Below are 144,179 nucleotides of genomic sequence, written 5' to 3' on the forward strand. Positions count from 1 at the left end.
GACCAACATAGTTCCATCTACTTGGCCACAGGAATTGCCTAGAAATGTGTTTGTGCATCAGGCTGAGCCGGTTAGGGTCTGTCCCTGGGACTTTGTATCAGGCTTGGGGAAAGAGATTGTTATCACCAGACTGAGATGATACAACCAGCAATGGTCTGAATCATGCTCTTCTTCTTCCCCACAGCAAGGTAGGGCAAGCCCATCTGCAGTAAGAGATGATGTAAACAGAACAGAGAGGTGAAGCGAGTGGACAGAGAAAGAGAGAGAAACAGGGACAGAGATATAACTGCATTGCTAACTCTCTGTAATCCTTTGAGGTCCACTCCTCCTGGACTTCCTATCGCATGAACCAAATAAAAATAAACTGATAAATGGAAATCTTACTCCTTCCTTCATCTTTCCTTTTTTCTTTCATCCTTGTTTACTTACTTGTTTGTTTATAGCTGGTTTGACTTGGGTTTCTGTTTCTTTCTTTCTTTTTTTTTTTCTGTTTCTTTTTTAAAGAAAATAATTTACTTATTTCTTTATTTTTGGCTGTGCTGGGTCTTTTTTTTACTGCGTGGACTCTCGCTAGTTGCAGAGAGTGAGGACTACTCTGTAGCTGTGGTGTGCAGCTTTCTCCTTGTGGCGGTCTCTCCTGTTGGCGAGCACCGGGTTTAGGGCATGCGGGCCCCACCCAGGTTCTAGAGCATAGGTTCAGTAGTTGTGGCACCCAGATTTAGTTGTTCCGTGGCATGTGGGATCTTCCTGGATCAGGGATCAAACCAGTGTCTCCTGGACTGGCAGGCAGATTCTTTACCACTGAGTCACCAGGGAAGCCTGGGTTTCTGTTTCTTGCAACCAGATTGCTGACTAATTCAGGATCAAGTGCATTCTGACCATGAAGGATACTTGTGGCCCTTAAGTTATATATTGGTGTAAGAGAGCAGGGGATGAAGAGAATCAAATTATGAGAGGACAGGCATGACCTTCTTTCATCCTTCATAACTATTTGCCTCCATAATTCTCAGGTTAATTTCAACTCTCTGAGGCATGAAGGGAGGCCCCTGCCTTCAGGAAATATTGAATTGCAATAGCAGCATGAAGCCTGGTTTCCTATTGACTGCTGTCTTTGCCTGCAGCTACTGATGGCCTTCATCAGTAGAAAGCTAACCAATCAGACCCTCTGAGTTTTCCTTCCTACTCTTGAAACTCAAGGACATGGAGAACTCTGGTCTTATGGGGCACAAACTGATGGTTCTGTGCGTTGTAACCATGGCTTAAGCAGACTTTGACTTGTGTGATCCTCTAGAGAGTTAGCAGATCTAATATCTCAACATGCTTTTATTAATCTGGAAGCTCTGACATACTTGAAAGAATAGTTGACATTTACTAAACATTTACTGTATGCAGGCAATGTACACTTGGGTTTCCTGTAGGCTACTGTAATGTAATCCTCATCGAATCCATCAAAGTAGGGATTATTAGCCCCTTTAATGGAGGAAGAAACTGAAATTCAAAGAGGTTAACAGTCAACAGCGCCACACCCAGGCCTGTAAGACTGAAAACTTCCCCTTACCCCTCCACATACTCTAGTCCCAGAGTAAATGACTAATAGCTTCCCTTGCTAATAGTTTTAGGTTTAGCACATTCACTTTTGGGATACACAACAAAGCTAGAAATTTAATCCTAAACTCCCAAGCACAACTTTTAGAAAGGCTCTCTAACTCTTTGCCATTGGTTTAGTCAGTGGTCCTTAAACTGGGTTTGGAGACCCCCTAATGGGTGGATTTTCGTAGCAAATCGGCTAAACTGTAATTAGGGCACCCAGCACTCTCTTGCCTATATTAGCCCCAGGTCAGTGTGGGCTTTAAGAGACATGTTACGTGAACTGGGATGTGACTCAGTGGAGCAGCAGCTTGATTTGTTTTGCACATGGAAGGCTGCTGTAGGCACAGGTGTTGTTACAGTTGATACATGTTGTGGCTGACCTGCTGGCTTGTGTTGGGATGGAAGAGAAGCCAGGCCTCCAGCTTCTCCAACCTCCCCGACTCCTGGACCAGATACGTATTTAGCTCCCTGATGAAGGACACCAGCTTCTCCTAGAGATTACCACATCATGAAAACTGGTGGCTCAGAGGCCCTTGCTTTCTTCACTTCACAGTTTTCTTTCCCAAATGCTTTCTCTGAGGATTTCAGGCTTCAGCACCAAACACAAAACCAAAAGGCTCACATAAGCTGTGTAACGAGGTCCCCTAGTTGTGTGATATTACATGCCTATAATAAATCCCATATTGAATATATATATTTCCTACTGTTCTGCTTTTCTAATTGAACCTTGATTAGTTCCTTACATCTGGGATAGGGGAAGAATTCGATACAGTTTTAAGGGAATCAACTTACAAATCTTCAACCTCCTAATTCTTTCATAAATATGATCTGCTAAGAATAAGCCAGTTTGGTTTTCCAGGAAGAAGATGCTGAGAGTTCAGAGTACAAATGTTCCACAGGGAAGTAGCACTCATGAAAGAAAAAAGAAGAAAGCAGGATTGGGCAGCTGGAGTCGCCAGACTATAATAAGGATCCCACAACATCTCTGCCAGATAATTGGGGAGCTCCGGAGATAAGACTGCCCCTTCAAAGTATTCCTGTAGGGTGGAAATAGCCAGGCCCCTGTGCAGCAGCCTTGCTCATTGGTGGGGGTCGTCCCCAGGGAGTATGACCTCCACTGAGAAACTGAGGAATCTCAGCTAGACACATTCCTCCTAGTTGGGCAGCAAGTGTTTTCTTGGAGGGATATCTGAGCAGCACATTTCCATGTCTGCCACCTTACTCAACCCAGATCTTACAATAGGGTTTTGCCCTGGGCTATGAAAACCTACGCTGAAATACTGATTTAGGTACCAATTCATCAATCCATTGGTATCATGAAAGAGGGATCATTCTAAATCAGTATTTCTCAACCTTTTTTTCATTATTGTTTATCCCCCTACCCCCTAAGGCCTTTTAAGACATTTTTTCCTGTCTCCCCACCATCCAATATTACAGTCATACTGTGTATATGTTTATGACTATATGTACTGTGCTTTCTACATAAAAAGAGTAACAGTTTTTTCATCTCTTAAGAACCAATTTTCACTCCCTTGTGGACATCTCCCCTATGTAGAATGTATGTTCTAGATTAAAAGACACTTAAGGGATATAGCAACCAGATGCAATATACACCCAAGATTGAATCCTGGATTGTATAAACCATCCCATAAAGGGCATTTGGGGGACATGTGAGAAATTTTAACACGGACAGGCTATTTTCGTTAAGTGCTACAGTGCTATTTTGGCTGTGTAGGAAAACATTCATTTTTTTGTAGATACATATAAAAGTAAAAATCAAGAAAGAAATACTCGTTTGGTAATGACATGTTTGTTTGTTGTTAATCAAGCTTCCTTCCATGCACAGAGCCTCCCTCCTTTACCTGTCTTACTCGTATTTCTGAGTGAAGTTGGCATTAGAAGTAGAATAACTGGGGAACCTCTGTGGAGAAGCTCTAGATTTGGAACAGCTGAACAGTGTAAGTTAGTGATGCTGATTCTCTTAAAGTTAACTGGAATGTCTTGCAAGACAAGCAAATTTTTTGTATTTGGATAGAACTGGTTTATAAAATTTTCATATGACCTCCTTAAGATTTGAGGTATTTTATTCTTTGGGAAGTTATAATCTATTTTACCAAATAGTGTCATGAAGTATTTATCTTAATTACAATTTATCATCATCTTATCCTCTGATGAAAAATTTTCAGTGACAAAATATGTGAGGAGTTCCATAGTCTTAAAAATTCTTTTGGGGGTTATGTAAGCAACATATTTAAGGATTCCTGGGCTAAGAAAATACACTTCAAGTAAAGGAGGCCCTGCTTTTTTCCTTTCTAGGAGCCAGTGGCTAATTATAGGCACCCAAGACACCTGATTAGGATTCCAGACTGATGGCAGCCCTTTGCTTTTGTGGATAGGAATCAAGTTTATTTCAATAAAGTAATTTTCCCCCTTTTTTCTCAATTTAACACCCACAGTGACAGATTCCACTGTCACACAGCCGCAGGCACATGAGTGGTCTTTATACAAGGATCTTACATAAGGGTACAATTGCCTCCTGCAACTTTTTCCCCAAACTGTATAAACCCCGCTCTTCACTTTTCAGAGACATCCCTTCCCCCATCCTGCTTGTTGGTGGGTGAAAGAGAAATTACTCCAAATAGCAAAGAGATCACTTTTGTTATTTCCAATCAGTGGTGAGATTGAAAAGTGAAATGTGAGGGGCTGTATGTTTTTTTCAGATAGGATGAATCACTGGCATGCAGCTTTTTGAAGGGTGTCTAAATCATTTCACATAGCACACTTTTAAATAAAAGCCCTCCCATAAGGTTGAAGCATCTGGCATGATATATGTTCTTCCAGATTTCTCAAGAGTCTGAGCTTCCCAAGGCACGCTGTGCCCCACCTTTCAGGTTTTTTTCCTACTTAATTTTCTGGCATGTCTCCCTGTCAGGTCCTGCATATCATTCTCATTACTGCTGACTTTGAATCTGTAGTCTTGGCGTAAGTTTGGAAAATTCCAACGAGTAATGTCCTACCAGTTTTTAGGCCAGAAGTAGAATTCTAACAAGATCTGCTTGTTGCTCACAGAGTCGGTGACTCTTGGAAGATGATTACAATCGGCTGTCAGGATTTAGATGGGCTACAACCCCTCAAATCTCAAGCCCTCAACTCTCTCTCTTGACCCCAGGCCTGCATTTCCGACTGTTTTCTGTGCATGATCTTCTTGAAAACCCATGGTGGCGTCAAACTCAAGATGTCCATGCTGGAACTGCTAGCCTTCCCCTTTAATGTTTTCTGCAGGGGTGCTCCACCAGGTTAAGCTTCCTGTGGTACTGTTTGGTTTCTGTCACATCCTCTAGGATAAAAGTCTCCGGTGGTTCACCATTGTCTATAAGATAAAATACAGATTCTTTTCCTGGTATTCAAAGTCCTGATACTCCAGTTGGACTGGTTCATTTTATATTGCCCAAGCAAGCCGCCTACTTAAGTCTGTCAGGTTTTTGGTCAAATGTTCTCACATTCTGGAATGTTCTATTCTTATCTATTTATTTTTCCTACAAATATTCATGTTGCTCTTCTAATTTAACCCAGATTGCTTGGCTTTCCCCTCATTTCCTTGAAGTCTCTGCTCAAATGTCATCACATGAGTAAGGCTTTTCTTTAACACTCTTTAATATTAATATTAATATTACAAAAAGTTACCCCTGACTATCTCCCACACTTTCTTTTTTTTTTTCCCCATTTAGGTTGTTACAGAATATTGAGCAGAATTGCCTGTGCTGTACAGTAGGTCTTGGTTGGTTATTCATTTTATTTTATTTTTTTAAGTTTTGAATTTTCTTTTTTTTTTTTTTTTTTTTACTTTATTTTACTTTACAATACTGTATTGGTTTTGCCAAACATTGACATGAATCCACCACGGGTGTACATGCGTTCCCAAACATGAACCCCCCTCCCACCTCCCTCCCCATAACATCTCTCTGTCTCCCACACTTTCTATCCCTATCCTTTCTGCTTTATTTATTTTTTTCCACAGGACTTATCACCATGTTATTTATTCCTGTATTGTTTATCTGCCTCCAAGGGGACAGAAGCAGATGATATTAAATAGAGGTGGCAAGTATACACAGAAGAACTGTACAAAAAAGATCTTCACGACCAAGATAATCATGATGGTGTGATCACTCACCTAGAGCCAGACATCCCGGAATGTGAAGTCAAGTGGGCCCTAGAAAGCATCACTACGAACAAAGCTAGTGGAGGTGATGGAATTCCAGTGGAGCTATTTCAAATCCTGAAAGATGATGCTGTGAAAGTGCTGCACTCAATATGCCAGCAAATTTGGAAAACTCAGCAGTGGCCACAGGACTGGAAAAGGTCAGTTTTCATTCCAATCCCAAAGAAAGGCAATGCCAAAGAATGCTCAAACTACCGCACAATTGCACTCATCTCACACGCTAGTAAAGTAATGCTCAAAATTCTCCAAGACAGGCTTCAGCAATATGTGAACCATGAACTTCCAGATGTTCAAGCTGGTTTTAGAAAAGGTAGAGGAACCAGAGATCAAATTGCCAACATCTGCTGGATCATGGAAAAAGCAAGAGAGTTCCAGAAAAACATCTATTTCTGCTTTATTGACTATGCCAAAGCCGTTGACTGTGTGGACCACAATAAACTGTGGAAAATTCTGAAAGAGATGGGAATACCAGACCACCTGACCTGCCCCTTGAGAAACCTGTATGCAGGTCAGGAAGTAAGAGTTAGAACTGGACATGGAACAGCAGACTGGTTCCAAATAGGAAAAGGAGTACGTCAAGGCTGTATGTTGTCACCCTGCTTATTTAACTTCTATGCAGAGTACATCATGAGAGACACTGGGCTGGAAGAAGCACAAACTGGAATCAAGATTGAAAGGAGAAATCTCAATAACCGCAGATATGCAGATGACATCACCATTATGGCAGAAAGTGAAGAAGAGCTAAAAAGCCTCTTGATGAAAGGGAAAGAGGAGAGTGAAAAAGTTGGCTCAAACCTCAACATTAAGAAAATGAAGATCATGGCATCTGGTCCCATCACTACATGGGAAATAGATGGGGAAACAGTGTCAGACTTTATTTTTTGGGCTCCAAAATCACTGCAGATGGTGAATGCAGCCATGAAATTAAAAGATGCTTACTCCTTGGAAGAAAAGTTATGACCAACCTAGATAGCATATTCAAAAGCAGAGACATTGCTTTGCCAACAAAGGTCCATCTAGTCAAGGCTATGGTTTTTCCTGTGGTCATGTATGGATGTGAGAGTTGGACTGTGAAGAAAGCTGAGCACAGAAGAATTGATGCTTTTGAACTGGGGTGTTGGAGAAGACTCTTGAGAGTCCCCTGGACTGTAAGGAGATCCAACCAGTCCATTCTGAAGGAGATCAGCCCTGGGATTTCTTTGGAAGGAATGATGCTAAAGCTGAAACTCCAGTACTTTGGCCACCTCACGCGAAGAGTTGACTCATTGGAAAAGGCTCTGGTACTGGGAGGGATTGGGGGCAGGAGGAGAAGGGGACGACAGAGGATGAGATGGCTGGATGGCATCACTGACTCGATGGACGTGAGTCTGAGTGAACTCCGGGAGATGGTGATGGACAGGGAGGCCTGACGTGCTGTGATTCATGGGGTCGCAAAGAGTCAGACATGACTGAGTGACTGAACTGAACTGAACTGAAGGGGACAGAGATTTTCATTAGTTCTGTCCATTGGTGGAGTGTCAGCAACTAGAAAAGAACCTGGCACATAATAGGAATATGGTAAATATTTATGAATTAAATAAGTGAATGAATAAACTCTGAAAATACTTAAGAGCATTTAGAATGAGCCTGGCACTCTCCTGCATTCTGGAGAGGTGCAGTTCTTTTAGAAGCACACAGTCATGGGGAGAAAAATATGAAGTTAAAAAAATGGAAGTATTTATCAAGTTCAAGTGGAGCTTGTACATGTAAGAAAGAGAAAAGAATTACAGTATTATTCTTGGGCTTCTACTATGTTTCAGGTGAATTCACATTCTGGTCTCGTTTAAGTTTCACAATGATGCAATCCAGTAGGTTTTATTATTTCTAATTTTGTGGGTAAGAAAACTGAAGGTAAGTAATTTCTCCCAAAGTTTTTTGCTAATAGGTAGTTAAAATCAGAAGGAATTTAAAATCATGCAAAAATCTTCTCATGCAAAGGTCTTCTCATGCAAAAATCAGTATGCTTTGCACTATCCTCGGTTGCCTCTCAAGTTATTAGGGAATGAATATATTTAACTTAACCTGTGGAAGGCACCATGAAGTAGGTGCTATTTGCGTGATGAATGATACGTTCATCAAAGCAGAGAAAAAATGGCGGATAGCTACCCTCTGTGTAAACTTCCCAGCTCACCACAGTCCACAGGTTCTTTCCATTCTGACCTCTCATTCCCTTCTATAATACTAATTCATTAAATAAACATTTGACTATCTGCTATGTGCCAAGTAATGTTCTCTGCTCTGGTGCTAAAGTAGCGAATAAAACAAAATTCCTGTTTCCATGGAGATTTCATTCTCTAAATATTTTGTGTAATATTGGGAGAAAGCAGGACATTTCAAATTTAGAGAATTCAGATCAGTATTGTAGCTTCATTATAACTAGCAGAGGACCTTAGAGAAGTCATTTAAACACTCTGAATTTCAATGTCTATATTTGGAATAGGAATAACTACCCATCTCACCAAAACATGATATTGTAAGAATTGAACAGGATGAAAATACTTTGAACCATGAAGCACTGGATAATTCTGTCTTATTAAATGTAACACGACATTGATTTTAAGAAACACTATTATTTTACATACTATTAAGAAATTTTTAAAATGACATGCCATTGACAGTAAGACCCATGCCAATCTCAGAGGTGTCAAAATGTGGGAAAAAATTATGTATCTCAGAATTGTTGAAATATGGTATAAGAAAGCTAGTATTGTCATTCTAGTATGTAGCTACATATGCTCTATTATGTAGCATAAAGTTCAGAGAGGAACGGATTGAGCAACATACGATGGAGTAGATCAATAAGACAAGTGATAGAGTATTTCTTAGAGTATTTCTTGAGTCTATTTTTGTACATAATTTCTTCTTGGATAAAATAATTACAGCCTTTTTCTATGTTGTAGTATTTTGGAGCTCCAACCACCTATTTTCCTATGACTAATGCCACCATTCTGGTCCCAGAACACTGTGTATGCATGCTAAGTCACCTCAGTCATGTCTAACTCTTTGTGACCCTATGGATTGTAGCCTGCCAGGCTCCTCCATCCATGGAGATTCTCTAGGCAAAAATACTGGAGTGGGTTGCCATGCCCTCCTCCAGGGGGCCTTACCAACCCAGGGATCAAACCTGTGTCTCCTGCATTGGGAAGTGGGTTCTTTACCACGCACGCCACCTGGGAAATCCCCTAGAATACTGCTGCTGTTGCTAAGTCGCTTCAGTCGTGTCCAATTCTGTGCGACCCCATAGAGCACTACTTGTGCTATTATACAAGATAGGAATAAGTTTTTTATTTGTACAAGAAGTAAAGGTCTCTGTTTCAAGTCCTTATCCTAATTAATAGAACCACATGCACACAGTACCTTCTTCATGAAAACTTGCCTGTATCAGGAAAATGGTGCTTTACTAGAACATTTTTTTTTCAACCATATGGGCATTGTTAACTGTGTAAATGAGATCTCGCTCTCTTTTCCTCCTTTGCTTTTATTTCTTCCCCTTCACTCCTGCACATCATCTGCTTTTCCCTTTTGCTTTGGCTCTTAGGAAACCATAAGACAGACCTATACTTCCTTATAAGGTTCTAAATTCAGTTTCATCCTTTTTGCCTGAACTTTACTTTTTTTTTCTCCTAAATCCTAACTTATTTTTTCCAATATTTCATTATAAAATTTATTGACTAGAAAAATATGACAGAATTTTATATTAACACCCATATATCCTCCATCTAGATTCTATGATTAACCTTTTACTGTACTTTATCACATGCCTGTCCATATATACATCCTCCTTTTCAATTACTTTTTGATGTGTTTCAAAGTAAATTGTAAACATCTATACACTTTACCCCTATATGTTTTAGTATATATATCACTAACCCAAAGTCAATATTTGATTATAGTTCTTTTCTGTTTTTGAGTAATATAAAATTGACATACAACAAAGTGCACGTACCTTAAATACACCATTCAAAGATTTTTGACAAATGCATATATTTGTGTAACATAAATCCTGATCAAGATACAGAATATTTCCATCAGTCTAGCAAATTCCTTCATGTCTTTTCTTTCATCCTCACAACCGCAGAGGCACCTACTGTCCTGATTTTTTCTCCTGCTGTAGATGAGTTTTACCTGTTTTAGAACTTTATATAAATGGAATCACACAATAAGTATTCTTATATAAATCTTTTATCATTCAACATAATGTTTAAAGATTCATCCACACTGTTATGTGTACCAGAATTTGTTTCCTTATACTGCTGATTAGTATTCCATTGTATGAATATACCTCAGATTGCTTAGCAATTACAGCTGCTATGAATGTTTTTGTACAAGTCGCTTTGGAGAAATGCCCTCATAACTCTGGCCACATTTCTAGGAGTGGAATTGCTGGGTCATAGGGCAGATACATGTCTAATTTCATAAGAAACAGTCAGTCCTTTTCCCAAAGTGATTATATCATCAACACTACATGAGAGTTCAGGTTGTTCTATGTTCTCCCAACATTTAGTGTTGCCAGTCTGTTTTTTCAAATTATTTTAGTTTTTCAGGCACATAGTAGTATCTTGGCTTTAATTTATATTTCGCTGATAATTAATGATATTAAGTATGTTTTAAACTGCTTATAGGCCATTAATATATCTTCCATTGTGTAGTGTCTGTTTAAGTTAATCCAAATTGACTTGTATGGTTCTTCAAATCTTTGAGATATAGGAATTCTTTACATATTTTAGATACTAAAACTTTGTCAAAGGTATGTCTTGCAAATATTTTATATCAGTCTATGATATATTTCTTTGTATTTCATTAACACTGTCTTTTTACGAGTAAAAGTTTAAAATTTTGGTATAATCTATCAATTTTTAAATGGTTTTGCTTATCTTATCTAAGAAAACTTTGCTATTCAAAGTTGGAAAGATACTCTCCTCTATTTTTTTCCAGAAGCGTTAGAGTTTTCACTTTTACATTTAGGTCAGCAATCCCTCTTGAATTAATTGTGTGTCATGTGAGGTGGGTGTGGGTGTGTGTGTGTGTGTCAATGTTTATTGTTTTTCTATTTCAGTACCTAGTCCCAGGCTTCCCAGGTGGCACAAGTGGTAACGAGCTCGCCTGCCAATGCAGGAGATTTAAGAGATGAGGGTTTGATCCCTGGGTTGGGAAGATCCCCTGGAGGAGAACATGGGAAATCCCATGATAGAGGAGCCTGGCAGGCTACAGTCCATAGGGTTGCACAGGGTCAGACACGACTGAAGTGATTTAGCATGCACGCAAGCACCTAGTCCCAGTACCCAATCTATTTTTTTAAAAAAACTTGCACTTTATACATTTTTGTAAGATTACTCAAATATTTTTGAAGCAAGCAACAATTGGATTCTGCTTAAAGGCCAAAGGATGCCTTCATGAGTCTTCTTACAGTGCTGTGATGGGTAATATTCTCCCAACATAGACTATTAAAATAGAACTCCACACTTCCCCACAATAAAAGATGTTCTGTGTCCCCTTTAGCCTTGGCCTTGAGTTATTCACTTTCCTGCCTCTCCTGGGGTGGTGAAAGGCTGCTGTGCTCTCACTCCTTCACGAGAGTAGGCTTGTTCCTACTGGCTCTCATGGAGATGAGGCAGGAAGAAGCTTAGGAGGTTTGCCTTTTGGGTCTGAGTGGCCTAATGGGTTTTTACAGGCCTCCGGGACTTGTCTTCAGTGCTTTGGAAGGGCATTTGTGCTACAGAACTTTCAAAGGTAGAGCTATTAGACTCTGATGAGATCTGGAGACAGAACAAAGCTGTGCTCTGGTTCTTTTAGTAAATTTGATTCTGGTTTCTCAGTTCTGAGTGCCAGTTGCTAAGAGGAGTGTTTTCTTTATCCTCTTTTAAACTCTTTTCTACCTTTCCCCTTTTTGCTCAACAGAGAATCAAACCTTGTATGTATGTATGTAGTACATATATACATATGTATGTGTATATATATATTATGAAAGCAATTTTTCTGGTTGCAAAAATAATATAAACTTATTGTTGAAAACTTTGATAGTACAAACAAAGAAGAAAGCACAGATCAGCTATAATCCTACCACCCAGAGATAAGCCATGGTGGCATTTTTGATCAACTTTGATTCTGAATCTTGGCTCTGCCTCTTACTAGCTTGGCACCTCTTTGACTCTTAGCTCCCATCTGGAAAATGGGATGTAACTTCCTTCATGGACAAGCTGTAAAAATGAAAGATGAGGTATGTAGAATCTTTGGCACATAATAGATACTTAATAAATAAAAGTTCAGCAAATGATGTATTGATGGGTATAGAAAGTGAGTGGGTGTAGGGAAAAAAAATAATCTCAGTTCCTTCCCCCACCACCTCTGTTTTAAGTTCTCTTATTAAATTCCTTTAAAGCAGGCGAAACTAGAAAGACGGAACACATGATAGTGGTCGTTAGGAGCTAAGGGTGAGGGAGGAGTTGATTAAAAAGGAGCAAGAGAGAATTTCGAGATGGTGAAACTGTTCTATATCTTGATTGTGATAGTAACTACACATCTATATGTGATGTTTAAAAGTCTCAGAACTATAAGAAGGGGAATTTTACTGTGTAAAAATTATACTTCAGTAAACCTGACTTAAAAAAAATAATCCTTTATAACAAAGTCATAAATTTCTTCACTGATTTAAATTGGTCCTTTCAGGTCCTCTCAGGCTTTCCCCTCCAGCTTCTCTCTTTTCTAGACACTTGAGGCTGTTTACCTTCCTGATGGTGTTCTGAATGTTTGTTTAGCTCTCCTGTTAATTGTCATACTGGATTCTTTGTTCCCTGTCTCCTTGCTTTGCTGCATATTTTATTTCCCTCTTTTGAATAGACACTCTGTTGAGCCAGCCTCAGCTGTGCTTAACAAACAAAATGTTTGGCTGTTTTGTGTGTGTGTGATGGAAGAGGCCTGAGCAGTGCAACCAATTAATTATAGTGAGTGAGATAAGAGAAAAGCAGATCCAGAGTCCTTGTGTTAAAGGTTAAACAGACATCCTTGAAAATCTTCTGGATTGTTCCTTCTACTATGAACAAAGAACATGGGACAATTTTTATAATGAAAAATTAGTAGAACACAGACAGTGGAATTTGTTTTAGTGGCTTGCTGTAGCTCCTTTAAAACAGATGCAGTTATTTGAGGTGTATTTGATCATATATCCTGAACTTTTCAGGACACTCTGGATATCAAATATTCCATGCCAAATTCTCTCTAAGATACTCATACTGTGTAGGCCAGACAAATGTATCTTGATTTTGATTCATACAATCTAGCTGCCAGACTCAAAAGTTAAATTTATTAATTTTTTCTTCATCTTTCCATTCTGCAAGTTTTTATTAGGCACCTACTACTGAGTGAGTGCTAGACTCTCAGTAGACTCTGGAGAAATAAGATAAATAAAATTATTCTTGAGAAGCTAATGTTCAGTCTGGAGGATGGACAGGCTAACAAATTTCAGTTTCTCTAGAAAATAACTGCATACAGGAAAAGACCAGAGGTAAGGCAATTCATGTACAATATAACTTACTCAGAAACTTTTAAATTTTATCATGTATATATATATTTTTTAATTGCATAAATGACATGGGGTGGGAGGTGGGAGGGGGGTTCAGGATTGGGAACTCATGTACACCTGTGGCTGATTCATGTCAATGTATGGCAAAACCAATACAGTACTGTAAAGCAAAATGAAGTAAAAAATAAATAAATAAATAAATAAAATGACACATGTAGGACCACAAAAAAAAACAAAAAAAAAACAACTGAGTTACTTTGCTGTACAGGAGAAATTAACACAACATTGTAAATCAACTGGACTTCAATAAAATTTTTTTTAAAAGCAAAAAAAAAAAAAAAAAAAAGAATATAGACTTGTTTTCCAACACCAGTACTAGGAAGATTTCATTACATAGCTCTCATTAAAAATATAGTATTTAAGTAAATGTATAATATAACATATATATGTATTTATATATATTTTAAAATTTATTTTCCCTGCACTGGGTTTTGCTTCATTGATGTGTGCAGCTTTCTCTAGTTGCAGAGGTTGTGGCTACTCTTTGTTGCCTTTCGGGGGCTTTTTCTTTTTTTCACTGTGGTGGCTTCCCTTGTTGCAGAGTACAGGCTCAGTAGTTTGTGGCTTACAGGCTTATCTATCCCACAGCATATGGAATCTTCTCGAACCAGGGGTCAAACCGGTATCCTCTGCACTGGCAGGCAGATTCTGAACCACTGGACCACCAGGAAAAGTCTCAATTTATTTATATACATATATACATGTTTATTTTTTTAAGACATAGAGGAATCTTTAAACATTTTTTGGGGGGGCTTTGTTGGCTCTCTGTTTTTGTGGGATGGCTTTTTCTAGCTGTGGCAAGCGGGAGCTACTCTCTTGTTGAGAATGCAGGCTTCTCACTGTGGTGGCCTCTCTCGTTGCAGGGTATGAGCTCTAGGGCGCACAGGCTTCAGTAATCGCAGCTCTCGGCTCTAGAGCACAGGCTCAGTAGCTGTGGTACATGGGCTTAGTTGCTCCAGAGCATGTGGGATCTTCCCAGATCAGGGATTGAACCCATGTTCCCAGCACTGGCAGGCGGATCCTAAACCACTGGACCACCAGTGAAACCCTATATATTTTTCAATAGGCAAGAACATGCTGTAATCCCGGGCTTTTACTAGTACAATTTTTGGTTAGAAATCTTACTCTTACTATCGTAACCATCTTGCAGTTACTTCCAATAACAGCTGACAGGTCTTGAGTTCTGCCAATGCCAGGTAACTTGCACACAGTTGTTCTGTTACTCATTCCGTTCAGTGGAGTAGACATTGTCCTTCCACTTTGTAGACTAGGTGGAGAGTGGGTTTTAGGGAGGGAAAATGACTTGTCTGGCCCCCCCAGTGGACTGGAGGTGGAGGGGAGGTCTAAAGTGCATCTGCCTGACTGAAGGCAATGTGCTCTTCTCCAGGCTACGCAGCCAGCCCTTCAGTGTTAGGGAGCTTTGAACTGCATATCAGGCATGCATTTATTTGAATCTCTGCGGCTACTGGAAAGGAAAGTGAGAAAGGGGGAAGTAATTAAGATGCAGCTACTGGCAAAGCATCCCTTGTAATCCAATATTCTTGCTGCAGCCAGAGAAACCTTTTAAGTGCCAATTGGGCCATGCTTCTTCACTCCTCAGAAACTTCAGATTTATTTATTAACTCATTATTTATTTTTAAGGTTTAAGAACTTTTTTATTAAGCGAACACTGGGGTTCCCTGGTGGCTCAGTCAGTAAAGAATCCACCTGCATTGCAGGAGATCGCCTGCAGCACAGGAGACCAGGCATCCATCCCTGGGTCGGGAAGATCCTCTGGAGAAGGAAATAGCAACCCACTCTGGTATTCTTGCCTGGAGGATCCCATGGACAGAAGAGCCTGGCGGGCTGCAGACCATGGGGTCACAAAGAGTCAGACATGACTGGATGACTGAACAACAGCAACAACATTGGTTTATAATATTATATAAGCTTCATGGTACAACAATATTTTTCTATTTCTGTATACACTACAGCATGCCACCACCAAAGATTTTGTTTCTATCTGTCACCAGATGTGGATTGCCTCTGCCCATTTCACCCCTGCCCCACCCCCATTCCCCTCTTCCCTTCTGCTCTGTTCTCTGTATCTACGTGTTTGTATTTGTTTGGTTTTATTTGTTCCTTTATTCATTTATTTTGTTGTTGGCTCCCCTCTGTGTCAGGCATATGAATCTGTTCTATCTTTCCAGCCACATGTAGGCATACCTGCCCTCCCTCGGAGCTGTCCCAGCCACACTGGTCTCCGTTCGTCTTTCTCTTTCCCATGTGCTCTGTCCTAAGTCCTGTCCCCAGGACTTTCCTCGTACAGTTCCTTTTGCTTAGAAGAATGTCCTTAAGCCCTTCCGCTTTCTCATCCATCAGTTAACTCTGCTTCTGGCTCTCAGTGCGCTGTGGCCCCTTCAAAAAGCCTGTCCTATTGTACCAACCCTCTGCACACAGGCCCACATATTCTGCATCATGCTTTCACGGAGGCCACCATCAGATGGTCATTTACAGATAGGTGCAACCTGATTCTGTGAAAGTGCCTTCCCCTGGAGAGAGAGGTGGAGGGAGATACGGAAGCTGCAATTCCTGCTTACCATTATCCTGGCCCTTAGCACTGAGTGAACAGAGTAGGTATTCAAAAATAACTGTTGAAAGAAGGAATCCTTCAGTCTTTCCTGTCACCTCCACTAGACTAGGCTTTCTCATCCTACACTCTTAGTAGGACCCTGAACGTTTCCTTCCTAGTCCTGTAATTAGAGACTTGGCTGATTAGCTGATTACTTTTCTCCTTACAGCCCCATCAAGGCAGAGTTCATGTTGACTGTCCTCACCATTGTGAGCTTAGCACGGAGGATGCCCTCAATACCTATTTGTAGAACAGGCAAGCAAGGGGCGTGCTGACCAAAAAGGGAGTGATTCAAAGGTCTGAGTGTGAAGGCTACATGAAGTGGCTCATGATCTACTAATTCAAATTTGTATTAATTTAATAAACAATCTAGTAGTGTTATTAGCAACTCCCAAGCTAAATAAAACGTTCCTGCTACAAACGAAACCCAAGGAAACCCTTCACACTGGTCCAAAGCCCCTTCTTATGATCAGCTCTCTGGTCAGTGAAGGTAAATTACTTCTTTTCTAGACAGAGGCAGATTTTCCACGAGAAGCTGAATCTCCAGGAGTCTTGCTTGCAGCACATCTTCCAGGGCCCTAGGAGAGCCTAGCAATGTGTGCACAGGCTCATATGTTTTCATAAAATTAGCAAAAGTAAGATATTTTAAGACAATTAAAAACGCTGTCTTGCTACATGCTGACTTCCCTTCTGCCAGCTTGTTGGGGGGATTAGAGTGGCCACAGGCATCCTGGGTCTCTGGCTAAGGGGAAGTTGAGTTGGGGACACACTGAGTTTGGATTTAGTGGGATATGTGATTTTTCAGACAATTCTGTGCAGAGTTAAGTCATGGCTATTAGTCTCACCATCGAAATGGCTTCTAGGAAAATCCCTACTACCTGCAGTAACATTTGGTATTGTGACATGAAGTTAGTGGCTAGTATCACTGAGGTTCCTTCTGAGAACTGCTTGCTTTGGCATTGAAGGCTATGAGGTTATTTGTGGTGGCTTCTCTAGAACCCCCATAATTTGTGATTTCTTGAAAATGGCCTTTGGATCTTTGCTCTCCTGGTCTATCCAATGGTGATCAGCCTCTAACTGCCTGCATTATCGAACATTTAGGAAGTACATAAAACACGCAGAAGCTTCATTTTTCCTAGCTGAACTCTGACCAGGCAACAAAAGCTCCTTCTGTGACACTGGTATGATCTTCATGGCAGACCTGTCTCTTTGGGCACCTTGAGTGCCTGTCACCCTTAATCTGCTCCCTTACCCTTCTCATATGCCCCGTGGAACCACAGGCCAAGAGCCACACTGCTCTCTCCCCAAGACAGAACAACCTCCCTCCCAAACTGTGCCCTAAAAAACCAGACCATTCATAAGAGTGAGAAAAAGGCAGACAGCAGGGTGAGGAGGAAGCAGAGAGAGAAGACAAGAGGAAGAAGATTAAAAGCAGGGTGATTAAGGAAAGGCTATAAGATGGGTTGACTGAGAACGATGCAGAAAGGAGAACAAAGCTGAGCTCTTCCCTTGCCAGATGTGCGTGTGTGGAATCGTATTCTAATCCAGAGTTGGTTGGGGTCAGGCGCCAAGGTGAGGATGGAGTATCCTCATCTCTCTCCAGGATCTCTGGAGGAGTTTCCTAACCGGTTTCCCAGCTTCCAGCCCTGCCCTCCTAAATCCTTCTCAACCCCAAAGCCCAATGATCCTATTCAAATAGGAGTCAGCAAATGCCACTCCTCTGCTCTAATACTGTCTGACCTAACTTCCCTCCTCTGTCCCCACCCTCAGTCGGTTCCAGCCAGACTCACTGTTCCTTAAACGTGCTAGGCCTGCTCCTGCCTCAGGGCCTCTGCTCAGGCTGTTCCCTTAGGCTGGAAGACTGCCCCTTGAATGTCCACCTGCCACTCTCCATCCCCTGCATCCCCTCCTCACTCAGGCTCTTCTGCTCACTCCATCAAAAACAGCAACACCCTCAATGTTCCTGAGCCCCTTTCAGCATAGTATATAATATATTTATTTATTTGTGTTGTTTAGCTTCTTCCACTAAAATGTAAGCTCTAAGGTGGGGATTTTTGTTTGTTCATTGCTGAATCTCCCTCTTCAAGCACAGTGCCTGGCACAGAGTCGGAGTATATTAAATACTTGTTGAAAGAATGACCTCATGAGGCAGGTGCTATTATTAAGCACATTTTATAGAAGATAAAACTTGGGCTTACCGGTGTAAAGTAAACTGCCCAAGATCACACGGTGAAGTGAAAGAGTAAGTGTTGGACCCAATCATGTCTGTTTCAAAAGCCTGTGCTCATAAATGCTGCACTGTAACACAGCCTTCCTTTGGCTAGGAATAGCTAAGAGCTGCTAATAGCATCTCACATCAGCATTTCTTTCTGGTTAACCAGACCACTGGGCCTTCCTGAGTTTGCAAGGTGAGTATTTAATGACAGAAGGGGATGAAGAATGAAATCTTTATGCATGTGCTGTTTGAGGAAGTGAAAGAACAGCTTTAGGTCCACTTAGTTGAGAACAGGGATGTGAACTTGATGAGGCTTACCCCACCTGGGGTGTCTTAGAGTGGAAGAGGGCTCTCCTCAGGGTAGGGTCACTCACAGGCAGGCCAAACGCATGTTTGGGTAACAGCATAGGGGCTCAGATGGTAAAATGTCTGCCAGCAATGCAGGAGACCTGGGTTCAATCCCTGGGTCGGGAAGATTCCCTGAAGAAATGACAACCCACTCCAGTATTCTTGCCTGGAAAATCCCATGGACGGAGGAGACTGGTGGGCTATAGTCCATAGGGTTGCAAAGAGTTGGACACAACTGAGAGACTTCATTTTCATTTTCAAAGCAGAGGCACCAAAATAATGGGGGGGGGGGACTTTTATGGTAGTAAGTGGTTATTTGATAGTTTCAAAAACATATAAAATGTGTTGTTGTAGGAAAAGTCAGAACTTTGCTGGACTGCCTTAAAGGCATTTGACTGAAGGCATTGTTTGGATATTTGATTACACGTGGCCAGTGTCAACTTCTCAGTCCACAGTGTCTCTGAAGGTCAGTCTGGCCCTGCTGACCCTAGTTGATGGGGCCAGTGGACTCACTTTATCTATCATTTACTTTCAAAAATGGTGTATATATATATGTGTGTGTGTGGTTTCCATTATGTAATGAGAGGTAGATGGAGTAAGAACTGTTGCTTTGTAAATGGTTGAAGAATTAACAGTGGTGTTTTAGAGAAGGTTGATTTAATGCTGTTGATTTAAAAATGGAGTTGGAGGCCTGAAGAGCTCCTATTCTTGCTTCTATACCTTCTCTGTCACCTTTGTGACGCCTTCTCTGCCTACCTCCCCGGGTTCCTGTCCCTCAGCAATTACTCACTTCCTCTTCTGTGCTACAGACATTATTAAATTTATCATATCATATCACAATCATTCTTATCCACTGCTGATCCCCTGTGAGACTAAGAAATCCTAGAAGTACATGCCTTCTTCATCCATTATTGCACCTAGATTCATCTGTCTAGCACAGGGCCTAGAACAGACTGGAGGTTCTGCCAAAGGCAATTAGAAACAGATTTTGGAGGCTGGAAGAGTTTCTAAGGAAAATACGTCTTTTTTTTGGTGAATTCCCTAATAAGACATGCCAGGTACCTAGCATTGTCTACAAAATAGGTCATCCTGGAGTAATTGCTTCTACAATTACTTGTTTTTTGCCAGACCTTCTCTGCTGGACTGCTCAGTGACTCCTAGCCGGAAGACGAGGCATGTGTGCTAAACTGGCCCTCAATACCTCCCCCATATCATGCCCTTCAAGCCCCAAAATGACAAAAAATAGGCTTGTGGTCTTCTGGCCTGCCTGGGCCTATCACTTCACTTCTCTGCTTTTTCGGTTCCTTATTCTGCAGCAATTATGAGCTGAGCTGAGAGACCTAAGCTCCTTCCAGGCTGTGAAATCTCTGAATCTTGAGCCTACTCATGGACAATAAGCAGTCTATAACCCTGCCTTCTTTCCACTCTCTGCAGAGCAGGTCAGACCTGGTTACCTTGGAACAAGACCTGCACCCTCACCAGTCCTTGGAGCTGCTGTTTGTGACCGACCTTTCCTTTAGCTGAGAGTGCATTTCTCCTGTAACAACACATCTGTCTTCTGCCGCCTACCTCTGTGCTCTGCTGCTGTATCCTCGATCTTGCAGGTCAAGCCTGCTCTCAATGTTCATTTCATCCAGGTTTTGTCCCTACAAAAACGATATGATAAATTTAGAACACTGCACATACCATGATGCTATTTGTGTAATTTATTTTAAGCTATGCATGTTGGTCTTTTGTCTGTTTGCTCTCAGATCTATTCTCTACCATCCTCAATCTTGAGTTTTGCATCCCTTGGAGTTACTTGTCCCAGGCTTGCTTATGGACCTGGTCCAAGAGAGCCAGTGATGGAACACCAGAAAATAAGAGGGCAGAAGCCAGGTTATCTCTTCCCCTTTCCTCTGCTTCAGATCTGTGTGTCTGGCAGTGTCAGGTCCATGTCTCCAGAGCCTGCTGTACAACCCTCTCTCCACGGTGCCTGACTTCTCCTGGAAGTGCTGTCGTGGATCCCAGGTCTCCCAAGCAGCCCCAGAACCAGGGCTCCTGTAATTGCCTTCTCTCTTCATCTCTCTAGCCCCAGAGCTGATAGTGGCTTCCCGCTCTTCTCTGGCCTCTCAACTCTTCCATCGCCTATTTAAAGTCCCTCTGCAATACCTAGGATGGCTTCTGTAGAGTATTTTCGACTCTGACCGAAATACTCTCAATGTATGAGTACGTTGTATATATGAATATCTATATGAATATATGTGTATGAAACCACACATGTATGAAAAAAATACAGAAGAAGATCTGGAAGTCTGCACATGAAACTCTGCACAGTGCTTTTATGACTGGGAAAAGGAATAAGGCTGGGTTGGTATGGAATTATGAAGCTGAATGGTAGTTTAAAAAAGAAAATTTTAATTATTTATTTATTCACTGCGGCATAACTTACATATACAGAGGGCTTCCCCAGTGGCCCAGACGATAATGAATCTGCCTTCAATGTGGGAAACCTGGGTTCTATCCCTGGGTCAGGAAGATCCTCTGGAGGACGAAATGGCAACTGACTCCGGTATTCTTGCCTAGAAAACTCCTTTGGACAGAGGAGCCTGGTGGGCTACAGTCCATGGGGTCACAAAGAGTCAGACATGACTGAGTGACTAACACATAACTTTCATAAGTGTGTATATGTGCTATTTAGATTTTTTTTACAATGACCATGTATTCACCTAATATCTAATATTAAAAACAAGTAATTAAAAATATAAATAATAGAAGTGAGGCGAATGAGGTAAAACACCAAGAGCTTTAGCTGAATCCTTAAGCCATGTAGGGGAAGTCTTGCAGATGACACCAACATTCATTCATGCAACAAGTATTTTTTATGTACTGTATGCCAGCATTGAGGGTCCATGAGTGAACAATATAGCCATGATCCTTGTTCATATTATCTGCAGTAATTATATACATGATTATGTCATTACTAATTAATTACAAAAAAGTAAAGAGGGCAATGACAGTTCTAACCTAGTCAGGGAGGGCTTCTCTGAGGAAGTGACTTACCAGCTGAGAGCTGAAGGATAAGCAGTTAAAGCTCAGTTGTTAGAGGTAAAGAGACAATATGAGATGGTCAAGCTGGGCTACCACTGAGTGCTTGCTTGGTTCCTGTTCTCAGGGAAGCTGCTGTAACAACAGAGCTTGCTAGAAGGTGTTTTGCTTTGAAACTCAAAGCAGGATGCCAGTCGATAGGGAGTGTGTGGAGGTTCTGTAGGACTGGTCTACTGCTGTAGCCATGCCTCCTGTTGGATCCAATGTTTGCACACCAGGTGGTTCTCACCTGGAGGAGAGGAAACCAATGCCATGTGTCCTCTGGTGGTTACAAGGCAGGTTTGGCAGTGGCTCAAAAGCTAAGGATGCCCTGGGGTCAGCAGTGGTAACAAAGGTACCCATGTCCATCAACCCCTCACCCTTTGATGGGAACAACTGATATTTTCTCAGCCTTAAATAGAGTGGCATGCAAATATCCAAGACAAGCACTCAGTCCATCTTCTATTCAAATTTCTATTTCTGAACTCTTCCTGAAATGGAATGCTGGAACTTGCGGTAATCTGTTCGTGAAGCAGGTCCCATTCTTTCTAAGCTCTGTGTTTTTCTCTTTTTGTTTAACCTAATTCAGATTTTTTGCCTGTGTCTCAATTTTTCCGATTCATAAACATTTTGAAAATGCCTATAATTTCCTTGTTTTATTGTACTGAAAAGTCACCAATCTCGTTTTAGCATAAGCCACTAATTATTCCATGAAATTAAGTTATTAATAAAGTAGTCTATTAATTGCAATTGCAGTTTCATTACAGTCTGTTCAGGTCTCCCAGACTATGTAAAATCAGGTTATGTTTCCTTTTGATGTCCAAATTACAAAGGTAACAACAGGATCTCAGCTTGACCTCAGTGTCCTGCCGCTCTTTCTGGGCGTCCCCAACAGGATGTGTCATTCATGCTTACAAACCAGCTGCTGAAACCACACAGGTCCACCCGGTCCTTTCTCTTCTGCTCTGGCTCCTCCAGGTCTGCTTCCTGCAGGGCCACTTGGAAAGCATCAGTACTGTCACTGCCCATCATGAAATCAGCACTGATGGTGCCAAGTCCACAGTCTCTCCCAGTGCTGCCAAAGTCAGCTAGCCTTTGAGTTGTTAGAGCAGAATATTTCCTGAGCAAGCAGGGAAAATGGCCTCTTCCCTCCAGTTCTGTGCTCTGCTTTGTGACCTGGGATCTGAATGAGTGGTGCTCTGGACTGAGAATCATAAATGTTTCTTGTGAATAGTTTTCCCAGCTTCTGACTTTCATCTTTCTAAACCTTGGGGCTTAAAACCAAGTTCAAAGATCTAGGTGGGGAAAACAATCTGTACCACCCCTCGAACCTTCATGGTTCTTGGCTGTTCCAGCAACATCAGTGGGGGGTCTGTTCTCAAGTCACACACAAAGAACTTCCATCCATATTAATAGAGGAAAACAGATGCTATAGAGTCTGCGGGGGTGGTAACTGTGCTGATGGGTATCAATACCAACAATCTAAAATTAGGCTCAGCTGGCCAAAATGTATTTTATGTAGGGCTTAGTAATTTTAATTCACTCTAATAACTGAAATAACTAGTTTCAAGCAGATTCTGAAGATCAATGCCCCACATCACAATGTCTTCTCCAAAAAAGACCCAGCACACATGCACATTTATGTCAAAAAATTCACAAGAGTTACACAGGTGCAGACCTGTTTATCATGGAAACCAAGCCAGAGCTCCTCCCCAAGTCTCATGTGAGGTTGGGGTATGTGGCTGTGGTTTAAGAGCAAGCTTTGTGGTCTAGAAGGCTCTTGCCTGTGTGAGGCCCTGTTTCACCCTAGTAGGAGGCTTCCACTATTTCCTGGTGAAACTAGTAATACTGAGAATGGTCTTGGCGGGATATTGAGCTCTCGAGACATTTGTAATTCTTTCATTTAACATTCATTACGTCTCTTCCTGCTAGAGGATTTGGGGAATTTTTTGAAAAGTATAAAACATTCTTTTTAAAATTTTAAAATTTAAAAGAAGTTTGTTTTTGAGGTCATTGTGCTAAGTAAAATAAATCAGACAAAGATAAATACTGTATGATCTTGCTTATATGTAGAATTTTTTAAAAAATAACAAGTTCATAGAAACAGAGTAGATTAGTGGTTGTCAGGCTTGGGGGTGAGGGTAGAGGAGAAATGGAAGAAGGTGGTGAAAGGGTATAAACTTCCAAATGTAAGATGAATATGTTCCTGGACTGTAATGTACAGCATGGTGACTAGGGTTAACAATACTTTATTTTAAAAGCTCTTACCACATGCACATATACATAATTGTTACCATGTGAGGTGACAGAAGTGTTAACTAACCTTGTGGTATTCATACTGCAATATATACATATATCAAATCATTATATGGTATACTTTAAACTTATACAATGTGATATGTCAATTATACCTCAGTAATGTGAGGGAAATGGATTTTTTAGTGAGCCAGACAGTTTAATTACATTTACGGATTCTCTCAATTAATGCTCATATAAGGTAAAAGCTACTATTAGCTTTATCTTATAAATGAGGAAAGCGAAACTGAGGACACAGCAGAGCTCACACAGCAGAGTTAGGATTCAGACCTGGATAGCCAGATTCTATAATAGAATCTTAGCTCTTATCCAATGCACTGCGTCTCTCCCTCTCAACTTCCATTAAAAACCCTAGGGCTGTTGCCAATAAGGTAATCAGATTCCCCTCAATACATATTTGAATTGAACAAGCAAAGTCTGTAAGTTAGTGTAAGGGAGTTTCTTCACTGATTGGTAAGAATTGCCAGGGTAGTCTCAACAATTTATAATGTTCCACTTTTCTGCATAGAAATTTGGATTAAAAAGCTTTAAGTTCTTAAAAAGTAACGGAATCTTTAAAATACTACAACCGATTATGTTTATAACCAGTTTATATAAATATAAACAAACAGGAAGACTTCACTAGATGCTTCACTAAGATGTACAAGCATTTTAAAGAAATAGATTGTAGTAACTACATGTTATTTCTATAAGTTTGATAATAAAGAAATCTATTTATAATAAAATAATAATCAGTTTAGTTCAGTCACTCAGTCATGTCTGACTCTTTGTGACCCCATGGACTGTAGCTTGCCAGGCTTCCCTGACCATCACCAACTCCTAGAGCTTACTCAAACTCATGTCCATTGAGTCGGTGATGCCATCCAACCACCTCATCCTCCATTGTCTCCTTTTCCTCCTGCCTTCACTCTTTCCCAGCATCAGGGTCTTTTCTAATGAGTCAGTTCTTTGCATTAGGTGGCCAAAGTATTGGAGTTTTAGTAACAGTCTTTCCAATGAATATTAAGGACTGATTTCTTTTAGGATGGACTGGTTGGATCTCCTTTCAGTACAAGGGACTTTCAAGAGTCTTCTCCAACACCACAGTTCAAAAGCATCAATTCTTTGGCACTCAACTTTCTTTATGGTCCAACTCTCACATCCATACATGACTACTGGAAAAACCATAGCTTTGACTATATGGACCTTTGTTGGCAAAGTAATATCTCTGCTTTTTAATATGCTGTCTAGGTTGGTCCTAGCTTTTCTTCCAAGCAGCAAGCGTCTTTTAATTTTATAGCTGTAGTCACAAACTGCAGTGATTTTGATGGCCAAGAAAATAAAGTCACTGTTTCCATTGTTTCCCCATCTATTTGCCATGAAGTAATGGGACTATTTCTGCTTTATTGACTATGTCAAAGCCTTTGACTGTGTGGATCACAATCAACTGTGGAAAATTCTGAAAGAGATGGGAATACCAGACACATGACCTGCCTCTTGAGAAACCTATATGCATGTCAGGAAGCAACAGTTAGAACTGGACATGGAACAACAGACTGGTTCCAAATAGGAAAAGGAGTACGTCAAGGCTGTATGTTGTCACCCTGCTTATTTAACTTATATACAGAGTACATCATGAGAAACGCTGGGCTAGAAGAAGCACAAGCTGGAATCAAGATTGCTGGGAGAAGTATCAATAACCTCAGATATGCAGGTGAAACCACCCTTATGGCAGAAAGTGAAGAGGAACTAAAAAGCCTCCTGATAAAAGTGAAAGAGGAAAGCAAAAAAGCTGGCTTAAAGCTCAGCATTCAGAAAATGAAGATCTTGGCATCTGGTCCCATCACTTCATGGGAAATAGATGGGGAAACAGTGTCAGACTTTATTTTTTGGGGCTCCAAAATCACTGCAGATGGTGAATGCAGCCATGAAATTAAAAGATGCTTACTCCTTGGAAGGAAAGTTATGACCAACCTAGATAGCATATTCAAAAGCAGAGACATTGCTTTGCCAACAAAGGTCCATTTAGTCAAGGCTATGGTTTTCCAGTGGCCATGTATGGATGTGAGAGTTGGACTGTGAAGAAAGCTGAGCACCGAAGAATTGATGCTTTTGAAGTGTGGTGTTGGAGAAGACTCTTGAGAGTGCCTTGGACTGCAAGGAGATCCAACCAGTCCATTCTGAAGGAGATCAGTCCTGGGTGTTCATTGGAAGGACTGATGGTGAGGCTAAAACTCCAATACTTTGGCCACCTCATGTGAAGAGTTGACTCATTGGAAAAGACCCTGATGCTGGGAGGGATTGGGGGCAGGAGGAGAAGGGGACGACAGAAGATAAGATGGCTGGATGGCATCACAGACTTGATGCACATGGGTGAACTCCAAGAGTTGGTGATGGACAGGGTGGCCTGGCGTGCTGCGATTCATGGGGTCGCAAAGAGTCGGACACGACTGAGCAACTGAACTGAACTGAACTGAACTGAATGGGAGCGGATGTCATGATCTTAGTTTTTTGCATGTTGAGTTTTAAGCCAGCTTTTTCACTCTCCTCTGCAATATTGAGGGATTATTTCCCTTCCAGGAAGCCTTTTTAGAAGGCATAGCAAAGCTGTGGTCACTATAGGACAGGTTTAAAGTTCCACTACGGGTTGCGGTTGTTAGACAGTACATTAAGACTCATGCTAGGTGATGAGAGATAGCACAGCACAGTGGCTAAGAGCATGATGCTGCAGTTCAGATCCCAGTGTTGCCTTTTGCTACCTCTGTGACCTTGGGCAAATTACTCAACCTGGTGAACCTCAGTTTCCTAATCTGAAAAATATGGAGAACATGATCTGCTGTTATGGACTGCATGCTTGTGTTCCCCACAAATTCATATACTGAAGTCCTAAACTCCAGAGTAGTATTTAGACATGAGACCTCTAAGAACATAATTAAGGTTAAATGAAATCCCACAGGTGGGGCCCTGATGGGGTACGATTCGTGTCTTTTAATAAAAGACACTAGGAAGCTTGCTCACTTTTCCTCTCTACACAAGCATGGAGGAAAGGCCGTGGGAGCACCCAGTTAAAAGGGCTGCCACCTTCTAGTGACTGCCATGGCAAGGGACAGCTCACTAGACACCAGTGCTGCTGCTGGCACCTTAACCTTTGCACTGCCCATCTTTAAAACTGTGAAAATATAAATGTCTGTTTGTATGGTATTTTGTTCAGGCAACCCCAGCAGACTAAGTCACCTACCTCGTAAGGTTGTCGAAGAATTAAATGACTTGATAGATCTGAAGAACTTCATATAATGCCTGGCACGTGGAAGTTCTATATGAGCGTTAACTGGCATTGCTGGCCTCAGATCTGTGTGTGGGCTTAGGTTTTGAGAACTGGTGATATTATGCACAAATGTGGCAATACATAATTGCAGATGGGCACACTGAATTCTGGAAAACAAATTTGAGAAATTTAAAATTAATTAAGCAGGAAGATGTTTACATTCTGAAGTGAACTCAGTCAAGCAAAATTAAACATGCCAGCCTAGGTCAGGGCCAACATCTCATGCCTTTCTCCACCTCTCCTGGAAAGTTTGGATTCATGTTAGTTTAAAAAGCCTTCATGTCCCTCTCCTTCCCCAATAAAACCTCAAACCAACAATAAGTAAGTTGATATGGGTCTCTGGAGAAAAAGAAAACAGAACAGGAAATGTCTGGATAGATAAGGGAAGCCTGTAAAACACAGATGATGGTTGTAATTTTAGGAATTCCAATATGAATGGCATCAAGTTAAACTCTCATTTTAAAATGATAGAGGCCAGAATGCTTAAATGTTAGTTTTTAAATATAATTTTTCCATTTAATATACTAAATTCACACATATACGATCCATTAATCTTCAGGGAATTATTATGAAAGTCAATTTAAGAGAGAAGAGTCGTTTTCTATGAAGGATCAGAAAACACTATGAAAAAGAAATAATTATTTTCATTAAACAGTAAAATATACTTCCGGTTCCAAAGTATCCCCTTAACAAGGGAGGAGGAAGAAGAGTTGAGGAAGCAGGGGAAAAAGAGAGAGTGACAAAAAGAAACAGAGCGGAAGGGAAAGGAAGAGAAGAAATGGAGAAAGAAAAGAAAGGAGGAAAGGAGCAACTAGAGGAGAGGCCTGTAAAGTTTCGCTTCTGTGGCTTTGAGGGGAAATTTGTAAGGTCCTTTGTAAAGTTTTGGGTAAGGGGGTGGGGTGGGAAAGTGGAGAGGAACAGCATTTTCTTCTATCCTTTTGAAATTTAGATGAGCTCATTCATCAGTTCACACAGCTTCCCACTGCCCAGACTCTGGGGAGAACAACCTTTGGCCTGTGGACACCAGGCCCTTTAAGCTTGCAGATGTAGCGCTCAGGTCTAAATTTAGCAGTTAAGATTTAGACCAGGAAATAACGGCTGTGCCCCCAATCCTAGCACCTCCACCCTTACTCAAGCACAAGGATGAAGAAGGCTTTCCCTGATGGGATGGTGTCATCTTGTCCATTATATGCTGCCCTGGGACTGGGGTGCTGTGAGCGGCTGTCTCCACTGGGCTTAGGTCCTGGTAGAGGACTATATAAATAAGGAGTATGACAAATACAAAGACTATCTTTGAATATTCTTTGAGAGAGCAATACATTTAGCTTCCTTCCTTTCTTCTTGAGGCTATGGTCCAGCAAGAACGTGGCCTTCTAGGTTTTTATAATATAGGAGTAGAAACAGAAAGTTTTAATTAAATCAATATTTACATGTACAAAATGACAGGCATTGGGGATACAGATAGGTGTGGGAGAAGATGTCAGAGTCCCTGCCTCCTTAGGTTGACACTGCAGAGAGGGAGGAAGTAAAAATAACACATTTGTACCCCTCCACCCTCAGCAATATGTTCACATCTTCCAACACATTCTGACTCCTGTTCCCTCCTGGACTCTCCCCTCACCTGGCATCAGAATAAGAGGCTTTCCTTGTCCCTGGTCTGGTCTTCAAATCCCTAAATCCCTTCCTCCTGTTCCAAGGAGTTATATTTTACACAACAAGGAATCAATGACAAGTGATTCCTTAAGAAAAGAATCAATGACAATGCTGTACTGGGTGCTGTGCTTGAAGGTCAGACATTTGGGGTAAATTAAAAAAGCAATCATAATGAGCAGGGCTTCTGCTATAGCAACCTCTATCCCCTGCTCTCCTCCTAGTTATGTCTCCAAGGCTTGTGGGAAAAGCCATTCTCCTTGGCTCCATGCTGTGGAATCAGGAACTGGCTGTAAAAGTGTGCGTTTCACTCGTTCTGTGGGGTCTAGCACCTACTCCACCTTCATCACTTTCTGAGCTTGTGTCAAAGCTTTCTGGGAGACTCCATGGCTGTACTGCTGAAAGAAATGTCTGGGAACCTTCTTAGAACAACTCTCACTCCACATTATTATCGCTCCTCGGTAATGGATTGCCTATCCATCACCCTGTCTGTCCTTGGCTCTTACTCACTGGCTAAGTGCTGATTTTTTCAGATGCAACCATCTCCCACGCCCAGGGATTCCATCCAAGGATAATGGCAATCCTGTCACACTGGCCAGTGATCCACCTACGGAACTGCTTGTCATGTGATCCTGGTAAATAAAAATAAGTGGGCAAAGAGAATGACTAGAAAGACTTGTAAATGTTTTCCCTGCTGTGAAAATGAGACTTGTGAAAAGAAATAATTTCTGCATCTCCATGGGGAATATGGCATGATAACAACCAGCTTGAAACTGTGACAAAGTTAGCCTGAGGACAAAACTTATTAATATTTGCTGCAAATGACAGGGAATGTGGGCCCTTGATGATGATGTTGAGTTGGTGAGTCAATTGACCTACGACTACCCTACTCAAGACCTCTCATGATATAATGCACTGTATTTTCCTTATTGCTAAAGTCAGTTGGGTCAGCATGCATTATCTGCTACTTATACCTGAAGGTTTCCTGATATACCTGTCTACGTCCAATAATATGGATGATAAAGAATCTCAGCTCTTGGTCATAGGTAGGTTTTTATTAGACCTTTCTGAGATTTGGGGAGGAGGAAAACAACAGGAAAAGAAATCTACACTGTGGTTTTTATTTATTTTTTAACGAAGATTTTTATTTTAAGGTAATTGTAGACTTATATGCAGTTGGCAGAAATAATGGAAACTCTGTATGCTTCACCCAGTTTTCCCCAACTGTAACAATTTCCAAGCCTGTAGCATTAAAACAATATCACAGTCAGGAAATGGACACTGATAGAATCCGCCAACCTTATTCAGACCTCACCAGTTTCACATGTATGTGTGTGTGTATGTGCATAGTTTGCTCTATGTACTTTAATCACACGTGCAGGCTTGTGTATTCACCACCACCATCAAGCTACAGACAACTGGGATTTATTTTTAAAAGAAGCTGTTAAGCTCTTCATCTTTTGCAGTGCTTTTTTTCAAACTGTGCTCCTTGGAACCCTTGGAATTCTACCCCTCTGTCTGACTTCAGTCACAGCAGGTCATTATATATCTATTTTATATTTTAGGCTTCACAGTAAGCCTTTATCTGGAGAATAAGTTCCTAACTTAAAAAGAGAATGGGACTGATAATCTATAGTAAATATACCTTTGATATTTAAATGATGGTACCTAAAAAGAACTTTATATTCTCTCAAGGTACTTTTCAGTCCATTGTCTCTCTTAAGTCTTGAAACAACTTTGATAAAGTAACTAAACAAATGAACAAATATCTCTACAACCCATCCAAACAAACAGTAGTGGAGGGAGGTTTAAGACAGGCACTTTACCTGAGCACCCTCTGCATTTGTCAGCCAGGAAGGGCAGCAGACAGCGTCCCACTTCCTCCCTTGGCCAGAAACCCCAGCAGAACTGAGAATGAAACCCTTTTTGTTGTAGTACAGGATTTGTTCCGGAACAGGTGATTTTGGCATTTTTCCAAGTAGTTTTACCGAAGCTGGGAAGCACTATATAAGATGGATCCCCTCTTTCAAGGAGGAGGTGATGAACCTAGGCAACCCAGAATGAGTCACCTAGGTCAATTTTGGCCAGTCCTGACTGTTGCACCACAAGTCTTTTTCATCTTTATGCTTCCATTGCTTAGCATAAAACCCAGCAGATGAAAGGTATACGAACAATGCCTGATGATTTAATAAATAAATCTGCTTCTGTGTCAGTTGAAAACAATGGATTTTGTTCTTGCTGAGTAAATGAGAGGAGGACTAATAATAGACATCGCTGTCTACATTTCTTTAATCTGTGGAAGCCTGTGCATGCTTTGCCTCTGCTGTGGCAAAATGTATTTGAAGAATCTGTGACTCTATGAGAAGGCTCCCTGGCTTAAGCAAGACCTTCTTTTACGGAATTTCTACCATTTCCTTGCAGCTCTGGCAAATAAGGCAGTGTCTGGGATCTGAGACACTCAGTAAAGGAAGTCTTTGCAGGCGGCAGCAGCTCTGGAATTTCCCACAGCCACTCCTCTAACAATCTTCTAAAATCTTTAGTGCTTTGATTGAATCAGATGCAAAGTATAATGGGAAGTTAGCCACTGTCTGTAAATTTTTATGAAAACAATTTGAAAAATTACATCCCTTAAACAGTTTTCACTAGCATGGTGTTTTCTAAACGCTTCCTCTTGGAAAACCCCTTTTAATATGATTTCCTCCACAAAATCCCTGTTGAAAGAATTTGTTTATAAGCAAACACATTTGTTAAATAATAATAAATTTATCTTCCCAAGAGGAAACCAAGAAGTCAAGCTTTTTTTCCTCCCCTAACTAAAAGTCATCCTTGAGGCTTGATTGTGAGTAAACAATTATGTTAAGCTTCTTGACAAATGAAAATAGCTAAAGAAATTCTTCCTTGCCCCCTTAGATGGTGCTTATTATTTTCCTAAACGGCTGGGTTTCTAGGTTTGAAGCTAGGTTCCAGAGGACATCAGGTAGACAGCACCCATTTAACAAAGGCCTGTGACTTCTAGGTCTTTTGCTATCGATTTACCCTCCTTACTTGTAATAAGTGCTTTATGATGGCAGTGGTAAAAACCAGCTTACCAATACAGAAGTCATAAGAGATACAGGTTCAGTGCCTGGGAAGATTGATCAGGAAGATTCCCTGGAGGAAGAAATGGCAACCCACTCCAGTATTCTTGGCTAGAGAATCCCATGGACAGAATAGCCTGGTGGGCTATGGTCCATGGGGTCACAGAGAGTCAGACATGACTGAAGTGACCGAGCATGCATGCATGCATATCTGCCTAAGGTTCTGCCCGTGTAGATGTCCTGCTGAGTGATGAGATTTCTGTCTGCCAAGCAGGCAGAGGCCAGACTTCAGCTCCAGTCTTCTGTTGACAAGACATCACAGGATGGTCAACAAGCAAGCTGTCCTATCCAGTCCCCTCACCTAAGGAGTTGTCCGTTTGAGGTATAGAATAAGTCACTTGTCTTCCTTGAACCCCTTCACCATGGTCTTGCTTCATTTGTGGTATGAAGCTTTTACATTAGGATGGGGAAAAAATTCTCAAGCCAGAGCATACTACAACAGTAAGTAACACTATTTTCTAAAAGAAGAAAAGAGTGTTTTTATTACCTTCATAAACTGCAATAGCACTTTTTTGGGGAATTATTAGAATAAATAGGAGCTTGGAAATCTGACCTTGGCTGGTGCAAGAATAGAGAGAATCTGGTACTTCTGAATCTCCCATTCAGGTTCTCAATGTTCCAGGAAGCAGTGTGCTCAAGTTTCTTTTCTCCATTTAGTTCTCCTGAATGCCCAGCTTCAGTGCCTGGGCATTGCTGCCAAAGATCCTGCTGGCACATTCAGCTGCCATTCAAGGAAACAACCCTCCACACCGCCTCGCACTTGGAAGTCTGTCTTACAGGATAAAACAGGTGGAAGGACATTTTGCCTTTAGAGTTCTACTGGCATGTCTTGCTACTTCTATTGCGTGGTGCCAAGAATGACAAAAATCTTTTGTGTATGTTTAGGGGTGGAAAGACTAGATATTACTGTGAATAGCAGTTAACTTGCTGTTTGGATAAGATTCCCGGGCAGCTGTTGTAACTCAGGCAGCAATAACTCTAACACTTGGCTCTGTTGCTAGGATGAATTGATAGAAAATTTGGAAAAACCATGTAAAAAATTATGCTCCCATGATACTGTTCAATATATTGCAAATCAGCTTAAAGACTGAATATCTGCTAGTATCATAAGGAAGTACAATGAGCATACTAATCAACTAGGGTTATATTTATATTTCCATTCTAATTATCTTCTGCTTTTGGTAAAGTTATTAGCATAGGTTGGCAAAAATTTGAACTGACACAAAATTTGCAATCTATAGGTATAATTGAGACAAGATTACCCTTTTTTTTTTACATGCTGACAACCTTATCTGTACTAATCAGTTAATTCAATTTCACAATGGAATTACAAATTCTAACTTGTGAATTTACTAATTAATTGTTCTTAGCCAAAGACTTGAACCCATGTTTAATGTTCAGTCTTCACAAATACAAAAACAATTTTTTATGTGTTGTATAAAGAAAAAGATTACATTAGTATTTAAATGGTAGGGTTTTTTTATTAAATTAAAATTATACTTTAGTGGAAGATTAAAATATGATTAATTGAAATAAATTATTTCTGAAAAATGAGTTTGCAACATAGTTATATCAATCTCAACTTTGTCTGTTAAATCTTAAGATTCCCTCGATCTTATTAACCTACATCAATTAAAAAAAAAAAGTTGCATGGTCTTGCCTTCATCCTCTCCTTTTTGTTGAACATATTCAGACCAATAATAAGGGACACAATTGCTCCCGTTTCAAAACTGGTTTAGCATGGCCATTACTAATATAGTCAATGATCCTGTATTACCAGCAAAACATAGAATTAAAATTGATCTTGGCATAAATTGACTTATTTTAATTTGGTTATTTGATCACAGCTGGAAAGTTGAACACACAGTAAGAAAGCCATCTGGCCTGGCCTGTCTTTATTCATCCTGACCACTCACTACTTTGGCTTATCTACGGCATTTCTTCTACTTTCTCATAAGAGTCCCAACTTTTCTCATAAGTGCCTTAGTCAAAGCCCACGTGGCCTCAGCTATAGTGCTGGCCAATCTGGTCTGTCAGGCCCAGCAGTCACATGACTCACCTGTGCTGGCCTCTCTGTCATTCCTGGTGCCTGATTAGGCCCAGCAGCCTCTGCCAGTTTTGCAGTCTACTTCCTAACGCAGGCCTCAACAACTCCTGTGGTGCCTTCTTCTGCCATCATATTTTATCCAACACTCTTGCTTGCCTCTCTTGGCAACTATCAGCTTAGCTGATAGCACTTACATGCACCTGCATACTGATAAAGCCAAACCACAAGATAAACTCTTGGCCCTACGGCACTGACTTTGGGCCTTCCTTCGACCTTTTGGACATAGCACTGGAATTTGATCTTCCCAGAATTTCAATACTACTTTTTCTTTGAGAATTCTTTCTCCTTTGATGTCCAAGGAGGAGCACCTTCTTTGTTTCTGCTCTAAGAACTTAAAGTAAAGGTGATGCCTCCTGCTTTATGTTGCCTTCTTGTTGCTGCCTCTGAGCTGGCCAGTTCAGCAGGTCCCCAGGCCTGGCCCAGATTCACGTGAATGCTCATTACCCCTGCCTATCTATCCTTTCCAACTGCAGTGCTCTTGGGCAGGTTGATAGTATTGCCTCTGTTCATATTGCCTAGGGTTTACGGCAAAATATGACTACAGATTAGAGCAGATGTGACTGAACGTAAGTGGGAAAAATGAAATTGTAAGGAAAGAATTATAGGAAAGGAGGTGGGATAAGAGGATCTAAATGGAGTTACTAGTAGGAGTGAGTAAGAACATATAGCAGTGAAATGAAAGACTTTGGTGGTGGGGAATGTGAGAACAAGATCATGAGTATTAAGAGAGCTATACTTAATCATGAAATCCCACCGACTTAGAGCTTTGGTGTTTGACTAGTAACATGCCTTACACACTTAATGGACATAGTTCAATAACCATCTTGTTTAATGAATAAATGTCCTAGAAGAATTAATGAGAATAAAATTAAGGAAGGAAGTTCCTCAATTCCTTAAATATAATTTGCAAATCTTAATGGGGATAAAGCTGTTATATACAGCACTAATGGAAGTCTATAACTTTAATACAAGTTTTTAACATAATTTTATCATATCCCTAAAAGATGATATAACTAGTGTTTATGAATGCAAAAATCTTAAGAAACAATGGACTAAAAGGTTACATGGTGAAGATGGCTTTCCACAAAAAGTAAATTTTTTTTTCTAAAAATAAGGCAAAATAGGGCAATTACCTATAGCAATAAATTGGGGGAAACAGGCTGTTTAAAGGCAAATCATCATTATAATCCATTATTCATGTGAATTTATATTTTTTAAGCAGAGTATTGGAGAAAAAGCTGTTCGATATTTGGGCAATCTTCAAAATTTATTTTCATAGATTTTTAGCACCTATGTTGTTTCTATTCCTGATCACTCTTTTAGGTTTACTTCAAGGTAAATGATGGTTGAAAAGGATTTTCTATTGTCTCTTTTGTATTGTGGACAGGAGTCGGTAGGTAGCAGTTGGTAGGTCAGAGCTGGTAGGGAGGAGGAGGAGGAGGAGGAGGAGGAGGATGGAAGTAGAAGGAAAGCATCTTTGTGTTCCTATAAAGCTTCTAGTTTTATAGGGAAGATTATGCTTTTTATTATATTCAGCCATTTTCCGAACTGATAGTTATTTACATCTGCAATTAGGAATTTAAAAATCCTCTAAAATGAATGATTTTGTTTTTCTGATAAAAAAAATTGAGGGAGGATTCTGTAAGCTGCTGCTTTAAGAGCTCTATCCTTGTGTTTGAAGGGCCCAGAAATACTAACCAAAACTGCCAAATAATCTGAGGGTAATTCTAATACCATATGCTCACATTTGTAGCCCTTATAATTTGCCTACAGAGTATTCCTACAAAGTGCTCCTGAGTCCACATGATGAAGTGCATCACGGAAGTGGATCCTATTTCCCCATAAGAGCAACGTCACATCTGGGACAGGGGCTTATCACCAAGGACTCAGAAGTAAATAGATTAAAGATGTGAACAAAATGTGTGATGAAAGCAAAATTATAACTATACATTTATATAATAATTTCATACTTATATATAGTCCACGTCTTTAAAGATTGGATATTCATACATTATGCACTTTCTTTATCAAAGAATTATAATAAAAATCTATTTCATACAGAAAATAAAATTCTACTAAAGCAAATGACAAGAATTTTAAGGCTTTATAATTTTTGTTTACATATTCCATAGGTCATTGAAAATTAGCACCAGATTCTCTGGTTCAACTGATCCATTTTGTATATGAGAGAAACTAGAGTCCAGAGAAGTTAAATAAATTGTGAAAGATACTGTAGGACTACTAACTCCTAGGACAAGATCTCTCCACTTTTATCTGTTAGCCAAAGAGCTCAGTGATATATTTATTGGTCTTCATAACACATAGAAGAACTGTTGGGAAATGACTTGAATAGCTCAGTCCAGACTATATGAGGAAGTCTGAAAATATACATTTTTTCTTAGTTTCTCCATGGTAAACACATGGGATTAAAATCATGGCCGTGTTTCAAAAAGTTGTCTATTTCAAAAAGTTATTTACTTTTTCCACTAGATAGTAAACTTCTATATGGACAAATTGTTCAGTGATTTGAGCAAAAGCAGAGAAAACTGAGCTATTGGTCTAAATTAAAGCAATGATTGATGGTGAATGTACCATAACAGATAAATCTTAAAACTATGACACTAAGTAAATAAATCAAATTGTAAAAGGTTATATACAGTGTGGTGCTATTTTTATAAAAGGTTAAAACATTCATATACATATATATATATATATTTTAGGAATACATACAAACACTGCAATATATAAAAACATGCATGGGATGATAAACAGCAAATTCATGGTAACGGTTAGTTTTTAGACAGGATGATGGAGAGAAGGGTTGGCAGAGATGTTACTAGGGCTTTCATTTGGATCTGAAATGTTTTAAATTTTTTTTTTTTTTTTTAAAGATTCTAGGTAAAGACATCAGGCAAATAAGGGAAATGTTAAAAATTAGATGTGGCTGGACAATGGGTACCTGGAAATTTATTATCTGACTCTTTATAATTTTCTGTATTTGGAAACACTTCATTATTAATATAAAAAGAAGAAAAAAATGATGGACTCAAGTTTCAGCAAGAGGGGATGGTATATTTGCACCAATACATTAGACATTTAAGAATATTTGTTTTTAATCTAAATCTTTATCTATACAAGTTTATTTAAAGATGAAGAATTTTACAGATTTAGCCTCATTCAAGAGTTATGTGACTCAAATAAAAACTGATGCTTCATGGGACCCAGCCACTGCAGAGCCTGATTCAACAAAACCTAATTCTAATCCCAGAAGCCTTGGGAGACAATGAAGCCTCGGGGTGGAAACGGCTACTGAAGTTTGGCTCTCACACTCTGGAAATATTCTTGTTTTCAACAGGAGAGAGAGTACAACTGATATATGTGATAGCCAGAAAAGGGCTTTGACGCATGACTGGGCTTGTAGCTTTTCATGTGGATTTGTCTTCTGGTAGGAGGATAGCTGAGATTCATCCTCTCTCCTGGATCAGCAGTCAGATTCTTTACTCCCCTCTTCTTCTACAGGGAACTCTGTGAATTTCATGATATTAATTCAGAAACCTAGAATCCAAGACCTTACCTTACTTCATCTATTTGAAATATCTCATCTATTTGAATATATTTAAATGATGCATTCTCTAACTCATGACTGTATTTTTTCCTGAGAAGGTGAACGTGATATTTAAATTGTACTCACTTTAAATTCTACTTTCTGTCATCTACACCAAGTTCTGGTTTTAGTTACTCTATTTATAGTTTACAATCAGAAACATGCTCTCTAATTTCACTGTTGTTTGAATTCAAATGTTTTTCATCTGATTCTACCATTCATGAGTTCCCCCCAAGGACATAAGGAAATTAGTTATACAGCTAATTTATTTAAAAAAAAAAACAGTGATTACTAGCTCAAATACTTAATTGTATTCATATTTAGGGGCACTGCAATGTCTGAGCCATTTATGTTACATTTCTGGAATTTCTTTCCTCTAACGGAATGATTCAGGTCTAAAGCAGAATTTTAAACAGTAACTGTCATTCAAAAATTATGCATTCAATCGTGCAAATGAAAAGGGACCAAAAAAAAAAAAAAAGATAAGTAGGGATAGGGATTACAAAAGGAAGCAAGAACACAAAAGAAAGTAATAGGTTTGGGCTAGAAAAATTAGACTAAAAGAAGACAGAACAGAGAAAAAGTTTATCACGAATGCACAAAATGCATGGCATCTAGAAATACAAATTGAGGTCAAGTTTTAAAATTGTGGTCAGCCCCAAGGTGTAGATCTGTGACCCCAGGAAGAGTTAGCTGTAGTGATCCCTTCTACAATTTTACATCTTTGTGGGTTATTTCTATCTCTTTTTTTCTATTCACCAGCCCCTACTGAAACACAATGACATCTCTTAGAGATGGAAGCTATCAGCAATGTAGCTTTCTATCTTTCCAAAAGGAGAACATAATATACTCCTTTCAAATCCTGAAAGGTGATGCTGTGAAAGTGCTGCACTCAATATGCCAGCAAATTTGGAAAACTCAGCAGTGGCCACAGGACTGGAAAAGGTCAGTTTTCATTCCAATCCCAAAGAAAGGCAATGCCAAAAAATGCTCAAACTACTGCAGAATTGCACTCATCTCATACGCTAGTAAAATAATGCTCAAAATTCTCCAAGCCAGGCTTCAGCAATATGTGAACCGTGAACTTCCAGATGTTCAAGCTGGTTTCAGAAAATGCAGAGGAACCAGAGATCAAATTGCCAACATTCACTGGATCATTGAAAAAGCAAGAGAGTTCCAGAAAAACATCTATTTCTGCTTTCTTGACTATGCCAAAGCCTTTGACTGTGTGGATCACAATCAACTGTGGACAATTCTGAAAGAGATGGGAATACCAGACCACCTGACCTGCCCCTTGAGAAACCTATATGCAGGTCAGGAAGCAACAGTTAGAACTGGACATGGAACAACAGACTGGGTCCAAATAGGAAAAGGAGTACCTCAAGGCTGTATATTGTCACCCTGCTTATTTAACTTCTATGCAGAGTACATCATGAGAAATGCTGGGCTGGAAGAAGCACAAGCTGGAATCAAGATTGCCGGGAGAAATCTCAATAACCTCAGATATGCAGATGACACCACCCTTATGGCAGAAAGGGAAGAGGAACTAAAAAGCCTCTTGAAGAAGGGAAAGAGGAGAGTGAAAAAGTTGGCTTAAAGCTCAACATTCAGAAAACGAAGATCATGGCATCTGGTCCCATCACTTCATGGGAAATAGATGGGGAAACAGTGTCAGACTTTATTTTGGGGGGCTCCAAAATCACTGCAGATGGTGACTGCAGCCATGAATTTAAAAGATGCTTACTCTTGGAAGGAAAGTTATGACCAACCTAGACAGCATATTCAAAAGCAGAGACATTGCTTTGTCAACAAAGGTCCGTCTAGTCAAGGCTATGGTTTTGTCAGTAGTCATGTATGGATGTGAGAGTTGGACTGTGAAGAAAGCTGAGCGCTGAAGAAGTGATGCTTTTGAACTGTGGTGTTGGAGAAGACTCTTGAGAGTCCCTTGGATTGCAAGGAGGTCCAACCAGTCCATTCTGAAGGAGATCAGCCCTGGGATTTCTTTAGAAGGATTGATGCTAAAGCTGAAACTCCAGTACTTTGGCCACTTCATGCGAAGAGTTGACTCATTGGAAAAGACTCTGATGCTGGGAGGGATTGGGGGCAGGAGGAGAAGGGGATGACAGAGGATGAGATGGCTGGATGGCATCACTGACTCGAGGGACGTGGGTCTGAGTGAACTCCGGGAGATGGTGAGGGACAGGGAGGCCTGGTGTCCTGCGATTCATTGGGGTCGCAGAGTCGGACACGACTGAGCGACTGAACTGGATATACTCCTGGTCTAGTGGTAATTTCTTGTTTTCCCTCAAATTATTTTATTATAGGACTCTATTTATTATTATTTTATTATAGGACTCTGAAAATGATAGCTTTGAAAACAGACAAGATGTCATCAATGAAGAATTCTTGATTCTTATTAAAAAATTGGAATAGGAAATGACACAATACTAAGGGGAAAAAAATACAGTTTTCCTCCCCCACCTTGGCAAGTTAAATGCCCAGTTATCAAAGAACACAAGAGAATACTGCATACATGAGCAGAACTGTTTCTAAATAAAATGTCAGAATGTAAATGCTGCATCAGTTCCTAATTAAGCATTCTGCAAATAAAGCCCTGCTCTTCATCTCCTGTTTTCATTGGAAACTTCCATCAACAGACAGTGAATGGAACGAAACAGTGGAGCCACCCAGTGGCTAATGCGGTTAACCGCAGCAATAGAGCATTTCACGGTGCACTTCGTCAGTTTCCTGTTTTACAAATTAGAGTATTTCCTCTTGAAAATATCGCACTAAGCACCTGTAAGAAGAAATTTAAAAGTGTAATAGTAAAGATGAAGTTCATAACTTGATTATCACTCTCAAATGAAGCTTTTGTCTAAAAGATTGAAGAATCTGTGAGCAAAATTTTTTTAAAAATAGAATAAAAGAAAAATATCATCTAATCCTGTCTGAAATAGCTTTTTAAAACTACAGCTTCTAAAAACATCAAAATAGGTTTTTTTTAGTACCAATTTTGATTTCAGAAGAGATTCCTTATAGAAATTAAAACTTTAAACATGAAATTACCTTAACACTTAAAAGTGCCTGATTCCATCCAACTGTTAATATTACATTCATATTTAAAAATATAAGGGTTTATGAAGAGAACTGATCATCCTTTTAAAATGTTTATTTATTTAAAAAATTTAAAAAGTCAAAGCTGAGCCAACAGGGCTTTCTGTTGGCTTAAAGGATGGGATTTTAAAAATTAAAAATAATTTTTCTTATCAAAATAGTAAAACAAGTTTATTTAGAAAAATTAGAAAATAAAAGTAAGCAAAAAGAAATAAAACTCTCACCACAATTTGACTATTAATCCTCTGGTTTATATATTTCCAAAAAGTCTTCTTTACATATGGACTATGTAAGTGAAATGGGATATTACTGAACATAGTTTTTGCAATTTGGTTTTCACTTAATGTCATTCTATTTCCATACTTATTTACCTGTATATAATTTTTAAAAAGCTGTATAATGTTCCAATGTATGGCTATGCTATGCTTTATTTAACCAAACGTTCACTATCAGATTTTTAGCTTTAATTTTTTACTATTATATATAATAATATAAAACTACTCCTACATCTTTTTTTAAATTTGGGGAGAACTATTTAAAGTGAATAATCTAGAGTAGGTATACTTTGCAATAGTTTTGAAATTCTGCAGTATACTTAGAGGAATACTTTCAACAGTTATAAAGTAAGTAACAGTGTATCCACCACCATCCAAGTCAAGAAGCAGAACATTACTGGCCCCCAGAATACATCCTCATACCTCCCAATCACAGTCCTCTTTTAAGATTCTGACAAGCATCATCAAATTGTCCCTTTCTCCCAGGTGTCCGTCTGAGAGAAGGACTGGAAAGTAACCGCAGTCTGTTTGGTTCATGGAGTTAATAGAAAACTATTAAACTGAATTACATCAAATGACATGTCAGCAGTACTAAAGTTGTACTTTTGATTCACAGACAGTATTTGAAAATAAAATTCAGTTTTGAATTTCAGTTCACTGTGACTGATATTTCACACAGTTGTAGGCATTTTGGCCTATACTGACCTATACGGGAAGCTCCACCCACCCCAGTAAGTGTCCAACAAAAGTGAGACACCACTTGGGTCTCATTACTACACAATTGGGCTGTTTCTTCAGTTCCTTGTCCTTTTCTTCGGGTCGATCATCTCAGTGTTTAGAGGGAGGCTGCGCTGGACTTTGATGTGGGTTTAAGAAGAAAGGGGTGGGGGAAATAGGAAAAGGGCCTGGGAAGGAAAGGCAGTGCAGCCTACTTTTATTGGTACAGGACTTGGTTCTCCAAACTATCTGTATGAATGTACAACTGACCCTTGAACTAGGAGTGGGGGGTGGTGATTTAGAGTGCTGCTCCCCAGCCCCCACCCCATGCAAGTGGAAAATCCACTTACAATTTACAGTTGGTTCTTTGTATCCACACTTCTGCATCCTTGGGTTCAACCAGCCAGGGGCCGGGGATTGAGTACTTCTTTAAATTTTATTTATTTTTCGTTGCACTGGGTCTTTGTTATTGGTCTCTGGAGCTACTCTCTCGTTGCAGTGCATGGCTTCTCATGGCGGTGGCTTCTCCTGCTGTAAAGCACGGGTTCCAGGGTGGGGACCTCAGAAGCTGCAGCACTTGGGCTCAGTCGTTGCAGCTTAGGGCTCTAGAACATGCAGGTTTCAGCAGTCATGGCACACGCGCTTAGCATGTGGCATGTGGAATCTTCCGGTCCAGGAATCAAATCCCTGCACCTGCATTGGCAGGCAGATTTCCAACCACTGGGCCACCAGGGAAGTCGGATCGTGTATCACTGAAGTGCGTGATTACTGAAAAAAATCCAAGTGTAAGTGGACCTGCAGTCCAAACCCATGTTGTTCAAGGGTCAACTAGGTATATATACCTGATATATGTGTATGTATATAGTCTTTTACTCAGAATTCATTTCCCTTCACTTTTCTAGAGAAAAAAATTATCTGATGGCTTTGTAATTAAATTATATAACAGATATGGGCCATGAACAAAATGAGCAACATCTGTAGCTCTGAGATTTTCATGAAAATATATTTTAAGCATATGGTAATGGCAAAAGTGTAGTGAAATGAACAAACTTAAAATTTACTTTTCTGACTCTAGCAGATTAAATAAGTTACTGCCAAGTAAAAGAAAAATAAGTGTAGTTAAAATTTTGATACCTTGTTATAGGCTTGGGAACCCTGGATATTAAGAGAGTGAATGGCAGTGACAACTAGCTAAAAGTGACATAAAAGTTTTATTTGAAAAGGTCACTATTTGTAAAATGCAGGAATATCCTTTGTAACTATTTAAACTCGAAAGCTTTCAGATGTCAATTTAAAAATAGAGGAGGAAGTTCATAGTTTAAAAAAAATTATTTCAGAGGTATAAGGACAACACTTTTTGAAGACCATTATCTTAGGTCCTAGGACCAACTTGCAGCCAAGTGAAAAGAAGGTTTCTTTGTGATTTGTTTGGCCTTTCAGGTAGGAAGGCGAGGCCTTCTTCTTTTTCCTCTTCATCCTCTTCCCTCTTCTCTTCCCCCTCCTTTTCATTCTTCATCATCAACATTATCAAATGATTCTCACTTATGGAGGGATCACTATGTGCCAGTCACTGAGCTAAGCAGTCTGTATGCACTATTTTAAAAAAATTCTAACAGTACCCCATGATGTAGAAATTACTATCCCCATCTTAGAATGAAGGTACTAAGACTCCCGGTAAGAAATGATAGAGCCACTTTTGAGCACAGGTTGGGCTGATTCTAGAGCTTAGGCTCTTGACTATTTCTGTTGTGTTAAATAGTGGGGTTTGGGCAAAAGCCTCACTGTTGCACTGGCTAGCCTTGATTTCTGTATGTGTATTTCCTATGGTGCATGTGTTCTCAGTTGTTCAGCCATACTCTGCAACCCTATGGACTGTAGCCCACCAGCCTCCTCTGTGCATGGGATTCTCCACCAAGAATACGGAAGTGGGTTGCCATGCCCTTCTCCAGGGGATCTTTCCACCCAGGGATGGAACTTGCGACTCCTGAGTCTCTTGGATTGCAGGCTGAATCTTTACCATCTGAGCCACTGAAGAAGCCCATTTTGTATGATGAAAGTGTTAGTCACTCAGTCACGTTCAACTCTTTGCAACTCCATGGATCTTCCCAACCCAGGGATCGAACCTGGGTCTTCCACATAGCAGGCAGGTTCTTTACCATCTGAGCCACACAGGGAATGCTAAATAGATAGGATTTAAGTTAAAGATCCTGGGTCCTAGTCATTTCTTATGTCCTTTCCACTAAAGATATTACTAGCAATTGAAGGGGAAAAAAATGAATTCCTAGTAGAAGGGGATTATTTGAAAGCGCTCAGATGTCTCCTTCCCCTACAAATTTTACCTTACTTAGTCTTACATGATTGTCCTTGAAGAAAAACTAATCAGCACTATAGAGGATAGTAATTTGAATCCTGAATCTTAATTTGATTTTTCTGGATTCTTTTCAACTCCTGTTAGCTGAAAGTAAGTTTTGATGGGAAACAGAGAAAACCTTAGGTCACTGAACAATCATGGTAGGTCTGGGAGAAGGATGCAGAAAAGGGGTGATAAGAGACCAAGAAAGTAAACCTTCTTACTTCACAGTCTTAAATAGAGTCAAGTCTGTATTTACATTTATAAATGTGAAGAAGTTCAGAAACAATATAAAAAACCGCATATAGCAGATACACTGTTTTTGTCTGCTAATAGCCCATCTAAGACCCCTGACCTCTTTCCAAGTGCACGATTCTTTCAGGACTGTCAGTCACGGTGCCCTGCCTTCTAGCCCACGTGGTCATCATGTGACAAGATGGGCCATTCAGAGTATTATGTCTTCAAGGACAAGATGCTTCCACTAAGGAATCATCCCACGTGCACTGCGCAGCATGTGGGATCTCAGTTCCCTGACCAGGGATGGAACCTGTGCCCTCTGCATTACAAGGGCAGAGTCTTAACCAGCGGACGGCCAGGGAAGTCCCCACAGACAAAATGATTAATCCAGGCTGGGCATCAGAGCCAAGCAAGGATAATCAGAATCAGAATGAGATCTGGTGTGTGAAAGCGCAAGTCTTAAATAAATAGATGAGATCTCTGTGTTGTGTGCTTAGTCACTCAGTGGTGTCTGACTCTTTGTGACCTGGTGGACTGCAGCCCATCAGGCTCCTCTGTCCATGGGGATGCTCCAGGCAAGGATCCTGGAGTGGGTGCCATGCCCTTCTCCAGGGGATCTTCCCAACCCAGGGACTGAACGCAGGTCTCCTGCATGGCAGGTGGATTCTTTACCATGTGAGCCACCAGGAAGCCCTTGAGATCTCTACTGGCCATTTTTCCTACTATGGAGAAAGCCCAACAAGGAATAATATGGATAATATCAATGGTAAATAAATGTAGAATGGGAAAGATGATTCCTGAATCTATTCTTGCCTTTTTGATAGACTATTATCACTTGCAACAAAATGGACTAAATGATGTATTTTTGGCATATTTTAAAATGTTGGATGACCCCACATAATATATTATTAACACCAGGACTAAAGCAAGTTAAATAATACTAAATTCATGGGCTTCCCTTGTGACTCAGCTGATAAAGAATGGACCTGAACTTCTTATTTACATTTAAATTTATTTTCAATTGATTTAAAAATATAATGGGCCAATGTATATCAAGAGTTCAGATCCTTTGACTTAGTAATCTTTCTTCTGGGACTATATTTCAAGTATAGGGCTAAGCAAACCAGGATGTTTACAGAAGCATTCTTTTTAATAATGAAAAACTATGAATCTACATATCTAAGACTTGAGAAATGATTAAATAAAATCATGGCTTGTTGATACAGTACTTTATTTTGAAACTTCAGCACTGATAAATATGACTACGTAGAAATAAAAAATAATCAAATGGAAATTTAAAAACTTATAAAAACACTCATGAAAAAAGGAATTTCTAAAATTGTGTGTGGATACTATAACTTAATAAAACTACATACATATGAATTAATTATGAATATGCACTCAGAGATAGTGGAAATCAGAGGAAATAAAAAATAATGATAGTTGCTAACTTAGGATGGTGAGGGTATACAAATTAGACTAGAATTTCTTATAAAGTTGAAAAATGTTTTAAATAAAAGAAAACTGAAGCTGATAAAAACCCTATAAAATAATTTTTTAAAAAAAGGTTTCTGTTGCTAATAAGACAAGATGAGAGCCATATGTGGCTTCTCAGGTGGTGCAGGGGTCAGGAATCCACCTTTCAGGAGACTCGAGAGATGTGGGTTTGATCCCTGTGTCAGGAGAGGCCCATATCCAAAATGGAGGCTTCTAGATAAATTCTGGAAAAAAAAAAAAAAAAGAAAAAACCCCTGGAGAACCAAGACATAAATGGTGGGGAGCAAAGACGACCATCTCTCACATGGAACCTGAGACAAAGTCCTAAGTGACGCTGAACTTTGCTTTCCTTCCTTAAGTCTATTTTCTCTCCTACATACAAAATAAAATGCTACAAGAATATAGTAATTATAGGAGACTGTAGTCATATGTGCAGTGAAAAAAAATACATTGATTAAAATCCTGAGTCTGGCAGAGGAGTTAGCAGGAAAAGGCCTGTGGCTTTGGCTGTGGTATAGCTAATCATTAAATGACAGAGGAAAGCGTATGAGATAAGAATTAGTACCATGTTGAAATTTCTGTGGTTTTTCTTTTTCTGGGCAGATAACAAGCATGCTTATAGTTAATCAGAGAGGTTGTTTTGGCTCCCTGGGATTCCTAGCAGATGTCTGAAGAGTGATGTCTTCCGATCACTTAGGAACTTTGTCCCTGTGACGATTCTGTAATCCTTTTGTTGACCTCATGGGACATCTCAATCTGGCCCAGATTTTTGCCCTGTAGTTCTCTTAGACACTCTACTGTTTGCTATTGCGTACATGAAAGAGGACATAGATGGTTACCCCAAATCCTACAGACATGAAACCCAGAAGTGGTGTTAAATAGAAACAAATAGGAAACACCATAAAATTCATGGGCTTTTGTATCAATAACTTTATCAATTATTAACTGAGTCACCTTGAACAAATTACTTAACTCATTTACATTTTCTGTAAAATGAATATTATAATTTAGTCAATAATATTCATTGTTATTAAAAGAAAAAGGGGTTGTGCTAGGCAATAGTGATAAAAAATTTAAGGCATAATATCTAGCCTCAGGGAGCTGACAGATTTATCAAGAGATAATTATCGCATGGTAAGTGCAACAAATATCACATGGAAGCACAGACAAACCATCTAAAGATGGGACAGGGAAAGTTTGAAAGTGAGGGCTCAGGGTTTATCTAGAAGGGATTCAAAGAGATCACTAAAGAGATCACTATATAAATGCATTGGGCATACCCCACTCGATTAATTTGCTGTCCTCATTCTGGAGAGACCTTAGTTACAAATTCTTGCAACAGAGCTGAGCATTTTGTACTGGGCAACATCAAAGTTGTGAAACATAAATTCTTTCAGGGAGATAAAATCCTGCATTCTTTAAGAATGAGCATTACAAAGACTATACTCAAGAAACTGTCTTATTACTCTCAAAAACCTGGAATTTAACAAACTGTCTTAGTCAAAGATAGTTTGCTCTTTCAAAGACTCAGCCTTGTTTACAAACCCCAGGGAGTCATGACACAAAGAAAGAAACTAAGAAGGAGAAAAAAAAAAGTGAACGCAGACAAGATTTTTCTCAAGAACTTTGACCTTTTCTATTGACCAATTATGAAACTATTTAAAAACTGTTATGCATGTTTTTGGAAACATTTTTTAAGACAAAAAGTATAAAACCTCTGCAATGTGAAATACTTTAATGAATGAATGAAGTGGGTTTCCAGCACACAGTCATTGAAGTACTTGACCTAGCTGTCATTTCCTTTCCTTATCCATGTCAGTTAAATCAGATATCCTGCTGATCCCAGATCTGGCCTCAGAATCTTAACGCAACTACTTGGGATACCACTACCAAAACAGAGAAATTGCTGTAGTTACTGGAAGTGAAATGGGAGGGATGGTAGAGAGGGTGATGAAAAAGGATGAGGTTGTCCTTAAGAACGGCACAGTGAGAAACAGGCCTTAATAAGGGGGAAGTGGACATGCATGCCGGGTAGTGAGAGGTCCATCTTACCTTCTGGGGCATAGCTGGGCCCCTCTGAACTTACAGTCTCATCTGGGCCTGAGGAAAGGCAGTGGGTTGGTTTTAATGAACATATAAGCTGCAGGAAATGTGAGAAAAAGTTGGGAAAAGCTGAGGAAAGGAAGAATCATGTCAAATTACTGTCTGCCTCTTGCCCTCAGCCCACTTTAATACAGCAGATCATAAACTCTTCCTCACTTTCCCCCCCTTTTTTTTTGGCTGAGAAATAAACTGGCTGGGTTGTAGAAGGGCCTACTTCTCTTACTCTGTTTTGTTTTACAGTTATTTGTGAGTTTGTCTTACTTTCTTCTAAGTTGTAAACTCCTTGCAGGCAAATACATCTTACCATTCCTGTGTCCTTTATAATGGTGAGTAACACAAATATTATGATCACTAATCTAGAGCCAGACATCTTGGAATGTGAAGTCAAGTGGGCCTTAGAAAGCATCACTACGAACAAAGCTAGTGGAAGTGATGGAATTCCAGTTGAGCTGTTTCAAATCCTGAAAGATGATGCTGTGAAAGTGCTGTACTCAATATGCCAGCAAATTTGGAAAACTCAGCAGTGGCCACAGGACTGGAAAAGGTCAGTTTTCATTCCAATCCCAAAGAAAGGCAATGCCAAAGAATGCTCAAACTACCGCACAATTGCACTCATCTCACACGCTAGTAAAATAATGCTCAAAATTCTCCAAGCCAGGCTTCAGCAACACGTGAACCATGAACTCCCTGATGTTCAAGCTGGTTTTAGAAAAGGCAGTGGAACCAGAGATCAAATTGCCAACATCTGCTGGATCGTGGAAAAAGCAAGAGAGTTCCAGAAAAACATCTATTTCTGCTTTATTGACTATGCCAAAGCCTTTGACTGTGTGGATCACAATCAACTGTGGACAATTCTGAAAGAGATGGGAATACCACACCACCTGACCTGCCCCTTGAGAAACCTATACGCAGGTCAGGAAGCAACAGTTAGAACTGGACATGGAACAACAGACTGGTTCCAAATAGGAAAAGGAGTACGTCAAAGCTGTATATTGTCACCCTGCTTATTTAACTTCTATGCAGAGTACATCATGAGAAACGCTGGACTGGAAGAAACACAAGCTGGAATCAAGATTGCTGGCAGAAATATCAATAACCTCAGATATGCAGATGACACCACCCTTATGGCAGAAAGGGAAGAGGAACTAAAAAGCCTCTTGATGAAAGGGAAAGAGGAGAGCGAAAAAGTTGGCTTAAAGCTCAACATTCAGAAAACGAAGATCATGGCATCTGGTCCCATCACTTCATGGGAAATAGATGGGGAAACAGTGGAAACAGTGTCAGACTTTATTTTTTTTCGGCTCCAAAATCACTGCAGATGGTGACTGCAGCCATGAAATTAAAAGACGCTTACTCCTTGGAAGAAAAGTTATGACCAACCTAGATAGTATATTCAAAAGCAGAGACATTACTTTGCCAACAAAGGTCCATCTAGTCAAGGCTATGGTTTTTCCTGTGGTCATGTATGGATGTGAGAGTTGGACTGTGAAGAAGGCTGAGTGCTGAAGAACTGATGCTTTTGAACTGTGGTGTTGGAGAAGACTCTTGAGAGTCCCCTGGACTGCAAGGAGATCCAACCAGTCCATTCCAAAGGAGATCAGCCCTGGGATTTCTTTGGAAGGAATGATGCTAAAGCTGAAGCTCCAGTACTTTGGCCACTTCATGCGAAGAGTTGACTCATTGGAAAAGACTCTGATGCTGGGAGGGACTGGGGGCAGGAGGAGAAGGGGACAACAGAGGATGAGATGGCTGGATGGCATCACTGACTTGAGGGACGTGAGTCTGAGTGAACTCCGGGAGTTGGTGATGGACAGGGAGGCCTGGTGTGCTGTGAAACATGGGGTCACAAAGAGTCGGACATGACTGAGTGACTGAACTTAACTGAACTGAACACAAATATTACTACAAAGGGTGAACAGTAAATATGTTTGCAATTGAGCTAAGAATTGGTATTCATCTGCATACAGTGGTCTCTAATCCTACAAAACAGATCCTCACCCTTTCAGGGGAGTGTCTTCCAAACAGCACTATGACTAGGGAGTTCATCTCAGTGGCCGTGTCTCCTTTAGTCAGGCCTGGTCTACAAAAAGAGCAATAGAGAGCTTTACAAGGATGTGGGGGCTTCCCTCACCCATGTATTTCTCAATGCCTTAGCGAAGTGAGCGTCTTCTGGGCCTTCTAATCGAACGCTGAAGGGGGCAGGTGGGTGTGCAGGTGACACATGATACAGTTTTAACATTCCTATCTTCCTAGGCCCTTGGATTCCTTTATTTACATGATGTAGGTGGCTCCGGTATCTCAGCTGCATTAAATGTAGGTTGAGTTTGAGTCCAAGTTTTAGCCAACCAATCAGTAAATTGTGAGAGCTCCCTTCAGCTTCATGAACGCATTAAACCTGGAATCTCTACAAAGAGCACTTATATCCAAAATCTGGCTTAATCTAGTGTTATATTGCAACCTCTGAGGTCTAACACCCTTAGGATATACTTTCTGTTTCTACTGATCTAGATTAGTTAAGTCTTGCAATTACTTTTGTGTGTAAGCTATTTCTTTCTGGGTCAATGTGTGTTCCTGTCCCCATGGAGCAGGCTGAGATGTAACCTGTAATAGATCTAGGGGCAATAGGGGGTGGTTATGGTGTATATTGTGGAGAATAAGAGGCCCTTTTAAGACCTCTTCCCAAGATAAAGTTATCACAGGGCTTTTAAGCAAATGAAGGCTAGTCTCCAGAGGGCAAATGTCTTTTTTGAATACAGGGAGCTTAGAGTGACTTGTAGTTTCAAGATGATCAGCTTTATCTCTAATAAAGGAGCTGCTCCATGCCAATTTTCAGAATCCTGTTGTTTCCCATTGAATGCTTTAACTTTTATGTAAACATTTAAAAATTAGCCACTTTATTTTAGTAATGATGATGATGATGATGATGATAATAACATTAAAAAAATGCAGGTTGCATCCACTTTTGGTTTTCCTTTCTCTTTCTTGGTACCCTTTTTCTTTTTGCCCAGTATATTTTGTTTTCCCCTGTAATCCTGGTCTTTCTTCTTTGTTTTTTTCTGTTTTTACCTTAAAAAATTTTTAATACAATTTGTAAAGTTTACACTCCATTTATAGTTATTACAAAATATTGGCTATATTCCCCATACTGTACTATCCACCCCTGTAGCTGATCTTACAGCCAATAGTTTGTACCTCTCACTCCCCCATCTCCCACTGGTAACCAGATTTGTCATGTGAAAAATTTGATGGGAGCATGAGTACAACTATCACTACAATTCAGCGATCCTTAAAATAAAATTTTGTGCTTGATTTTTTGCATCACCCCTATGTCTGAAAGAACAAAATGATTCTTTTATAGTTATCATAGAGGCTTTATGGTGTTGACTGTGACTTGCCCTGAGAGTTGAAAGACAAGAGCTTGTCATTTTCTTTCTGTAACTGCTAAAGGACACTCAGAAGACTTTATCCCATATCACTGTCCTTACAGACATATTAACTGCCATTAACAGTCAAGTGTGTAGCAACAATTTGGGCAATCATTTGTTTCAAGATTAACCACAACTGAAAGTCTGATTACTTGTAATGACCTCATCTTACTTCTCAACAGGGAGGAGCCTAGCCAAAGGACATGACCAAAGGAACCCTCAAATTTTTTGTGTTTATCTCCTGGGGTCACTACTGATACCAATTCTGTATCAGTTAGGGTCCATTCAAGGGACTGAAGTCAAACAATATTTTGAACACAGAAGGTTAAATATAAAGAATCACCACATATAACAGGGAACTGAACTGATAAGGAGATGGGCAGTAAGGAATGAAGAGAATTCTAATGATTACAGGAAAATCAGATATAGTGATCATTTACTGCCCTTAGGGCTGAGATAGACCTTCCTGAAGAAGAGCAGTAACTGTGGCTCATTTCACAGAGAAGTTTGCTGTGGATGCAAAGCTGCCTAAGGGGTCTGAGGAGAAGCTGTTCAAGGACAGCTTTGTACTGGTGGTACTCCATGTGAAGCCATTTGATGGGGTTCCAGGGAAAGCTGCTCATGGCTGTTGCCCGAAAAGGTTCCTGGAGGAGCTATTCACGGGATATGCTACACACTGCTGGCCACAGGACATTGCTGGAATTGAGGGCTGCAGAAGCCACACACGCTGTAAGAGCCTGTCTAAAGGAATATACTACACGACACAGGTAGAGAAATCTCTTCTTCCTCCAGTGACCCTCCAGTGCACTTTGCTGACAAAGCTTAATATGATGAGAGCTGGAAAAGGAAAAATAAGGTGTGCCAAGCATGCACACTTCTATTATCTTAAAACAGTCAGTGAAGAGTGTTTGGGCCCTTGAGGCAATAACTTGGTAACTGGTTCAATAAGCCATTTTCTTTAATTGGAAAAACCTTACAATGAAGAGTAAATTTGGTGGTATTTCTGAAAGACGTTACAAAGGGCCCCTTCAAGAATTTGATAAAAACTGTGGACTCTCCCTCTGAATAAATGCACGTGTACATAGTACTACAGATAATTCAGGGTACATCTCTAGACTCAGATTAAGAACTCCCAAGTTAGGCCAATGACTACTCTCTATGTTTACTTTAGTAATTATTCTTAAAGTTATTTGAATGTAGTATAGCAAAGTTAATATTTCCAAACTCAGTTAAACTATATTTGCGTTTAGCAAAAAACATTTATAAACATTTGATAAATAAGCGAATACAGTTGCGTGTGTGTGTGCGTGCTGTCATCCTCTGACTCTTTGCGACCCCAAGGACTGTAGCCCACCAAGCTTCTCTGTCCATGGAATTTCCCAGGCAAGAATACTGGAGTGGGTTGCCATGCCCTCCTCCAGGGGATCTTCCCAACCCAGGGATTGAACCCACATGTCTTACTTCTCCTGTATTGGCAGACAGATTCTTTACCACTAGTGTCACCCAGGAAGCCCAGCCAATAGAATTAGATAGTTGTGATTTTGAGGAGAGGAAATTGGTGAAAGAGCTCTGAGAAGTGAGAGTCTAAATGCCAGAGGAAAGGTAAGCAGTTGTGAAACAACTGCCAGGTTATTGGGATTTGGGCTTGGATAGCTGCATATAGAAAGAACAGGGTATCCATTATGACCTGCTATGCTTTGGTAAGGTACATTATTGTAACTGGCCTCCAGTATGACTGGTTCTTATCTCCTGGTATTCATGCTCCTATCTACTCTCCTCCTACAACTCAGGGTTGATCTTTGTGACCAAATAAGAGCATCATGTAGGTGACAGTATATGATTTCAGAAACTAAGTTATGAAAGGTATTGCTGCTTAAGTCTTGGTCTCTAGTCTCCCTAATTTTGGAGGAATTCAGCTGTCCATTGCAGGGATATTCAAAACCAGTCCTGTGGAGAGATCCACATTAGGAGGAACTGAGACTTCACACCAAAAACCAGCCCAACTTGCCTCCCTGGAATTAGGTCCTCCAGTTCCAATTGAGCTTTCAGATAATTGAATGCCAGCTGAAATCCTGACTGCAGCTTCACAAGAGACTCACAACCAGAACCAACAGCAAAGACATTCCCAAAATTGACCCACAGTTTTGGGGGCAACTTGTTTTGCAGCAATAGATAACTAATACATGCATTTAGGTCAAAATTCTTTAGAGGGTGAAAAATATAAGGGGTTTCCCCTTCCTTCCTTCCTCTGGTCACCTAGAAGAGGCCAGTGAGATGCCATTTGCTATCATTTTCTCCAAGTATTATCATAAATAAATGGATTAAATTATCAGAGAAATTAGGCTTCAGTCTTAGCCAAATGATCACTCTAAGAATTAACTAGACACATAAGTTTCTGAAGAGCAGGAAATCCAACTGCTAAACTAGCTTATGAAGTTTTATATTAATATAGAAATTAGTAGAAATACAGATGTGTCCTTATGAAGACTATTCTAGGGAAATCACATGTCAAAATGCTCATTATAAACACCATAATTGAGAAGGGTAATGCAAACTAGTGTGTTCAAAAGTGAGTCAATATTTCAAGTGATCTGGAAACTGTTCTTAAAGATGGTTGACAGATCTAGGAATATTTAGTCTGGAGAAGATGCAGACAGCATTTAACCATTTAAAGGGCAGATGGGGAAAAAAAAAACACCCGTATTTTGGATTAGTTAAAATGAGAAAAGTGGCCTATGACAAATTATAGCAATTTTTATAAATTTTAAACTCACAATAATCATGGCTTTTTAACAGCATGTCATACAGTAGTAAAAACTGTGGTGCCCCTTCTGCCTGGAAGGGTTTAAGCCAAAGTTGGCTGATTGCCTTTCAGAAATACAAGAAAAGTGATTCTGGCAGGACATGGAAAGCTGATCTAGAGGACCTCTAACATGTTGTTCCTGAAAGGCTTTTCTTCCTGAATGTGTCTTGTTATACATGAACATCTTTAAATAAGACAGTTCAGTGGAGTAGAGTGTGCATTACAGAGGAATCAGAATTCTATTTGGAAGTTACTCGCTGTGTGACTTTGGGCAACACACTTAGCCTTTCTGAGCTCCACTGCCCTCACTACCTCTCAGGGCTGTTCTGAAAATTCATTAAATGACCCATCACTCAAATCACCCATTTGGCATTTAATGCATGTGTGGCTTTCTTCCTTCCTTTGTCTACAATATGGCTTATAATCAAACATCTGGAACCAATTAAGATTTTGAAAGTGCAATGTTGAAATGAGCTAATTTTCCTAGGCTTCAAGTGTAGGATTTCACTTGTTTTTAAACAATAAATTTGATTGAGATTTGATTAGATGCTTTGTGGCACAGCATCTTAAGGAAAAAGACAAGTCTGGTATAAGTAGAAATAGAAGGGATCAGAAGCCAGATGGCCAATACCATTTTTGAAATCTGTAACTGCAAGATCATCACTTAACTTTCCTCCCGAGAGGGTTATCAAAAATAAAAAACCAAAACACTGAAAACTACATTATTCAACATCATAAAGTATTTTAACTTCCAGAAAGGTATTCCAAGTAAGAAAAACTTGGTAATAAGCACTTTTCTTTAAAATTTTAAAAGAAAGTGGAATCTCACAGGAATCCATATAAGCTTCTCAAGCTGACCTCCTTCTCAATCAAAAGAATTGGAAATAAATATCTCACAAACACTGGAAATTAATTTTATTACTTGCAAATAATTTTAAGTGTTTTGCTTGTCAACAGAGAAAATTACTCCATGGGCAGAAATCACTCTGAATTACTGAACTAATTACTAAGGTTATGTCTATTGAACAAACAGTTAATATTGTTAAAGTGGATTTGGTTTTAACAAATCACAAATCCAGTATTACCTATTAGTATTCCACCCTTAAGCACCTGAAAGTGGAAAAACTGACTGGTTCAAATTTGGGAAAGGAGTATGACAAGGCTGTATATTGTCACCCGGCTTATTTAACTTCTATGCAGAGTACATCATTCAAAATGCCAGGCAGGATGAATCACACGCTGGAATCAAGACTGCCAGGAGAAATATCAACAACCTCAGATATGCAGATGATATCACTCTAAAGTCTCAGTAGGTAAAAAATCTGCCTGCAAAGCAGGAGACCTGGGTTTGGAAGATCCTCTGGAGGAGGGCATGACAACCCACTGCAGTATTCTAGCTTGGAGAATCCACAGCGACAGAGGAGCCTGGCAGGCTACAGCCTAGGGGTTAATCCTAAAGGAAATAAACCCTGACTATTCATTGGAAAGACTGTTGCTGAAACTGAAGCTCTAATACTTGGGCCACTTGATCTGAAGAGCTGACTCACTGGGAAAGACAGTGACACTGGGAAAGATCGAAGAAGGCAAAAGGAGAAGGGGGCGGCAGAGGATGGGACGGTTAGATGGGATCACTGACTCAATAGACATGAATTTGGGCAAACTCTGGGAGACAGTGGAGGACAGAGGAGTCTGGTGTACTGCAGTCCATGGCGTTGCAAACAGGCTGACATGACCTAGCAACTGAACAACAAGTAGTACATAAACACTCTCACTGCCCACTGTCTTTAGCAAATGGTAACTGAAATGTGTAGTTCTTTCACATTTCCCTTTCATATCTGCAACATGGACAAGGAACAAACAGCTCATAGCAGCCTCTAAGTAACTGCTGACTTGTATACATTCCATGCTAACTATTTTCCCTATTCCAAATACCAAGTTAAACACCACCAACCAATATTCTGGGGACTAACCTTTCACTGATTAATGAAAAGAAACAGAGGAAAACAATAGAATGGGAAGGACTAAATATCTCTTCAAGAAAATTAGAGATACCAAGGGAACATTTCATGCAAAGATGGGCACAATAAAGGACAGAAACAGTATGGACCTAACAGAAGCAGAAGATTTTAAGAAGAGGTGGCAAGAATACACAGAGGAACTATACAAAAGAGATCTTAATGATCCAGATAACCACGATGGTGATCATTCACCTAGAGCCAGACATCCTGGAGTCTGAAGTCAAGTGGGCCTTAAGAAGCATCACGGCAAACAAAGCTAGTGGAGGGGATAAAATTCCAGCTGAGCTATTTCAAGACCTAAAAGATGATGTTGTGAAAGTGCTACACTCAATATGACAGCAAATTTGGAAACCTCAGCAGTGGCCAAAGGACTGCAAAAGGTCAGTTTTCATTCCAATCCCAAAGAAAGGAAAGGCCAAAGAATGTTCAAACTACCGCACAATTTCACTTATTGCACATGCTAGCAAAGTAATGCTCAAAATTCTCCAAGTGAGGCTTCAACAGTATGTGAGCCAAGAACTTCCAGATGTTCAAGCTGGATTTAGAAAAAGGCAGAGGGTGCTCGCTTCGGCAGCACATATACTAAAATTGGAACGATACAGAGAAGATTAGCATGGCCCCTGCGCAAGGATGACACGCAAATTCGTGAAGCGTTCCATATTTTTTAAAAAAAAAAAAAAGAAAGAAAAAGGCAGAGGAACCAGAGATTAAATTGCCAACATCTGTCTGATCATCGAAAAAGCAAGAGACTTCCAGAAAGGCATCTACTTCTGCTTTAATGACTATGCCAAAGCCTTTGACTATGTGGATCACAACAAACTGTGGAGAATTTTTAAAGAGATGGGAATACCAGACTACCTTAACTGCTTCCTGAGAAACCTGTATGCAGGTCAAGAAGCAACAGTTAGAACCGGACGTGGAACAACAGACATTCCAAACTGGGAAAGGAGTACAACAAGGCTATATAATGTCACCGTACTTGTTTAACTTATATGCAGAGTACATCATACAAAATTCCAGGCTGAATGAAGCACAAGCTGGAATCAAGATTGCCAGGAGGAATATCAAAAACTTCAGATATACAGATGACACCACCCTTACAGCAGAAAGTGAAGAGGAACTGAAGAGCCTCTGGATGAAAGTGAAAGCGGAGAGGGAAAAAACTGTCTTGAAAATCAACATTCAGAAAACTAAGATCATGGCATCCGTCTCATCACTTCGTGGCTAACAGATGGGGAAACAATGGAAACAGTGACAGACTTTATTGTCTTGGGCTCCAAAATCACTGCAGATGGTGACTGCAGCCATGAAACTAAAAGATGCTTGCTCCTTGGAAGAAAAGCTATGACAAACATAACATATTAAAAAGCAGAGGTATTACTTTGCCAGCAACAGTCCATATAGTCAAAGCTATGATTTTTCCAGTAGTCATGTATGGATGTGAGAATTGGACCATAAAGAAAGCTGAGTGCCAAAGAATTGATGCTTTTGAACTGTGGTGTTGGAGAAGATTCTTGGGCATCCCCTGGACTGCAAGGAGATCCAACCAGTCAATCCTAAGGGAAATCCATCCTGTATATTCACTGGAAGAACTGATGCTGAAGCTGAAGCTCCAATACTTTGGCTACCTGATGTGAAGAACTAGCTCATGGTAAAGACCCTGATGCTGGGCAAGACTGAAGGCAGGAAAAGGGGATGACAGAGGATGAGATGGTTGGATGGCATCATCAAAGCTGTGCACATGAGTTTGAGCAAGCTCTGGGAGTTGGTGACGGACAGGGAAGCCTGGCGTGCTGTATTCCATGCGGTCACAAAGAGCTGGACACGACTGAGTGACTGAACTGAATTGAACCTTTCATACACTGTTCTATACACATATACACATAATTAACAAAAATGAGATCATATTTACATACTGCTTTTTTGTGGCCAAGTTCAACAGCATCAAAAGCATTTTCAGGTATTTAATTTAGGTGGCTGTAAAGCAAAAAAAAAAAAAATCATTTGTCAGATACTCTTATCATCTTTATACTCAATTTCAATCTCTTGAATGTTCATTACATTTTTAAATGATTTTGTCCATGTTAGTGAATCTTTAATGAATCCTACTTTAGTGTCTATCACAGTAAAATGTACAATCTGTCTTAATAATTAAGGTATATTTCACTAATAATGTACACTTCAGTGTGCCAAGTGAGATGACCACATTACTCTGAAGGATTCCTGGAAGTCTGAGTCACGAGCATTAGCAATATGAGCTGCAGGGTTGGATGGCAGTGTCGAAGCAGTTGTAAGTCGGGAGACTTCCTGGCTTAAAAAGGAGTTGGACATCAAAGAATTCTTACAGCAGTCACTTGGGACTTAAATGGTGGCTAATTATGCCATAAAGGATCCAGTCTCTTTCAATTGTTCTGGTCCGCCATCTTTGTATTTATAGGCCTTTGTTCTATCCCTTTATGACTGAGCTGTGGCTGCCCCACCACTGGCATCAAATTCCTCCAGGAAGAAAGACAGGAGAATATTCTTGAGTGTTCCTTGGACTGCAAGGAGATCCAACCAGTCAATCCTAAGGGAAATCCATCCTGTATATTCACTGGAAGGACTGATGCTGAAGCTGAAGCTCCAATACTTTGGCCACTTGATGTGAAGAACTAGCTCATGGTAAAGACCCTGATGCTGGGCAAGACTGAAGGCAGGAAAGGGGGATGACAGAGGACGAGGTTGAGCTCTAGTCTACAGAACATGTTCGCCTGAACACTCTCCGAGAAGCTCCAGTAGCAACTTCACCTTTCTTCACCTTTCTTCTTATGGGCTATAATTGTGTCAAAAGGCTGCTGCTAGATGAAAGGGAGTCTGAAAAAATATTTGAAGCTAGAATTAAGTTAAGTAAGTGAAGTCGCTCAGTCGTGTCTGACTCTTTGCGACCCCATGGACTGTAACTCACCAGGCTCCTCTGTCCATGGGATCTTCCAGGCAAGAATACTGGAGTGGGATGCCAAGGTTCTATGAAAATGATTAGATACAAGGCAGAAAAAGACCTGTTACAGAAAATACAAGTCCTAGCAAGTTGTTCTCATTCCATGACAAGAAACAAAAGAAACTTCACTCTTATTTCAGAAGCGCTTTGTGAGTTTATAGCTAAGATATGGTAGGTGTCTTGTCACAAAAAAAAGAGGTAGAGGAGAGGATGTAAGGAATCCTGCTGCATCAGCTGTTGAGAGGAAGAATCTCCTCTTGGTCTAACTTTCCTGAAAGTCTTCTGAAGCTGAGAGGATTAGAGACCAGGTCTCCAAAGCCCCCTGCATTATCTGCTTGCATTCACCTATAAGTGGACGCCTGGAGCTGAGCAAATACGCATCTAACAAACTTAACTTACTGCACTGACTCCTAAACCTGTGCAGAGAATAGAGAGGAAGTCAGCTTAGGGCATAGTCTGAACCTTCGGGGTCCCAAGTCTCAGCCATAAAACAGAAAAATAACATTGCCATCTGTCTTCATCTCTCACTGAACACACAATACCTGCTCACTAAACAAATACTTGTCAACTTCTGAGAAAATGAAGAGGAAGGACATGAAATTATTTAGTTGAAAAACTGCCATACGCCAAAACTGTACCAAATGGTTTACATAGCTTATTTACTCAACAGCACGCAGTCAGGCAGGCATCATCCTCCCCGTTTAGAGAAACAAACTGAGGCACAGAAAAGTTAACCTGGATCACAAGGAAATTACAGGTAGCCTTTAGGTTTAACTGAAAGCCTCCCCCATAAGCAACCTACCCATAGTCTCTCCTCCACTAAAGATCCAGGTACCGTGCCTTGCACAGTCGACACAAGAAATTTGGGGCATAAGTTTGATTCAGCATTCGACAACTCTAACGATGGAGCAACACTTCCCAATTCTTCGGGGTGTGGTCAAAACAGAATGTGCTAGTGCTAAGGCCCAAGTGCTTCTGGAGAAGCGGGGCGGAGGGAATGGTCTGCCCTGGCGGGCTCGACGCACCCAAGTGGCTTCCGGGCGACCCAAAATTTGGCCCAAGGTGTCGGGAGCCAGCCACGGCGGGCGGCGGGGTGCGCCGACAGGACCTGGAGGGCCGCGTGCCGGGGCGAGCTGCCCGTGACGCATTTCCGCCCTGCGTTTTCCGGCTTAAAGGGACCCGGACCTTCTTCACAACAACAACAAAACCAGCGCGCTCGCGGCCGGCGCCCCGACTCTAGTCCCCGCCCTCCTGCCACCTGCCGCCGCCTCGGCCGCACCCGGCAGTGAGCCGCGGCTCCCCTGCCCGAGGGGTCGGGCGGAGAGCAGACCGCGCCCTTCGGCCAACTTCTCCAGCTGCCACCGCGCCGCCTCGCGAGACCCGGGGCCGGACCCTGGGCGCCGCCGATCAGCAGGAAGGGTGCGGCCACCGCGGAGGACGCTCGGCCAGACTGTGCGATCGCTGGCCGTGCTTGGGCGCGGAGGGCAGCGGTGGCAGGACCCGCGGCCATCTCTCAGGTAGCCTTGCCTGTCGCGGCTGGCCGCCCTGAGCGGCCCGTCCCCTTCTCTAACCCGCGTGGAGGGACCATCGCGTAGGGGCCTTGTTGCGTTTCAGGCTGGGGGTCGCGGCGGGGGCGGGGCGGTGGCTCGGGCTGTCTCGCCCTCACCCCTCCCTTCTCACCGCTTTCTCTCTCACCCGGGCCTCCTTCTGCAGTCCGGAGCCCGGCGGAGCCCGGCAGAGCCCGGACCTGGCGGGGAAAACTGCACCCACGGCCGGGCCCCCAGACCTCGCCGCCGCCGCTGCCCATCATCCTCGGTACCTGCAATGGCCTTTGTATCGCCCGATGACTGACTTGGACAAGGAATATTAAGAACACACTCGCTTCCGTCTCCATCCCAGCTGCGCCGGCAGTAACCATCTCAGCTCATTTGAGCTTAACTGCTGCTCCTCTTGACTCTGTAAGACTTTGGGGGCACCATGGACCAAAATGGGATGGAGATTCCTGTGACCCTCATCATTAAAGCACCGAATCAGAAATACAGTGACCAGACTATTAGCTGCTTCTTGAACTGGACCGTGGGGAAACTAAAAACGCATCTGTCTAACGTGTACCCTAGCAAACCAGTAAGTGTCTAAAAGCTGGGCACAGCTGCTCTGGCCAGCAGCTTTTCGTGTCCTGTACTCTCTTACTCCCTGCTTATCCCCTCCCCTCTTGAGTCAAATAGGTCTCTTTTTAACTGTGAGGTATTTTGCATCCCGAGGTTATGTGTCTCTCTTGAGTGTCTGAACCATCATTAATGTCTTCCTAATGAGGTTCAGTTAATTAGTAAAGAGTATACAGAAATATCAAGGGACGTGAGAATTGGCAGGCATACAATAAGACTGTTTTCCTTGTGCTCAAAGTCTTCAACCTAATGTGAGAATGACATTTTAAAGGAGATGCATCCTTTAAAAAAAAAGAGAGATAAGCACTACAACCCATATTAAAGCTTTTATTACTTATTAGAATAAAATTCCTTTTTACTTTCAACACCTGGCCCAGAAATTGCTTTCTGCTGAACAGCGAGTTTTTTCTTGGAAATAAGCATGTGACCTCTATAAAAGTTATAGTTTCCACACTAGTATATATGTTTTAAGAAGCAAAGAGTTTTTAGTTTGACTTTCTCCTGCCCCTCCCTCTCTCATTTTTCTCTTGTAGAGGACACAGAAATTTTCTTAATTTAGAAGAGAACAGTCCTTTTTTTTTATTCTGAATCATATCTGGATATTGCAAACATAATAAATAAAACAGACAGTACACCTCCATCTGTTCCCAAAGTTAGATTTGAAAGTTATCAACATAGTTGATAATTAAGTCTTGGAATAATTTAGAGAAGTATGTCATGCACAGTGTGTGAAAGTGAGGCTTTCTTGTTATCCACTGTGTAAAAATTTCATTCCTGAATAAGTAGTTTTCGGCAATTACTAAACCATTTTTTTTTCTTTTTTATTAATGAAGAGGCTTGGATTTTTAGGGTGGCAAATATTTTTGGCATCTGGTAAATTTCAGCCAGCAGTAAGGATGTGTTGGAAGGCAACTGTGCTTTCCAGGTTTTACTTAACACTTGTTTTATGCACACAAGTAAGGAAGACACTTGATCTATATTAAGATATTAATGAATTAGTACTGTTTCAGTGTTACAGTATTAAGTTTAGTTAGGCGTTTAGGTTTCTAGAACAACTATAGAAATAGGGCAGTTATTGCAGAAACAGGAGATGTAGAAAAACAACTGTTAGTTGGCATTAGCTATGTTTGTCAGTATTTTTTCGTACAAATGCTCTTAGAAGGGAAAGTAAAAACCCTGATGTATTTAAGTACTTGAAACAAAATTGTTGGAACTCTAATTCATTCACATCTTGTCTTGAAAGCAAAGATTTACACAGGGGTAACAATTTCTTTTTAAAAATTTCTGTTTTGCAAAAGATTTCCTATTGCATATGATGAAGTAGAAAATAGCTTTTTAGGGTAGTTGGAATTGAAAGTCATGGATGTCCATATACTGTTCATAACAGAGCCATTATTGAGCATATATCTGAAGTACTTACCTAAGTGAAAGTGAAAATGAAGTCGCTCAGTTGTGTCCGACTCTTTGCGACCCATGGGCTGTAGCCCACCAAGTTCCTCCGTCCATGGGATTCTCCAGGCAAGAATACTGGAGTGGGTTGCCATTTCCTTCTCCAGGGGATCTTCCTGACCCAGGGATCGAACCCAGGTCTTCTGCATTGCAGGCAGACACTTTAACCTCTGCGCCACCAGGGAAGCCCACTTACCTAAGATATATGCTCAAATATATACTTATGTGAGGATCTTTATGTGAGTAAACCAAAAAGGACTTGGTTTGTACTGTGATAGAACAAGAGTTATCACTTTTCTGAAAATTTTTCTTTTTAAAGAAGTATGTAAGAGAGGAGTGTGAAACACATTTGTCTTAACCTGCACCTGAGATAAGCCTGTTTTTGCCAGGAGTTCTGCCCTCTTAGTACTAATCTCCAGTGGAGGGCTGTCAGTGCCCATCTGCATCAGTCAGCTGCTGGAGGATAGATAAGCTGCAAATTTCTCTACACCCCACCCTCCTAACCCTCTTGCTTCTAGGACACGCTGGAGGCAGTTTTGGAAGCTGTACCAAATAATATGCAGCTTATTAATTACCTAGCCTTGTGGCAAACCTTTTTTTTTTTCTCCTCCAGCAGGTTTTCTCCAAGTGAAAACATCTGAAGTTTATTTCTAGGTTAATGAGAGTGGGGATGGTATACATGTGTTTATTTTCATAGAACTTCACTGAAAACTTTGTAAGGTTATTAGATTTGACACACTTAACATTCTAACTTTTTTATAGAACTGATTTGAAGCATCACAGTTGTTGAACAGACCAACTGTTTAATGATACTCCAAAGCCATAGTTAGTCCTCAGCATAGGAATTGGAGTTCTTAAAGTTTGCTTGTAAAGTTGTTATTTAGAACAGAGAAATATAACAGTATAAACAATATTATATTAATGATTTAATATATAGGAAGGTTAGGTTCTTATGACCTCCCACAATGACTACTTAACATTGATTCTGTTTTAAAGTGTCTCAGGTGCTAGTTGGTGTTTAACAGATCATTTCTTATGCCTAATTCTTTGCATCTCTGCCTGGTGGAGGTGGGTGGACTTCGAAGCAGAGAAGAGTTCAGTGCCTGGTAGAAGCAACTGTTTCATAGCAAGAAGTAGAAAAGTGTGTAGCTCTGGTCATTACTGCTCTTATTGGGCCTCTTGGGTCAGGTAAGGTAGAGGGCCTTGGTCCCTGTGAGGAGTGGCTTCTAGGAAAATAAATGAGAGCTGTTGGTGGAAGAATGATTTGAAGTTGTTCTTTTAGGATCTCTACATGCTATTAATGGAATTCTGGCTAAACTTTGCAACAGTGTATAAAATCTTAGGATTTTAGTTTTGTGGTCAGATACTGACTTCATTTAATTCAACCTCTCCTTCCCTCAATAAACCCAACCCACAACAAATATACTCCTCCTTCCAAAGCACATGTTCTTGGGCTTCATTTATTTATTTAATCAGGATTTATTGATCTGGCATATGAAGGTCTGTGTATATACTAAGCAAAAAGACGATAGGAGTCCTTTGCTCTTAAGTAGCTCAGGTCTTGGAGAAGGCAATGGCACCCCTCTCCAGTACTCTTGCCTGGAAAATACCATGGATGGAGGAGCCTGGTAGGCTGCAGTCCATGGGGTTGCGAAGAGTTGACTCGACTGAGTGACTTCACTTTAACTTCTCACTTTCATGCATTGGAGAAGGAACTGGCAACCCACTCCAGTGTTCTTGCCTAGAGAATCCCTAGGATGGGGGAGCCTGGTGGGCTGCTGTCCATGGGGTTGCACAGAGTCGGACACGACTGAAGCGACTTAGCAGCAGCTCAGGTCTAGTGGGGGATACAGACATACAATATTATGTGGCTAGTGTCATACAAGAGGGAGGTACTGAGTGCTGTAGGAACACAGGAAGGAACAGTCCACTCGAGCTGAGATAAGGGAATGTGAAGCTGTTTTAGAAAAGATTCACAGAAACATTTTTCTTAGAGAATTGAGAACAGTTTTAAGGAGGTAAGATGATAGTTTCTTTTTTTAACTGTTCTTTCAGAGATATTGTTGCCCTGATGATTTTGAATGCTTTATATTATCTAGTACCTGGTAGTATGCTGCTGCCACTAAGTCGCCTTAGTCGTGTCTGACTCTGTGTGACCCCAGAGACAGCAGCCCACCAGGCTCCCCTGTCCCTGGTTTTCTCCAGGCAAGAACACTGGAGTGGGTTGCCATTTCCTTCTCCAGTGCATGAAAGTGAAAAGTAAAAGTGAAGTCGCTCAGTCATGTCCGACTCCTAGCGACCCCATGGACTACAGCCTAACCTGGTAGTATAGTACTGTGTTAAAAGATTATAGATCCATAATGGGCTGCCAAGGGGAAAGTGTTCTCCAGTTAGGAAGCAAGGCAGTTGCTACATTTATGCAGAAGTTTCAACAGTCATTACAAAAAAACCTCAGATCTGAAATTGAGCTCTGGTGGAGATTTATCTAACTTTGGTATTGATACTTGGTTTAGAACATGGTTTAAGACCTGGTTAGTGCAGCAGTTCATGTTGATAGTGTATATAATTGTGAATCATATTCTAATATGACATTTGTCATCACTTAATGATTTTAGATTTTTAGTTCTTAAACTTGGCCTGTAGTGTGAAATAATTATTCTGAAATTTAGGTAATTGCTACTAGTGGGTGAAGATAACCTATCAAGAGGACTACTTTTACTTGAGCAGTTTCAGACTTTGATCTAGTTTAGACCAGGTATGTAAATATCAAAATGGTTGAACTTAATGTTATTCAGTAGAATGGACTGTCCTAGAGAAAACTTTAAAAATGGGAAATAAAAAATAAGAATCTCTAAATCCAGTTAGGCACCTTTTTCATTATCTTGTTTCTTACTATTTGCTCTTATACACAAACCAAGATGAACATGACTTACCCTGAAATCAATTTTGAAGGGACGCGTATTCTTTTGTTTCCCATTTTTCAGTCTTGAACTCAGAGTGCCTGTTGAACATGTCCCTCACTTCTGGATAGATTTCCCCTCTCTTGCTGCCTTTTCAAATTGTGCCTTTGCTCTGATTCTTTTAGAATTAAAGAAATAGGAATAGAACTAGTTGTATAGATTCTGTTCTGAGAATGTAACATTGCATAATCAAACTGCCTACAGTTCAGATAGAAGTCTTACTTTCATTGTCAGTGGAAGTAGCTTTTATAATACAATTTGAGGTTTATATCTCTGTTATTTTTGTAATTCCCTATTACCTTACTTAGGAAGGTCATTTTTTATTAAAAAAAACTTGTAAAATATTGGCTATATTCCATGTCGTACAATATATCCTTATAACTTAAGTTTTATACATTATAGTTTGTATCTCTTAGTCCCCGACCCTTTTATTACCTTCCCCCTTCCCTCTCTTCACTAGTAACCACTAGTTTGTTCTGAGTATGTTTCTTTTTTGTTATATTCACTAGTTTGCTATATTTTTTAGATTACACATATAAGTGATATCATATAGTATTTATCTTTCTCTTTCTGACATTTCATTTATCATAACTAAAAGTGAAAGTGAAGTCACTCAGTCGTGTCTGACTCTTTGTGACTCCATGGACTGTAGCCCTCCAGACTCCTCTGTCCATGGGATTCTCCAGGCAAGAATACTGGAGTGGGTTGCCATTTCCTTCTCCAGGGGATCTTCCTGACCCAGGGATCGAACCCAGGTCTCCCGCATTGCAGGCAGACGCTTTAACCTCTGAGCCACCAGGGAAACACAGGTCATTTTAAAAATCTGCCTGCTTAATCACCTCAGAACTATTGATTTAAAGTGGCTATAATCCACCCTAATATTTGTTTTATAAGATTTTTTATCAAAGGTTGATGGAAAGTTAAAAGTTTTGAATGAGTGGTGACTAAAGTTTCTTTTATTTAGCTCCTCTTGTAGCCTTTTTCTAATGTCTTTTTTGGAAAATAACAGTACCGTGAAGGTGATGTTTTGTTTAATCATGCACCAGTGGTTTTAAAAATAGAATTTTTCTAGAACTTTATTCCTTTCCTTTACATAATAATTTTTTGGTGTGTGTGTGTTTGGCGAGGGGATGGGTTGCAGCGCTTTGTTGGTTGTGGGATTTTAGGTCTTTAATCAGGAATTGAAACTGGCCCTCAGCAGTGACAAAATGGGGTCCTAATCACTGGACTGCCATGGGATTCCCATACATAATAAATACAGATTTGATGGTCTTGAATGCTTTTACTTAACTGTCATATTTGGTGCTCTGATTTTAAACTGACTAAGTGGTTGTGTATACCAGTCATTCTACTAAGCATTTTATATATTTATCACATTTATTCCTCATAGGTTATGCTGCAAGTTTTATTATGAGCTCTCTGTTCTAGATGAGGAAGCTGAGACTTGGTTTCTTTTTTTTTTTTTTTTTTTTGCCCAAGGTCATAGAACTTTAACTAGAATCAGAATTTGTATTTAGGTTGGTCTGGTCTGACTTGCAAGCCTCAGATCTTAAACATATGTGGTTGTATATAATAACATGAAGAAAGGCATTTAGGGCTTGGCTCTATCAGTTATATACTTGCAAATTAAAAAGAAGTAAGTAAACTGTAAAAAGACATGTGTGTTCAGATGGTTTATCGTCTAAAGACTACAGGTGAATGGGTAACATAGTTTTAATACTGTTCTAATGCATCAGTTTAGACTGTGGTTATTTTTGTGATTTTGATAAATTATAAAGAAGGTATGGGAACATAATATCTTAAGACTTCAAAGTACGTAGCTTTGCCTATCGTTTCACATTCCTGCTTGTTTGTATGAACCACAACAGTCATACATTCTGGCATCTCTGTTGTATGTATACCTAATTTGGCCTGTGAGTAGAAACAGCTAAGCACAGAATGCCCCTTTGGAGTTCTAGAGGAAATTATTGTTTAAGCTCTGTGAGCTTTTTTTGTTTACGGTCGTTGTAAGAGGATAAGAGGTAGAGGCAGTTTGGTTAAGCTGTGCTTCCATTTACAGTCTCTCTAAATTTCCTGAAGCATTAGATTGGGTGGATCTTGTGGAAATAAGAGGGAGATACATTTCAGTACAAATTCACAGAATTCATTTCCCATAGAAAATGATATTTTGTGCACTTCCTGGGAACTAGCTCTTTAAGGCTGTTTGACATTTGTAGCTGAATTATATGTAAGTACTGAAATGTTAATAGTTAACTATTTTCAAAAAAATTGGACTGTAGTTCTTTGAATCAACATGTAAGTTGACTATTGCATTTACTGAGCTGTTTGGTTATGTTGGATATACTAAGGACATGATTTTTTTTAAGCCATACATAATCATGAGAGACCCATTGAGTCCTTCACATAAAAAATCTAATCTTTTGATACCAACTGCATGACTTTCTGGGCTTCCCAAGTGGCTCAGTGGTAAAGAATCTGCCTGCGAATGCAGGAGACACAGGTTTGATTCCTGGGTTGGGAAGATCCCCTGGAGAAGGAAATGTCAACGCACTCCATTATTCTTGTCTGGAAAATCTCATGGACAGAAAAGCCTGGCGGGCTGCAGGCCATAGGGTTGCAAAGAGTCAGACATGACCTAGTGACTGATGAGCAAGCAAGCAACATGACTTGCCAGAAATAAAAAAGTGTTGTTCTCTTAGTAAACTCATGTTAGACTCTTGTGAATATTTTAAATGCATTAGGGGTACATAGTATTTCATTTTGCTATGTAGTTAAACATTAAAAAGTCAGATAAAATATATATAAACCTTTTAGAAAGAAAACATCTTTTCCCAGTTTAGGATTTATTTTTGTATATTATACTAGCAGATGAACTTTCCTCACCTTGGTTTCTAGCCATCTCTGTTAAGTAGGTAGCTAAATTTTGGGGCCAGCTGATTAAGCAGCTGTTTATTTGGAGTGGTATAGTTCTGTCTCTGGGCTGCTCAGAGTGCCAACAGGATGTTTCCAGCTTGGTAATTTAGCTGCCTCTGCTCTGCCATATATCACCATGCTTCATCTAGGGTGGAGCAGTGGAGATGGTGAGAGTATTAATTGTATGCTGTACTAAGTCACTTCAGTCGTGTCCAACTCTGTGTGACCCTAAGGACTTCAGCCTGCCAGGCTCCTCTGTCCATGGAATTCTCCAGGCAAGAATACTGGAGTGGGTTGCTGTGCCCTCCTCCAGGGGATCTTCCCGACCCAGGGATAGAACCTGTGTCTCTTATGTCTAACCTGCATTGGAAGGCAGGTTCTTTACCAGTAGAGCCACCTGGGAAGCACTGTTAATAGTATTCCTGATAGGATTTGCTGACTGTTGGATGTAGGGTGTGAGCAGAAGGAAGAATCGTGGTGCTGTTAACAGAAATAGTCAAGTGTATTTATATGTTACTCTGTGTAGACAGTTATCTTAACAGAAGAAATTTTTAATTGACAATATCAGTAGTACTTTGTTTTAAATTTACCAATCCTCGAGTCTTCTGAATTCTTATATTTAAAGGATGTAATGTTTTAATTGAGAAAAATGAACTTCTATTGTGCCGAGCTACTGAGATCTTGAGGTTTGTTATAGCAGTTAGCATTACTTACCCTAACTAATACAGAAATGAATTTTTAATCAAAGTAAAAAATACTGTTATTAGTAGGTCTGGATAAATAAATTTGTGTCACTTTTACAAGTTAAACTGAGTTTGAATTGAGATCTCAAAATCCATTCTTTTCCTAATACTGTAGCTTATAATCCAACCAATTGAAAATTCACTTGATGGTTGTGTGGTTTGTTACCGTGTCTAAGCACTGATTTTCCAGATATTTACATTAAATTACTGATATTTAAACTGAATTTTTTCAGTATTTTTTTTAGTGGAGAAAATTTCAAGTCTTATTTAATTTATGCATCTGAAAACTTAATCTATTTTCAACTACAGTAAAATTAAAGAATTCTTTTTCCTTTTACTTCTGATTATCTGAAGGCATTTGAATATTCCATTTAAAGCAACAGTTTTAAAAATTGAGATATAATTCATATACTATAAAATTTACCCTTTAACACGTACAAGTCAGTGGTTTTTAATACTTCAGAAAGTTGTACAGTCATCACCACTGTATGGTGTTCTGATGTCCAGAACATTTTCATCAGCCCATGCTCACTAGCCATCACCCCTTATTCTCTGTTTCCTCAGTCCTTGGTAACCACTAATCTACTTTTTGGCTCTATGTATTCACCTATTCTGAAAATTTCACATAAATGGAACTGTGATATATGTGATCTTTTATGTCTTCCTCTTACATTTAGCATGTTTACACGATTCACTCATGTTATAACATGTCTGAGTCCTTCCTTACTTTTTGTGATCAAATAATATTCCATTGTACGTATGAACAGATGTCACATTTTGTTTGTCCATTCGTCAGATGATAGGCATTTGAGTTGTTTCTACTTTTCTCTGCTGTGCATATTCTCTTACAGGCTTTTGTGTGGATGTGTGTTTTCGCTTCTCTTTGGTGTATACCTAGGAATGGATTGGATGTATACTGAGTCATATGGTAGCTTTCTGAGGAACTGTCAAGCTTTTTAAGAGGTCATGCTGTTTTATATTCCCACTAGACTTAGCAGCAGCAGTAATGTAAAAGGGTTCTACTTTCTTCACGCTTTCATCCATACTTGTTTTTGCTTTATGTATTTTTTGGGTGGGGTATAATCTAATTTTGTTATGTTGTACTTTTTGAAAATTGATGGTCCCTTGCTGTGGAAAGATAAAAGTTTATTTGAAATAGACTATTTATTTAGAGAAGTGTTAATGCTAAGATACCAACACACAATTGTTGCTTGATAATAATATGCTAATATCAGTACCATTTACAGAAATGAACCAGATGAATTTAGCACCAGTATTTTAAGCTAGTAAGTATTGTGATTCATAAGACTGAATACTAACTGAACACTTCATTTTCATTCCTAATGATTACATGTAAAATAACTGATACAATGAATTTCAAATAAGTTATGTCTTCCAAATCTATGTAAACGCTTTTGGACTTCCTAACACTTCATTTAATACAGTGGCATTTAGCATCTCCTCTGCAAGACACATGGCTGGGCTATAGGAGCAAAGGGATGAGCTAGACAGACATGGACCCTCTCTTGTTCCTGACAGTCATATGCCACTTAGGGAAATAAACTTGTGCACATAATTACAGATTATGGTTTGTGTTATGAAGAAAACAAACTGGGTGAGTAAAAGAGAATACTCTTCTTCAAGTCTGTAAATCAGGTAAGGCCTCTCTGAGAAGGTCATTTTAAAGCTAAGACCCGAAAGATGATTAAGAAAGAGTTAAGTCTGCAAGAGCTGAGAGAGAATACTACAGGTATGGTGTCTGAGTTGGTAACGAGCTTAGCATATTTGGAGATCAAAGTGATTGCCCATTTGGCTAATGAGAGAGGAGGAAAGAATAAAATCAGAGGATGTGGGAAAGAGATAGAAAGCAGATCTGCTGGGACCATCTGGTTATGGTAAGGAATTAGAATTAAATCCAGACTGGTAGGGATCTACTAGAGAGTGACAGGAATGATTCACATTTTTAAAAGATCACTCTGTTTACTGACTGTAGACCAGAGTGTGTGAAGACCAATTAAAGATGCTGTTTATTAATATTACAGAAGTTCCGGCAAGAGGTAGCAGCTTAGATTAGAGTAATGACAATGGAAATGGAAAGAAATGAACTGAGAGGGGCTTCTGGAGATAGAGTCCGTGAGATTTGCTGATGGTTAGATACGTTAGACAAGGTGAGAGAAAAATTGAGGATAATGCCCAGAGTTTGGCTTAAACATCTGTGGCAAGTTGTTTAAGAAATAGGGAACAAGTAAGGGGAAAGGTCTGGAGATTTGGAAACTGGGAACTGTTGTAGATGTTTTGACTTTGAGTTGCTTATTAAGATATCTGAAGGTGGGGACTTCACTTGTGGTCCAGTGGTTAAGATTCTGCATGTCTACTGCAGGGGGCATGAATTTGATCCCTGGTCCTAGAACTAAGATCCCATGTGCTGCCTGGTGTGGCCAAAGGCAAAAAACAAACAACAACAACAGAAAACTCATAAAGATATCTGAAGGTGTTAGATGTCTAATAAACGGTTGGGTGTATGGATTTGGGTTTGAGAGGGAGAGAGGCCTTGGATAGAGAAGCAAATTTGCATCTCAGCCGAAGAAGCTTTCTTAACTTTTAGAATTGGATGGAAAATTTAGCAAAGGACTCTGGAGGGACAGTGACCAGTGATATGAATGAAATGTACAAATGCCTCTTAATGGATTTTCTAAACTTTGATTGCTCTTCCAGAGGTACAAATGGTGAGAGCCATGGTCTTTTCTCCTTTCAAATGTCAGAACCTTTTGCTAGGCACTTTTGGCCATGCTATTCCTCATCCTGCTGAGGGACTTGCTTGGCCATTATCCAGCCTTTCTGTTCAGTGGGTATGAAAGAAAGAAAGGGAAGTCGCTCAGCCGTGTCAGACTCTGTGGCCTCATGGACTATAGCCTGCCAGGCTCCTCCATCCATGGAATTTCCCAGGCAAGAGTACTGGAGTGGGTTGCCATTTCCTTCTCCAGGGGATCATCTCAACCCAGGGATTGAACCTGGGTCTCCAGCATTGCGGGCAGATGTTTTTACTGTGTGAGCCACCAGGGAAGCCTGTTGGTATAGGCTTTAAAAAAATAGGACTTGGCAATAAGGGATTATCAGTCTCTGGGCTTCTAGGAGTGCTATTTCAGTCAGTATATTTTGGGTTAAATAGATTATGTGCTGTTAGGTTCGAAAGTTTGATGAGTATTTGTATGTATTTCTGAAACTGGGACTCATAGTTTTAGGACTAGGAGTTCTCACAATCTTTAATTTGGAGTTTTTAATTTTCACATAAGAATTATCATTATAGGTAACCGAATGATTACTTTATAGCTGACTCTCATGAGATTTTAGTACCTATATTCTAAACTAAGTGATCTTCCTAAATGTCTTTAATTTATATGGCTAAGTTTCTCAAGCATGGGTTTCTGGAGTCTATGAGGTTGCTGACTGATAGTGGTCTGTATTGTTTCTGTGAAAAAAATTGTTCTAAATCTATCTATTAGATAATTATGAGAGTAAACTAAGTTGGATTGCCACTGTACTTAATTTATATATATACATGTCAGTAGTCCAAAATATTGAGTATTCTAGCATACTTTTATGTCCTATCTTGTTTAAAAATGATCCTTGTGATAAAGTACTTGATCAATTCCATTACTGCTACAGTTTAATAGTAAAATGATGATTACCTATGTAGAAAACAGCTGATACATTTTGAAGTAGTTGATAAATACTTCTTTCATCCCATCTACTTAGTACATCCTTTCACTAAAAATCTGAAGGTAAGTAATTTATGCTTTGCACATGGACTTCTTGACTTTTTTTTTTAAACTAATTTCAGATATTTTTCTATGTAGAGAAGGTGAAATGAATTAAAAGTTTTCTTTCTGTTATTTATAAATGTCATTTTAAACTGATTCTTGAAAGTTCTTCAAATATGGAATAGGGCTTGCTTTTTTATTCATTAAATTGATAGTTATTGCAACTTTAAACCTATTTAGCAGTATCCTAATCATGTTCTTATACATAATGAACAAAGGTAGTCTGCTATTGGTCATACAGCTTATCAATACTGTCACAAAATCTCTCATTAAATCCTCTTGAAACTGCATGATGTCAGAGAAGCAGTTGTTAGAGATTAGTATCAAATGCCCATTGAATGTTTTCTAAGTGTTCTGCTCTGCTGTTAGAGGTTTGTGTGCATTTTTATTGTGAAAATTCAGCCTTGTGAAATAGGTACTATTATTGCCCTCATTATTTAAATAAGAAAGCTGAGGCAAAGAGTGGTGGTAGTGGGATTGTGTACAAGTTTCTTAACATTTCTTCGCCTGTCTCTGCCATATTCTTCTCTAAGTTCAACTCCTTCACACAAGATTTTACCCCTTATGAGTTACTCAAGAACATTGCTCTGGAAATTTTCTGTTTTTCTCTCCTGCATCATCACTTTCCTGAGGATGGATTATTTCTATTGGCATACAAACATGTAATTTCTCTTTCCTTAAAAACACAAAACAGTAAAACAAGACCCTCTTTTGACTTCACTTCCCTTCCAGCTATTACTTTTATTCCCTTTCCGTCTTTAGTGCACAACTCCTTATAAATTGTGAATATTCACTATTTGTAATTGTACTCCTCTCCTTTTCTCTTAAATACATCCCAGTTAAGTTTTTACCCTACTGTTCCACCAAGATTGCTTTTATCAAGGTCACCAGGGAGCTCTATGTTGCAGGATATGGTGGGGGATGTAGAGAAATGAATAGTATGAAAGAAGGACACTGTGAGTATATAACAAAAACCTAGAAACATTCAAATATCCATGTTGTAAACTTTAGTATTTCTGTGTACTGGAGCATTCAAAAAGAGTGGGGAAGACATCTTTATACTGCTAAGGAGTAATTGCCAGGGTAAAATAAGGGAGAAAACAAAGTACTAAAGAGTGAGTATGGTGTTCTACCTTTTATGTGAGAAAAGAAAGGAAACATAAGTGTGCTTATATCCACATTTGTTATGTTGTTAAAAAACCATGGAAGGGTGATTCAGAATTACAGAGGAAGTGGGCAGGGGACAGAAGCTAAACCTCTTTGCACCTTGTTCTATAATTTTTCCTTTGTTTCTGTGTATGTTATATATAATTTTAAAAACTAAATAGAAAAAAAATTCCTAAACAGTTTAACAATGTCAGGATGTTAACAAAATTACAAGTAATTTTGAAACACTATTTTGACTACATATGTCTAGTAGCATAGATCTAAGGACTGAAAAAGTGACAAGAAATCTTAAACCTCATCCAGAATTATTGAGATTATACATAGTAGGATAAAGCCCATAAGTACTTTTGCTAATGGCATAATTTTGTTAATATCATTAGTAAAAAAGATTTTCAGGGTGACAGATGTGTAAATAAAATAAAAAACCTTATACCATTCAATTAAAATCAGAAAAATGAATATTCACTCAGGGTTTAAGTTTCTCCTTTGCAAAAAATACATATTTTGTATCTCTCTTGAAGAATCTTAGAAATAATAGCAAGTGACCGTAAGTACCCTTAGGCCCCAGATTTTGTCTTTAGATGCCATTTCCCCCTTAGGCCCCAGATTTTGTCTTTAGATGCCATTTCCTATTAAAAGGAATCAAAGCCCCTGGAACTGTGGCTGTTTCCAGGCCTGGCAAAAGAAACATGGAAGGTGAACCTCATGTGCCCGAAAGCAAGGAAGCTCTTACATACTGCAGAGGTCAAAATTATTTTCTACCCCTAATGAAATAATGGATCTAGGCAGTTTGATCTAAAAGGTGAATGTTTGATGGCAGACTTCATAGGGGATGAATCAGGCTGACAATATTTAAACACACTGATCGATCTTAACATGATTAAAAGTAGGTCACCCAGTCTACATGTGCTGATAATGATGTGATACAGCAGGAAGTTCTCTTGTCAAACAAAAAAGAACCTGAAGTTCATCAGCCCTCCAGATCTAGCTGCATTTACAGAAGACTGTAGGACACACTATACCATACCAGAAGGACACAGTCACTTACATCCAGACTGTAACATGTTTTCTTCAACAAGTAGCTAGGGAAAATTTTGAAAGAAGTGGAAGCTGTTGAAAGATTAAAAGAGACGTAACAACCCAATTCCATGTGTGAACCTTGTTTGATTCTGGTTTAGACAAACCATCAGACAGTAAAGAATCTGCGTGCAATGTGGAAGACCTGGGTCGATCCTTGGGTTGGGGTGACCCCCTGGAGAAGGGCATGGCAACCCACTCCAGTATTCTTGCCTGGAGAAGCCCCATGGAGAGAGGAGTCTGACAGGGGCTGCAGTCCATGAGGTCACAGAGTTGGACACGACTTAATGACTCAGCACAGCACAGCACACATCCCTAAAAAGGCATTTTTGAGCAAGTGGGAAAAATTGAACTGTACTGGATATTACTTACTAAGCAATTAATGTTTATTTTATTGAAGGTGGTAATATTGTGGTTAATTACAAAAACAACTGCTACAGATACATGCTATTTTTTGACATGTGAAAAGAAATTATATGGGGTGTTTGCTTTAAAACTCTTTTCCTTGCCAAAAATGAAATGGGGGTGGGTAAATGAAACAGGAATAGCAAAATGTTGATAATTGTTGGAGCTGGGTATTTGGGAATTCTAAAGATGGTAAGGGGCTTCATTTTATTCTCTCCACTTTGTGTGTGTTTGAGAATTTTAATAGTAAAGTAAAATCATAAGAAAAGACTGATATTTTTTGTATCAAATGATATGACATAAGAGTATCTATTAAATGTTTGAACTGATAGTTTATGATGGCTTAAATCAGGGCTTAAATCAGTCTTTATCACTTAGCGTTTAACTCATGTTATATAATTTACTATTGTGCCCCACTCAGTGTTCATATGTATTGATTAAAGTTTCAAGACTTGTGATATGTAGTTTTTCAAAAAAAATCCTGTGTTGTATTTGGTTGTTTATATATAAGAATTTGTGCATTTTCGGAATGGTGCACTCAAAAATACTTCTGGGGAAATTAAATTATGCCAAAAAGCTAAGTAAGTTGGAAGGACAACTGTACCTTCTCTTGATCTTTGGTACCTAAGAACCTGTGAACCACAGATCTTAACTACAGAATGGCTCTTTTTACTGTGGTTAATTTTAATGTAAGACTCTTTTTTAGTAGCCATGTTGCATATATAGACTGTTTGAAAATTGTTATAGTTATTACTTGGATTTGGCATGTTTAGTAATTGTCCATATAGCCAATATTTGTTTTAGTAGAATTCAAGGAATGCTTGCCGGTTTCTCCATGATGAAATAGGAGGTCTTATGGGGATTGTACGTAAATGTTTTTATTTTAAATACCTAATGCTTGTAGTGTGAGCACTTAGCAGATTTATTAGAAGTACAAAATAAGGCAGAGATAACCAGAATTTATTTTATATTTTGGGTTGTATATGGAGATGGCACTTGGATCTCCATGCACTTGAGCTTGTTTTTCTTGTGTTTTTGAAAAATGTAAAAAGGTATTCATGAGAATGGCAAAAATAATAAAAACTAGAATAGTTATCTAAAACTGTAAACTATATCCAAATGGCTTTTGAATTTAAAACTGATAAATTACCCTGCATGATGTTACTAAAGTAGAAAATATATTTTATGTATACTTTTGATTAAAAATACTGACAAAATAATACAAAATAACACTGGTGACCTTGGAATTTTATCCCATTGTTGACTGTTAATAGAAAGCCAGCCACCTTCTCACTAATAGTCTTGAAGGTTTTTAATGACAGTCACACATGCATTGCATTATGGCTGAAAGACCAACTTCCAATTTACCTATTTTCCCCATTTTAAAGATAAATTGGGAATTATCTGTATTTTATTATATCTACAGTAGATATGTTACCATTTGCTGAACTTTTAATGTCTTAAATAGAATTTGGAAAAACAAAATTCATAAATTATGTCAGTTTTCTGCTTATTTGTGCCGAAAGGGAATTTTACTTTACCCATAGGAAGGCATCTTATTCCCAACTTTCAATTTGTATAATTAGAAAAAGTTGAATTTTTTTCTTTATCCCATTTCTTAGTTGACGAAGGATCAGAGATTGGTGTATTCGGGCAGACTGCTTCCCGATCATCTGCAGCTGAAAGACATTCTCAGAAAAGTAAGCTTTTCCACCACTATTCAATACCAGTTACTCAGAGTGCCAGGGGAAATATGTTCTGAACTTTCTTTTGCTATCCAGCCAATTTAGTTCTTAGACACTTAAAATCAACCCTTTTAGGTAGCATAATAGGTGATTCTGATTAGTTAACAGTTTTATATATCCATCTGATAGCTAAATCTGAAATAGCATTACATATTTGTGTTCAGGGATTTGTTATCTTGTGGAAGAAAGCCATATTCACTTATCATTAACGCAGGAGTAGAGTGCTCAAGTAGACTGGTAACAGTCCCCTCTCTTAAATCCGTTTTTGATGAAACTACATAACATTTTAATACAAGTTAACTTGGGTTAGGAATTTAATTTTGGGACATCAAATATTACAGAAGGAAGCCCACTTGGTCCATCAGCAAACTTTGAATCCTGGTACTCAGAGTTAAATATATTTTAATATAATTTTTTGATAGAATACTAGTTACTTTAATGGCAGCTTTTAGCTCATGTTTATTTGTGGAATTTATACTTTCAGAATTTTTCTGCATTTGAGATTCTTTTTGCTTGTGAATGTAGCAGAATTGAATATATAGCTGTTAGGTTTCACTTTAGATTTTTGACTTAACTCAGTGTTTTCTGGATATCCCTAATCTCTATGCTCTTGTGTATGTTTATGACCACCTGTGGGAAATTTTAAAAAACCTTACACTGGTGTATTCCTTCTGTTTAGATAGTTGACATTTTGGTTTTGCTAGTGTGACTTCCTGCTGTCATTTTCATTTTAATCATGTAGTTTCAGGTTGCCAGAGTGGTTTAATAACATCTCTCACTGTCTCTCTCTCCCTACTTCTCCCTCTCTCTCTCAAAAATACTGGCTTTTGTAGCATATATCCTCCCCTCTTTCTTTTCTTAATAGACTTTATTTTTTAGAGTAGTTTTAGGTTCATAACAAAATTGGGCAGAAGCTAAAGATTACCCATATAACTCCTGCCTCCGCACATACACAGCTACTCCCACTAACAGCATTCTACATCAGTCTACATTAGAGTGCTACAGTAGTTAGAGTTGAAGCCTGCATTGATATCATCACCCCAAACCCATCGTTTACATTAGGGTTCACTCTTGGTATTGTACTTTCTGTAGGCTTTAATAAATGTACAATGACAGGTATCCACCTTATAATATTGTACAGAATATTTGCTACCCCCCCAAATCTGCTATGTTCCACCTCTTCATTTTCTTTCCTGGTTTTATCCTTAAAAACTTTTTTCACTATATGCTCTTTGAAATATAGATTTATTATTTTAACCCAAGGATAGCTAGAGTCTGAACATGCATACTTCTAAAAAGGGTTTTGCTGCCAGAAATCATTTCCAACCAGAATACTTAAAATGCTTTGGGATTTCCGTGGTCGTCCAGTGGTTAAGACCCTGTGCTTTCACTGCAAGGGGTTCGGGTTCAATCCCTGATCAGGGAACTGAGATCCCACATGTGCCTTTCCATGGCCAACCACACCCGCCCCCCCCCCGAAAACAACAACAACAACAACAAACAAAAACCACCCAGCTTCAGTTAAAGGACTGTTGTGCCCCTTATCACTGAACATTTCGAACAGTATGTTTACAGTTTGAATAGATCATTGAACTGTATAACCCTTTACTTCTTTCAGTTAAATGCTGTCATTAACTATACCTGTTTAGTTATAAAATATTTTATAGAAACATTCCCCAAAGGTGAATAAATACTATGAGGTAATTGTGGTTAATATGACCTTTGAAACTAGTTTTGTAAGGATGAACATTTTACACTTGGATGCTTTTTTTTACTGTTTTTTTACTGTATTCCCAAGCTAAGGGGACATTGTAAATCAGGCATCCTTTTTACCTGCTTTGCTTGGTGTACCTCATGTAATGCTATTTCTGGGAATGCCTTTCTTTAGTATTCTAACTCCTATTAACTTCTTCCTCTAAACCCATAAATGGTTACAGTTCATGCATCTCAGTTTTGTGCAAAGACTGATTTATATATTTCTCTAATTGCGCTCTAATGTGCTAGTCTGTTCTTAAAAAATTTTTTTTTAAATTTATTTGTTTTTGGCTGCTGGGTCTTCATTGCTGTGCCAATTTTTCTCCAGTTGTGGAGAGTGGGAGCTACTGTCTAGTTGCAGTATGCGGGCTTCTCTCTGCGGTGACTTGTCTTGTTGCCAAGCACAGGCTCCAGGGCGTGCGGGCTTCACTAACTGCAGTCCTTGGGCTCTAGAGCACAGGCTCCGTAGTTGCGGTGCGTGGGCTTAGTTGCTGTCTGTGGGGTCTTCCCAGATCAGGGATCAGACCCGGGTCTCCTGCATTGGTAGGCAGATTGTTTACCACGGAGCCACCAGGGAAGCCCCAGTCTGTTCTATGAACAACATTGTGAGTCTCTTTAGGGGGGGGACTGACTCCTGCCCTTTCTTGGATTCACCTCAGAATTAAGCACAGTTCTTGTTTATGGAAGATGGTGAATTCCTAGAGCTTTGTTTCTCTTCCTCACAACTGGGCATCTTTTCTTTATTTCCTGCCGCGCCCCCCCTTTTAAAAAGTCATTTTCTGATTTTTTAAAATTGTTGCGCCATCCTTTGTTTTTCTCTGCGTCTCCTTACTCTACCTTGTTTACTTGCTTTATGCCTATGATAAATATACTCCTGAAATCATTAAGTTAAAATGCCAGTTAATTATTTTTAGAGTATTTTCCTTCACTCATAGTTGTAGATTTATGGAGACACACTTGGAATATTTACAGAATATAGTTCAAATATATGCTCTATATCTGTGTATTAAGTGTTAGAGGTACAACCAGTTTTTGACTTAAAAAATAAAATACTATTACTAAAATTCAGACAGATGAGATTAGAGTGAGGTTATTTGAGTTTCCTTATCACTGTAAGTTTTCAAATAATGAAAACATTTACTATTCAACGTTTGTAGGCCTAAGCGTCAGTGTGACTGTCACAGTGCTGATATTAATGTGTGTAGTGTTTTTATACTGAAATAATAGGTTGCATTGACGCAACTTTACAGCAGTGTTTGCTTGGTATACAAAATAATAATTTTTTTCATATAGTGGTTCCTGAGTATTGAGACTGTTTTCTAAGCATGGAAGAAATATTCAGAAGGATCCCAATTTATGTGCAGGTGACAGTTTATTACTAATAAAATAGCTGTGGTAGGAAGAAACTTAAGGTTTGAGTTCAGTATTTCTGCTTAGCTACTGACATTGTTGAGCTACGTACTTTCCAGTACTACCCTTTAAATGTAATTTTCTTTAATTTTAGCAAGATGAGTATCATATGGTTCATCTAGTATGTACCTCTCGGACTCCTCCCAGTTCTCCAAAATCCAGCACCAATAGAGAAAGTCATGAAGCACTGGCATCCAACAGCAATTCTGTGAGTTGTTTTGGGCAGAGTAAATGCTGAAGTTTTCTGATTATCCCTTCTTGCCTCTAAAAACTAAGTGGAAAACAGAACAACTGGATCTTGTGGGTGGTGAGACTGTGTTGTGAACAGCTTAAGTTAATCATTTAAACTTCATTTTTAGAGATCCAGTACACAGTGTAATCCCTTGAAGCCTGTGCCCATGAGTTATAATTTGCTATATGGCAGGTCAGTAATAGAGCCAATTTTCAGGGGTTTAATTACTGAAATACTGAAAAGACAAAATTATGATATGGTTATATAATATAAACTCTTTAAGGTATTTTATATATTATATTTAATCAAGGTAGATTAAATTATTTAAACTTAAAGTTTGCTAAAGAAGATTGCTTGTTCAATAATTGTTTTATAAAATGACTGGATTTGAGTATATATTCTGACTATGGGAGGAATAATTACTTGATGTACCCAGTTCTTTCAGACTTGAGTATTCATTTTTCCCTCCTTATTTTTCCATCTTCCTAAAATTGTTTTGGAAATTTAAAAAACTAGTTGAACTTTTCAACTTAGACATTTTTTATACTGTTCAAATTCTTTTATATTAAATTATTTTTGGTTTCCTTTTGTAAAAGCTTTATGTGACACTTTTGGAGGTGAAAGAAAAGGACTGGTTGAGTGGGAAGCTTGTTTCAAGCTTCCTGGGTAGGGATCTTTTGTACTGCTAAGTGTACTTTCCTTCTTGTCAGGAATCTAGCCAGAATTTTGAGGAGGGGATGAATGGCAGGGGTGATAATGAGAGACTGATTGTTAACTGCTTCTTTAAGAAGCTAGATCTTGTAGTTGCTCTCTTTAATTAGCATAGCCTCAATGGTAAGTATTTTCTAGTACTAGTCATGGGAATTCAGCTTTCACTAACTGAAATTTGTTTTCTCGATAAACCTAAGGGTCTTTCTATGTTTCCTACCTTGCATAAGAAGGGACAAAACCCTGGCGCTGGCATAGAATTCTGTTTATAGTCTTTGAACAGTTGTGTTGCTCCAGTTTCTGCTGACAGAGAACTTTCTTTTCCCTTTTCTGGTGGTTCCTCGGCCATGATTTCATTTCTTTATAATATATATTCAGTTTTTCAGAGGTGTGTTATAAAAAATCTAAGAAGTATCAAAGGAGAATGAAATTGAATTCCTCTTAATTTTTTTATGGCTGATAAATTTCATTGGGACTTGATAATGTCTTAAAAATCTGTTCATGAAAGTTATATAATAAGGTCAGAAATAATTAGTTCTAGAGAAATTAGGGTGTGCTGCCAAATGGCTAGGCCTTTCTTCTATTAATTTTTTTTAGTGACTACCATATTTTGATGATCCATTTAATACGAAATCTTGCCAAAAAAGAAGCCTTTCCAAGTTGTGTGTCTAATAATCAGCCTCCCTAGTAAGATATTTGGTGTCTGTTTGGTATAGAATAACATTTTAAAGCTTTTGTTAATTTTTCAAACGTCCTTAGGACCTTTCACATGGCAGGACTAACGAAGGTAGACATGTAAAAAGAGATGCTGTAAATAGGAAGGCAGTACCAGTAATGTGATTTTAAAAACTTGGAACGATGCTGAAATTATCTTGTATCCAGTTTTTTAAAGTAGGTAATTTATATAAACTGTAATTGTGTTTTAAATTTACATGAAATACTTGACAAACTGTTTTCAAACAGCAACAAATTGAGGTGGTCTTCAAGGGGTTATGTTGATTGAAGTTGTTGAATCTGTAAGTTTCTGACACCATTAATGCATGAGAATTTAAAAATTCTGTTTGGTATCTTGTTTATTCTGTTAAAAAAAACAACAACAGTATTTGTTGGTAGTATCTTTAAACTAATAGGATTTTAGGACTGAAAGGAATCTTGAAAATCTAGTTCCATCTCATTTCCTATAGGAAAGCTGTGACTTAGGGGTTAAGTGAATTGTAAGTTTATGTTGCTTGCTAATGTCAGAGTTAACACCAAACTCTAGCATGCTCTTCAGTATTTTAAACCAGTATATGACTAATGGCATGTTATACAGTAGCTGGTACATATTAACTGATACAGTTATTAGTACCATTATTGACCACTTCTTATGTGTTAGGCATCATGAAAAGAGCTTTGCATGCGTTAATTTTCACAAATTTTGTATGCTATTTTTGGTAAATAATTACTACTCAGCCTTTTATAGTTGAGAAATGGACTATTATTGTATAATTAATGGATTTTGATTTTCTAAACTCTTTAGTCTCATGAGAATTAAATTATTTATACCTATATATATAAAGAAATATGCCTATTATGCTGGGCACACAAGTCAAATCAGTAAATTTCTAGAATTCACTCTTTGCGGAGGGATTTCACAGATACATTTTTAGTAATGTGTCTATAATATTGTGATTATAATGAATTAAATCTCCTTGAAAAAAATAATTACATTTTTGTTTGTAGAGTTCAGATCAGTCAGGATCATCAACTCCATCATCCAGTCAAGAAACCTTGACTTTAGCTACCAGTTCTTCCTCAGAAGGATTGAGGCAACGAACCCTTCCACAAGCACAAACTGACCCAGCACAGAGTCATCAGGTCCCATATGTAATGCAAGGGTGAGTGAAACTGATAGCTTTGGTCCTCTTAAAAATCTATGACTCCAGGCTTTCATGGTAGTGCCCTTCACTGATCAAAGTACATTTGAAATTTACTCATATACCTGATTATATGTTTTGTGAATTAGAGGGTTAGGTGTAGCAGTTTTTGGGTGGCTGTCCTGTGTGGTTTGTGGGATTTTAGTTCCCTGACCAGGGACTGAACCTGGGCCCTGTGCAGTGAGAGCACTGGACTGCCACTGAACTCCGTGGAACAGTGCTTTTGAAAGCTGGTTGTACATTAGAATTGTCTGGGGCAGTACCTTTCGGTCTTTAATGTTTGTGCTAATCACCTGGAGATGTTGTTAAGATGCAGGTTCTGATTCAGTTGGTCTAACAGGGCCCGAGATTATGTTTTTCCAGTGAGCTCCGCTGTGATGCTGATGCTTCTGATGCTTTGACCATAGTTTGAATAGCAAGGATGTAGGTGACTAAAATTTTTGTTTTTCCTCAATCTTACTATGTCATGCTCAAGTGCTCAGTCGTGTCCAACTTTGTGACCCTAAGGACTATAGTCCGCGAGGCTCTTCTGTCCATGGATTTTACAGGCACGAATACTGAAGTAGGCTGCCATTTCCTCCTCCAGGGTATCTTCCTTACCCAGGGATTGAACCTGTGTCTCCTACATCTTGGGTATTGGCAGGCGGATTCTTTACCACTAAGCCATCAGGGAAGCTCCAGTGTTACTATAGATCTACTCAAATTAGTCTTCTGGAGAACAGATGGATGAATAAGGGTGTTCTTAGAAGAGTACAGAGCCTAGTAATCTGTTTTTTAAAAGTCCTACTGGTGTTTATAATCAGCCAGGCTTGGTAACAATTAAGACAGAGTATTGTGATAAGTATTATGGTGATGTATTATGAAGATATGCTAACCATTGCAAGTTATGGAGTGACTTTCTTAAGAGGAGTTTACCCAAGAAGCTTGCTATGGCTATCTTATATTTAGCAATTACAATAGGTCTCTTGGGTTAGGCAGTTCCAGGGGGAATGCAGCCAACAGCCACAGCAGCTGTGGACAACTCAGAGAGGAGGATCTTGGGGAATACAGTTTAAATCTGGGTCATGTCTGAAACTGGAGTACTTTTGAAGTAAAGGAAACAGGAATAATAGTTACTGATAGTTGTTTTGCGTTGCATATTGTGCTGTGGTGTGTGTGACAGTGCTCCAGATCTATGATGGAGGCTGGAAATAAGCAAATGGCTAGGACCCCCCCAAAATGGTAGTAAGCTATGCAGCCAAGGAGTAGCCACTAACTGTTATGCCAAAGAGGATGTAATAGCATATGGCTGCTTTTTACTTTGAATTTTATAAACTTAATTCAATTCTTAATGTAGAAAAACAAAGCTGAGTATATATAAAAAAAAGACTCATTTGTCTCATATTCTTGAGTTTTTCTTTTAAAAATAAGTATTTAGTAAGGCTGATTGTAGACTTTTATAAAGCATCTCATGAAACTATTTTTGTTTTCAGAAAATGATTATTACAAACCGGAACTTTGTTATTTGTAAAAAAGTATTGTCACGATTTACATGGTAGAATAGTGGCTTAAAATAATTTGTCTTATGACAGTGATTCCTTTTCTGTCTTTTTTGCAAAATAAAATAGCTCAGTTCCTCTCAATTTATACAGAGTGCTATTACTAATATTTTACCAAATATGTTGGTAGTGATGGAAAGTGAGAATGGATATAATAAACCTTGAAGAATATATAATGCTATGTTGACAATAGTTATGTCTGCACAGTATTTTTAACTCTTTCTCATATTTACAGTGAATATATTAATATGTATATTTAACTCTTGATTTATTAAATTAAGGTAAAATATGCATAAAATAAACCTTTTAAAGCATTTTTAAAGTGCACAGTTCACTAGCATTAAGTATCTGCACAGTGAATAAAGTAATAAAGTAATATGAATAAAGTATATGAAGTCGCATGTTTTCAGGATAAGACCATGGATATCCTGGAAACACATTAATAATTTCTTTAAACTAGTCTGTTGAGAAAATCAACAGACTTTGGAGCAAAGGCATTTAGCTCTTAGAAATATATAAAACAGATTAGAAAAATCTGAAATAGTGTTTATTTTGCTAAAAATGAGTATTAAGATGAAAAGAGGTAAAATCCTTAAATAATGGTTAGTTTTAAATCAGGAGGGCAGTATAGCTTAGTGGATGTATAGATTCAGGAGTCAGCCTGCCTTGGTTTGAATCCTAGCCCTGTCCACTGACTACCTTGGGCAAGTCTCTTCTCTGCTTCAGTTTGCTCATGATCTGGAGATAATAGTACTTATTGTACAGAATTTCTGTGTGGATTAAGATTTCATGTATGTAAAGAGTTAGGTGATATGTTAGCAATTATTTATAAATTCATTCATACTTATAAATGAATGCTGTATGTTCATTCAGCAAACATATTTATAGGCGTTTGTGAGTCTGACACACTGAAACATCCGAAGGAATGCCAGTACCAGGTGCTGGAAAATAAATCTGTATTCGGAAGGAGCACTTTGTGATTTACAAAGCAATTTAAGTGAAAGTTCAATAAGTAGGTTATTCGGCTTAACAATGAATGTGATTTAACCTAATCTTATAATTGTAATCTTTTACTAAAGAAGACTTTACATCTGTCTTTAAGTAAAATTTTATTTAATATAGCCTTGCCTTACATGTGCAAGAGCAGTAATTTAGTAATTTGAAGAATTCACCAACAAAATAAAATCTCTCCACATCATTTTTAGACTCCAGCACAGCTTATATTTAGCTAGTCACATATGTTTTCCACCATGTAGGTTAGTACTGTCAGTCTTTAAAATGGCTAAATTCTGATCACTGTTTCCTGAGTTTTTGAATCACTAGGTTTGGGGTAGTGTTTAGGACTCTGCCAACTTAACAGCATTCAGGGAACCTAACTTTTCAAGAAATCCTAATGCAGGTGTTTATTTGCCCATTAAGCTCTTGAGGAAACAATGAGAAGACCAGATGGTACATTGCATCACACTGGCTGTCTGTCTATAATGTCACATTTATAAACCTGGACTGTTTTGGACTCAATGTGTTATGCTGTCATGTTTATTTAACTCTAAAAATTGCTAACTGGTTCATAAAAAATTGTGCACTGTTAGGTACACTTAATTTCCCTGCCTGAAATAGTAGCAGCCTTGTTTTATAATTAAAAAAACTGAAAACCTACTCATTGTACTCTTCCGTTATCTGATTTTTTGATAGCAAAAACTGCTTACAACCCACCACCCAGAGATAACTATTACTAACATTTTTGTACTTTCCTTCTAAATACTTTCAAAATAGAAACATCATACTATTTCATTTGTGGGGCCCTAAATGGGAAACCTTAAAAAGAAGGGCTAGCTTTGCGGTTTAGAGCTAAGATGGTGCCTGGTGGAAGAGATGAGGGCAGCTTAAGTTGTTTGTCAAAATTTTTGATTGGCTCTCTTGATTTCTGTGCACGTGGACAATGCATGATCACCATAGACCCCTGTCATGATGTAAGCACGTGGTAATCTGACCTTTAACTTGATTGGTAGAACTATGGAAAGTCCCTCGCAAAACCCCCCTGCTTGCCTATATAAACCAGGAGCTTAGGACAATAAAGCGGAACAGCTTAGACAGAACCCCTGTCACGTCTGATTGTCTCTCCCTTGCCGAGGGGCTGGGTTGGTGGACAGCAGGCTCACTTTTCCTCGGGACCCCTCAGCTCTGCTGAGGGAAGTTCCACTGCCTCTCTCTTTCTGCGGAGCGCCCCCCCCCCCCGCATTTATTTTATAAACCTTTTAAAAAAGCAGAATGTAGTCTGGACATATTTCCAGATCAAATATAGATCTACAACATTTAAAGTTTGTATTAGCAATCAATTTAGCTAAGGACCTGAGAGGCCTATGCAGTGAAAACTATGAGATAATGATGAAAGAAACTGAAGACACAAATAAATGAAAAGATATTCCATGCTCATGAGTTAGAAGAATTAGTGTTGTTATAATGTCCATACTACTTAAAGCAATCTATAGATTCAGTCAGTCTCTATCAAAACTCCAAATATTTTTCACAAAAGTGAACAATCCTAAAATTTGTAGAGAACCACAAGATCCTAAATAGCCATAGCAATCTTGAGAAAGAAGAACAAAGCTAAAGGCATTACACTCCCTGCTTTCAAACTATACTATGGAGTGATAGTAATTAAAACAATATGGTATTGGCATAAAAACAGACTAGGGGAACAGAATAGAGACCCCAGAAATAAATCCATACATATATAATCAATTAATTTATGACAAGAAGCAAGACTATACAATGAGGAAAGGACAGTCTCTTCAATATATGGTGTGAAAAAACTGCAACAAAATTAAGCTAGACTACTATTTTATATCCTACATAAAATTAACTCAAAATAGGAATTCCCTGGCAGTCCAGTGGTTAGGACTAGGTACTTTCACTGCTGAGGGTGCAGGTTCAATCCCTGATTAGGAAACTAAGATCCTGCAAGCCACACAGCATGGCCAAAAAAGAAAAAGTTAACTCAAAATGAATTTGATTTGAATGTAAGGCTTGAAACCATTAAAATCCTAGAACAAAATAAAACTCATTGACGCTGGACTTGGTGATGATTTTTTAGATTTGACAATGAAAGCAAAACTAAATAAATGGAATTACATTAGACTAAAAAGCTTTTGCTCAGTAAAGGAAATCATCAACAAAATGAAAAGGCAACCCGCTGAATAGGATAGAGTATTTACAAATCATATGCCTGATAACGGGTTATATACAAAATATGTAACGAACTTATGCAATAGCAGAAAACCAAATAATCCAGTTTAAAAATGGGCAGAGGACCTGAACAGACTTTCTTTCAAGAAGGCACACAGATGGCCAGCAGTTATATGAAAAGATGCTCAACATCACTAATCATCAGACCAGTGCAGGTCAAAAGCACAGTGAGACATTACCTCACACCTGTCAGAATGGCTGTTATTAAAAAGACAACAAATAATAAGTGTTGGTCAGGATTGTGGAGAAAAGGGAACCCATGGGTACTGTTGTTGGTAATGTAAATTGGTGCATCCACTATGGAAAACATTATGGAGTTTCCTAAAAAAATTAATAACAGAACTACCATGTGACCCATCAGGTCCAGTTCTAAGTATCTGAAGAAAATGAAAATATTTAATTTGAAGAGACAAATGTACCCACATGTTCACTGCAGCATTATTTATAATAACCATAATAAGGAAACAACCCAAGTGTCCCTAGGTAGAAAGTGGATAAAGAACTTGTGCTACATTTATACACAACGAAATACTATTCAGCCATAAAAAGAAAACTTATAGTTTATCTTTCAGTAACCATTGTTAAGAGCCTGATTCATCATACCATTACAAATTCATACTTCCCAGTGCAGTAAGTTGGAAATGTCCTTGTTTTAATTTAGACATGATAAAGAGACATTCTTTTTATTCTGTTTTGTGAAGTGCTTATTTGTTGGCATGTTGGTATTTTAAAAAGTTCATTGGTGACAGTTCTTTATGTAAAAGAATATTACTAATTGATACTATTGAGTATTAATTATTACTTAGCACAAGCTTGGCATTGTATTAAGCACTTATACATGCTTTATTTCATTGAACTTTATACCAACTCTGTGCTCGAGGTACTGTTCTCTCCCAATTTATGAACGAGGAGAAGGAGGCTAAAAGGTACATAGCCTGCCTTACTTCAGTAGTCAGTATCAGGACTAGAATTCAGATCCACATCTGCCTGGAAAGTCTGTTAACTGTCTTGTTGAAGTGAATATTTTATCATTTGTTTCAGTATATTTTTCTGTGTTATCATTTATATTTTGATTTCATTTATAATGGTGGTTCTCTCCCCTCTACTCTCCCATTTAAAACTTTTCTCTAGTCAGATCTATTGCTCAGATTTGAAGCAATCTGACTGAATAAGCAGATTTGTCATATAAGGATCATGTGGCTTTCTTCAGGAAAAGTTTACTTAAAATTTACGGTAGCTGGGCACTGAAGACAGGAAAATGAATTATGTAGTTGCCCTCAATGGAAGTAGGTCAGATCGGCAAATAAATTGCCATTCACTGATGTGCTTCTATGGTTTGACAAAGTTTTGCAGGAGCCTGGAGGAGGGAGTGCCTGTGTGCTTACAGAAGGTGGGAGAGCTTCATGGCCGGTAACATTGGGGCTGATTTTAAGGGAAGTTCAGCAAGGGAGAACAAAGTAGTGTGGAGAGTCTTGAAAAGGCATTTTGTGGAGATAAAGTGGGAATTCCATGCAGGCTTTCTTTGAAAGAATTTGTCTCTGATTGTTTCCAGTTCATCTTTCCTTTATCATTCGTAACTTTAAAAGCATACTAATGAATCTCTATTAGAAGGATCTTACCTAACATCCTGCTTCAGCAATAGTTAATAGACAACAGCTCTCCAACCTTTCCCTTGTTCCTCTTTTTTTTCTCTTGGGCTGGAGTATTTTTAAAGTAATCCTAGATGTCATATCCCTTCATCTGTAAATACTGTGTATCTGTAACAGATATGGACTATAAGAATCACAATACCATTAGAACATGCAACAGAATTATAAATTCTTCAATATCATTTGTTACTTGATTTGTGTTCCATTTTCCCTGATTGTCCCAAATGTCTTTTTAAGATGGTTTTGATTGGACCAGTATTCAGAGATTGACTTACTGCATTTGATTGAGTAATTTTGTTTCTTAAGGCTCTTTTAATCTAATCCCTATCCCTATCTTTTTTCACTTTATGCTTTTTCTGTTGTTGTATGTTCTAATTTCCCATAGTAGTCTAGATTCAGCTTGTTGCATCCATGTGGTATCATTAATATTGTCCTCTGTTTTCATAGATTGCCTGTAAACTGGTAGTTAGATCTTGGGCCTAATGATTAAATTTGAAGTTCAGCTTTTAAAAATAGTTTTATTTATTTTTGGCTGTGCTGGGTCTTTGTTGCTGTGTGGGCTTTTCTTTAGTTGCAGCAAGTGGGAGCTACTCTAGGTATAACGTGCTGGCTTCTTGTTGCGGTGGCTTCTCTCGTTGCAGAGCACAGGCTCTAGGGTGTGTGGGTTTCAGTATTTGCAGCTCGTGGGCTCTGGAGCACAGGCTCAGTAGTTGTGGCACACTGGCTTAGCTGCTCCGTGGCACGTGGGATTCTCCTGGATCAAGGGCAGAACCCATGTCTCCTGTGCTGGCAGGCAGATTCTTTACTGCTGTGTCAGCATGGAAGCCCAAAGTTCAACTTTTAAATTTTATTTATTTTTACTTAAGTTTATATGGAAAATGGGATATTTATTAAATCACTTTTATAAAACATTTTGACAGTTGACTAACAATTAATAACGTAACTAAAAATTTTAGAATCTTAACATCATAGAAGTTTGTTTCTTACTCATGTAGTAGTCTGATTCTAGGCTATGATGTTCGTTGTTCTGTATATGTGGGGTCGGGATCATCTTAGATAAGCCGTAATGTCTTACTTGGGGCTTTCCTTGTGGCTCAGATGATAAAGAGTCTGCCTGCAATGCAGGAGACCTGGGTTTGATTCCTGGGTCAGGAAGATCTGGAGAAGGGAATGGCAACCCACTCCAGTATTCTTGCCTGGAGAATTCCAAGGACAGAGGAGCCTGGAGAGCTACAGTCCATGGGGTTGCAAAGAGTCGGACACGACTGAGTGACTAACACACATACACAGTGTCTTACTTGAGGAATGTTGAACATAAGTATTTTTTTTCGGTGAGTTTTAGTATGTTTTGTCAATGGATGACATAGTTCAGAAATAAAAATGTAGAGAAATGCTTTCAACTTCTTCTGGAACATTAAAAGACATTTTTTTAAATTTTATTGCAGAAATGTAGACAACCAGCTTCCTGGGCAGGCTGTTCCGGCTGGATTCCCAGTGTATCCTGCTTTCAACCCACTGCAGATGCTGTGGTGGCAACAGATGTATGCTCATCAGTATTATATGCAATAGTAAGTCAGGTTGAGTTGATTTTTTTACACACTGTGTTCTTTGCTTTATTTTCTTTTTCATCCTAAGTAAGTTGATTTGGGATTTCATTTACTGATGTATATTATTGGTTTTTAAAAATTATTTTAAATTATTTGGTTAAAGGAAAAAGGGTATGCATCCTGTTCACATCAACTAAACCTATTCTCTGCTTCTTCCTCTCTCCCTTAATTATATTTGGCAGTATTCAGGTGCTTTCTTTAAGAGAACATTTTATCTATTTAAGAGGAGAAAACTTAGGAAAGTTTCACTGGAAGGCAACAATTCTATATGAAGATAGGATGTCAACTAAAAAAGGGAATAGAGAGAATCATACGTCAGGGACGCTCATATTGATGTATTGAGGTCGGGTTCACTTGTGGCTAATATGCCTTCTGGACTTTTCTGTATTTTAGTAAGTTTTGCTCCTGATCAGCATGAAACATTCTTAGCATGGAACAGTTTCTTGGTGTTCTTTGTGCTGGGCTTCCTATGTATTCATTTAACATTTCTAGTGTTCTTGCCTGGAGAGTCCCAGGGACGGGGGTGCCTGGTGGGCTACTGTCTCTGGGGCCTCACAGAGTTGGACATGACTGAAGCGACTTAGCAGCAGCAGCAGCTTCTCTTTAGTGTTCTCCTCTCCTTGTTTCTGTGATTCTGTTATCCTGTTCATTCTTTTTCTCTTTCTGATTACTCATTTTGTATCCTTTGATAGCCTGTTTTTTTCCCTTTTTCTAAATGGTAACATTCCTTGTTCAGTTAAGTATTTGTATACTTACCATGTGCCTTGTGATACACAGTCTGGTAGGGAAGATAGGACTTAGCTCCAGGCTAGTCCTCTTGGATTTCCTTTTTCTGTGGCCTTAGTTGTTAGCTCTGTGTGATGGCTCCCAGTTCTTCATCTCCTGTGCCTCATCTTGGGTCTCCCCTTAATTGTTGGAGATTTCCATGGAGAAATTTGCCTGCCTTTAAATGCAGTTAGGTCTGAACTTTGACTGCATCATCTTGTTATGTGCATTCTCCTTCTTGACTTCCTTGTCAGTGATACTCTCTTCTCAGTCATCCTCCAAGCCCTTAACATTAATCAGGTTTGATTCTAGCTTCTGTTATCCCTGAACTCAACAACTTACCAAGATGAATTAGTATGCTGTTACTAGCTTCTGTCCTTCCCTATATTTTACTTCTGATGTTTTCCCTAGATATTTCTAATATTAGACCCACTTTAATGCAATCACTTTTCCTCCTTTTAGGCTCCTGACTGTATTTCATTGTACTGCTTGCCAGGTTAACTTAACACATAATTGAGTCCATCATTCTCCATTTCCTAAAATATCAGACAGCCCTCTTGCCTACAGAGTGAAGTCTGTATCCTTATTCTTCCTCTATGCTGCTGCTGCTGCTGCTAAGTCGCTTCAGTCATCAGTCATGTCTGACTCTGTACGACTCCATAGATGGCAGCCCACCAGGCTCCCCCGTCCCTGGGATTCTCCAGGCAAGAACACTGGAGTGGGTTGCCATTTCCTTCTCCAGTGCATGAAAGTGAAAAGTGAAAGTGAAGTCACTCAGTCATGTCCGACTCTTAGTGACCCCATGGATTGTAGCCCACTAGGCTGCTCCATCCATGGGATTTTCCAGGCAAGAGTACTGGAGTGGGGTGCCATTGCCTTTTCCAATTCTTCCTCTATACCTTACCTCATAAAGCTAACCTGCTTTATTAACTTCATGTCCTAATGCTCTCCTGTGTAATCTCTTGGCTCCAGGCAGGCTATTTATACCTTACCTGTTGTCATGGTAATCGTTATCATAATTAGTCACCTTGGTCATGTCCGATTCTTTGTGACCCTATGGGCTGTAGCCCGTCAGGTTCCTCTGTCCATGGGATTCTTCAGGCAAGAATACTGGAGTGGGTTGCCATACCCTCCTCCAGAGGATCTTCCTGACCCATGGATTGAACCCATCTCTTATTGGGCTGTAACACCAGCACCACCTGGGGAAGACTTAGTATTACACTATATCTTTACACCTCTTGTCTTGTTTACAACATCATGGGAACTGTGTAATAAGATAAGTGGGGCTTATTGTAGTTAGCTGCTGAACCATGTAATCTTTTATGCACATCATTTAACTTCAGAGACTCAAGTTTTCACCTTTAATGAAATAACTCACTTATGAATCAGAATGTCCATGAGGTAGGAAGTATTCTGGAAATGAATATGGGGCTTCCCTTGTGGCTCAGCTGGTAAAGAATCTGCCTGCAATGTGGGAGACCTGGGTTCGATCCCTGGGTTGGGAAGATCCCCTGGAGAAGGGAACAGCTAAGTTGGACATGACTGAGTGACTTTCACTATAGATATAGTGTATCAGCATACTGGCTTAAATAAGCTTTTGTACCATAGAAAACTTCTATTTCATTTTGCTATCTTGATTTTAAAACTTTCTTGTAGAGAAAATTCAACATATGTAAAGACAGAATAAATAAAGTGAACCCCGGTGTTCTCACCGCCCAGCTTTTAAACATTTATCAATTCATGACTCTCTGATGCTACAACTTTCCCCTCTTTGCTGAATAATTTAAAGCAAATTTCAGATATATTATCACTTTACTGGTAGTCTTTTACAGGAAAATTTATTCTGACTCTTAAGCAGTCAAATTATAAGCAAACTTCAGGACCACACATCTTCGTAACTTGACAAGGATCTACACCAGTGTTCTCCAGGTGGAGTTCTCAAAAGTCAGGATTGAGATTGAGGGATTGTTATCTGGGACCTAGTTAATATTTGAAGATACCAATACAAATCATTTACTATGAGAGTGTACACACAGGGTAATGATTAATGTACTTATTTAGACAAATCTTTTCAAACATGGGTCTGAGGGAGAGGTGGTATGTGTGTGTGAAGGGGTCGGCAAGCAGTATTTATCCTATGTAGAAGAGCAAAAGAGGCAATTGGGGAAAAGTTTTGGAGAAAGATTTGGTCACAGCCTTATAATTTAGTGAACGAAACAAATAGTGATAACATGGCCGTTGTTAATCTCTTCCACCTCTCCGCCTGCTGTCCTAGACTGCCAGGCTGGGAGAACCTTTCCAGAACTCCTCCTGCCATCCATGTTGGCTCTACTTTCACACTGGGAATTATGCTTACCTAGGAAATGTGGTATAGGAGTTGTGATATTCCATGTAAGGTTTATGAGACATACATATGGCTTCCCAGGAAGTTCTGAAAAATATAATGTAGTATGATAAATGTTTTTCTTTTTCTTTTTAATATTTATTTTGGTGACTATTTCAGTCAAGCTGCAGTTTCAGCTCAGGCCACGTCAAATGCTAACCCAGCCCAGCCTGCTGCTACACAGCCTCTAAATTTGGCACATGTGCCTGGAGAAGAACCCCCACCAGCTCCAAACCTAGTGGCCCAAGAAAATCGACCCGTGAATGACAATGTTCAGATGAATGCACAGGGAGGTCCAGTGCTGAACGAAGAAGACTTCAATCGAGACTGGCTAGACTGGATGTACACGTTCTCACGGGCTGCAATTCTCCTTAGCATTGTATACTTCTATTCTTCTTTTAGTCGGTTTATCATGGTAATGGGAGCCATGCTGCTGGTTTATTTGTGAGTGATGTTCATTCATTATAATTACTTTCTAAAACTGTTAAGCATGGAATCTGACACGTGGTAGTCTGTTGTGAATGTTGAGTGAAGGAATATGAATGTTGGGCTTCAGATACCTAGCATCAAGAGCAAAGCAAGTTACGCTGTGTAAGACTGTTTATGAGAATTGTCTAGAAGCAGATTTTTTCCCTTTACTACTTTTTATAAAAATTGTTAGTTCAGTTAGGTATGCTCTAGTAATCATTTAGAACTTGAGTATATGATGCAGTCTTGGAGAGGAGTTTCTTTTTAATTAATTATAGTTATCGATAGTAAGTCTGTTAGATATAGGTCAGATTTTTTTTCATAAGTAGACTAACTGTCCCTTGCTCCTCTTTTTTCTTAGGAAGCAAACAAATACCTAGTTGAATTTCATTTTGAGAAATATCAAAAAATGATTTTATGACTCCTGATATGTCTTACTAGCTCAGGATAGAGTTTAAATTGATTCGAGTTTTCCTGTCATTGGTTTGAGAGGGGTAGTTCTTGATCTGAAGAAGGAAATTTGTTTTTTTCATCTATCATAGTTCAACCCATGAATGAAAATGTTCTAATCATTTTGCTCTTATAGGACGCAAATATTTCATAGTGTTACAAGTAAAAACAGTTGTGACTTATTTTCTTTTCTCTTTATTTTACTGAGCAGACACCAAGCTGGATGGTTTCCTTTTAGGCAAGAAGGAGTTCAGCAACAGGCTCCCAACAATAATGCTGAAGTTAACAATGATGCACAGAATGCGAACAATCTAGAACTTGAAGAAATGGTATGCTTATGAGGTTTTCATATACTTAAACATAGGTGTTTCTTCAGCACTGTATGAGACCAATATAGTAAAAGAATCTCGGGTATTTCATAGTATGGAAGAAAAGTTAACATGCTAATGTGTGGTTTAATTCCAGAGAACCTATAATACTGAGTCAGTCATATATTAGAATTAAGTGGAAAGAACTAATATCATTCTTCCTAAAAATAGCCTAGAAAGAAAGTTATGCTCACGGTGAGAAATTATTGTATTAAACTGGCAGTTATTCCTTTGAACTTGAACAAGGAGTTTATCAGTTTTGGACTTAAGGAAGATCTCTAATGACCAGATAGTTCTACTTCCTTATCATATACTCATATTCCTTCTCTAGGAAGAATTTAACTCTCTCCTTTTCTGTAATGAGTTCATGGTAGCTGCTAAGACCACTTAGGAATATGTTTCTTGTTTTGTTTGAAAGGAGCGTCTTATGGATGATGGGCTTGAAGATGAGAGTGGAGAAGATGCAGGTGAAGATGCCAGTGCGATTCAAAGGCCTGGATTAATGGCGTCAGCCTGGTCTTTTATCACCACATTCTTTACTTCACTAATACCAGAGGGGCCTCCCCAGGTTGCCAATTAGACTTGAAAAACTGTGCCGGCTGCAAAGGAGGGTCTGAATTTAGGAAAGTGTTTTAAATAACAGTGCAATTTCAAAAAATTTATTACTTTCTTTTCATCATCATGTATAGAGGTGTTTTTTCTTTAAACTTCTCATGCATATGAATATTTTAAGCACAAATAGACTACTAAATATGTGATTTTTTTTTTAAGATCCTAACAGAACATAGCATAACAATATTGGTCTTCCAGGTTTTATTAATTTCAATTATGTATATTATATCAAGACAGACTTGTGTGTCTTATTTCTTTAAAGAGCTGCTTCACATATAAATGTCTATAGCTTATAGCCCAGCCCTTCAATGTATAATTTGAATAAATATATCTATTTTCTGTGAATTGTTCTAAAAGTTTTAAACAGAATGACCTCATAGTTTTTAATGAAGAATATTAATTACCTAAAATGTGCTAGTAGCATCTTGCCCAGCCATAAAGCAATAAACTTCTCAATAATCTTCATTTTGACATTTGAATAAATGGAAACTTTCTATTTTAAGGGGATGTATCCCATCAATTGGAATTAATACCTTTTAAAAAAAGGCAGCTCTTCAATGGAATTAATAGTGACATAAAATGTTTGATATAGGCAGTACTTTTATAAAGTAAGATTCTGGAAATCACTCCCTGTAATTTTTTTAAAATAAAAGGTCAATTATGGTAAAACTGTCTTGTGGTATATTTATTTAAACTCTTCCATATTATACTCCCTCCATACAAAAATCTATGTAAATTTCAGTAGTTCTGGGGTTGCTGAAGTCTTCAAGGTCATTTTCACCTCTTTTTATCCCAGATGGATATCTTCTAGTTCTCAGAGAGTGTAAAACCTCTTTGAGTTCAGTTCAGTCGCTCAGTTGTGTCTGACTCTTTGCGACCCCATGAATCGCAGCACGCCAGGCCTCCCTGTCCATCACCAGCTCCCGGAGTTCACTCAGACCCACGTCCATCGAGTCCATGATGCCATCCAACCATCTCATCCTCTGTCATCCCCTTCTCCTCCTGTCCCCAATCCCTCCCAGCATCAGAGTCTTTTCCAATGAGTCAACTCTTCTCATGAGGTGGCCAAAGTACTGGAGTTTCAGCTTTAGCATCATTCCTTCCAAAGAAATCCCAGGGCTGATCTCCTTCAGAATGGACTGGTTGGATCTCCTTGCAGTCCAAGGGACCCTCAAGAGTCTTCTCCAACACCACAGTTCAAAAGCATCAATTCTTTGGCACTCAGCCTTCTTCACAGTCCAACTCTCACATCCATACATGACCACTGGAAAAACCATAACCTTGACTAGATGGACCTCAGTTGGCAAAGTAATGTCTCTGCTTTTGAATATGCTATCTAAAAATCCCTGTGAAAGTCAATTTGATTTTCCTTAAGAAAGGAATAAGTCTGTTATAGGGTAGCTAATTAAAATGGAATAAATGCAGATACTAGAACTTACTATGGAGGAACTTTATCTCATGTGAAATGTATTATGGAAGTATATATAGTACTGTTACAGTAGTGTACAATAGCTGTTCACCAGGGTGAACTATGGTACATTTGGACACCATTTGGGTTCATGATTAGGGATGGCTTGTTTCAGGGCTGATAAATCATTGCATCCAGAGGGAGCATCTGGATTTTAACCTGGGAACTAAATAAATAAACTGTCAGAGCCAAAAGAAGTGTTCTATAGGTCAGATCCTAAAAAGTAGAGTCGGTGGATAGAGTAAGAAAGAAAGCAGATGTAATTATGAGATTGAGCAGTCTCAGTCTTGTCTCTGCAGTTGGGAGTTGGACAGGGGAGAACTGAAGCCACAGAATTCATAGAGGGGAGCATTATTGTGTGGGACACTATCTGAAGGAAATGAGCAGGTCTCTGCATCCTAATTGCAGGTTGGGCCCTAAGGAGGATTCTGGTCGTTGACCCCCTGTGAAAGGCTGTGGCTAAGCATTCTAATAAAAGCGAAATGTATTATACTACTCTATAATTTTCCCCACATTGTTAATTCCCTCATATTAGTCTTACTTCCAGTAAGTCTTTGTCAGAAACTACAGCCCAGTGTCAGCTATGTTTTGGATGATTAAGGGAGGAGCTGTGTCCATGCTGGGGCCAGATGGTGCTTAGAAGGCAGTTGTAGCATGGAGATGGTTTCCAGATGGTAAAAGAGCCACACAGAAGCCCAGACACCGGTCTCTAGGCTAAATGGTGACTAGCAACAGTCAGGATGGGTTTGAAATACTTCTCAGGACTAGACTTTCTATGTCTAGTCTAGTGTTAGTCACTCAGTCTTGTCTGACTCTTCGCAACCCTGTGGACTCTAGCCCGCCAGGCTCCTCTGTCCATGGGATTTCCCAGGTAAGAATACTGGAGTGGGTAGCCATTCCCTTTTCCAGGGGATCTTCCTGACCCAGGGATCAAAACTGGGTCTCCCTCATTCTTTACCATCTCAGGAGATTCTGGGTCTCGTCAGAGTCTTTACCATTTGAGGCACCAGGTCAAGCAGTATGGGTGAAAGGGTTGGTCTTTATTAGCTGGGTGAAAGGAAAGAGTGATCCTGAGGGCTGAAGAATTGGAAATATTTTCACCATAGTTTGATGTCACCATCTATCATCATTCTAACTAGTTCCTCTGGCTGCATCATCCCTGTTGAAATTTGGCTTTTAAGTAGGGGAAGCAAGGCCAAATTTGGAGCCTCATTAGTAGAGACCCCGTGACGTTTTTTGCTTCACTGAGCAAAGACTAAGGTGTGCTGCTCTGTATGTCAGCTCTCTGTACGTCTGGTGTATATTAGACCCTGAGGCCTGTTGTGTCTGGAATCATGTTGATGGATGGAATGTGGTATTCCCAACTACTGATCTTTCCTGAGAGTCCTGGTGTGGCTAGCTGACTCACCTCCCCATATGACATCACACACTCTCACTGCTGCATGGTGGGTATAAAGCATATATATTGTATTTTATATCTTACAAGGGCTTCCCTGGTAACTCAGCTGGTAAAGAATCTGCCTGCAATGCAGGAGACCCTGGTTCAATTCCTGGGTCAGGAAGATCCCCTGCATAAGGGATAGGCTACCCACTCCAGTATTCTTGGGCTTCCCTGGTGACTCAAGATGGTAAAGAGTCCCCTGCAATACAAAAGACCTGGGTTTGATTCCTGGGTTGGGAAGATCTCCTGGAAAAGGGAATGGCTACCTACTCCAGTATTCTTGCCTAGAGAATTCCATGGACAGGAACCCAGTGGGCTACAGTCCATGGGGTCACAGAGTCGGACATGACTGACTTTCACTTCACTTATATCTTACACATAAATGATATTTTGGTTGTTTTAATATTTAAACATTAAAAAACTTAATTTTTTTGAATTTCAAAATTGTGATAAGAATGTTTACCATGAAGTTTACTGTCAACAGATGTTTAAGTGTATAATACAGAGTAGCATTTAAGAACATTTAAATAAGACATGTGAAAACAAAGAAGAATAATGATACTTCTTGAATAAAACTGTTGGGGAACAATGCAAGCCTTTTTAAATTAAAATACCATGGCATCTTTGAAATAAAAGTTTTTCTTACAAAAAGAGCCAAGAACAATCTGGAGCTTCTTGACTGTCAAGAGTCTTGTAAGTAGAAGGCTTTTCCCAGCATCATGGGGCCTCAGCCCAAATAGGGAGGACAGCAGGAGATCTGAATCCTTCCAGAGCACATCTCAGTGGTTAGTGTCTCACATCACACTTGGGAGATAAGCCCTGGAGGCCCCAGTATAGGGTGCTAGTTTCAAGAGCCTTCTTGCCAGAGCTTACTTTGATCCTGCTGCTACATTCTAACTCTTTTACTCCAACTGATCTGTTTTCCAAAGTGAAAATATTGATGGCTACATAAACTGTTTCATGTGGTGCAGTAAAATGGTGTGGTCCATTTTGCCCAGCTATTCCCAAGCCATAGGAAAGTTGGAAAAATTAAGATCTATATAGCACCTTTACCAGTTATCATTCCTCACAGAGGGTACATGGAGAAAGGCTGTCATTATGTGTTAATTTATATAATTAATAGAAACCATTATAATGTTTTAAAAATTGCTGTTACTAACGTCTGAAGATTTGTTATATTTCTGGCTCTGTGCTGAATACTATACCTGCACTGAAAAAATATTTAAAGCAACTCAAGGTAAGTATTGTTAGTTCCATTTTTCAGATAAGGTAGCGAAGACTCATATTAAATAGCTCATCTCAAGTCATATAGCTAGTAAGTGACAGAATCAAGTCTATTTTACTTCAGGATTTGAGTTTTCTAAAAGTAATTTTTCAAATAAAGCACGTAGAGACTTCAGTTTCCAGTAATGGGTGATTAGCTTGTTTTGCCCCAACCCCTCTGCTGAGAAAACTGGAAAAGTTAGGATATATTAAAGCATCAGAGAGCTATCAAGAAAGCAGGAGCTGATACTCCACACAGATGAGACCTATGTTTGGTGCCACGTTTTACTCTTAGAAGCACTTTGTAATTTAAGAACAAGTGAGAGAAACAGCAAAATTTTCGGTAGACTCATAGGAAGCAAAAATTAGAGTTCTGCCTGCACCAAGAAGAAATGTCCTTTAAACGTCCTGGGCTTTTTCTTATTGGATCCCCAAAGATCTACCCCTTGAGTGAAGGAGAACTGGAAATTGATTATATACTCACAAGGACTGAAGCCCAGCCTCAAGTGGTCTTAGTCCCTAGCTGAATGAGGCAACTGGCCCCAAACCTAGTGGACAGCCAGAAGCAGAAATAAACCCCTCTGAAGAAAGGTAACATCATGCAGCTTCTCAGATTGTCTCTATAATTGTTCAAAGTCTGTTAACCCCAATAAAAAAATAACTAGCAATACAAACACATTAAGATTTGACCAAAAAGGAGAAAATGAAACAGATAAACCTTAGAAAATTAAGATATTTAGCATTATCTAATAGAGACCTTATAACACTGTGATCAAAATGTTAAAGGATTTACATGACAAGATGGAGAAACTTCAGAAGACAACTGAAAATTATACAAAAATTCTAGAACTTAATATGACTGAAGTTAAGAAATCAGTAGATGGCTTTGATAGTCACAGTTTAAGAGAATTAGTGAACTGAAAGGTAAAAAAATCATCCAGAGCGATGCTGGGCGGAGAATAGGGCAGACAACACTTGAAGAGATAATGGCTAAGAATTTTTCAAATTTGGTGAAAGACACTGAACAATGATAGTAGAAATATTATTGGCTTCCAAGCAGAATAAATACAAAGAAAATCATGGCAAATTACTACAGAGGAAAACTGCTGAGAAACAAACTTTAAAAGTAGCCAGAGGAAAATGTAGCTTATTTTCAAACGAGCAACAGTAAGTACACCTAGTAAGTGATATTTTCAAAGAGCTTATAGAAAATAACGGCCAATATGGAAGATAATGTGCAGCAAAAATATCCTTTGAAGGACATTTTCAGGCAAATGAAAACAATTTGGCACCATTGGAAAGTACTAAAGGAAAATACTAATGGGATTTTGGGCAGAAGGGAAATTATCACATATCACAGCTTGGAGGTGCAGAAAAAAAAACAGAAAAGCATTGGAAAGGTAAATCTGTGCATAAATCTAAAAGGATATTGCCATAAAATAATCCACTTATGCTTTATGGGGTCTTACATGTATAAAGAATTAAAATTCATGACAAGAATAGCATATAAGTCTGATAGGAGGTAAATAGGATTGAATATCCTGAGATCCTTGAATTGTCTTGGAAATGGAAATGATCAAGACACTAATTTATATGAGAAATGAATAATTAGTGTGTTTGAATTTCTATGATATTTTTTAAAACCAATAAAAGAATGTAAAACTAACAGGACAGTAGAAAAGGAATATGAAATTTAAATTCAAATGAAAGCAAGCATGGAGAAAAAAAAGTAGATGGGAGCAAACAGAAAACAAAAAACCAGGAAGGTAGATTTAAATCCAAATGTAGCAATACATGAAGCATAAATGGACTAAATATTACAACTTAAAGACAAAACCTGGGGATTCCTTTGCATGTTGTTTGTCGCTTCTCTCTTGTTGATTTTAATATTTTTTGTCTTTGTAGTGGTTTAGTCGCTAAGTCGTGTCTGACTCGGTCCACGGACTGTGGCCTGGTGGGCTCCTCTGTCCATGGACTTCTCCAGGAAAGAATGCTGGAGTGGGTTGCCATTTTCTTCTCCAGGGAATCTTCCAGACCCAGGAATTGAACCCGGGTCTCCTGCACTGCAGGCAGATTCTTTACTGAGCAATGAGAGAAGCCGTCGCTCACTATGTGTGTCAGCGTGTTCCTCCTTGGGTTTATCCTGCCTGCAATTCTGCACTTTCTGGACTAGGGTGACTGTTCCACTTCCCACCTTAGGGAGATTTTCAGCCATTGTATCTTTAGCTATTTTCTCAGGTCCTTTTCCTCTCTATTCTCCTTTTTGGACCCTGTAATGCAAATATTGGTGTGTTTAATGTTTCTTGTATCTTCTTGATCTGTGCTTCCATTCTTTTTCTAAAGTATTGGATCATCTTTACTATCATTACTCTGGATTTTTTTTTATGATGAGATTAGAAATCAACTACAAGAAGAACAAAACCCAGTTCTATGAGACTTGAAAACAACATGCCTTAAGTACAATGTAAGGATAGCTGAAAGTAAGGTTGAAAGTAAAAAGATGGAGAAAGACTTCTCATGCAAGTATTAACCAACAGAAAATGGGTGTGCTTAGTATCCAAAGCAGACTCAAGGGTGAGAAGCATTAATAGAGTAAGAGGGTATGCAGTCACTCAGGCATTTTGCCACTCAGAAAGGCTTTTCACCCACTTAGTGATGGACCAGGAAGCTAGCTTAGTCAAGAGGCATCAAATTATAAGTATCTGAAGATAGAATACGTGTGTCTGTGTGTTTTGCGGAAAACACAAGAGATAGAGTAGTAACATTCAAAAGGATGAGAAATGTGGAACGTGTAACATGTTCTTTTTTTTTCATCACCAATATTTGTTTAATATCTCATTATATACCAAGTATTAGAGTGTTCAAGCTGTGAAAGTAAACCAGTAAGACAAAATGGTGTTTTGGAAGGCTGGTTTTACTACAAATTAATAATTTTCTCCATAGATAGATATTTTCAGTTGTGGTGCATTTTGGTGCATTTTTTTTTCAGGTTGAGCAGTTTATTTTATTTTTAATTAATTAATTCATTTTACTTTACAATATTGTATTGGTTTTGCCATACATTGACTTGAATCCGCCACAGGTGTACATGGGTTCCCCATCCTGAACACCCCTCCCACCTCTCTCCCCATCCCATCCCTCTGGGTCATCGCAGTGTACCAGCCCCAAGCACCCTGTATCATGCATCAAACCTGGACTGGCGATTTGTTTCACATATGATATTTTACATGTTTCAATGTCATTCTCCCATACCATCCCACCCTCTCCCTCTCCCACAGAGTCCAAAAGACTGTTCAATACATCTGTGTCTCTTTTGCTGTCTCCCATACAGGGTTATTGCTACCTTCTTTCTAAATTCCATATATATGTGTTAGTATACTGTATTGGTGTTTTTCTTTCTGGCTTACTTCACTCTGTATAATAGGATCACCTTATCTTTGACAAAGGAGGCAAGAATATACAATGGAGATAAGACAATCTTTTTAACAAGTGGTGCTGGGAAACTGGTCAACCACTTGTAAAATAATGAAACTAGAACACTTTCTAACACCATACACAAAAATAAACTCAAAATGGATTAAAGATCTAAACGTAAGACCAGAAACTATTAAACTCCTAAAGGAAAACAGGCAAAACACTCTCCGACATAAACCATAGCAGGATCCTCTATGACCCACCTCCCAGAATATTGGAAATAAAAGCAAAAATAAACAAATGGGACCTAATTAAAATTAAAAGCTTCTGCACAACAAAGGAAACTATAAGCAAGGTGAAAAGACAGCCTTCAGAATGGGAGAAAATAATAGCAAACGAAGCAACGGACAAAGAATTAATCTCAAAAATATACAAGAACGCCTGCAGCTCAATTCCAGAAAAATAAAAGACCCAATCAAAAAGTGGGCCAAAGAACTAAACAGACATTTCTCCAAAGAAGACATACAGATGGCTAACAAACACATGGAAAGGTGCTCAACGTCACTCGTTATCAGAGAAATGCAAATCAAAACCACAATGAGGTACCATTTCACACCAGTCAGAATGGCTGCGATCCAAAAGCCTACAAGCAATAAATGTTGGAGAGGATGTGGAGAAAAGGGAAGCCTCTTACACTGTTGGTGGGAATGCAAACTAGTTCAGCCACTATGGTGAACAGTGTGGAGGTTCCTTAAAAAACTATAAATAGAACTGCCATATGACCCAGCAATCCCACTGCTAGGCATACACACCGAGGAAACCAGAATTGAAAGAGACACGTGTACCCCAATGTTCATTGTAGCACTGTTTATAATAGCCAGGATATGAAGCAACCTAGATGTCCATCAGCAGAGGAATGGATAAGAAAGTTGTGGTACATACATACATGGAATATTACTCAGCCATTAAAAAGAATACATTTGAATCCGTTATAATGAGGTGGATGAAACTGGAGCCTATTATACAGAGTGAAGTAAGCCAGAAAGTAAAACATTTTCTTTTACAAATCAAATGAACTGGCTTGGAGCCTACCCAGCCTCACCCCTGCTTTTTGGGATCAGCAGGTGGCGCTAGTGGTAAAGAACCCGCCTGCCAAGGCTGGAGATATCAGAGATGCTGGTTTGATTCCTGGGTTGGGAAGATCTCCTGGAGGAGGGCACTGGCAACCCACTCCACTATCTTTGCCTGGAGAATCCCATGCACAGAGGAGCCTGGTGGGCTACAGTCCATAGAGTCGCAAAGAGTCGGTCTCAGCTAAAGAGACTACCCACACACATGCGCACATCGTTATGAAATGCTACTGATAATAGATCCACATATCAAATGCGTATTGTTCTAAGTGCTTTGCAGATATTAACTTATTTAATCCTCACAGCAACCCTAGGGGGTAGGTATCTTTATTAACAGTTCTATTTTACAGATGGAAAACCAAGCAACTGGCAGAGTTGGTATTCAAAACAAGGCAGCCCCAGTGCCAGAGTCCCTGGGCTATATTCTATGCAATACGGACTCTGAAATTTACAGTCTGTCCAACGTTTTGGGAAAACATTATTGAACCTCTCATGAATTATCCCTTTCATTTTGATGACTCCAGGTTGTCATGGAAATTGTGCACAAGGAGGTAGAGAGGAGTGTGAGGAGGAACACATGTTTATCTGGAATTTACTGTGAACCCAGGACTCATCAAGGTATAACTGCCTTACATGTAGATATTATGAGCCCCCATTTTAATATGAGAAAACTAATGTTCAGAGACATTTCAGAGACTTAACAAAGTCACTTTAAGTAAGAGCAGGGAAGGGATTCTATCTTGGTCCATTTGTCTCCATCGCCTCTTTCAAATGAACCACGTTGCCTTGTTTATGCGGCTTCTAACACTATGAAGTTAGCGCACGTGTGTGCTTGTTAAGTTGCTTCAGTCCTGTCTGACTGCTTGCAACCGTATGTACTGTAGCCCGCCAGGCTTCCCTGTTCACGGTATTCTCTAGGCAAGAAGTCACAGTACGTTGATTAAATCTTGGCGAGTTGCTTCTTCAAGATTGTCAACCTCGGCTTAACCACTTGTTACACCTCGGAAGTGTGACTGGCGAGGCAGGGACGGTGGTGTTGCACTTTACTGCTTTTTCCACTAGATGGAGGTGTAACACCACATATCTCTTCTGCTGTAGGCCTGGAGGAAGGTGATTTCAGAGTCTAGGGGCACCCGAGGGCACAGAGGCTACTTCAAAGTAGCAAGAGAAAGAATAGAAAAAAGGAACCTCTCTCTCTTGGCCTTCACATTCTGATCCTCGGTGCTAAACTCTGAGAAGGCTGGAGAGTGTGACCCTCAGTCAGCTTCAGGATATGTAGTACTGACAGCCTGGGCTTGTTTCAGACAGTCTTGAGTTCAACTCTTAGCTTCACCAAGCCCTGGTGAGTGGACTTGGGCAAGTACTCTCATTGACAATGGGCTGCCCTATCTCAGAAATTCCTGCCAGTGAGGAGAGGTCTCTGGGCATCTAAGAACTTTGGCACTGCAATAGATGTTTATGAAACTGTAGGTCCAAAAACTCAGTAATCCTACTGGGGTATAGTCTGCCCCTGCTCAACCACTCCCCCTGTCCTTCTCCTGCCCCTTCTGTGGACTTGCTTGAGGTTACAGAGTCATCTGGGATTAGAGCCTATTTCAAGGCTCTTCCCTGATGTGCTGGCAACTATCTGGAGAGCTGCCTTTAATAAAATTCTTTTGGGGAGATAGTCATAAATTTGATGGGTTTAACTGTTTTCCTTTGACCCTGCAAAAGTATTAAGGGCATGAAAAGCAGAGAAAGACTAATTAACTGCCTCGCATTGGAGACATGGCATCTAAATGCAATGTAGGATCTTGGATTGTGATTCTGGATCAGAAAAAGGACATCAGTAGGACAACTGGTGACATTTGAATATAGTCTGTAGATTAGTTAATAATGGTGGCTCAGACAGCAAAGAATCTGACTGTAATGCCGAAGACCTGGGTTTGGTCCCTGGGTTGGGAAGATCCTCTGGAGAAAGAAATGGCAACCCACTCCAGTATTCTTGCCTGGAGAATTCCATGGAGGGAGAAGCCTGGCTGGCTACAGTCCATAGGGTCACAAAGAGTCAGACATGATTGAGTGACTAACACTTTCACTTTTGCTTCGAGTTAGTTTCTTGGTTTTGATTACTGTACCGTGGCTATGTAAAATGTTAACATTTGGGGAAGTGGGGTGAATGGTGTACAGGAATTCTTGTATTATTTTGTAACTGTCAAGTCTGAAATTATTGAGTCTGAAAGCTCAATAGGAAAAAATTATTAATATGAAAACATTACCTTAACATTATTATAGAATATTTCAAACATACAGAAAAATATAGAGGATAAAAATAACCACTGTATAAGTGATTCAAGGTGTGCTATGTGTGTGTGTGTGGGGGAAACACACAAATGAGTGGTTCCTGAAGGAGTTAAGCGTTGTGCTCATACCGTCTTTCTATATGCACAGTTGGCTCCTGATGATTTGAATCAGATCACTGTTTTTCAGGCAGTGAAAGTGTTAGTCTCTCAGTCGTGTTTGACTCTTTGCAACCCCATGGACCACAGCCTGCCAGGCTCCTCTCTTCATGGAATTCTCCAGGCAAGAATACTGGAGTGTGTAGCCATTCCCTTCTCCAGGGGATCTTCCTGACCCAGGAATCAAACCCAGGTCTCCTGCACTCCTTGAGCCACCAAGGAAACTTTTTGACAGTCTCTACTTCAGGATACTTTAGCGGAAAATTCAGTGATGAGATGACAGTATTTGATAATGAGATGGCACTTTTTGCCATAAGTCTTACTTAGTAATTCTCTTGGGAAATGTTTTTCTTCAGTCATCTTTTAGTGTGCCTGTGTGCTCAGTTGCTCAGCAGTATCTGACTCTTACAGACCCTATGGACTGTAGCCCCGCTCCTCTGTCCATGGGATTCTCCAGGGATATAACCATTAGTGGCTAAAACTAAAACGTATAGATGAAAATGGCCTCAGTGACTTAATGTTTCATTGACTTTTAACTTAAAACTTTATTCATTTCTGGCTGTGCTGGGTCATCGTTTGCGGGTGGGCTTTCTCTAGTTGGCTGCAAGCAGGGGCTGCTCTCTAGTTGTGGCTTCTCATTGCTGAGGCTTCTCTCGCTGGGAAGCTTGGGTCCGTGGCGCTTGGGCTTCGGTGGTGTGGCTCCTGGACTCCAGGGCGCAGGCTCAAGAGTTGTGGTGTGCAGGCTTAGTTGCTGTGTGGCACGTGGGCTCCTCCTGGATCAGGGATCGAATCTGTCTCTCCTGCATTGGCAGGTGGATTCTTTGCCAGTGAGCTACCAGGGAAGCCCTGACCTTTAACTTAAAAAAATAAACTTTTAGAAGTTTTAGATTCACAGAAAAAATCGCAAAGAAAGTGCAAAGAGTTCCCACATACCTTGCAGCCAATTTCCCTTATTATTAACCCTTCACATTGGTATGGTAAATTTGTTGCAAGAAATGAATCAGTATCAATATATTGTTATTAACAGAAGCCCATATTTTATCTCCTTAATCTTTACCTCATATCTCTTTTCTATTTCAGAATCCTCTCTAGGCTATCACAGTAAATTTAGTTTTCATGTCTACCTAAACTACTCTGGGCTGTGACTACTTCTTAGATGATTTTTGTAACTTTTTGATGACCTTGACAGTTCTGAGGGGTACTGGTCAGGTATTTTGTAGGGTGTTCCTCCTCTGGGAGTCATCTGATATTTTTCTCATAATTATACTGGAGCCATGTATTTTTTTTAGGAACAGGCACAGAGGTGAAATGACATTTTCATCACATCATATCAAATGCACACACGATCAGCACGACCTGCACTCTTGCTGTTGATCTTGATCACCTGGCTGACGTAGTGTTTGTCATATTTCCCCACTAGAAATTCACTCTTATCTCCTCCCTTTCTATTCTGTGCTCTTTGAAGGGAAGTCGCTGTGTGAAGTCCACATTTAAGGAGTTGGGGGTTTGGCTCTAGCACTATGAGAGCGGAGTACCTACATATACTATTTAGAATTTTTCTGCATGGGAGAGTTGTCTCTTCTTGCCTACTTATTTTTTTCAATCATTTATATGTCAGTATGAATTCATGAATACTTACGTATTTTATGCTTTGGGTTTTTTTAAGCCTTTTTTATTTTGTTTTGGGGTGTAGCTGATTAATGATGTGACAGTTTCAGGTGAACAGCAAAGGGACTCGCCCTTCATATATGTGTATCCATTCTCCCCCAAACTCCCCTCCCATCCAGATTACCATGTAACATTGAGCAGAGTTCCATGTGCTAGACAGTACCTCCCTGATGGTTATCCATTTTAGGTATAGCAGTGTGTACACGTCCATTCTAAACTCCCTAACTGTCCCTTCTCTCCATCATTCCTCTGGCAACCGAAAGTTTGTTCTAAGTCTGTTTCTGTTGTGTAAGTAAGTTCATTTTGGATCATTTCTTTTTTAGATTCCATGTATAATAGGTATCATATGATATTTCTCTTTCTCTGTTTGATTTACTTCACTCAGTATGGCAGTCTCTAGGTCCATCTATGTTGGTACAAATGTTATTATTTCATTCTTTTTAATGGCTGAGTAATATTTCATTATACACACACACACACACAGAGCACAAATTCTTTGGGTTTTAATCCAAAACTTCTTTATTTTGTTGCTAAGACTGTCCCAGCCTTGACCATGGGGAGCACTTTCAGTTGTCAAGACTGAAATTTGAGAGGTGGGTTGGGCAGGATGTGGATGTGGGGATATACACAGAGATGTGTTAACTGAAATGGGTGCCACAGAAAGATCGCTGGTAAGTAATTTAAAAGGTTACTACCTTAATGTCAAAACCAAAGATTAACATGTATTAAAATCACAAAGTTGCACTTAAGTTGGGATAAAGACTGCAGAGAAAGTTATATATTGCAGTAGGCTGTTCCGTACCTCAGATTCTTGGGGAAACAATCACCTGTTTCTCAACTAAGCACATGTATACACCCTGCTTCACTTCGCTGTGTCTCTTGTTTTGTGCGCACTAGACTGTGCCTGACTCTCTACAGTGCCCATGAGGTACCTGGCCCTCAGTAGGTGTCCAGATGCAGAAAGATGCTTACTACAGCATTGCTACTAGCAGTAAAAATGGGAAACAATATGAATGTCTAAAAAGGGCATGGTTCACAAACCTTGTTTTAAGAAAACAAGGGCATATTTACTTGATGGGATGTCAGACAGCATTTCTAAATAATGGTTGTAAAGACTATGTTGTCACCTCAAAAAAAGCATTTGGATTTTCTAGAAAACTGACCCCTCCCACATCCTTTATTAAGAAGCTGCTGGAGGATGTGTTTCTTCAGAAAAAGAAAAGAAAAAAAAAAAAAAACAGAAATGGAAAGACCCTCAGGATTCCAGATACTAGAGTTAAGAGTTACAGGCTTTAATAAACTCTATTTACTAAGTTTGAAGAATTAAAAAAAATTAACAAAAGGAAGCCATGGGATACTGGAATCAATAGCAGAGAGAGGTGAAGGGAATCCACAGGGAAGTTCCTGTGGATAGTAGGATGAAGGAAGTTCCCAGGATGGTAGGCATTTTGCAGACAGAGGAGACAGCCACAATATGCTGAGAACAAAATTTCAAGATACCTGCTGTCTTACTACCATCGCTGTGACCTTTGATATGGTAGAATTGCAAAATGGAAACAACCTAAAGTCTTAAGTTATTGCTGGAGGTGTCAAGGAGAGTTCCTTGGAGTGCATGGACTATAATGTGAACAAAGTATAAATGTGTATATGATGTGTATGCATGTACTTTAAGCTAATGAAATTGTGAGATCTGTCTTTAGCTGCTTCAATATATTAATACTCTAGGGGCTTCTAAAATATTCATAATATTCTATTTCTTAAGCAGGGAATGGATACATAGGTATTAATTTATTGTCATTCTTTAACTGCATATATTTTATATACTTTTGTGTACATATATTGCACAATAAACAGTCACCTTCTTCTGTGCATTATGACTACCTTAGATTGAAAGTTAATTAATCCTATTAATTGAACAAGATATGTAGGATTAGAAATTGGAATAGTGTTTTGGGAAAGTTTTCACAGTATATCTCAACAATCTAAATATTGTCCTTTGATTTAGTAGTCCCACTTCTAAGAGTTGAACCTATGGAAATAATCCTAGATATTAAAAAAGGATGCAGAAAGATGCTCATTGCAGTATTATTAATAGTGGTTTGTTAAAGTAGCATGTGTCCACCAATGGACTCCCAGGCAGCTTTTCCAAGTGATGGTTGTAAGGACTATGTTAATCTCCAAAATGCATATGGTAGGCTAGATAAAAAAAGAGAATACAAAATTTTGTCTACTGGATGAATATAGGTATGTGAAAAGAAATGTGAAACAAAAAGATTTGTCCCACATTTGCCAAGTTCATCCTATCCCTAAGTGTTCTTTAGACCATTACTTTGAAAAAGAACAATAATTTAGATATAAGGTATAATAGAAATGTATAAATACATAAACAGAAAACATGTTTGAATTATGGATGATATCCTTTTCTTCATTTAGATTAGTTTTAAACATTGAAATACACTTTTAATAAATATGACCATTCAGAAATACAGTTGGAAGAATTGCACACATTTATGGGTGAAGACGGAAGATTGAAAAGGCAGGGCTATGAATGGGGTGGGGACAATATTCCTTTTGGCTCAGTGGCTGGAACTGTGACAGATAGCAGAATTCAGTTAGTTGTCAGATGAACGTGAGATGACCCCTAAAATTTCTCCCATTATGTCTATGACCTTGCATTTCATCATTTAAAAAGAAATTACAAGATGTTCTACTGGTACAGTGTTAATTTCTTCTCAAGGTTTTCCAGTCATTAAAGCTTTGTCCGAAAGACAGAAGACTCCTGGATAAAACGTCGGTTCCTAAGAAGGAGGACAAACATACCTTCCCTACTCTCCTTTCCTCTTCCCTCTGAAGAGAACAAGCTGCCCTGACCTCCAGGGTAAGTTCAGTCCTTCTCTGCTGTTACTGTCTCAGTTGAGCCACCATGTCTTAAAGTAGTAAGAGATTCTACCTCTTCTCAAAGGCCCTTAAGTGCCTTACAGCTGTTTCTCTTTGGAGGCTTGCCAGGCTGATGGAATCTCAGATCACAGACACAGATGAGACGGACAAAGAAAGAAAGACACAAGGAGGAGGTAAAAATGTCCATAATGAACTCGCATATCTTGAGGAAACCTCTAATCTAATGAGGATGGATTTTGTTGAGAAGATGGTACATGAACAATTAATTATTCATGGCAGAGACATCATTAGGATTTCATTTTGTTTAAAGGCCTCTAAGTGACTTAGGCTATTGGTTTAAGCTGGAGAAGAATTTCAAGAAAGAGACAAGGGAAAGCTTATCATTATATTGACCTTTTGAAATATTTTCATGATAGTTATTATGACTTGGCACATTAATTACACTCCAACTAAAAACCTCCAATGCTTTGCCTGGGCAAGAGTTTCCACAGGGGTGGATCATGGAGCAGCATGGTCAGATGGAAGCAGACTGACAGAAATTTCTGAAAGGATTAAGAGATTTATTTCCGAATTCTATAATAACTCAATTTGGCATTTTGGTTACCCCAGGAGTGTAAAAGGAGTCTCATTGAAATGACAACGGAATTTGTAGAACCTGTGACATTTGCACTCAGTGATCCTTTTCTCAGGGACCTAGGGGAGGGGAGCACCTGCATTTGTAGTAAATGTAAAGTAAGATATTAGTATAAACCCTAGCGAGCTGGAGTATTACAGGCTCTATTGCCTGCATATCTTAAAAGGCAACCATCAAAAGTTGGTGTCAGGTTGACATTTCAATGTGGGGTTTATTCTAAATGTAGCTAAATGGTAAATTTATAGAGAGGCATCGGATACAGGATAAATTTCAATTGGCACTGAAGAAATGTAAGCTGAATTAATTCAGAAGTTTTTGTCTATTGTTGTATCCCAAGTACCCAGGACAGTGGCTGGCACATAGTAAGTGCCCAGGAAGTATTAGCTGTTGAGGAAATTTAAGGTTGAAAGAGTAAATCAGGGCATGTCTATGTGGACACCAAGTAGGAGCTGAAGTTATGGAGTGAAGTTGGTAAAAGGGAGAACTTTTCCCCTGTTTGGGAGCCAAATAGCCCTGAAACACCGTTAGGGTACCGAGTGTTAGAGTTAGCACACTAGGCCTGAGCGTGGCGTGGTAGAGAGGAGAGAGCTGCAGATATGGAGTAGGAAACCTCGTGGTTGAAGTTTCAGCTGCCTTCTGGGCCAGTGGCAGCAGCAGCCACCATATGCAAAGATCACATGTTGCAGTAAGATGGCGTGTCAATAAACAATAAGCGTAACAAATAAGTAAATTATAGATTATGGTAGAAGGTGGCGAGTGCTACAAAAGCTTTTAAAATGGGAGTATGCCTAATACGACTTCATTTACAAACATCTACTTCTGAAGCCTGTCTCATGGAAAAACAAGATATTCCTTTAACTTGATAATTCCCAGTAATATATTTTTATAACCACTGCTCAACAGATGATGATATCAAGCAAACATTTACATAGTTTTTATACAATGGCAGCTTTAATTCTTCAGCAGCAAAGTTTCCCCAGCAGCCCCCATATTTTAATATCATAGCTAACTACATGTGTATGTGTTTATCTCTCTCAGGCTCTCCGTACTTCCGTGTCATGTAGAGTGGTGAGACGGCATGTTGTTTTCTTAGCTTGACACATACCACAGCCAGAATTCCATGACATAGTTTACACATTTTACAGCTGAATGTTTAGGCCTTGAGAACAGGCCTTCCTTTCTTAAAATCAAATACTTTGCTTTCAACACTGCTTCCTTGACGTGGTACAAGAAGAAGTCTTGCCCTTGAGTTTGGCTTTGAGTGAGAAATGCAAGCACTGGGATGAAGCAGAGGGCTGAGGCCAAAAGAAATGTTTCTTCTGTTAGCTTAGATTGTGGCCAGACTAAGAGAATTTATTTTTTCATACCAACCGAACACACGTTCGCAGGTAGGGAAAAGGAGACTAATGTCTGCGATTGAGTCTTGAGGTGGTTGCACCCTGCCCTGCTTTCTTTCAGCTTATTAGCAACTTGTGGTTCTTGCCTCTTAAGTCCTAAGAATTTTAGGAGTCAGATGCCAAGTTATTGTTTGCAATAGAAACGTGGGCTTTGTTTGCTTGATCCTTTTTTAGGAAAAACAGAATGTACCAAGGTGCTTTTCTTCCTGTAGTCTATACAGTCCTTTCCACCTTCCACATTTTAGCCTAAAGATAGCTGTAGTTCTTTGTTTTCTTCACTCATTTGAATCTAGGAAGCATACTGGTCAGAAGGCTGAACACTAAAGCTCTTTTCTCTGAGCTACAGTGAAACAAACTGGAGATTTCATGCATCACTCTGATAGTATTCTGTTTCCTTCATCACTATAATTCCATTATTGCAGGAAAAAAAGATGGTGCTACCTGGATGGAAGGGGGATCAGTGCAATACAAATTCTTGGAAATGTGTGAGTGGTGTGCGTAAAGACGCAGGTTTCCATCTCATTTACCTTTGTTTCGTACACACTACAAATAAGTAATCTGCAAAGAAGCTGGGGGTGAGGTGGGGGAGGCGACCCCAGCCATAGCTTTAAAAGCTGCCTCTACATTAGGATTACTATTACTATTTGGCATGAGGCCAAATTTCATCTTCTAACCACTGAAAGTCTTCAGTCTGTGAGAAAAAAAAAGAAAATAATTCAATACAATGATGCAGCTTAACTTTCTTCTCTGAGAAAAATGATGTCAACCAAATCTGTACCTTTAAGCCAGTCTGACTTGCCTGTGAAGGCAACTGGCAAATAGTCACTGTGGGTACTTTAGCTCAATGGGCTCACTTTTTTGATGCTAAATTCTAGTTCCATCCCTGTTATACTTGGCTTCTGCCATTGGTTGATCTCAGAGCATCAGCCCTACTTTTGCTGGACGAACTTTACTTTTTTTTTTTTTTGAACTTTACATTTGAATTTTGTTTCTCCAACTTTGACTCTCAGATGGCCTAGGAACTCGTCTGATTTGTCCCCCCCCCCCGCCCCCCACCAACACCGAATTGCTTCAAGTATATCAACCTAGGCTCTGAGCATCAGATGTCTACCGGGCTCAGGTCAGGCCACCATAACTGCCTGAATATTTGGATTTCACAGTAAGAGCAAAGCTGATCCCATCCACCGTGATTAGGGTCATGATGAAGGCACCTTGGATGTGCTGCACAGCCTTGTTCCTTATCTGCAGCCTGAGACCACAGTCTTAAGCCTTCCTCTGAAGTTTGAGGGCTCAGCTGTAGATTGGAAGGGTCATGATTTGCTTAGGAAGGAGATCAAAATTTCATATTACATGTGATAGACACAGTAATGGCAATACAAAAATGTTTACATTAGAATCCCTAGAACCTCTGACTATGTTATACTACCTGGCAAGAGGTAATTAAGGTTAAAGAAGGAATTAAGCTGCTAAATCAAATGATCTTAAAATCAGGATATTCTTTTGGCTTATAGAGGGAGGCCTATGCAACTACAAGTGTCCTTTAAAGAGGAAGGGGCTTCCCAGGTGATGCTAGTGCCAAAGAATCTGCTTGCCAATGCAGGAGATGCAAGACACCTGGATGTGATCTCTGGGTTGGGAAGACCCCCTGGAGAAGGAAATGGCAACCCACTCCAGTATCCTTGCCTGGAAAATTCCATGGACAGAGGAGCCTGGCAGTTTACTGTCTATGGGATCACAAAAAATCAGATATGACTGAGTGACGGAGTGCACGCGCGCGCGCACACACACACACACACACACACACACACACAGTAGAAGAGGGAGGCAGATGAAGAGGTCAGAATTAGAGATTTGAAGATGATATGCTATTGGCTCTGAAGACAGAGTAAAAAGCTGTGAGCCAAGAAACAAAGAAGCTAGAAAAGGCAAGGAGCTGGATCCTCTCCTAGAGTTTCCTGAAGGAACATAGTCCAGATGACACCTTGATTTTAGCCCAGTAAGACCCATTTCTGAATTATGACCTCCAGAACTGTTAAGAAAATAAATTTGTGTTGTTTGTGGCAAACTGTTACAGCAACAATAGGGAACAAATAGAACACTCAACAACAAAAAAGCCCTTTCTGTGCTATGATGAATTTTTATAACCTAAAAAACATCCTTCTTGAACATGAAAGATTAAACTGCTACTTAAAGTGCCTGGACTACTGTAAATACAGCTTTTTTGTGCACATCCTTAACTAAATCCTTAAATAAGAAACTTAAATATGAAAGTGTTTGCTCAAAGGATATGGACATTTCAGAGACAAATTTCCTGATAAACTGCACAATATCTCCAGAAGTATACAGAGTGCCCTTTCTGTGAGCTCTTGCCAATAACTATGAATTTATTTTTAAATCTTTGCCAATTGTTAGATGAAAAACTGTTTTTCATGTATACAATAAATATTCCTTGAGTAGTCACTTTGTGCCAAGTACTGCACTGTACAATGTGCTATTTTAACTTCAAAATGTTTAATTGCTTGTTGAGATTAAACATTTTTTCATAAACTCAATATTACACACACACGTGTGTGTGTGTGTGTGTGTGTGTGTGTGTGTGTGTGTGTGTGTGTGTGTATTCTGCTTGTAAAACTCGCTCTGGCTGTGGTGAGGCAAATGGACAGTGGGAGGGGACTCAGGGCCGGAACCAAGGTCCAGAGGTCCCTCCACAGGCTATGGCGATAGTGCAGGTGGTGGCTGAGGATGGCTGGGCTGCGTGTGTGCAGTGCAGAGGATGAGAAGTGGTCAGATTTGAGGTGTTCTGTGAGGCAGAGCTCAGAGGGCCTGCTGATGGATTGCAATGGGATCTGTGAGGGAATGAGGAAAATCAGAGTCACAGTATGAGATTTAAAGGCCACCACGTGTAAATGCCTTCCAGCACATGTCTAGTGAGCAATAATTGTTATTTCCGCTTGTAATTTCTTCTGTTTTCCCTGGACATTTGATCATTTTTGGATCAAAGGACTCAAGGTAGTTCTTGTATTAATTAATGTTGCCCACAGCTCCCAAAGAGCGCATGTGTAGTGGAGTGAATTTGCCTGTGTTACTTGCTACAACAAAGGAGCCCACACCAGGAAGTAACTCAGGATTTAAACTTGTCAGGTGATCTTGTGGAATGTTTAAAGAAGCAGGGGACTTCTCTGGATTGAATACTGTCAGGAGGTAATATTAAATCTATGCTTAGACAGCAATAATTTTTACCTGGGAGATGAGGAAGAAATGGAGTGGAACTAAAGGTATAATTAGCAAAAAGGCAGTGGTCATTCATGTTGGCTGAAAGAGGGAGACATTTGATTATTTGCATGTTTCAGTATCCATGCTTTTGTACTCAGACATAATTTCAGAGGAGTCTCACTTTTGGCTCACTCTATCATGGTCCCAGAGTGACCACATCTAATGTTGGGGTTCTGTGAAATCGTATCTTTAGTACAACATCAGGGTTGTGCCATTAGTGGCAGCTGATGGCTTTCAGAGATTTTTTTTTTCTCTAATTCTCAATTTTGGTCAAGGGCAGATAAAGTTAGGTCACAGGATCTTAATCTGTGATGTTGAGATTCTCACCATTACTGAGATTCTGCTTGTCAGGAGGTTGTCCAGAGAATATCATTTGCACTTGGACAAGTTAGTACTTCTTGCTCCTTTGATTATGGGGTGCATTTTTGAATGATCTGACATGATAGTGATTGTGCATGACACAATGTTTGTCTGTATGGGCTGTCCCAGTCAAGTGGGATATAGGCAATTATGAAAGAAAAAATTAGGCTTTATAAGAAGCTGGCAGATGACTAAATGCAGGCCAGGAAAACATATCCTGAAGTTCAGGTGGGTCTGCTCTAGGGATCCAGGCCATGCCCCATTGTTTTAGTCCAATCACAGACTCCTCCATTTCTCCAACTGTACTTATGTTGGAAAAGTAAGAAGTATTTGCTATAGTATTTATTCCCTCTTAGCTAGTGATCTTAATTAATTCCTTGGGGCCTTCAGAGTGAAGAGAGTATGTAGATAAAAGTAATACTGTAAGGAGCACAGATTCTATTGAACAATCAGTCATTTTTTTTACAGGAAAAACCATTTCTAGTTTTACTCAGTTTATGTAGCAATTTTCAGTGAAAGATTTACTAATAATCCTTCATGACTGTGTTTAGATATATACACATACACAAATATAAAATAATAAATATAAATATTTTAATGATAGCTTTAAAATATAATTAACCTATTACTACATTTCAAAACAATATATATATATTTGACCCATCATTAAATATTTTTCCATCATTCACATATATTTAAATGATTATTTCATCAGTGAGAGACATGGCATGGAAGAACCTGATCCTTAAATGATAGTACATCTATTTCTGACACTTTATCAAATTAGAAAACATATTTCTAGACAAAATGAAAATACAACCTACAGAATTGGAGAAAATATTTTCAAATATTTGCAAAATAGGGTTTAACTTCCAAAATATACAAACAGCTTTACAACTCAGTGTGAAAAAACCCCAAAAAACCTAATCAGAAAATGTGCTGAAGACCTAAATAAATGCTTCTCCAAAGAGAAATTCAGATGGCCAACAGGCACGTGAAAAGATGCTCAGTTCAGTTCAGTTCAGTTCAGTCACTCAGCCGTGTCTGACTCTTTGCGACCCCATGAATCGCAGCACGCCAGGCCTCCGTGTCCATCACCAACTCCCGGAGTTTACTCAGACTCATGTCCATTGAGTCCGTGATGCCATCCATCCATCTCATCCTCTGTCGTCCCCTTCTCCTCCTGTTCCCAATCCCTCCCAGCATCAGAGTCTTTTCCAATGAGTCAACTCTTCGCATGAGGTGGCCAAAGTACTGGAATTTCAGCTTTAGCATCATTCCTTCCAAAGAAATCCCGGGGCTGATCTCCTTCAGAATGGACTGGCTGGATCTCCTTGCAGTCCAAGGGACTCTCAAGAGTCTTTTCCAACACCACAGTTCAAAAGCATCAATTCTTCAGTGCTCAGCCTTCTTCACAGTCGAACTCTCACATCCATACATGACCACAGGAAAAACCATAGCCTTGACTAGATGGACCTTAGTCGGCAAAGTAATGTCTCTGCTTTTGAATATGCTGTCTAGGTTGGTCATAACTTTCCTTCCAAGGAGTAAGCATCTTTTAATTTCATGGCTGCAGTCACCATCTGCAGTGATTTTGGAGCCCAAAAAAATGAAGTCTGACACTGTTTCCACTGTTTCCCCATCTATTTGCCATGAAGTGATGGGGCCAGATGCATGATCTTTATTTTCTGAATGTTGAGCTTTAAGCCAACTTTTTCACTCTCCTCTTTCACTTTCATCAAGGGGCTTTTTAGCTCCTCTTCACTTTCTGCCATAAGGGTGGTGTCATTTGCATATATGAGGTTATTGATACTTCTCCCGGCAATCTTGATTCCAGCTTGTGTTTTCTTCCAGTCCAGCATTTCTCATGATGTACTCTGCATAGAAGTTAAATAAACAGGGTGACAATATACAGCCTTGACGTACTCTTTTTCCTATTTGGAACCAGTCTGTTGTTCCATGTCCAGTTCTAACTGTTGCTTCCTGACCTGCATACAGATTTCTTAAGAGGCAGGTCAGGTGATCTGGTATTCCCATCTCATTCAGAATTTTCCACAGTTTCTTGTGATCCACACAGTCAAAGGCTTTGGCATAGTCAATAAAGCAGAAATAGATGTTTTTCTGAAACTCTTTTGCTTTTTCGATGATCCAGTGGATGTTGGCAATTTGATCTCTGGTTCCTCTGCCTTTTCGAAAACCAACTTGAGCATCAGGATGTTCACGGTTCATGTATTGCTGAAAAGATGCTCAACATCACTAATTATTTCACTTTCACTTATTAGAGAAATGCAAATCAAAACCGCAATGTGGTACCCCCTTATACCAATCAGAATAGCCATCATTAAAAAACCTACAAATAACAAATGCTAGAGAGAGTGTGGAGAAAAGGGAACCTTCCTACCCTGTTGGTGGAAATATAAATTGGTACAGCCACTATGAAAAACAGTATGGAGGTTCCTCAGAAAACTAAAAATAGAATTACCATATGACCCAGCAATTCCACTCCTGGGCACATTTCCAAACAAAACTATATGTCAAGAAGATTCATGCATCCCTATGTTCATAGCAGCACTATTCTCAATTGCCAAGATATGGAAACAAACTAAATGTCCATCATCAGAAGAATGGATAAGAAAGATGTGGTACATATATACAGCAGAATACTACTCAGCTGTAAAAAAGAATGAAATAATGCCATTTGCAGCAACATGGATGCAACTAGAGGTTATCATGCTAAGTGAAGTAAGTCAGAAAGAGAAAAGTAATTGCCATATGACATCATTTATACGTGGAATCTAAAATATGACACAGGTGAATTTATGTATAAAGCACAAACAGAATCACCGACATAGAGAACAGACTGGTGGTTGCCAAGGGAGGGGGAGTTGGGGGGGGCGGATGAAGCAGGGGCTGGGGTTAGTAGATATAGGCTTTTATACATAGAGTGAACAAACAAGGTCCTACTGTATAGCACAGAGAACTGTATTCAATATCCTATGATAAACCGTAATGGGAAAGAATATTTAAAAAATGAATATATATATATATACACACACTTTTCTTTCATTGTTGGGAGTAAGCCAGAAGTCATTATAATTTTGGATTTATCATCTGAATATCCTGATTTTAATAAGCAATCAATCAAATCACATCCATTTAGGAAACTACAAAGGGCCCAGGAGAGGTGTAGAGGTAGTCAAGGACCCTAAATGAGAATCCATATCTGAGTGACATGGTGAACAAAGAGGAGGGTGCAGAAATCTATTATGAGCTGGAAGAGGGCAGCGCTGCGGAGAGCTCAGGTGCTCACCACTCTGAGAGGAGCTGTAGTTGGAAACATGACAGAAGACAGAATAAACAGAGAAAAGGTTTTGGGTTTGGTTCAGTTCAGTTCAGTCGCTCAGTTGTGTCTGACTCTTTGCGACCCCATGACTGCAGCATTCCAGGCTTCCCTGTCCATCTCCAACTCCCGGAGCTTATTTAAACTCACGTCTATTGAGTTGGTGATGCCATCCAACTGTCTCATCCTTTGTCATCCCTTTTTCCTCCCACCTTCAATCTTTCCCAGCATCTGGGTCTTTTCCAATGAGTCAGTTCTTTGCATCAGGTGGCCAAAATATTGGAGTTTCAGCTTCAGCATCAGTCCTTCCAATGAATATTCAGGACTGATTTCCTTTAGGATGGGCTGGTTGGATCTCCTTGCAGTCCAAGGGACTCTCAAGAGTCGTCTCCAACACCACAGTTCAAAAGCATCAATTTTTGGGTGCCCAGCTTTCTTTATAGTCCAACTCTCACATCCATACAAGTTTATAAATCCAAATATAATTATGGAGGGACCTTCTAATGTACCCCCAGTGTGCCATTTCTCCTGCTGATGCTACTCAACTCATTGTAGGTGGCTAATCATGTAGCTCTAATTCTGTCTTGCCTCCGTGACTCTAGGGAGGAGACAGTGAACTAGCAGAAACTGGCTCACTTTAAAAGTGCCATAGGTGAGCTGACCTTGGACAACTGCCACACTGAGGTTGTGCAAGCCTCACAACAACCTTGGTGGTTGATACTATGGTGATCTTGATATTTCAAGGAAAAACCTGAAGGTTAGATGTGGCAAGTTAGTACTTTGCCCACATGCACGAATCTCGTGAGAGAGCTAGCCGGTTGTGAATGCAGGTGGTCTGACTCTAGAGTCCACACTAGTCCATGCTCTCACATCCTCCCTTGTTCTAGGTCTACCCCCTGCAAAGTCACAGTTGTGTTGCGAGTGTCCCGTGTTAGTGGCTTTGACTCCAAGGTTTTCATGCTGAACAACTGAGTGGACAGTGGTGTTGTTTCCTAAGAATAGGAAGACAGGGGTGGGGTAGGTCTGGGGAAAGGAGAGGTGAATCAAGATTTCTGTTACATGTGGGGTGCTTATTAGACAGCCAAGTGGAGAGCTGAGTCAGCAGTTGGATTTATAAGACTGGAAAGACTAAGGACAGAGACTTACAAAATTCCCTAGCAAGACATTAGCTGTGAATTCTTTATTGAACTTGTCCTCCCTTCTCCCTTTATTGAACTTGTGTCCCGTTGTTCTTTGCTGGTTTCAGTTCCTGGCAGAGCACTTGGGGAGGCCCTGTCATGTGCTGTGGGGTGTTGCCTGGTGGAGCCATGGCTACAAGGGAACTCTTGGGGCTGGGCTTCAGGGCCATGTTGGGCCATGGCCCTCTGAGATACTGTCCTTGAAAGTTACCCTCAGGAAGGTGAGCAGGGAGGTGACTATGATATCTGGTGGCCTGAGGTCAGGCTCTGACTTCCTTCAGCTCTCTGGGGGTCAGTGACATGTGCAGCCACGGTCAGATTTTTCATAGACCTTTCATATATTTTTACATAGAAATCATTTGGAAATTTTTATTCAGCTAAAAGTTGGCTGTCTGGCAAGAGATACACTTTTGTTAATAAAAAGCTTATCCCTTTGATTCAGGAAAAATTTAAATCCACTGACAAACCCAGCTCTGATAAAAAAAAAAAGTGAGGGAAGCTGGTGTCCTCTCAGGGTGCTCTGACCTCCAGAATCGCCATCAGGACTCATGTGTAGAAAGCCATGCCGAACTGACAAGGAGCCACTGATTGGTGTAGGGAAGCATGTGCTATAAATGAGGCCATATGGGTGGGTTGGGAGAGAGAGAAAGCAACGTGGTGGGCGTAGGGGACATTGTCTCTCATGGAACACACTAGGGCCTCTAGGACCTGCTGGAGAGCCGTCTCAAATAGACCGCCTCCATTTGATGACGGGTGCCGCAACACGTTCAGGCACCATCCATGCCTGTGGGTGCCTGCATGGCAGCCTGGACCTATGGAAGAGCCTCCTCTCGTTCGGGAACACACGAAAATGGGGAACCTTTCAGATCACTGGGTAAATGGGCTGGAATAACATGACCATGGCCAAATGAGGTATACATTAAACACAAAGAGACTTACCAGGGATTGTGTTTTTTTCTCTGTGGTAGGAAGGACCAGATGCAGCAGTATACCCTGCATCTTGGGAGGGATATACCTTGGAAAGGATATACCGACATGCCTCAGACTGGACCCTTCGATTTTTCACTGAGGTCGAAGGGCTCTGATTTTCAGGGGGACTTCTTTCCTATTTCTGGCATGCAAGTATCTTATCAACAGGTCTAGAGTAGTCACTACTTCCTCTCAACAGATCCAGTTAGCGTAAATATCGTCAATGCAATGGACCAGAATGATATCATGCAGAGTGGAAATGGTGACCAAGAGCCCTATAGACTAGGGCTGGAGAGTTGATGCCTCTGAAATAGGAGAGCGAAAGAAAGTTACTGGCCTTCTCAGCTGAAAACAAACTACTTTTAGTGGTCTTGACTAACAGGTAAAGAGAAAAATGAACGCATCTGCCAGACGGATACAGCTGATCAGGTGTGAAGGGATTGGTTGCTTTACTCCAGTAATAACACTATATTTGGAATAGCAGCTGCAATTGCAGTCAGCACCTGATTAAGCTCATGCTAATCCACCGTCATTCTGTCCACTGCACAGGCCAAATCAGCGAGCTGAATGGGGATGTCTGGGGATGGGTGGGTAGGAATCACCACCTTTACATCCTTCAAGTGCTCCATGGTGGTACTCTCTGCAATGTCTCCAGGAATGAGATCCTGCTTTTGAATCACTATTTTCCCAGGTGGAAGCAATTCCATTAGTTTTACCTGGATTTCCTATGATAGTCTGAGAATAAAAATGAAAATGGCTGCTGCTTCATTTTAACCCTCCAAATCTCACATAAAGTATCTTTTGAGATGTGCCTTAACCAGAAATATTTCTGGGACTTCTGGGAGATATGGTTCAGCCTAGCCAAGTTGAATTGTTTAAAAACATAAAAAACTACAGATATCTTCACACTTCAGCATGCTTTTTAAAAAAATTATGACATTCTGTTCTCTAACTGTATGCCATTGTGGTACTTTGTTATGCCTGTTTTACAGAGGAGCCTTTTGGGCTACAATCCACAGGGTCAAAATGAGTTGACTAGTACTAACAGGATGTGCTTATCTGATGGGATTTTAAAGGACTTTACATGACACGTGGACCTGATGCAAAATAACATTATAAGAAAATTTTTCCCTTTTTAATTATCTTTACTGTTATCTCAATGAAAATGTCTCAGGTTAATACCAGTGTGTTTCTAACACCTCTTACCTCTGTACCATTTTCCTGCAAATGTGTGTGTGCTCAGTCATGTCTAGCTCTTTGCAACCCCATGGACTGTAGCCTGCCAGGCTCCTCTGTTCATGGGATTCTCTAGGCAAGAATACTGCAGATCCCCTTCTCCAGGGGATCTTCCCAACCCAGGGATCGAGCCCACGTCTCCTGCATCACCTGCACTGTCAGGCGGCTTCTTTACTAAGCCACTGGGAATAACATTTTCTTATTTCGCTTTAAAAAAGAAAGAACAGGCCTCTGACTTAGAGCCTAGCAGAGAATAGTATCTCTAATATATACAAATATAGAGTCCAAAGCCGGGCAAGCTTTCCATCATCTGTCATTTATTAATTTGTTTTAATTTGTGGTATAATAGAGATTTGCAATTCTTTTTAAAATAAATTTACTTATGTAGAAAAGGAAAATGATTACATTTCCTAAAGAAAAACAACTGGTTCATTAATTTTATGATAATACAGGTAAAAACTGGAGCCCAAATTGTGAATTTGGTATGTGAATTACTAAAGTCTCAGAACACTCTTCTCAACCGTGTTGCTTTTCACTAGGAAACTCACTTCCCTTGAGAAGACATGTTTTATCCATAGCTTCAGTGAATGAGGGCCACTAAAATATTAATTATCTGAGCATTCTTAAGCATAACTGAATCAGCTTCAATTTGCCTAGATAGATAGACATTTTAGTGGTTCGTAGCAAACTGTAATAAACTGAGTAACTGTAGGCTTTAATGTAATCTCACACAATCCTGTTATATCCCAGTTCCTTTTTTGACCTTTATAGGACAGTTCTTGACTTAAACACACACACACAATCTGCAGTTCTGAATGTCTTCTTTCTGTATTATGCCAAGGAAATCAATAGATCGAATGAATTGATATCTTGTCATGTCTTCCATTTGTAAAAGCATTGTCCCAGGAAAGGCACAATGCAAGTTTCCCAGGCATAATAAATGTTTACTAAGCACTGAGTGACTTCACTTTCACTTTTCACTTTCATGCATTGGAGAAGGAAATGGCAACCTGCTCCAGTGTTCTTGCCTGGAGAATCCCAGGGACGAGGGAGCCTGGTGGGCTGCTGTCTATGGGGTTGCACAGAGTTGGACATGACTGAAGTGACTTAGTAGTAGTAGTGAGCACTGTTTGTGAAAAGCTCCTTGTTTTTCATTTCCATGAGTTTTAGGACTTTAATAATGTATTTTGTTTCCCTTAAATTAATAAATTCATGGTCAATTTTATTGCTGCATCAGAAAAGGTGGGAGAGCTGGTTGAGTTAGACACAGATTTGCTGTTTCAAAGAAACTCCTTTTGAAAGTTCAGTGTATAATGTGTTTAGAGGTAAATGACAGTGTCAATTATGTAGTCCAGATAGAACTATCAAGAATTATACAGTCTCTATATAGAACAATCGTCATGAAATCCAGTGGTCCTCAGCTACTTCTGCATCAGCAGTGAGTTTGTCAAATGATTATAAGGTTAATAAATTAATGCACTCAGTCAAAATGAAATAACCAAATTATCATTGTTGAACATCTATTGTGTACCAGGTTCAAAGCCATACTTGGGATAAACAGGGCTGTGTAAGATATGCAGGTCAGGAAGCAACAGTGAGAACTGGACATGGAACAACAGACTGGTTCCAAATAGGAAAAGGAGTACATCAAGGCTGTATATTGTCATCCTGCTTATTTAATTTCTATGCAGAGTACATCATGAGAAACGCTGGGTTGGAGGCAGCACAAGCTGGAATCAAGATTTCCAGGAGAAATATCAATAACCTCAGATATGCAGGTGACACCACCCTTATGGCAGAAAGTGAAGAAGAACTAAAGAGCCTCTTGATGAGAGTGAAAGAGGAGAGTGAAAATGTCGGCTTAAAGCTCAACATTCAGAAAACGAAGGTCATGGCATCTGGTCCCATCACTTCATGGCAAGTAGATGGGGAAACAGTGGAAACAGTGGCTGACTCTATTTTTTGGGCTCCAAAATCACTGCAGATGGTGACTGCAGCCATGAAATTAAAAGATGCTTACTCCTTGGAAGGAAAGTTATGACCAACCTAGATAGCACATTCAAAAGCAGAGACATTACTTTGCCAACAAAGGTCTGTCTAGTCAAGGCTATGGTTTTTCCAGTGGTCATGTATGGATGTGAGAGTTGGACTGTGAAGAAAGCCGAGTGCTGAAGAATTGATGCTTTTGAACTGTGGTGTTGGAGAAGACTCTTGAGTCCCTTGGACTGCAAGGAGATCCAACCAGTCCATTCAAAGGAGATCAGCCCTGGGTGTTCTTTGGAAGGAATGATGCTAAAGCTGAAACTCCAATACTTTGGGCGCCTCATGCAAAGAGTTGACTCATTGGAAAAGACTCTGATGCTGGGAGGGATTAGGGGCAGGAGGAGAAGGGGATGACAGAGGATGAGATGGCTGGATGGCATCACTGACTCGACGGACGTGAGTCTGAGTGAACTCCATGAGGTGGTGGACAGGGAGGCCTGGTGTGCTGCGATTCATGGGGTCGCAAAGAGTCGGACACGACTGAGGAACTGAACTGAAGTGAACTGAGCTCCTTGGAAGGAAAGTTATGACCAACCTAGATAGCATATTCAAAAGCAGAGACATTGCTTTGTCAACAAAGGTCCGTCTAGTCAAGGCTATGGTTTTTTCAGTAGTCATGTATGAATGTGAGAGTTGGAATATAAAGAAAGCTGAGTGCTGAAGAATTGATGCTTTTGAACTGTGGTGTTGGAGAAGACTCTTGAGAGTCCATTGGACTGCAAGGAGATCCAACCAGTCCATCCTAAAGGAGATCAGTCCTGGGTGTTCATTGGAAGGACTGATGCTGAAGCTGAAACTCCAGTACTTTGGCCACCTGATGTGAAGAGCTGACTCCTTTGAAAAGACCCTGATGCTGGGAAAGATTGAGGGTGGGAGGAGAAGGGGACGACAGGATTAGATGGTTGGATGGCATCACCAACTCAATGGACATCAGTTTGGGTAAACTCCGGGAGTTGGTGATGGATAGGGAGGCCTGGTGTGCTGCGGTTCATGGGGTCACAAAGAGTCAGACACGACTGAGCAAGTGAACTGAACTGAACTGAAGACAAGCTGACTACCCTCTGGAGCCTTCTGGGTTTAATAAGAAAGAAAGCTAGACTAAATAAGTTCCAGAAAAATGAGATAGGGGCAAAAATAGAGGAGAGTGCCAGGGATGGTGGTGGCACAGAGGAGGCTGTGATCTGCTCTATTGGGAAGAAGCAGGGAGCACATCACAGAGGGAGAAGGGGATGGGTAGAGGGTCCAGATGGTGAGGAAGAGTTACAGAAATGCTAAACAAAGGCAATGAAAAGTCATCACAAAGTGGAAATTGATTCTAAGAAGGAGGATTAACTCTAAAGTTACTGAGGTTGTTCTAAAATCCCTACTCTTTGGAACTGATTAGTTTTAAGAATGATTATGACTGCATTCATTTACAGCTTATAGAAAGCTCAGTTAACAGTACTCTAAATAGGAGAGGATTTATTTGTTTGCAGCAACAAGAAGTGTAACGCAGGTCAGTTAGGTCTGATGTGATAGTTCAGGGATGCATTTGTAAACCGGGCTCTTCTCCTCTTTTTCCTCCACTAGCACTAGTGTACAGCCTTTGTCCTTGTATTTGTGCCTCACAGTCACAGGCTGCAGTTACAGGTTCTTGTCCGCATCACAAACAGGAAGATAGAAGTGGGAGTGAAAAGGGGAGGGGACATTAAAGCTTAATGTATTCTTTTAAAAAAGCTTTTCTGGAACTTCCCTCTAGAGACTTTGACATCATAGACCAGAACCTGCTTACATGACTATCCCATTTAAGTACGAAGGAGTCTGAATATCAAGAATATTAGATTTCTAGCCCATGACTGAGGAAAGCATACAAGAAGGGGGCTATGAATACTTTGTGCATAACTAATGTACAACATTTAGCACAAAGGTCTTGCAGGGGAGATACTTATAACCAAAATCATACAATTTTAGCCCTAAAATTAGTTCTAAAGGAGGTTTAACTAAACATCAAAGGAGGAGAAAACATCTCCTCTAAGTTTTTTGTTTTGTAGATGGGACAACTCAGGCCCAGAGAGGCTAAGTGACTTGCTCAGGATCACACAGACAGCTAGAGACAGAGCTGAACCAGAATGCAGGTCACCTGGTTTCCAGCCCTAGGCCTTTTCTCATGTACACTGAAATGATGTGAAGAACTTTGAGTATAGTTTATATGGATCTCAAGTCAAACTGAAATCACAAAATATTGAAACTATCTCTAATTATTATAACCAGAACAGAAATATAATAGCCATGAGAATTAAAAACTCTCAAAGAAACTGAAACCTTAAGATATATGAACAAATAAAACTAAAATAGTTCAATGTGTACTTGGTATCCCTGGAGAAGATGAAAGACCATAATTTATATTGTATAAGAATAAAACCTTCCATCTTTTGAGGAACATAGATCGAAGCCAAAGTTGGTTTTTCCAAGTGGCATTTAGCCTAAAAAGTGTTCCTCAAATCTTTCTCCTAACCCTTCTTCAGATCTGTAAAAGCAGGAAGTTATTCCTCCACAAGAAAGCTATTTTTCAGTCCTGCGGAGCCTATTTCTGACGACAGCACTCCTGCTTATCACGGAATGTCTCCAGGCCTGGCAAATGGTAGTTTGCAGTAGGGGGAGGATAATGAATGAGAAAAACATTCCACAAAGACACTTTTCTTCCTTTTGCAGTGAGAAAAGCCTTTTGTTAGATTATTGCCTCTTGCTTAAAGGAAGGCCACTGAACATCCACACTGCAATTTAAACTATGAAGAACACAGGTTGTCTTATGAAAACATATGTAAACACTGATTTGGAAAGTAAATTATGTGGAGATGTTGTAATGACCAAATTCAGAAGCAAGGATGTCAGATATTACTTTCCCTCCCTAAATATTTTGTGAATGAAACATAAGAGATACATTGAATACCCATTTCTATAAATTTTATCCATCAAAACACTCATATAAGTGGTTGCTCAGATAACCTATGTCTGAGGTCTGTTGTCTTGATGTGAGTCAGGTATGTTGGTGGCTTATTCTTAAGCCTGTCTTTAGAGCTTTTTCTCATTTTGAGATATTTTGTGTTTTCAAGTAATATTTTAAAATTTGCTCATGTTATCTTAATGTCTGCTCTGAATTTCACCATTTTGAAGCCATATGGCAATTAGTGGCCTCCTTAGTTGTTCCACTAATGTGGGTCGAGGGTCTGCCTGCAATGCAGGAGACCCTGGTTCAATTCCTGGGCTGGGGCGATCCACTGGAGAAGGGATAGGCTACCCACTCCAGTTTTCTTGGGCTTCTCTGGTGGCTCACAGGGTAAAGAATCCACCTACAATGTGGGAGACCTAGGTTCGATCCCTGGGTTGGGGAGATCCCCTGGAGAAGGGAACGGCTACCCACTCCAGTATTCTGGCCTGGAGAATTGAATGGACAGAGGAGCTTTGCAGGCTACAGTTCATGGGGTCACACAGAGTTGGACATGACTGAGCAACTTTCACTTTCAATATGGGTAGAACTTTATAATTTTATGATATAAAAAATTATATTTTATTTTCTTGTGCTTAGCATATGCTAAGCACCCAGATGTCTACTAAGTGAATCAATTTATATGTGTCTTTCCAGCCTTCAAACTTATATACATTGCAGTGAAATACTGTGGTTCATCTGACCTAACCATTATGTAGAATTCTTGGCCATCTCTGAATATGGCCACATTCCTCTCATCTCAGTGAAGTGAAGCCATTGAAGGAATTCAGAGTATAAATGGGCTGTATATGTTATTTCTGTCATATGGATAACAACAAGAATAAATTACCTCATTACTCACAATCATCAGGAATGCAGAGTGTGGAAGACGATTCATGGCTATTACTGAGTTGAAAGTGCCAGAGTTTTACCCTGCAAATCACTACTATGCATTTTAAAAGATCAGTTTGGGATATTAACATCTTCATTATTTTTCTGCTTGTTTTTCTAAGGCTCCATCAGCTTCTCTTTGCAGAAAGCACACTTTCTTCATGTCAAAATCTCCATTTGGCTGTGCTGGGGGTCACCTCTATCCTGTGGGCTCCAACCAGTCCAGACGCCTCTTGCCTCATGGAGAGTTCTCCTTCGCTAGCCATGGACCTTGGCTGGGACCATTCCATGTCTTTCGAAGCTCTAAATGGACAGAGGCAGGTGTTTATTTCTTATTTTCCCAGGAGTCTTCTTGACACTAGACAAAGAAGTCCGTGGCCCAGAAACCATCTCTGCATACATAAAAAGGGCTTGAGGGACTGAACCGTCCAAGCCACAGGCGTCCTGCCTGCTCCTCTACCCGCAGGGGCCTCAGCCCCTTATACTTACATATGAAAAAGAGGCCCCTTCAGTGCTCAGAGCCAAAAGAATACCAAAGTTACAAGGTGATTTCTGTTTTCAGCCAGAGAAACTTCTAATAGCTGAGAACAAAACAAAAACAAACCAAAACCCCATTTCTAGAACTTTTGACTTCATTTACTTAATCAAGAACTATTTACAGAATACTATGATACACAAAACACTGTTCTATCCCAATATATTTCAAATCTCTCTAATGGAGAAAAATATTCTGCATTGAGACTCAACACACACACACACACACACACAACTGAACGTTTCATTTACTGTAAACTTATCCTTGATATGTGAGTATATCCTTAATATGCTGCCATTGGCTATTTCTTTTTATTTGCTTCTGTTTTATACTGCCATTAATAAAAAGGTGGCCAGGCCACTAAGTTGGTTTTACTATTGACTGTAAACTGCAAATTAAATAACATAGCTATCAGTCAGTTCAGTTCAGTCGCTCAGTCGTGTCCGACTCTTTGCGACCCCATGAACCACAGCACGCCAGGCCTCCCTGTCCATCACCAACTCCTGGAGTTTACCCAAACTCATGTCCATTGAGTCGGTGATGCCATCCAACCATCTCATCCTCTGTTGTAGCTATAGGGGACACAAAAACATAGCTATAGGGGACAAAAAATCTGTTGATGGGCTAACATAGCTCTTGCCACATAGTACATGCTCAATAAATATTACTTGATGTACATGATCCCTTCTCCTAAGGGATCTTAAAATCCCTATTAAGACATTAAAAAATAAGGATACCATATAAGAATTAATGAGCTGAGCCTATTTTGGTAAACATCTCACAATGTTTGTAAATCAAACCACCATGCTGTATACCTTCAACATATACAGAGATGTATGTCAATTATTTTAAAAAAAAACTGGAAAAAATTAATGATCTAACAAACACATGAAAAGATGCTCAACTTCACTCATTATCAGAGAAATGCGAATCAAAACCACAATGAAGTACCATTTCATGCCAGTCAGAATGGCTGCCATCCAAAAGTCTATAAGCAATAAATGATGGGGAGGGTGTACATTACACTGTTGGTGGGAATGCAAACTAGCACAGCTACTATGGAGAACAGTGTGGAGATTCCTTAAAAAACTGGAAATAGAATTGCCATATGACCCAGCAGTCCCACTGCTGGGCATAAACACTGAGGAAACCAGAATTGAAAGAGACACGTGTAGCCCAGTGTTCATTGCAGCACTGTTTATAATAGCCAGGACACGGAAACAACCTAGATGTCCATCAGCAGACGAATAGATAAGAAAGCTGTGGTATGTATACACAATGGAGTATTACTCAGCCATTAAAAAGAATACATTTGAATCAGTTCTAATGAGGTGGATGAAACTGGAGCCTATTATACAGAGTGAGGTAAGCCAGAAAGAAAAATACCAATACAGTATACTAACACATATATATGGAATTTAGAAAGATGATAACAATAACCCTGTATGTGAGACAGCAAAAGAGACATAGATGTATATAACAGTCTTTTGGACTCTGTGGGAGAGGGAGAGAGTGGGATAATTTGGGAGAATGGCATTGAAACATGTATAATATCATATAAGAAATGAATTGCCAGTCCAAGTTCGATGCAGAATACAGGCTGATTGGGGCTGGTGCACTGGGATGACCCAGAGGATGGTATGGGGAGGGAGGTGGGAGGGGGGTTCAGGATGGGGAACACATGTACTCCCATGGCAGATTCACGTTGATGTATGGCAAAACCAATACAATATTGTGAAGCAAGAAAAAAAATTAATGATCTAAACCAGCTAATAAATGATGTCACAAGGAAGTAGTATAAGATTAAGAAAGGAAATAGTGGTATAGATGAAATTTTGTGTTAAGCTAATGAATGGCTATCTTGTACAACATAAATACAATTTATTTCTGTGATTAAAAACCCAGTTCTTGGTATCAATTTTAATTTGACCTTTAGTTGTGAATGTTATGCCATATTTAGATAGTCAGTTACCGTGAAGGTAGAAAAAGGAACACACTGATAAACTGCACTTTTATTTAGCCTCCAAATCCAATAGGTAATACTTTATTGAACTAATATGTTCTGCTTGAATTTTAGATCTTGCTAAATGAAGAGACATTTGGATTTTTCAAATTCTTCACTATGTCACACAGTGTTTGGCTCAGTAAATAAACTTTGGTACACAAATATCTCCCATCTGAGTGTTTTTTCCCTGAAAGTAGCTTAAAGATGTAGAACATGTATTTTGCTCACAGACCCATAAAGATTAAGCGGTAAAGTGTTAAGACAGTAGTTCCCAAACTTTGCTGCACATTAGAATCACCTGGGAAATTTTTACAAACTGTTCAAGTGCCTGACTTCTACCCTCAGTGATTCTAATTTAACTCTGTGGGATGCAGCCTGGTGTGGGATTTTAATGTGAAATAAAGTGTAGAAACTGTGTTCAGGGGATTGCTGGCATGCCCCCATTCCCAGAATCTTTTGTCATCTTATGGTGCTCCTTTGTCCTTGTCTTGGCTAAGGTATAAAAATGAAAATGTCTCAGTTAAAAATATATCTTTTTTAGGATAGATGTGATATTTGAGAGAAAAATGGTATTTTTAGATTATCTGGCTAATCTCCCTCTTTGTTAATCTAGGAAAGTAACAGTTGACTGTGTGAGGAAGAGAAAAGTATTTACTAAAACTATCATGAAATCTCTGATGCTGGGAGAGACTGAGGGCAGGAGAAAGGGGTGACAGGGGATGAGATGGTTGGATGGCATCATTGACTCAATGGACATGAGTTTGAGCAAACTTGGGGAGATAGTGAAGGACAGAGAAGCCTGGCATACTGCAGTCCAAGGGGTCACAAGGAGTCAGACATGACTGAGTGACTGAAAAACAAATCATAAAATCCCATATCAACAGAATTTTACATTTGTTCTAGGGTGATCTCATATTTTTGATACATTGGGAAGAATTATGGATTGGAAATGAGCACTGGGTGAGAAAAAGGGGGTTGGGGAGATGCTTATGAAAAATGTTAAAGTCACATAAAAGTGCAAAATAACTGGATTTTTTTAAAAATTGAATCAGGTGGGCTTGTCCATTTAAGATAGATAGGAAAAACTACAGAAGGAAAACAATTTAAGCTCAAAAACTGAGATTGATATTTTGAAAAATAGTGGTAAATTTTGAATATTGCCTGGGGCCAATCACTCCAAATTCTTTTAATATGTTCATTGAGTCATTACAAAGTGGCATGTCTTAATGCATACACAGTGGGAACACTTATTTGGCAATGAGAATGAAGTGTTAAATCAGTTATTCTCAGATCTGGCTGAAATTAGAATTACATGGGGAGTTCTGAAAGTTCCCCAGATCTCAGGCTGCACCCCAGATCAATCACATCAGAATCTCTTGAGATTGGGGCTAGGTCCTGGCTCTGGTGATTATAATGTGCACCCGTGGGTGAGAGCACCTGTATTAAGTAAAGAACACTGTAGATATTGAATATAATCCTCTCCTCCTGCCATTAGAGAATAAATGCATTACTGGGGTGTGTCTGCACAGTTTCAGTAAAGTTCTGGAATTTGGAGGATTTTCTAAAGCTTAGAATAAATGAGGCTTCCTAAAGGATTTTCCTCCCTAGAGCACTTTTGTGAGAGGGGTTCATTATTAAAAATCTTGTTTCAGAGAGAGTCCAAGAGGTGACCCTCCAGATTAGGGACTCTAAGATAGCCCAGACCTACAACACCTGTGAGGTTTTCCTAGGTAAGTAAGTATGGTAGGACAGGGAGGGACAGGAGTGGAGTTCATATCTACTTGTGTGCTTACTCTGAAATGATCGGTGGTGATTTCCTGGCACGTGGTGTGAGAGAGATACTTAGGCCAAGCTGAGCTTCAGCAGTATGAGTTACTGGGATTGCTTATGATGTCTATCATGGATGAGGAGGTAAGCAGTGGAAACATTCGTGGTGTTTTTTTACCTTAGCTATCAGAAGAGTTGGAGCTGTAAAGTCAGAAAGGGATAAATGAGAATTCCAGTTCTTCCTCTGCGGTGACTTTAGAATATATCATAGATTCTTTGACACACTTCCTCTAAAAAAATGGAGTTTCATTCTCCCTCCATGAATGTGGGTTGAACTCAGAGATTTGCCACTAACAAACAGAATGTGGTTGAAGTGATGCTGTGAGTAACCAAATGGATAGCTTCCATTTTGCCCTCTACATTTTGGATAGCTCACTCTCAGTTCAGTTCACTTCAGTTACTCAGTTGTGTCCAACTCTTTGTGACCCCATGGACTGCAACACAGCAGGCTTCCCTGTCCATCATCAACTCCCAGAGTTTACTCAAACTCATGTCCATTGAATCGGTGATGCCATCCAACCATCTCATCCTCTGTCAGCCCCTTCTCCTGCCTTCAATCTTTCCCAGCATCAGGGTCTTTTCCTATAAGTCAGTTCTTTGCATCAGGTGGCCAAAGATTTGGAATTTCAGCTTCAGCATCAGTCCTTGCAATGAATACTCAGGACTGATTTCCTTTAGGATGGACTGGTTGGATCTCCTCGCTGTCCAAGGGACTCTCAAGAGTCTTCTCCAACACCACAGTTCAAAAGCACCAATTCTTTGGCACTCAGCTTTCTTTATAGTCCAGCTCTCACATCCATACATGACCACTGGAAAAACCATACCTTTGACTAGATGGACATTTGTTGGCAAAGTAATGTCTCTGGTCTCTGCTTTTTAATATGCTATCTAGGTTGGTTATGACTTTTCTGCCAAGGATCAAGCATCTTTTAATTTCATGGCTACAGTCACCATCTGCAGTGATTTTGGAGCCCCCCCAGAATAAAGTCTGTCAGTGTTTCCATTGCTTCCCCATCTATTTGCCATGAAGTGATGGGACCAGATGCCATGATCTTAGTTCTCTGGAGTTTTAAACCAACTTTTTCACTCTCCTCTTTCACTCATAAATGTGGTGTCATCTGCATATTTGAGGTTATTGATATAGCTCACTCTGAGGGAAGCCAGTCGCCATGCCATGAGGGCACTTAATCAGCCCATGAAGAGCCCCACATTGGGAGGAACTAAGGCTTTCCACCAACAGCCAGCACCAGTGTGTGAGCCCCCTTGGAAACAAATCCTCCAGTTCTGTCAGTCAGTCCTAGCCAACAGCTTGACTGAAAACTTATGAGAAATCCTAATCCAGAAGTACCCCTATCCAAGCCATTTTCCAACTCCTGACCTATAAAGACTGTGGAAGATAAATTAATGCCTATTGCTGTGTTAAGCTACTAAGTTTTGGGGGAAATTTCTTATGCAGCAATCAATATAGCTATTTAGTTGCTTTATTTCCAAGCTTTGGTTTCTTCATCTATAAAATAGAGATAACAAATATCTCATAATGTTGTTTTGAAGATAAAGTGAATCAATAGTAAAATGTATCATTTACTGAGTACATTTGAGTACTGTTACATGATCTTGCACTGTATTAGCCCATGAATTATTTCAGTGCAACAAACCAAAGCTTTTGGAACGCAGGCTGAGTCATATAAGCAAACCTAAGCATTGTGAAAGGAAGGTATTTTCGGTGATATTTGTGTTCTTCTGGCATTGTATAAAGTCTGCTTTTACCAGTGTGGTATATTTCTTAATATCTTAAGTGAAGAGAACTCAGACTCAGCCATTAGATTTGAATGTTCTCTCTCCATGTATAGAAGTCCTTGCACTGTGAGAGTTCATAGGAGGGGGTTGTTGAGCATTTGGGGAAGGCTGATCACCCATAACTATGAGAACAAGGAACTGCTACTTGATGGCTGGGGACCTAGGGAGCTACCTTGTCTACAACTTCGAAGTTTTGTGGTCAGGAAGACCTGGATTCAAATATCTGCCTTGCCCTTAATATCTATGTTGTTTTGGTCAAATTACTCAACCTCTCTGAGCTTCTAGTGTTTTCTCTATGAAATATGAATAATAATATCTCCTTTAAAAGCTATTGTGAGATATATTAAATTTAAGTATGAAAAAGTACCCACTACAATTTTGGTACTTAATAGGTAGTCAATAGATGTAAATATATTTTCTCTTGGGCCTCAAATGGAGATTAGCCCATGCAACATTCTTACAAGGTAGCTAGCTATCTTACCATCCCTATTTTATAAGTGAGGAAACTGAGGCCAGAGGCATCAACCCAAGGTCACAAAGCTGATTAAAGTGCTGGTCAGAATATGCATCCAGGCAGTCTTATCCTTAAACACAATACATATTTCTACCTCATTATTCTTTTTATGAAGCAAATATGTATGTGTATGTGACTTAAGTTTGTCTGTTGGAAGAAGGTAAGATCTAAATAAATAGGCAAAGAGTAGTTTTAAAATATATAGGAAATATTTTTCATATCTGCAGTTTCTGGATGGTTTGGTTTCTGACCATGTTTCTGATTTACTCATGTAGGATTTTCTCTTTTCTTCTCAGGTTTCTAGCTCTTTGTTTTGACCACTAGAATTTTCTTTTCTTTTTTTTTTTTTCACTAGAAATTTTTGAGGGAATCTGCTTTGAAAGATTGGTGCATGAAAACTTGGGAACCTGGTTTACAGCTGTTAGAGGGAATCAGTATAAAAGGAAATGCATATCTGGGCTGAATCCCATGAGCGCCTCTCCACACCCTGAGCTCAGAACTGCAGACAAAGTCTGGGGTGAGCTGTCTCATTGATGACCTCAGTGAGGTTACAGCTTGGCCACATGCTTTTACTTTTGTGAAAGAGATTTTTCTCCCTGAAAATAAAGGATGAGGTCTCGCGAGTCATTTGTTCAGATTTCTAGTTTCTCTAAAAGGAGAGCCCAGCTATCCTGTGCTGATGCAGAAATGACTTCCTGGTTAGGGAAGTCTATGTTTTTCAAACTGGGGGGTCTTGTTGGTTAACAGAGACAGAGGTGTCATCTTGCAATGCCAGCTGGCTGCTCAGGTGGCCTCCTCTCAGGTGAGGGACAGGGTTTATAAGTTTAGAAACATCAATCCCTGGGCACACTAAAAAATTGTTCATTCATATAGCATTTATTGAGAGCGCACCATATGCCAGGCATAGCACTGAGAGCTGGATAGAAGCCAAAATGGTAAATGAGTAATGTATGACGAAAAACATGATCTTCAACAGGCTAAAATGTGTCAGGGATGGTCTACTCATCCCATGTGCACTTGGAACAGGTAAAATAAAGGTCACAAGGATGCAAACTTGTCCTTCATCTATTAATCAGAGAATACGTCCAGACAGCTCTTAGTTCTCCTGGTTCCTGAGCTATCCTCCCGTTTTTGGTTCTAGATCTTGGTTCTTAAGGTTTTCTACCCAAGAGGGTAGACTTAGTTTTGGTCTCAGCACCTCCTCCAGGAAGCATTTTTATATCCATCCTCCAAACTATACAACCCCTTTCAAGGTCCCCTTGGCCCTGAGGATCAGTTGCCGGCTCCCATTGATAGTGCATGACTTGAGTTCCTTATTCTTTAATAAAATATGCAAATTAATAGGTATGAGGTGACTAGAACTGGTACTACAGTCTTGGCTGTAATTGTCCCATGTACACTGGAATCAAAACATAGAACTCTCTATGCTGAATATGAATATAGAGTTCATAATGAAGGCAAGCATCCTAATGATCTACCAGACCACCTGACCTGCCTCCTGAGAAACCTGTATGCAGGTCAAGAGGCAACAGTTAGAACTGGACATGGAACAATGGACTGGTTCATAACTGGGAAAGGAGTACATCAGGGCTGTGTATTGTCACCCTGCTTATTTAACTTACATGCAGAATACAACATGCAAAGTGCCGGGCTGGCTGAAGCATGAGCTGGAATCAAGATAAATATCAATAACCTCAGATATGCATATGACATCACCTTAATGCAGAAAGAGAAGAGCAACTGAAGAGCCTCTTGATAAAAGTGAAAGAGGAGAGTGAAAAAGCTGGCTTAAAACTCAACATTCAAAAAACTAAGATCATGGCATCCGATCCCATCACTTCATGGCAAATAGATGGGGAAACAATGGAAACAATGACAGACTTTATTTTCTTGGGCTCCAAAAATCATTGCAGACAGTAACTGCAGCTATGAAATTAAAAGACACTTGCTCCTTAGAAGAAAAGCTATGGCAAACATAGACAGCATATTAAAAAGTGGAGACGTTACTTTGACAAAAAAGGTCCATATAGCCAAAGCTATGGTTTTTTCAATAGTCATGTAAGGATGTGAAAGTTGGACCATAAAGAAGGCTGAGCATCGAGGAATTGATGCTTTTGAAGGGTGGTGTTGGAGAAGGCTCTTGAGAGTCCCTTAGACTGAAAGGAGATCAAACCAGTTAATCCTAAGGGAGATCAATCCTGAATATTCATTGGAAGGACTGACACTGAAGCTGAAGCTCCAATACTTTGACCACCTGATGCAAAGAGCTGACTTACTGGAACAGACCCTGATGCTGGGAAAGATTGAAGGCAGAAGAAGAAGGGGACAACAGAGGATAAGATGGTTGGATGGCATCACCGACTTGATGGGCATGAGTTTGAGCACGGTCTGGGAGATTGTGAAGGACAGGGAAGACTGGTGTGCTGCAGTCCAGGGGGTAGCAAAGAGTTGGACATGACTGAGTGACTGAACAACAACAATCCTAATTATTTAATAAAACTTCAATTTTTGCCATAGTATCATGGTTATTTTATAAGGAAAGAAATGTAATTCCCTTGGTTGCCCTATCAGAATTCTTTAGTGCCCATTCAGCCCTGGAATCTTAGTTTGAGAGCTAGTTGTTAGCCATGCTCTATCTGAACTGTAGTTTCCCCATCTCTTAAAGGGGAAGATTCATGCCTACTTTTCAGTTTGCAGTGGATGTGAGGCCAAATGCTATGATGTCAGTTCCCGTGTAACACAGTACTAGAACGTGCATGCTTATAGCTACCTGTCTAGCCCATTCTTTTTCTCCCTCCCCTCCTCACTCTTCCTCCTCATTTGCATTCCTCTCTTTTCTCTCAAAAGGCATCAATGGGTGTGCAGTTTGGATTTCCTATAAGGAGATCTCATTCCAGATGATATAGGTAGAGTGCCAAACCAGTGGCCACTGTATAGTAAACGTCCAATGACATAAAAAGGTTATATTTTCTTGGACTTTCTGCAACAAAAATACATCCAAAAATAAAGCATTGTTTGTGTTTCAACAGCATCCCCTTTCTCTAGACAGTGACCATTCACTCTCCTTCTCTCTCTGTCTTTCTCTGCTCCACACAACCTCTTTCTTTCTCTTTCAGTTTTTGAATGTTTTAATAATATTTTAATATTTTTTCAGAACTTTTTCAAATCTCCCTTTCAATTTCAAGCCTAAACTAGACTCTGTACCTTTAATGCCAGGTTACAATACAAGTCCCAGCAACAAAAATCTGGGGCAGGGGGTGGTCAGTGAACAGAGGTTTATGTGGCCATGAATAGGAGGAAGCCTGTCACTTGCTGAGTTATGAGACTGGAGGCCAGTGAGCCACCACTGTCCCTGAAGGAGCCCAGCTTCCTCCTGGGGCCTCTGACTTGTCACCAAGGCTGGACCCTGGCTCAAGGGTGCCACTTCTGGTAACTGACTGATCTGTTCTGGGCTTCCCTGGTTGCTCAGATAGTAAAAAATATGCCTGCAATGTAGGAGACTTGGGTTAGATCCCTGAGTCAGGAAGTTCCCCTAGAGAACGGAATGGCCACCCACTCCAGTATACTTGCCTGAAAAATTCCATGTACAGAGGAGCCTGGCAGGCTACAGTCCACAGGGTCACAGAGTTGGACATGACTGAGTGACTAACACTTTCACTTTCAGTTCAGTCCGTCCTCCCCTTTACAGCAGCACTGTAGGTGCAGATTGAATATAGCAGCTGAGTAGTGAATAAAGCTAGCAAAGCAGGGACATCTATGTCAGCTTCTAAAGGCACTGCTCATTAGTATCTGAGGGGGAGATGGGAAAGTCAATAGCATCATTTTATTATCTTAAGGAGCTAATTTTCTAATCAGCCAAAGGAAAAGAAGCTATGTCCAAACAGATGAAGAAACACTGGCATGACAGTGTGTTTATTCTTTTGGTCATCAGTGATCTTAAAAAGTCAGCTGAGCAGACTGACCAGGAAACAGCATGGGTATTGGAGATGGGCAAGATGGGTTTAGACCCCAGGTCTGTTACTTGCCATCCACATGTCTGTGATAGATCTGTTAACCTCTATGAGCTTTTCCTCTCTCATCTGTAATAAATGAGGGTGATGGTCATTCCTTCCTGGGCTGCAGAGAGAAGTAAGGAGAGAACAGAATGCATGCCCAGCTCTGACTGTGTCTGATGCATGGCTGGGGCTTAAATGTGAGTTTCTGTTCCTCAGATCTAATCTGAACCTGTATTTCTCTTCCCCAGACCCCATGTCAGCATGTATTTAGAAAACAAAATAGTTTGCTTGACCTCCAAAAAATATTTACTCTTTCTAAATTCCATGAGGCTGGCCACGGGGATTGTTTAGCTAAGTCAGGGGAATTAAGTGTGCAGTCCTCATTCCTACCCAGAGAGGCTCTGGAACTGCTCTTCTTGTTAATTTCTGGGTAAAATCGAAGCACAGCAGCTCCATAGCACTCCCTTTCACCCTCAGGGAGGTCTTCACCATTTTAGAATGAAGGAATCAGGAAGCAGGATGAGTTCTGCTTCTGCAAGGCCAAAGCTCCCTTCCCCTTGTCTCTTGGCCACGCCCTGGGGGTGCTGTTGGACAAGGCTGGTACCCCACCAAGGCATGGCTCCTGGGTATTGCTTGGCCTCTATAGGCCACTATGGGAGGTAGTGGCGAGGCTAGAAGTCACTTTACTCATTTCCATTTTGTGTGTTTGACGGCCATAATGATTGCAGTGACATGAATTATAATCTCTTGCATTTTATATCACCTTTTAATTTTTGGAATATCTCATTGTGCACCATCTCAAGATCATTTCACCAGATTCTCACTTTTCAGAGGTGGAAATGTATTACAGATAAGGAAATAGGGTCAGAGCAGTTAAGAGATTCGCCATAACTAAGGTTCCATGGCAGGCAATGCTTTTGGCACGTCCTCATCTAAGCACAGTGCATAAGGGCAGAGTGGAACATCTGACCAAACCCTGCAGAATCTCATTCCAAACCAGCTCCACTGCTTTTTGGTAGTGGGACTGCCAGGTTTGTTAACTTTGCTGAGCCCCATGTTGTAGGAATGGGGAGTATAGTAAGGATGGCACCTGCCTCTCTTGGGTGTCCCTGAGGAAGACAGTATTTTCACTTCCCTGGGACATTTCTGAGGAAGCTTGACAATCCTGGAATGTCTTCAGGAAGGAAGACATTCTCCTTATCAAACACACTCACTCTCTCTAGCTCCCAAAGCATGTTTGCTGTTTTAGTCATCTCTGAACATAGCTCACCAATGACTTTGCTCAGAAGAATTGGACTGTGCAGAAATGCAAGAAATCTGAGGAAAATTGTCTTCCAACAGCAGCAAAACCTGACCCTGCTGATGAAAGACTTTAGAGTCATTGTTTATGCTGCTTGAGGATCAGTCACGAATTTTGCTAGAGGAACGTTCATGTATCTGATGAGCGGGTGTTGCCCTAAGGGCTTGTGTTATGCTATACATAGTCTATGCGCGCCATTTTGCTTCTATGGCATCCGAAGGAAAATCCAAAACACATCTGGCCCCAAAGATGTCAGTAAGAGACTGCAGCTCTAGATAAGAGGACATTTAAATATTTTCTTGCTCTGCCCACATGTCTTCTTGCACAAGCCTCGTGTTGCAGGCTGTTGTTCTAGAGAAGCACAGTTCCAAGTAGGGCATGCCTGCTGCTTGTCGTGTAAGTCAGTTCCTTCATTATATAGCTCACTTGTTGCCTATCCAGACTTCATAAGGAATCTACATGTTGCTTTCTGTTGCAGACAGTGCTTCTTATCTCACGGAGGATGCACTTCGAGAAGCACCACTTAGAGCATGAGCTGCTTGAGGACAGGAGCCTTATCTCTGCATCCTAGTCCTAGCCCAGGGTCTGAAACATAACAAATGCTGGACACTCTCTTTTCCTCCTGTGTTGTGTGGCTTTCTGCTCCATGACAGACTCTCCCCAGAAGTTGCCTGCCTTCTGAGCCCTGCCCCCTCTCTCCCACTCTACCACCTCCTTGCCCTCTCTTCACATATAGTTCAGACATCCCCTCCTCTGACAGCCATCCCGGTGCCTCCTCCGGAGGAGAAATTGCCCTGTTCTGAGCCTCTACAGCAACATGTCTACAGCTCACTTCTCACAGGTACAATGCTTTCTTTTCAGTCATTTTACTTTGTGATCCTTTTCTCTGCCAGCTGTAAATTCCTGTGGGCAGAGACCCTGTTCTACTTGGTGTGCTCAGGACCCAACCTTCCCCCTTTCTCAAAATAGGCACTTAAGAAATATTTATTCCATGAACAAATATAATGTAATATGATCATTGCTAAGCCCTCAGTGGTTATCTATTGCCATGACACACATCTAATTTGAGATCAGAAATAACACTGCCTAAATTTACATCAATATGGAAGAAACTTCCATGCCCAGAGATCATTTCTTCCAAATGCTGTTCTAGTTAACTTGACTTTGATGTACACTAAGCTCTACAAGTTACAGCAAGTTAAGTACTAATATCAATGCTTGTTACAGAGGAAGTGCTCAATAAATATTGCTGTTTCCTTGATGTTAATATTACCAGACATATACTTTTGTGTATATTTTCTGGGACTGAAAAATGTTGTTCTTTGTTGAGTGAGTCTGTAAAGGCTG

At 39.7% G+C, this 144,179-nt stretch overlaps 1 protein-coding gene, 1 long non-coding RNA gene and 1 other non-coding gene across 9 annotated transcripts; 2 read left to right on the forward strand and 1 right to left on the reverse strand.

The window, feature by feature from the left end:
* Positions 1–27,780: 27,780 nt before the first annotated feature.
* LOC121819403 (uncharacterized) lies at positions 27,781–60,445 on the reverse strand. Of its 4 annotated transcripts, none has more exons than XR_009600491.1 (5): positions 60,104–60,445; positions 59,269–59,327; positions 58,241–58,301; positions 40,046–46,199; positions 27,781–39,994 (listed from the first exon to the last, which is right to left on the reverse strand). It is a non-coding gene; the product is annotated as an uncharacterized LOC121819403 (long non-coding RNA). The 4 variants fall into 4 exon arrangements; XR_009600493.1 differs by lacking the exon at positions 40,046–46,199 and adding an exon at positions 48,028–48,115 and having other exon boundaries at positions 27,781–37,706; XR_006059634.2 differs by lacking the exon at positions 27,781–39,994 and adding an exon at positions 48,028–48,115 and having other exon boundaries at positions 45,691–46,199.
* Positions 56,883–56,989, forward strand: LOC114114667 (U6 spliceosomal RNA). Its single transcript, XR_003589284.1, has one exon. It is a non-coding gene; the product is annotated as a U6 spliceosomal RNA (small nuclear RNA).
* A 138-nt stretch (positions 60,446–60,583) lies between the features above and the next one.
* On the forward strand, positions 60,584–97,522 carry HERPUD2 (HERPUD family member 2). Of its 4 annotated transcripts, XM_015095306.4 has the most exons (9): positions 60,584–60,818; positions 61,015–61,425; positions 77,624–77,701; positions 81,006–81,119; positions 83,574–83,728; positions 91,646–91,768; positions 95,076–95,399; positions 96,085–96,202; positions 96,660–97,522. In XM_015095306.4, the coding sequence occupies exons 2-9, from the start codon at positions 61,279–61,281 to the stop codon at positions 96,819–96,821; spliced, it is 1,221 nt and encodes a 406-aa protein (XP_014950792.1). In that variant the 5' UTR covers positions 60,584–60,818; positions 61,015–61,278; the 3' UTR covers positions 96,822–97,522. The 4 variants fall into 4 exon arrangements, with proteins under 4 accessions (XP_014950792.1, XP_042104542.1, XP_042104543.1 ...); XM_042248608.2 differs by having other exon boundaries at positions 60,584–61,425; XM_042248609.2 differs by lacking the exon at positions 77,624–77,701.
* Positions 97,523–144,179: the final 46,657 nt, after the last annotated feature.

The sequence above is a fragment of the Ovis aries genome, chromosome 4, assembly GCF_016772045.2.
Source record: "Ovis aries strain OAR_USU_Benz2616 breed Rambouillet chromosome 4, ARS-UI_Ramb_v3.0, whole genome shotgun sequence".
NCBI classification, from domain to species: Eukaryota; Metazoa; Chordata; class Mammalia; order Artiodactyla; family Bovidae; genus Ovis; species Ovis aries.

What these genes read in the sequence shown, in the direction of transcription:
- HERPUD2 (XM_042248608.2), top strand. Translation starts at nt 61,279, where the DNA reads ATGGACCAAAATGGGATGGAGATTCCTGTGACCCTCATCATTAAAGCA. An exon ending in ACGTGTACCCTAGCAAACCA is followed by an intron (nt 61,426 to 77,623) that starts GTAAGTGTCTAA and finishes CCCATTTCTTAG; the next exon opens with TTGACGAAGGATCAGAGATT. An exon ending in GTCCCATATGTAATGCAAGG is followed by an intron (nt 83,729 to 91,645) that starts GTGAGTGAAACT and finishes ATTTTATTGCAG; the next exon opens with AAATGTAGACAACCAGCTTC.